Genomic DNA, 143,582 nt, shown 5'->3' with positions numbered 1-143,582 from the left:
GGCTCCCCTGAAGCCCAGCGCCTCTGAGCCCCAGAACGGTATCCAGGATCTACTGACTTTATTTTCCTTTTCTTCGTTTTTGTTTTATTTTTGAGAAGCATGACAGTTATATTCACAGTCCTAAGATTCAGGAGAACTCTAATTCTGCTTCTGACCTTTGCTACAGCTTAGGCACTGAACTACCCTGTTTCTGAGTGTTTCCATTTGTTGAATGGATTCGGGGTGGGGGCTGGGGCATGCATGGTAGGTCAGAGTGACCAGGTGAACTTTAAGATAACTTCCAGCTCTAAAACTGTAATTATCATGTGGCCACACGCCTCCCCTGCCCCCCAATAACCAGGATGACAGTTTTGACTACAAAAAAGCGTTCTACTGACCCCTGTTTGTTCCAGGAAAGGGCTGGCCACACACCCTCTGCCCCTTCCTCTTTTGAAATGTCCCAAAACTGCCTGGCCCCTTGCAGCTAACCGAGGATGGCCAAATGTACTTGACTGGTTAGTCTGTCCCTCGTTCCACAAATCCTGCCTTACGGGAACGTTTTCCAATGAGATACCGCGTCGGTATTTCCTTTTTATTCAATAAAATATACTCCCTGACACCTTTGAACTGCTGCTGAAGCAAAGGTGACAGCAAAAGAGTTCCCATGCTGCAAGTTTCTGAATAAACAGGCTTTATTAACTTTATCTTGAACTTAGATTTGTCTTTGACACATGTGGGATGTGTGTCTGTAAGAATTCTGCCCTCAGCATGCACCTGCTTCCTGGATAAATGTGGGTTCACTTTGGTTGACAGCCTTGGACTGAACCGTGTTCTTAGGAACCACCGAGAAAGCAGAGTTGAGGGATTCTTGTTCAGCTCTCTAATTAAATTCAGTGAATTAATAAGAGACAGCTGACAGCAAAAATGCATTAAAATTAAAATGCCAAGGGCAGCACTCCCCTGGCTTCTGCCCAGAGTGGGTCTTCTGAGTTCCCCGAGTTCCCTACATGCATCGGGCAGATTGATTACAAACCATCAGAAGCCAGGCTTTGCAGCAGCTGCCCTTTAGAGTACACGGGAAAACAGCTGTCAGCTTTTATTAGGAAGGTGGAAATATTTGCTAGTGAGTGTGTAGGTCTGATATATTGTTGGATCTGTCTGCCAAATGCCACTGTAGTTTTTCCTAGTTTAGAATTAATTTGTATATTTCTCAAAGCAATAGATTCCCAAGATTTAGGGAAATAAATTCAGTTAACCACAGAGTATATATATTATGGTATGCCATCCCTGTGATCAGTGCTGTTCTAGGTGTTAGAAGTGAGTACAGGATAGGAAAGAGAAAGGTGCCACCCGCAAGGACCTTCCGTTCTAGTGGAGTTCCAAAACATGCACAAATAAATAATGTCAGGTATCCAGAGTGTGACGGCAGTGAGGAGAGTGGCGAAGTAGCCAGCTGAAGGCTGGGAGGAAAACTGTTCTAGGATAATGGAACAGCACATAAACGAAAAAGCACCTCAGCTCAGGGAAACCACAGAACTGTGAGACTTAAGACCCGGGTTTCAAAGTGGTTTATTTCACAGCCATGGATAATTGAAACGGGGGTAAGGAGGGAAGCACACACCAAGGAGCTGGCTGTTGGGGTTGCTTCAGCCAGAGATGAAGGAGGCCTTGACCCGACTGGTAGGAGCGAGGGTAGTAAGGAAGCGGTCAGGTTCAGGACACACTTTATCAGTGTGATTTTCAGGCTGGACTGTGAGGGAAGGAGTCCTCCTTTCCTGCCTGGCCCTTACCCCAGCCAGTCCATAGAGACAACTAGTTCAAACTCCTCACTCTCTCTTCTACAGTTACCACCATGTTGCACCAATTGCTTATACTGTTGTTGTTGTTGAAGAATATAAGATTAAAGTAAATCTTTGGAAAGAGCCTGCTTAATCAAGAAACAGAATCTCAGAGACACAAGGGAAATTATTGACAGATGTGACCACCTAAAAATGAAATAAAGAACAAAACTTCTGCATCATAAAGAATACCATAAGCAAGAGAGTCATAATGGAGAGAAAATTTTTGCAAAATATAACAAAAACGTCATACCCTAAATATATAAATAATTCTAAAGAAAAAGGCAATTTAGTAGAAAATAACATTAAGCTACTCTAAGAATTTTACATTACATTGCTGTGTCTCGACCTGTCACTTTTAGATATATTCTCATGTGGCCTCTTGTCCTCCAGTAGACATGCCCAGGCCTCTTCACAGCATGGTGGTCTCAGCTCCACCCTGCACTAATGTGATCGGGGTTGGGGGGAGGGGGGGCAGGGGGACACCCCTCCCCCACACACACACTCCACATTGTGCTATGGACAGTGCAGGGTGGAGCCCTGTCATTCTCCATGCTCTGCACTAAGCAAAGGTGACAAAGGGGCAGCACCCACCCCCTCACAGCCAGAGTGTGTGGGGAGGGTTACAGAGAAGGGGGAGCTGCAGAAAGATTCTTTCAGTTTGTGTATGAAGTCCTGGGCACACACTAAAGTGTCTTATGCGTGAAACCCACCAGAATTAACATACTGAAATCGTTGAGAACTGAACTGTGAAGTGGAATACTGCATGGTTTCAGATTGGCCTCTGGGTAGCACACAAGCGAGGCAGACCAAAATAGCCCTGAATTTGTAACTAAATTGACCTTCACACACAGACCACAAAAGTGAGCCGTGATATGCATTCTGAACTGAAACAGGTTGAATGCATGCTAAAATGGAAGGTTTTAAAAGGGAACAGAGTTTTGTAACATAATACCCAAAAAGTCCAGGATAAAATCAAATATTACCAGTCTGAACTGGAATGAGAAAAGGCAATCAACAGATGCCAATATCAAGATGACACAGATGTTGGGGTCATCTGACAAGGATTTTAAAGCAGCCATCATAAGAAAAAAGGAAGAGGGGAGGGGGAGAAAGGAAAAGGAAAAGGAAAAGGATAAGGATCAACAAGCAACTATTAACATCCTTGAAACACAGAAATACAAGATATAAAGGAAAACCAAATGGAAATTTTAGAACTAAAAAATACAAAAATAAAAAACTTGTTGGATGGACACAGTGGCAGAATGGAGATGACAGAGGAAAGCAGCAGTGAACCTGAAGATGTACCAATACAAATTATATAACCTGAGCAAAGAAATAATAGATGAGAAAAACAAACAGAACTTTAGGAGCCTGTGGAACAATACCCAATCCGCCAATACTTATGCCATTGGAGTCCCAGAGGAGAGGAGAAAGAGTGCAGTGCAGAAAATATACAAACAAATAATAACTGGAAAATCCCCAAATTTGGCAAAAGAACATAATAACCTTCAGATTTAAGAAGCTGAGTGAACCCCAAACTGAGAAGACATAACAGTCCTAAAATAGTATGCACTAAAAGGCAAATTCATAGAGACAGACAGTAGAATGGTGGATTCCAGGGGCTGGAGATGGAGGAAACTGGGAGATACTGGTCAAATGGTACAAACTTCCAGTTGTAAGATGAATAAATTTTGAGATCTAAAGTACTGCATGGTGACTATAGTTGACAATACTGTATGATGTACTTGAAAGTTACTAAGAATGTTTTCACCACAAAAAAAAGAAATGGTAGTTATGTGAAGTGATGGAGGTATTAACTAATGCTACTGTGGTAATCATTTTGCAATACATAAGTGTATCAAATCATCACATTGTATACCTTAAACTTACACAATGTTATACATCAACTATATCTCAATAAAGCTGGAAAAAATGCAAAGTGGAAAAAAATCTAGAACAGAATATCTATGAATTGTGGGACATTTACAAAAGGTATAACATACACATAATGAGAAAACGAGAAGGAGAAGAGAGAAAGCAGCAGAAGACATATCTGAAGTAGTAATGACTTACAATTTTCCAAACTTAATGATAGACACCAGACTACAAAGCCAGGAAGCTCAAAAAATACCAAGCAGGATAAATACCAAAAAATCTACAACTAAGCATGTCATATTCAAACTACAGGAAACCAAAGACAAGAGAAAACCTTGAAAGAAGCCATAGGGTCGGGGGGACATCTTACTTGCAGAGGAACAAGGATGAAAATTACACTGGACTTTCTCATCAGAAACCATGCAAACAAGAATGGAGTGGAGTGAGATATCCAAGTGCTGAAAGAAAATAACCACCAACCTAGAATGTTGTATCCAGCAAAATTATCATTCAAAAATGGAAAAACAAATTCTTTCTCAAACAAAAAAGTGAAGGAATTTGTGCTAAGTAGACCTGCCTTGCAAGAAATGTTAAAAGAAGTTCTTCAGAGAGAAGGAAAATGATACAGGTTGGAAACTCAGATCTACCTAAGGAAGGAAGAGTATCAGAGAAGGAAGAAATGAAGGTAAAATAAAATCTTTGTTGCTTGTATACCTACCTAATCTTAGAGATAATCATTTGTCCAAAGTAATAATAGCAAGAATGAATTGGGTGATTATAGCATATGGAAAGTGAAATGAATGGCAGCAATGTTACAAGGGATGAGAGGGAGGAATTGGGAATACACTGTTATAAGGCACCTGTACTGTATACCCATGAAGTGGTATAGTGTTATTTGAAAGTGGACTTATAAAAAAATATCAAATCATTATGTTATACACCTTTCAGGTAATATAATGTTATATGTCAGTTGTACCTCAATAATTAAAAACATAAAAGAAAGTGGACTTAGATTAGTTGCAAACATATATTGCACACTCTACGGAAACCGTTAACAACTTTTTTAAAGACATAATTGAGAGGAGAAAATGGAATCATAAAATTGAAACCCAGAGAAAGTCAGGAAAAGAGGGGACATCTTTAAAAGAAAAAAGAAAACAAAGAAAAAGCCGAATGAATACAAAACAGTTACAAAACAGTAATAGCAATAATTACTTTAAATGTTAATGGTTTAAATACACTAACTAAAAGATCAATTCAAATCCATTGTCAGCGTGGATGAAAAAACAAGACCCAACTATGTTTTCTACAGGAAACCCACTTTATAAAGACACACATGGATTAAAAAGTAAAGGGATGGAGAAGGATATACCATGCCAACATCAATCAAAGGAAATCTGGAGTAGCTATATTAATTTCAGACAAAGCAGACCAGAGCAGGGAAAATTATCAGGGATAGAGAGGGGCATTACATAATGATGGAGTCATTCTATAAGAAGCAATAAAAATCCTTAATTTGTATGCACTTAACAACAGAGCAAGAAAGAATATGCAAGGCAAAAACTGATAAGACTGTAAAGAGAAACAGATGAGTCCACTGTTAGAGTTGGAGATATCAACACCTCTCAATCAGTAATTGACAGATCCAGCAGGCAGAAAATCAGTAAGGATATAGTTGAACTGAATAGCACCAATGATCGACTAGATCTTACTGATGTTTACAAAATACTTAACAGCAGCGGAATTCACATCCTTGTGAAGTTCACATGGAACATTCACCAAGACAGACTACATTCTGGGCCATAAACACACCTTAAAATTTTGAAAGAATAGAAATCATACGAAGTTTGCTTATAGACCACAATGGAATTAGTTAGAAATCAATAACAGAAAGACAACTAGAAAATCTCAAACTATTTAGAGATTAAACAATACACTTCTAAATCGCACATGGCTCAAAGAAGTCTTGAGAAATTTTAAAATATTTTGAGCTAAACGAAAGTGCAAATACAATTATCAAATTTGGGGGATGCAGTAAAAGCAGTGCTTAGGGGGAAATTTATAACATTAAATACATATTTTAGAAAAGACTATTGATTAATCTTTTTGCTTAATTATTGATTAAGCAATTATCTGAGCTTCCACCTCAATAAATGAAAGAAGAGTAATATAGGCAGAAGAAAAGAGATAATACAAAATTAGACTAGAAATCAATGAAATTGAAAACAGGAAATCAACAGAGATCAATGAAACCAAAACTGGTTCTTTGAAAAAAAATCAAGAAAAAAGAAAGAAAACACAAATTACAAATATCAGAAATGAAGGAGGGGTCACGTTTATTGATCATGTGAACATTGAAAGGATAGGAGAGGAATATTATGAATAGCTTTATGCCTACAAATTTGATAACAGGTGAAATGGACCAATTCCTTAAAAAACAAAAACTACCAAAACTTATAAAAAGAGAAATAGATAATCTGAATAGACCTATATCTATTAAAGAAATTGAATCAATAATTAATAACCTCACAAAACAAAAAGCACAAGGCACAGATGGTTTCACTGGCTAATTCTACCAGACATTTAAGGAATAAATGATATCAGTTCTCTATAATCTCTTCCAGAAAATACTTATAGAAGCAGAGGGAATACTTCCTAACTCATTCTGTGAGGCCAGTGTTACCCCAATACTAAAAGCAGATTAAGACATTTATAAGAAAGGAATATTACAGACCTATATCTCTCATAAACACAGATGCAAAGATCCTCAAAAAAATCATCAAATTGAATCCAACAATGTATAGGAAATTATACAGCATGACCAAGTGAGATTTATTCTAGGTATGGAAATCTGGTTCACCATTCAAAAATCGGTTATTGTAATCCCTCACATCGATAGGCTGAAGGAGAAAAATCATATGATCATATCAATAGATGCAGAAAAAGCATTTGACAAAATTTAACACCCATTAATGATAAAAACTCAGCGACCTAGGAATCATAGGGAACGTTCTCAAACATTGATAAAGGGTATTTACAATAATCCTACAGTTAGCATCATACGTAGTGGTGAGAAATTGGATGCTTTCCTCCTAAGATTAGGAAATGCAAAGATGTCCTCTCTCACCACTCCTATTCAGCATCATGCTGGACATCCTAGCTAATGCAATAAGTAAAAGAAAGGTATACAGATTGGCAAGAAAGGAATAAAACTGTGCACAGATGACATGATTATCTATTTATAAAATCATAAAGACTTGACCAAAAAAAACTAGAACTAATAAGTGATTATAGCAAGGTCACAAGATATAAAATTAATATGTAAAAATTGATTGCTTTCCTATATGCCAGCAATGAACAGTTGGAATTTGAAATTAGAAACACAATACCATTTACATTAGCACCAAAAGTGATTAAATAGGCATAAATCTAACAAAATATGTACAGAGTCTACATGAGGAAAGTTATAAAACTCTGATGAAAGAAATAAATAAATGGAGAGATATTCCCTGTACACGGATAAAAAGATTCAATATTTTTAAGGTGTAAGTTCTCCCCAGTTCAATCTATAGATTCAACACAATCTGAATAAAAACCCTAGTAAATTTTTTTGTTGACATTGACAAACTGATTCTAAGTATATATGAAAAGGCAGAAGATCCAGAACGGGCAGCACAATACTAAAGAAAAGTCACAGGATTGACACCACCTGACTCTGAAGCCTTATTATAAAGCCACAGTAATCAAGACAGTGTGGATTGGTGAAGGAATAGACAGATTGATCAATGGAACAGAATAAATAGCCCAGAAATAGACCCACACAAATACAGGCAACTGATCGTTGACAAAGGAGCAAAGGCAATTCAATAAGGGAAAGGATAGTCTTTTTAACAAATGGTGCTAGAATAATTTGACATCCATAGGCAAAAAAAATGAAGCTAGACATAGCCTTTAAATTTACTACAGAAGTAAATTCAAAATGGATCTTAGACCTAAATGTAAAATGCAACACTATAAAACTTATAGAAGATAAATTAGAGCAAATCCAAGTGAACTTGGGTTTGATGATGAATTTTAAATTCAGCACCAAAAGCACAATCCATAGAAGAAAAATTGATTACACTGGACTTTATTAAAAGTAAAAACTTCTTCTCTGTGTTAGAATGTTAAGAGATTGAAGAGGTACGTCACAGATTGGGAGAAGTTATTTGCAAAACACATATCTGATAAAGGACTGGTATCCAAAATATACAAAGAACATTTTAAACTCAACAGTAAGAAAACAAACAACCCAATTCAAAAATGGGCAGAACTTCTGAACAGACACCTCACCAAAGAAAATGTACAGGTGCAAAATAAGCATGTGAAAAAATGCTCAACATCATATGTCATTAGGGGATTGCAAATTAAAATAAGATATCACTCCATACCTTTTGGAATGGCTAAAATCCACAAAACTGACAATACTAAATGCTGACAAGGATACAGACCAAAAAGAACGCTTATTCATTGCTGATGCAAATGCAAAACAGTACAGCCACTTTGGAAGACGATTAGCAGTTTCTTACAAAACTAACATATTCTTACCATACGATCCAGCAATTGTGCTCCTAGGTGTTACCCAACTGAATTGAAAACATGTCTACACAAAAAACTGCACATGCATGTTTATAGCAGCTTTATTCATAATCTCCTAAAACTGGAAGCAACCAAAATGTCCTTCCGTTGGTGAAAGGATAAACAAACTTTAGTAACAAACCTTGGTATCCATTCCTTTTGAGGAACTACCTATATTACTATATTGGTTCTCCTGGAATTCGAGGGAATGTGAATGTGAAAGACCTTGTGGCATAGCAAGCACTCAGCCTTGTTCTCTGCTCTGGAAGGATCGTAACCACTCAGAGAAAGTAGCAACAACTGCCAGGTCCTGCAGGAAAAGGGAGAAGCCCAGCCACCACCTGCTGCATCTGCTCTTGCCCCTGTGGCCACCTTGCTTCCATGAGATCTGTACCCTTGGCTAAATCCTTTTGATATTAGGGTGTGCATTTGAGTGTGTATTCTCTTCCAGGCAGCCTGGTGTCCCCACGGCCATCAGATTAAAAGTGGAAAGGGAGCAGAGGTTCGGAGCAGGGAATGAGGCTGCCTCTTAACCAACTTCCCCTGCAGCACAGCCTACAAGAAAGGAGATGGCCGAGTGACAGGATTGAAAGAGGAGGTCATTTGGGGCCCCAGTCCGGGGCTGTGGGGCCTCTGCAACAGCTGGACACTGGGAGGACATTTCTGTACAGGCTGGGAAAGAGGTGGCCACAGTGGCAACCATGAGGCAACTCCAGTGGCAGGGGTCACTGGCAGTTGGGGGCATCCAGGGCACTGGAGATCAGCAGCTTCACGTGAGGGGGGCATTACAGCGCATTGAAGGCCTACGATAGCTAGGCAGCTGAAGCAGGACGGGTAACAGCGAGCGAGCCTGCGCCAGCGTGGGTTCGACTCCTAGAGGGGTGTCCAGGGCTGGAGCAGGCGTGCATTTGTCACTTGCTTCTGCCCCTAGGCCCGACCTCTCCATCACCCAGGCTGAGTAAAGCAGGGGAGGGATAACCCATCCTGTTGGAAGCACAGAGAGGGTGTGACTTCTTAAAGACACACAGCTTGTTATAAGGAGTTAGGCCTGGGACTCAAGAGGCGATGGCTCCCTGTTCTGGTCTCCCTCCCTCCTTCCCTCATTCACCCCTCTCTGGGGGTGCCCAATGGTTAAAGCTTGTGTTGATCATCAAAATGACACTTACCAGGGAATGAGCACAGTGGAGGGCCAAGGGTGGGCAAGGGGAGGCTGTGCAGTGCAGGCAATGAGCGGGGTGTTATCTGTGGAGTTTAGAAGCAATAATGAAACCACTGAAAGTCGCCTGCTTTTTATTATCACCCTGCACTGGCAATTCTAACCGAAGTCAGTGCTTAAATTTTTCCTCCTGGTAAAATTTTTTGTTAGTCTAGGTTCTAAATAGTCACTGTAGTTACTGTTAAGTTTTAATAATAGGCTATTAAAACATTTTAAAACTACTTTTCCTGTAATAAACATTGTGTTCTGCATGGAAGCTAATGCAGAGAACTTCATCATACACTTGGCTCCCAACACACCCAGATTCAACTACAGGCATCTGTTTCAAGTTTGGTAACATTTTGTAACGGTTAAACTCAACTCCAGACACAGCTGGTGCTCCCTCCGGTGTTCTGCGCACCCCCGCACCTGAACCGCAAGTGAATAAGCAGTTGACAGCGCTGTGACCGTGAGGGGCAGAAACGGAGCCCGAATGACCTCACGCCATTGCTCCATGTACAGATCACACTCCAAACTTCTCGGATTCACTTTTTTTGGAAGCATTTCTTAATGTGTTGTTTTTTGTAAAAAAAAAGAAAACAATAAAACATTAATATGACTTAAAAGTATTAATTCATTACTGTTTTCCTTTTTTTTGTACTATAATACTGTATTTGTTGATTTAGTTCATTATTTTTCACTGCCACAATTATATAAATGTGAAGTCTAATAAAAACATTTTCACACTGAATTTCTTTTCTGTACATTATTCTTATTATTTATTTTATTTTGTGATTATTAATGACAATAACTATGTTGCATACAGGAGGGGGTAGTGAGAAAACAGCTGATCATGAAGGCTAATTCCTAGTCAGGCTGTGCTCAGCCCTGACCTCACCTGAAATTTCCCATCAACCCCATGAGATGGGCTTTTGTAGCCCATTTTACAGGTGAGGAAACTGAGGTTCAGAGAGAGGGGGAAAGAACCCAGGATTACACAGGTAATAAGTGGCAGGAAGAGGATTCAAATCCAAGCTTGGCCTGACTCCAGAGGCCATATCTGAAATGCCAGCAAGTATTGAGACCCTGCCAGAGAAATGAACAGGGATGTGGACTGGGGTGGTCAGGCAGGGCTTCTTGGAGGATGTGGTGCCAGGAGGGTCTATGGGGAGCAGTGAAGCATGAGGACCATGTGAGGAGTCAGAGAACAGGGGTTCCAGCCTGAACCCAGGTCACTCCCTGGCCATATGGCCTTGGACAAGTCCCTGGGCCTTGGTGTTTCCTCTCTGGAGTTTACAAAGGCCCAGGATTCACGAATCAGGCTGAGACAGTGGTCTGGGCAGTGAGCTTGGCTGGTGAGCAAGTATGATCTTTCCCTGCCCCGGCTAAGAACTGGACCCACAAGCCCTCCCTGGCCCACCCCACCCCAAACTTCTGGGGTTAGGAGCCCCGCTACTGGCTGGAAGTCCAGATGGCATTAGTTACAGACATAAGGCTGGGTACTGGACAGGCCTGGCTTTGAGTCCCAGATCCACCACCTCCTTCTCAGATGAGTGACCTTGGACTTGACACTTCTTGTCCCTGTTCTTAGTGTCCGAAACCTTAAAGTAGATCATATTGATCTCAAAGAGCAGTTGTGAGAATGAAACAAAATAATAATCCCTGATATTTATTGGGCAATTCTGATATGCCAAAACTTCTCTAAGAGTTTTACATTGATTTTTATCATTAAACCTTCCCAATGACCCTGTGAAACTATTATTCTCATTTACAGATGTGGCAGTTGTGGAAGAGAGTGATGTTACTTGTCCAAGTTCCCACCTCGTTCTGCTTAGCTCAGTGCCTGTCCCACAGCAAACGTCTCATAGTTACGATAGTAACTACAGTAGTTCTGACACATGGGTCCCACACACACATTTCACTGGTTCTGGAATAAGGATGTGTCCCAAAACTGATGTCCAAGGAACATGCCAGCCAGCAGGCAGAGGGGGAGTTTGGTGTCCTCACTGTCTGCTTCCAGTTGCTCGGGTGGCTGAGATCCAACCTGATGGAATTTTACCAGATTGGATCCTTAATTATCACTTAAAGTGACTTCTAAAGTGATGCCACATGGAAATAAAAGGTTACTGAGTGTTCAAAAGGCTATCATCAGGCAGGCAAAATAAAAATTGCGGAATTCATCCAAAGAATGTGAAGAACTTTGATCAAGTCACCAAAGTGACTGTGATGTGCAATTTTAGAAATAAAAACATACTACTCTCCATTTTTAAAGGGCACACCTAATATGCTTCTTTTTTTCACCGAGAAGTTATTAAATACTGTAGATATATTTTTCTTAAAAAAAAATCTTACAATTGATGGTGTCATAGAATCAAGTAAACCCCAAAATGGTCATGATTCTTTAGGTTGTGAGCACCAGAAGATCCACTTCAAACTGGTTTAAGTGAAAAAGATATTTTATTGGCTCTTGGACAAGCAAAACCTAAGGGTAGGCAGTAGGCTTCACGCACAGCTGGACTGGAGGGCTCAGGCTGCGGCGCCAAGCCCTGACGCCCCAGTCCCCAGCTCTGCCTGCTCTGCAAAGGCTCCATTCCCAGCAGAGGCAACTCCAGCCGCCAGCCCTCCCAGGTTTGATGCTTCCATTCTTCTCAACATTTGGGACAAGTCCTAAGCCCGACTGCTGGTGATGGGAACAGGGCTGCATGACTACCCCTTGGACAGTTCACCGGAGCCTCGGGGAATGGAACTCGGGTGTCGGCCTGGCCTGGTCACTCTCATCCCCTTGTAGTCAGGGGTAGACTCAACTCCACCCACTGCACGAGGCTGAGGTGGGAGGAGGAAGGCTTCCCCTGAAGAAAATTGGGGGTTGATACCATAAGAAGGGAAAGTGGATGCTGGGTGACCCCCAAATTACAGCCATCTTTGGAAGATAATAATTGGTGATGAAAGGAAGGTTCAGAGAGGTGACTTGTACCAGATCATACACCTGGGCAGCTCAGGTGGCCCCAGAAAGGGAAAGTGCTGTTGTCAGACCACCTGTCAGAGTGGGAAGAGTCCTTGGAGGTCCCTGGTGTGGTAGGGATGGGAAGCTAGAGGCCCAGAGAGGGAGAATGATTGGTCCAAAGCCATACAGCAGCCCCCGACGGGGATAGAACCAGAGCACAGATCTCAGGTATCCTGGTTCCCCATCCAGTGCTCCCAGCTGACCTTGTGAGGGCAAGAAGGCTTCGGGAGGGGGGTCTCCAGCTGGTTCATCATGTTTGGAGGAGAAGCCCCATCAGCCTCTTTGGGAAAAGGGCTTTCTCCCGGCAGATGTAGTGGAGCGGCTTTAACAGTCCCCCGCCTCATCCCTGCTGCACCTGGGGATCCCAGTCTGTCTCAGTTGGGAGTAAGAGGTGCCCTAGGTTCTCACGTGCCTTCCCAGTCGTTGGCGGTGCCACTTTGACGCCTTAATCTCGTATAAAATGCAAGCCCCAGCCCGGCGCCTCCACCTGCCCCGGCTACCCAGGCCTTCTGCAGATTCTGGAGCCGCCACCGCTGGCCAGGCTGGGTCTTCCCGCGTCTCCCGCGGCGCTGGGAAGGGCCAGTCTTCACCCAACCGGATCCTACGAAACCTGCAGTGTTTCCTCACCTTGTGTTCAACGCTGGGAACCGGGCAAGCACGAACCCGCCAGCCTGCTGTCTCCGGAAACTCTCTGTGGGAGGAGCTTGGGTGCAGCAGTCTAATTGGGGTGGGAAGAAGGCCGGTCTTAAAGTTTCATTTGCATAATAAACACGTCATTTTTATCTAGACGGTGCGTCTTTTTAGGTGGTGGAGGTGCTTCTGATGGAGATTAGGAGGTTCTTAAGCACCCACGAGCCCACCCCTGGGTGCCACCAATTTAAGTTAGAGGAACCAAACCTAACTCAATGATAGGGCACCAGTGGTGGAAACGCAGGCGCCTCAAATGGTGGGAGGGACGTAGGGGGTGGGGGCTGGGTGCAAGGACAACATCTCCTCAGAATGTTAGGACTTTAAACAAGGCTGAGGAGGACTATATTTATGACATAGAAAGCTGCAAATGCTTTAAGTGAAAAAAGGAAATTTACGAGAAAATGTGGGGGTGGGGTAGGGTGTATAGAGTTTATGGTGGTTAAGAGCATAGGATCTGCAGCCACACTGACTAGGTTCAAATCTCGCTTTCACCTCTTACTTACCTCGGGCATTTTATTTAAACTCTCTGTGCCTCAATTTCTTCGTCTGTGAAATGGGGCTAAATAGGGATAAGGTGCGGATTCCTCTAAAGCGTTGAAAGCAGGTCCTGGCACACAGTGAGTGCTCAAAAGATGTTAGTCGTTAATCTCGTTAGTCTCCTGCGCAGGGACCTCGTTCCCACAGTCTTTGTGGCCGCCAGGCCCCAGCCCGCCCCACCCCTGCTCCGGAAACCAGCAGCCCCGCTGCAGCCGCTGCCCATTGTTCCCGCCTTCCTGCTCAGCCCTGCTCTGGGAACCCCGCGGGGCAGCTCCAGCCGGCTGGGGGCGCATCCGGGATGAGGGGCCCGCCCCCGCGCGCCGCCCCGAGTGGCGCTCCGCCAGGCCCCTCCCGCCTTGAGCGCCGTGGGTTGGAGCACTGGACTGTGAGTCCCGAGGCCTTGGTCCTACTCACCCCAGTTTCCTCTCTGGAAAAATCGAAAACAGCGGAGGTGCTCAACTCACAGGGTTGCCTGAGGGTTCAATGAGATCACATGTGCAGAAGGCCGAGCCCCACGCCTGGCTTCCCACCCTGGGCACGGCCGTACTCGCAGGTACTGTCTCTCTGGGGTGGGCTCGCCAGGGCGCAAGGGGGACCGGTTCAGTCCTAGTGTCTGGGCCTGAGTGGAGTTCTTAGATCACGCTGCCTCTCCTCATCCCACCCGCTCCACCTCTCGCCCAGCACAGGCCAAAAGTGGGTGAAAGAGCTGGGCAGCTTTCCCAGGCTGGCAGCCAGAAGAGATAGGACCTGGAGTCCCTGCATCCTGGCTCTGCTATGGAATTGCTGTGTGACCTTGGGCAAGACCTTCGCCTCTCTGTGCTCCAGTTTCTATCCTCCAATGGCTGTAGAACCCTGGCTGTACCACTGGCTGGCTGGGTTACTTTGGGAAAGCTGAGCCCTCCAGGACTCAGTTTGTCCTATCTGCCACGTGGCCTGCACACCTAGATGAACGGGATAACTCCAGATCTCGGGAATTTTCTTTCTTGTCTTTCTGCCACCCTGTCCCCCATTTCTCCGCTCAGAGGAGGAGCCGCGCCACCACACTGGGGCTGGCCATTTGAGGCTTCTGGAAGTGTACATACAAGCCTTATTGGCGTGTCTCTCTGTGCTGGGCAGGACCAGAATCTGGGTTTTTTTTGTTTGTTTGTTTGTTTTTTGCAATACGCGGGCCTCTCACTGTTGTGGCCTCTCCCGTTGCGGATCACAGGCTCCGGACACGCAGGCTTAGCGGCCATGGCTCACGGGCCCAGCCACTCTGCGGCACGTGGGATCTTCCTGGACCGGGGCACGAACCCGTGTCCCCTGCACTGGCAGGCGGACTCTCAACCACTGCGCCACCAGGGAAGCCCAGGATCCGGTTTTTGATATGCTTTCTCACCATCCTCTGCCCAGGAAGCAGAGCAGGCCTCCATGTCCACCGGTTGGCTTTGATGTGACATGGACAGCACAGAGCAGCATGTTGACTGACCGCTGTGCAGGAGTGAGCCTCCTGTCATCAGAGGGAGTTTGCTCAAAACCTGAGGAGTGGGAAGGAACTGGGGCTTACATCACATCTCACCTTCAAAGCCTCACCCTATTCTGAGAGTAGCCTCCTGCTGCCTTCATGCACCCAGAGGACTTCCCTGGCGGTTATGTACACGCCACCCTCTGTCATCACGCTGCCTTCCCTCTCCTGCTCCCCTCTTTTTGCTCCCCCATCTTGTGGACTGCCGCAGGAACCCCCAAATCTTCTCTTCCTATTATACAGAAAAATTGATCTGTTCCCAGTTTCGATAGAGGCAGTTGTGGGGGCTTGGATGCCCCCATAATCTCCATCAATTCCCCCCAAACCATCCCATATAAACAAGGTCGCCCCCAAAGAAATCTTAAGAATATTTTGTGCTTTTTAAGCACAATTTTAAAAATAAGCCCCTTCCAACCTGCCTCCCCCAAGCTGCATTTCACCAAGCTCCTGCTGTCAAATTTTCCCACGCGAGTTCATCAAAGGGCTCAGAGGGCAGAGGGCCTTCCACTGAAAAGTTATTTCCTTCCGTGGAAGGCTGCTGGGAGCAGAAAGGCGCATTTCCCCATGTTACTCGTGTATTTTAATTAATCTTCACTAAAATCTGCCGGATGGGAAATACTATTCCAGTTTTGCAGAAGAGGAACCTGGCTCCTGGCTGGATTGGAAGGCCTGTCTGGCATGACAACCCCAGGCTCTGGGGTGTCAGATGTCTTTCTTCTCTTCAGCCCCCTCACGCCAGGTGGGTCCCCGCTGGGTTCAGTGCAGCACCACCTCACCCCCAAGACAGAGCTGCTCCCTCTGCCCCTGCACAGGTGACCACAGCTGCCTGGCAGACACCCCAGACAGAGGCCTGAGGTGGTCCTTAGGGTCATGCTCCATATTATTTCCCAGGCTCTGCCCTCCAGGCATGTGAGTAGGCGCTTCCTGTCCCCTTGTGACCGAGTGGGGTCATATGTCCAGCCCTGGCCGATGAGCTGTGAGGAGAAGTGACTTGTGTCACATCAGGCTGGAGCATTCAGTTGCCAGGTGGAGACCCTCTTCCTCCGCTGTGGCTTCACACAGCCTTTGAGGTGGTGGCCGCTCCATGGCCTGGGCCCTGGGGGGAGCCCCGCTAGCCCTCCGTAGACGTGCAGGTGCCTGGGAAGTAACTTCATGTTGGGAGCCGCTAAGACTTGGGTTAGTTGTTATTATTGCAGTACGACCTCGCCTACCTTGACTAGTACGGATCTCTGGAAAGGAAAACCAAGATGGAGCTGAGAAATGGCGTGGAGGACGTTCTGTCTCTGGAGACCTGTTTCGTATTCTTTTATGGATGGCCCATCAGCTGCAGCCATGGAGGACACAGAGGAGAGGCTCAGGAAAACAAAGGTTCTTCTACGCACAGGTCCTAGAGACAGGAGGCATGTGTGCCACATATGGAAAAACCCAGGGTGCTCAGGAGGGGCAGGGGAGAATGCTTAGGCCACAGCCTTTATTGGGGTTTCCATGGGAAAGACAAGACAGGGCAGGGTGAGCAGTTTGGGCTAGATTGGTCTGAATAATTATAGTGGGCTCTGGGCTGTAGGGGTGTTTAGCTGCTGGGCCCCTGGCCCTGGGGTGTTTAAGGCAGAGGAGTATGGCCTCCTGGGGTGCACAGCCTGATGGAGGTCTGGTTCAGCATGTGTGATGCCAAAAGCCCAGGCTGGATACCTCTGGTGTCTCGGCCCAGCAGGGACCAGGTGACGCTGAGGTGGCCCTTTGTTGGACCTTAGCACATCTTGACATGAGTGATTGAGATTGCTTGTTGCCTATGCAGTACCCACGCTTCCGTTGTCCTTTGTAACAGAGCCCCAGTATTATCTGGCAACGTGCCCAGCCTCGCATGCCACTGCGTGGCCACGTGATTAGATTCTTGCCGCCTAAGTAAGTTGAAGTCCACTTGGACTTCTTGGTGGGCTTCCTACAGGAGCTGACTCAGCTGGAGGTCCTTCTGCCTCCTCCTTCCTGCTACTAGAAACATAGCTGTCGAGGCTGCAGCCCCAGCAGCTGTCTTGGGTGGTACAGGTGGTTGACGGTGAGTGTGAAAATTGTGAAGACTGGGAAGAAGTTTCAATATCTAATGAAGGTGTCATAAAATCTCCTATAAAAATTGACTGTCCAGGAAGATGGGCCACAATTCCCATGTGGCTTTTGTACCCAGCTAGCAAAGCCATACTGTATCAAGTAAGTCACAGAAGGGGCTGGAAGAGAAATCTCTGGGTGGGCTGAAGGCACTGGGGACATTTCTCCAGCCCTGGAGGAGGGCAGTTCTTTGGCAGAGCAACTCAAACAGCTGGAGAAGCAGGGCTTTGATCGTATATTCTAGGGCTCTCGTCACCTTCCTTCTCCTGCCCAAGTTGCACCAGGGCCCCCGCACTCCCACCCCACAGCCTCCCGCAGAAGCTGGCTCTCTGCCAGGCTAAGGTAGTGGGTGGGGTGTTCCCAGCTGGCTCTCCAAGCCGCCTTCAGAAGAGCACCCGGGCCTCCCCAGGAAATGGGGCAGAGAGTAAGTGAGAGAAGGCCGGTGTGGGGAGACCCCAGACCTACAATGACTGCTTCCTGACCTAGACAAATCCCTGCCCCCAACTTAGGTTCCCCATCTATAAAATGGGATAACAGTACTCACCCTGCCTCCCTCCCAGGGATGCTGAGGGGTCAGCCTGCTGAGCTAGGAGGCGTGCAGGAGGCGGGTGAAAGGCAGGTGTGCAGTCTGGAGGGGTAGGGGGCTGGTCCCAGTCACAGGAAGCAGAAAGCAATGACGTATGTCCTGGTGGTCCCCAGCCCTGGCTCAGGTGTCTGATGGACCCGGCTCGATAGCGTGACCTGTCACTCACGCATCTTATGATCCTGGGCCTGAGCTTTCTCATCTGTAAACTGGGCATTATTTCTGTAGCTAAAGATTGAAGCTGACAGATGTGACCCACTCGGCACAGTGCCTGGTGCATGGCAGCCCTCAGCAACTGGTGGCTCTTTGACCACCCGTTCCTGGTCTCAGCTGGACATCTGCATTCTTACTGGATGCCCTGTTTTCAAGCCACCTTCCCATGTCTGGTGAATTCCCCACCTAATGACACTTCCGACAGAGCAGCCTCAGTTTACCAGCATGCTTTGTATAAGGGCTGAGCACAGGACCCAGACTCCCCCAGTCACACCCCCAGCACAGAGCCTTGAGGGAATCCATGGCTGAAGAGGCAGGGCCACACAGACCCACTTTGGCAGTGCCTACATCCAGTGTCTGGAGTCACCAGGGACAGAGGTTCTGCAGGGACTGGCCAAGATCTGGGTGTCAGCGGGACAGGCTGCCGTGTCAGTGCCTCGTGGTGGGGGGCTGAGGGGTGATCTGGCCATGACACCTCCAGGCTGGGCTCTCTGAGTCTCTCAGAGGTTATGGGCTCCCCAGTAACCTTTGATAAGTTCCCTTCCTGCTTAAGTAACCCACAGCCGGTTTCTGTTGATGGGTGATCACAAACCCCAGCTGGGTCCCCTCCTCAGGCCCAAGTGCTGACACCTTCCCTACCCCAAGCTGCCCGTGTATGTTTAGATGCTCCTCCTGTACCTTTGGCCGAGAAGCTTGGCTGTAGCAACCAGCTTTCACCAGCAAGTTACAAAGTTAGACCCCGGCCCAGACTAAGGAGGGTACTCAGGCACAGCCGCATTTACGGGAGAGCAGCATTTGCAAGGGGAAAGAAGACAGATTCTGGGTTCAAATCCCAGGTCCACGGCTTACCACATGTGATCATGGGCCCACAGCATACCTCTCTGAGCCTCAGTTCCTTTATCTGTCACAACTCCCCAGTGGTCATTTTTTGTATGTTTTAGGGGTTTAAAGGAGGTGAGGGATGGAAAGCCCCTTGCCTCATGCTTAGCTCACTGTAGACATTGGATCTGAGAAGAAACTGGGTCAGGAAGGAGCAGGACATCCGCTCTCACGTTATAGTTCACATCTCAATCACCTGGAAAGGTAAGTCAAATGCAGAGCCGGATGCAGCAAGTCTGGCTGTACCCCTGGGATCTGTATTTTTAGCAAGTGTTCCCTGCCCAGAGGTCTTTGTTGCAGGTGGCTGGGGTCAGTGCACTTGGAGAAATACAGGATCCAAGTCCAAGAACAGAGGAGGGGAGGGCGCAGATAGCTGGGCCACCACAGCAGTGGGGCCTCTGAGGACCTTAGCTTCCCTCTTGCTGGAAGCTTCTACAGTGACCGTCTGAGGGAGGATCCAACCTGGATTTATGTTCCAGAAAGGATATAAGTAATTTCTGTTTGTTTGATCTTTGATCACATTTAGAACAGTAGTGGATACATTTTTCTCACTTGGATAATGCAAAAATCCAATAATGTGCATATTATAATAGTTCAAATTTAGCTGGCTCTTCCCATGAGCCCCGCAGTACTTTGTCTGTGCTAATAAATACAAAGTGAAATCATTCTCCCCATCTCACAGGTGAGGAAACTGAGGCCCAGAGAGGTAAAGTGACTGCCCAAGGTCACGTGGCCTAAGCGTAGGGATTTAAGCCCAGGCAGGCTGGGATTCCACAGCCATACAATATGCCGTGGCCCCTTTAGGATATCACTTTGGGGTACTGTAAGGGCATTATAGGTTGTAGTCTCTGGCAGGTGCCTGTGCTTCCAAGCAAGGGGCTGGGGTCCTGGGCAGGACTAAGTGGGGTGAAGTGTGACGGGGTCAGCCCCCCACCGGGCCTCTGACTCACCAGGGCCCTTGGCCACCACCTGGGAAATCCATGACTCAGCTGCGTGGGGATGGGAAAGGCTCCCGGAGCCCCAGTGGCCCCATTCAGTTCACAGCCAAGGCCTGTTCACACACTCAGGCTGTGTGACCTTGGGCAAGGTGCTCCACTCTCTGAATCTGGGGGCTGCTGGGAACAATGTGAGACCGGGTTCTACCCCATGCCCAGCAGAGTGCCCAGCATGCAGACAGAGCACTTCCTGTTATCATTCAGTGGTACTGATGCAGCTGTGGTGATGTAACCTGGGTTTTCTACGCCATCCCGATTCCATGCAGAGGGTAGACGTGCACAGCTGGTGCTTCTCTCTGCCCAGCAGAGAAGCACAGCAGGTGCTTCTCTCTGCCCCCTTCTTCCCCAAAAAGCACCCCGATTTTCACTTGAACCGATGACTTTTGTTTCTGTAACTTGTAGCTGGACTCATTCCAAGAGGAAGTTGGAAACTTACATTTATTGGGTGCCAGCCACGTCCTAGGCACTGCACATGATTCATTTAATCCTCAGGACAAGCCTGTAAAGCAGGTACCAACACTCCATTTGTCGATGTGGAAACCGAAGCTCACAGAGGTTTAGTAACTTGTGCAATGTCACAGATCTGGGACACAGATCTGATGCCCCAGCCCAGCCCATATTTTAAATGAGTTAGCCATTACATTTATAACTGAGATTGACTTTTCTAGGAGGGGCATTCATTCACTCAGTAGATACTTACTGAGAGCCTACTATGTGCCAGGCATGATGCTAGGCGCTATGGATAAGAACCCCACAGACAAGTCCCTTCCCTCAGGGAGTGCCCATTCCAGATGGCACAGAGGTTTCATCTCACAGGCCAAATCCAGGTGGCACTAGCTACCTGCAACATTACTGTGAGAGAATTCTGAGCCACCTCTGGGCTCAGCAGGAAGGGGTAAAGTGGCTGATTACTCAGATCTGTGAAGGGTGCTGTTAGAGAGTTTCCAAGTATATGGTCCACATTGGATACCCATGGTTTAGACTTTTGGAGATTGTTCATACAAATGTATAACAAAGCAGAAACATACCCTGGTCAGAGCACAGGTTCCAGTTTTCATTTTGAAAATAGCCACTGTAGATCTAATAACTAGGCCGTACCCTCAAGGAACTTAGGGTCTAATTTGTAGCCTAAGACAGATGAACAATACAAGATGATTACTATGAAAGAACAGAACGGGACAGCACAGTCTGATCCAGACCTCAGAGGCGGGACAGGCCACGTGGATGGGCGTGACAGGGAGACTTCCTGGAAGACGAGCTCAGTGGGTATGGCTAGGTGGAATGGGGGCAGGGGGAAGGCATTCTGGGAGAAGCAGCAGCACAGGCAAAGGTATGGAAGTGTGAGGTGGGAGTGGAGAGGATTGTGGCTTGGCTGGGGTAGAAGCACTGGGGGAACAAGGCTGAAATGGTAATGATGGGGCTGGACCGTGAGTGTCAATGTCAGGCCCGGGAATTCAGTTCTGATCCTCACACTCCCTGCTTCCCACTCCAGTAGGGAGCCACTGAGGACTTTGGGCAAGGGATGCCAACAAAAAGTACCAAAATGTTCATTGCAACTCTATTTACAATAGCCCAGAGATGGAAACAACCTAAGTGTCCATCATTGGATGAATGGATAAAGAAGATGTGGCACATATATACAATGGAATATTACTCAGCCATAAACAGAAACGAAATTGAGCTATTTGTAGTGAGGTGGATGGACCTAGAGTCTGTCCTACAGAGTGAAGTAAGTCAGAAAGAGAAAGACAAATACCGTATGCTAACACATATATATGGAATTTAAGAAAAAAAAATGTCATGAAGAACCTAGGGGTAAGACAGGAATAAAGACACAGACCTACTAGAGAATGGAGTTGAGGACATGGGGAGGGGGAAGGGTAAGCTGTGACAAAGCGAGAGAGAGGCATGGACATATATACACTACCAAATGTAAGGTAGATAGCCAGTGGGAAGCAGCCGCATAGCACAGGGAGATCGTGACCGCCTGGAGGGGTGGGATAGGGAGGGTGGGAGGGAGGGAGATGCAAGAGGGAAGAGATATGGGAACATATGTATATGTATAACTGATTCACTTTGTTATAAAGCAGAAGCTAACACACCATTGTAAAGCAATTATACTCCAATAAAGATGTAAAAAAAATAAAATTAAAAAGTACTTATTGTTGGCTGGAACAGGCGAGAAGTCAGAGGTGGAGGTGGCTGTAACACCAGGGCATGGAGTGAGTGCCCCTGCACGCAGGTGGAGGTGAGGGGATGTGGGTTCTAGTCCCAGATCTGTGCCAATGTGCTGTGCGACCGCAGGCAAGTTCCATGCCCTTCTGGAAAAGGCCCCTTTTAGGCCTTGGCTGGGTGAACCGAGGTGTGTATGGGGCAGGGGGTGTCACTTGGTTCACTCAGGGTCTCTATTTTCTACTTTTCTTTGGTCTTGAAGACCTGACCTAAGGTGGGTCCATCACTCATGGTTCACCACATGCTTCAGGACCATATGGCTCAGCCCTTGGGTGTGTCCACACCTCAGCTTCAAGTGCATTTGTCTCACAGAAGAGAAAACAGAAGCTTGGAGGCACTCTGCAGCTGTGTTACTTGAGAGAGGGACTTTGCCTCTCACCTGCTTCACAGGGATGGCAGGAGCCACTGAGATAATGACTGTGAAGCACCTGGGGCCGGATCTCGTACTCTGCAGGCCATGAGGGCTCCATTATTGGCCACTGCCTTTCTTGCCATGGTTCCTGTTTCTTGCTGTTGTCTCCAGCGTGGGCCTCTTGGCTGTAAGCCCCTGAGGCTGGCAGTGTCTCCTGCATGGGCTGAACACCAGCTGGGCCCCGGTCAGCATCTGACGCCCAAGGCTAGTGCCCCTCCACCCAGGATCGTCATGGGGACTGTGACGTGGGCCCGCCTGGCCTGCCGAGCAGCCCCGATGCTCACCCCACCCTGGGCGGCTGCCCTGCATCATTCCTCCCAGGACCACCCAGCACGGGGGGCTGCGGCCCTCCCCAGGCACCAGGTGTGACAGGCACCTCTATACATCCAAACCCACCAGGACCTCAGCTAAATTCCTCCCCCTTTTCTGTTTAATTTTATATGATTATTTGGAGGGATAGTCAAAAGTTAAATTTTTTCAAAATTTAAAAGGTACCAAAAAGTGCGCTATTCAAAAATCCCCTCCCACCTCAGCACACAGCCCCCTAGTTCTCCTTCCTGGAGACAACCCATCTAAATTCCTTTTTAAAACAATTAACCTTAATTTGATCCCCCCCATGACAAAAATCATAAACATTCAAAGCAAAAACTAACTTCAAAAGAAAACAAAACAAAACCCCACCACCTTGAAACAGACACAAAAGTACAAACCAAAACCCCACCCAAAATCCCACCATCAGGATTTCCAGCGTTTTAGGATATGCCCTCCCAGACTGTTTTCAGTGCATATTCACTTTTCAAAAAATGAAGACAAAACACAAGATGGTTATCACGATATTGATTTTTCAATGTCTTGCCGGAACACTTCCTCATGGCTTCTTCCTTAATGACGTTGCCAGCTTTGTGATCTTCCACAGATGCTGCCTTATTTAACTGGCCCTAGCAATGGGCATTTGGGGATGTCTAGATTTCTCTATTATAAGAAACACGGTGGGCCCTGAGACCTCACTGCCTACTTGTTTATTTTCTTGTAACAAATTCCTACAAGAGGAAATGCTGGGTCACAAGGTACGGCCTTTTTTTTTTTTTTTTTTTTTTTTTTGCGGTACGCGGGCCTCTCACGTTGCGGAGCACAGGCTCTGGACGCGCAGGCTCAGCGGCCATGGCTCACGGGCCCAGCCGCTCCACGGCATGTGGGATCTTCCCGGACCGGGGCACGAACCCGTGTCCCCTGCATCGGCAGGCGGACTCTCAACCACTGCGCCACCAGGGAAGCCCAGATACGGCCATTTTTTAAGACCCATCAAACTGCCCTCAGTGAGTTCAGCAGGACTGGTTGTCCAATCCAAATCCGATTTCCTCAAGGCCAAGAAGTCTTGGTTCATCACCCTCTCAACAGGAGCTGTGAGCCCCTAACCCCACCTCCACATCCAGACTACGGCCAAAGCCCTCCTCTGAGCCTGGTGACCTAGGGGCAGGCTGAGTCAGCCGCAGGTCCTTACCTGGGCCCATCCCAGTCCTGGGTGAGTCAGCTGACCAGGGAGCAGGAACCCAGCTGGGACAAGGGCCGCCACCTTCCAGGAAGGGGACCAGACTCCATCAGCAGTGGCTAGAGAAGGACGAGCAGCAGTACCTGGCCTGCAGGTAAGAGCGGGGCAAGGGGCCCCTAGAGGTGGGCACAGGGATAAGGGAGACCTGTTCTCACCTGTCTTCTTCCCTCCCTGTCCTAACCCTTCTGGGACTTCCAGGCCTTTTTCTCTCAAAGTGCTTTTCTCTGGCAGTGAAATGTGAACTGGGGCTTCCTCTTCTGAGCCCAGCCCTGGGCCAGGTTCAAGGGCTGGGTGATACTTATCCAGACATCACTAAGGCTCCAGGCTCCTCCTCACTGCCTGGGTCAGTTCTCACGGAGATGGGACCCACACTTTGCTCCTTGAAATGGGCCCCTGGAAAGCCAAAGAGCAACTCCCACAGGGAACTGAGTGGGGGCCTCAGTTTCTGTCACTTACTTCTCTGCCTGAAGCTGTTTCCATTAACAAGCTCCCTACCACGGCAAGGAGAACCTGCTGGGGGAACTGGGCCAGTGGCCTGATCTGAACACTGGTTTCCTCCTGCGGGAACTCCCATGCAATCAGGGGAACTGAATGAGGCAATGGATATAAAGGGCTGGAACATGCCCTCCACACAGCAAGCCTCAGAAAATGCTGCTTAAGATGGGGCTGCCGTGTGCTGGGCCAGCACTGCACTGGCTGCTGTACGTACGGTGGCCCCAACTACTAACAACTGCACCACCATCACATCTCGCCTGGGCTCCCTGTCCACCCGTGCCCCCTAATCTATCCTCCAAATGAAAGTCAGACCATGTCACTCTGCTGCTCAGAATTCTCCAGGGGCTCCCATCTCATCAGAGTAAATGCCAAGCCCTCGGCATGACCCACAGGCCCTACAGGACCTAGTCCCTCTCGCTACCTCTCCAGCCTCCTCTCCTACTACTTCCCTTATGAACAACTGACTTCAGTCTCACTGGTCAGATGTTCCCTAAACGGAGGGCAGTGCCTTGCCCTCAGCCTCAATGCTTCTCCCTCCCCACTTAGGCTTTTACTCAAAAGCCACCTGTCACCCCACCCACCCACCCGCTGGCAGTGAGGCTCTTCCGCACCTCCAGGCTCTACCCTCCACTCTGCTTTATCTTTCTTCCCATCACTTCCCACCACCTAACGTGGCATAAGCACTTATTTAATCCAGCTAGAAAGTGACACTCAAGGACAGATTTTTCTTTTGTTCCCTGCCTTATTACTGGTACTTAGAACAGTACTGGGACTTAGGTGCCCAGTAAATGTACTGAATGAACAACAGCTAACGATTACTGCATGCCCTTTATGTACTAGTGCTTTCTGTACGTATCTCTTTTATTTAAGAATCTTTTAATTAATCTCCACAATAACTCTGTGATGCAAGTATTGTTACCCATATTACAAAGGAATGAATGACACGCCGAAGGGACTTGTCCATGCTTGCTCTCCCAAGTCAGAGGCAGCAGTCTGAACCCATCCTGCCTGCCTCCAAGGTCCTTGGCTTCACTCTGCCTCTCCTGCGCCTGGGTTCAGGAGTGTCCGCACTCCTTGAAGAAGTCCACAGCTTTTCTCCAGCAGGTAGTACAGCCTGAGAGAAGGAGGGGAGTATATGCTGGTGGCTTAGCAACAGCCTCTTCCTTTCCAACTCACCACGTCCCTGGGCTAATTTGGCCTTCCAGGAGCTGTTCCTCTGACACTCTAACCCACGCTTCCCTCCCGCACGCTGTCTTCTGAAGGATGGATGAGTTGTCCACGGGAACAAGTGGGCGTCCCATAGTTTCAGCTCTTTGGAACAAAGTGTTCCAAAGGAGTGTTCTCATTCCGAAGTCCAAAGATGGGGGCTGGCGACCCCTTTTCAGCCCTGCTGGTCTCTGAGGACCTGATTGCTGCTTTGTTGTGGGAGTTGTTATTGCTCAGAATACAGCAGCTCAGGGATGGAAATCCTGGAAAATGCAGTGGGAGAGGAAAATTTCTCTGGGTGAGATAGGTTAGATGGGTTCCTTTCTTTTCAGAGGAGCCAGTTAATTTCGGGAAGTCATCAGCACCGAACTGAGCAAACTCTTCCATGGTCAGACCGCAGGAGCCAGCCTTTCAATCTACCTCATCAGGGCACTGTTTTCACTCCCCTTCTAGGCCAGGGTTTTTCTTCAAAGGGCTTTTTGGGGCTTTCTCTTCCCCTTGGGTCTGCTTTTCTACTTCTTTAAGGAACAGTAACTGGATGCCTGCTGTGTAGCAGGCAGTGGGCACAGCACTGGGGCTTCAGAAATGAGCGACATTCCTGACCAAAGAGGGCGACAGGCAAACAAATACAGCTCAGTGGAAATCCAACCCAGGAAATGCAGAAGACCTTGCTCACGGTGGGTGCTTAATAAACAGTAGTGGAATGAATGATGAAGAGGCAAATATGAGATTCTGTGGTCTAGAGAAGGGAGGCTTGCCTAACGCTGTGTTTGGTTTTGGGGATTTGGGGGGAAAAGAAGAGGGGTTCACCAGATGAACAAGGTGGTGGTGGCTGGGGGGAGGTGTGAATGGCATTCAAGACAGAGGGAACAGCACCTGTAAAAGCACAGAGGCATGAACTAGCAGGGTGAGTTTGGAATTAATGAAACGCAGGGTGAGTGTGCAAGAGTGAGGAGGTCACCAGGAGTCAGTGGAGAAGGTACCAGGAGTCACATCATAGAGACTGGAATATCAAGTTGAAGTCTCATATTTTCTCCTGAGGGCAAGAGCTGGGTATGGCTGGAGAGCAGGAGCTAAGGATAACTCCCAGATTTCTGGCTCAGACCGTGAGGTGCATTTGGTGGTGTCACTGTAGAGGGGTAGCAAAGCTGGGGAAAAATGAATTCAATTTGAATAAACTGCAGGAGGTAGTAAAGATCTGGAAGGCAGCTGGACTCTTGAGCCTGGGCCTCCCTATCCCTGGAGTAACATACTGCACTCTCACCCTGCTGAACCTCCATCCTTCACGGTCCACTAGGCGTCTCCTACCTTCCTCCAGGCCTTCCCCGTTGCCCTAGACTTTTATCCTGCACCCCGCAAACCCAACTGCCTCAATCTCTAAAAATGTGCAGTGGGTCCATTGTTGCTGTGGAAAGTGATCTGCCTGGCCGAGCCCAAGACCTCTACCCTGGGGGGCAGGCACTCAGTCATTCTTGGGTGGGATCCCAGAGTAAATCTTCGTGGAGTGGGGCGGGGCACGTGCAGCTCAGCACTAGGACTGGAAGTCAGGGCCGGGCAAGAAACCTGGGATGGTGGGAAGGACGGTGAAGTCACAACGGTAGGGCATACTCGGGGATCCGAGGAGCTTCCGAAATCCCAGGGAGCGAGGGAGCTTCCTCTTCGTTATGAGCAACAGGCAGCCCGGAGCGCAGGCGTGTCAACTTTGCCCTCCTCCCTCCCACAGCTGCCTTAGAACGGAATCTTATCAGCCAGCAGGGGGCGGCTCAACCGCACCCTCGCCCCTTCGGGAAGCCGTTAATGGACCAGGGGTCGGGGGCGTGGGGAGGCGAAGGGACACTCGCCCCTTTAAAGCGCGATTTGATCCGCGTAGACTCCAGGCGCGTAAAGAGCGGACGCAGACCCTGACCGAGACTTCCCATCTCTTACTCTGCTGCTTTACCTGTTTGTGTGTGTGTGTGCGTGTGGGCGCCAGCCACGAGCGCCTGGAAAAAGCAAGAAGCCGGGTGAGTTTAGCCGGCCAGCAACCCGCGGGGCAAGGAGACCGCCATTTGCCACCCCGCAATCGCAGGATACCCTGGGAAGCGCCCGTAGCCACGCGCAGCCCCGTGTGGGTGACACGCACGCGCCCTAGCGATTCCAGCGCGTTCTGGTGGCTTGGCGGGGTTTCTGCGCAGGCGCTGTAACCCATAGCAACCAGGGGAGGTCGCCTCAGGCGGAGTTTGGAGCTACCGGAGCGTCAGGGTGGGGAGTCGTTTGAAGAGCTTTGATCCAAGATCGTTGGCCAGATTGGGAAACTGAGGCCTGGGGTGAAGAACAGACCCAAGGAACCGTTGGGGCTTTCTCCAGTGCCCGAGTGCTCGGAGTTTTGTGCCTGGCTGCATTCAAAAAGCGGGAAATTGAGGCTGAGGGAGGGGGCGGGTTCGTCTTGAGTGGTGGTTCAGTGTCCCCCCACCCCGGGTTAAAAAAAAATAAACGTGATGCCCTCTCTGTACTATAAAGGAGAAATGAGAGCAATGAAAGTAATTTATAATAAACGAATCTGCCCTTCACTATGTAAGAGCTCAGACTGGATGACACCTGGTCACGTCTGTACCTAACTTAAAATGAGAAAGTTTGGATTTAATAGATAGTATTCAACTAAATTTTGCCAAAGTTTACATTCATCATCTTTTGTTTGTTTGGCTGTGTGGGGTATTAGTTCCCCGACCAGGGATGGAACCTTCTTTCCCTGGGTTGGAAGGTGGATTCTTTACCACTGGACCACCAGGGAAGTCTCTCTATGTGGCATCTTGAGTCGAAGGTTAAGTGTATTTGTATACAGGCGTGCCATCACTGTGACAGCTACAAACACAGGCACACATGGGTGCGTTCTGGTGACTCACCTGTGCTCAAAAGGATTGACAGTGATTTTCCACAATGGTGAACAAAACAATAACTTCCTCGGTTAAGCTGGTGTATACATTTCTGGATAATATATTGTATATTAAAACCAGGCAAAGTTGCATTGTATTTGTATATAAAACAGGTTATAAACAGGTTTTTTGCCTCCATGAAGGTTTGGCAGGGTATTGGAAAGCTGTGCAGGACAGCTTTGTTGGGGTGAGCTGTTCTGTGCATTACAGGAGGTCTGGGTCTCTACTCCCTGCTTCCTAAATGCTGGTAGTGTCCCCTCAGTCATGTGACACCCAAAAATGCCCCCACAAATTTCCAATCTGTTCCTTGGAAAACCACTGATTTATTCAGTCGAGTAGCAATTTTTGCCGGCATCCATGTGCTGGGTGCTGTTTTGGTGGGGAGGCATAGGGTGGTGAACAGGACACAGTCCCCACCCTTCCGAGTTGGGGCCCGGTATGAGGAAATACCCAGATAGTAATCATACAATATGATAAATAACTTGACAGTAGGGGCGGTACAAGTCAGTTTGGGAACACATGAAGACCCGGCCAACTAGCAGGGGGTCCCATGGTCTGAAAAAGCCAACCAGAGAAGAAACATTTGAGCTGAGCCTTGAAAGAGCACCGTGCAGAGAAGGGTGGTGTGCCAAGCAGAGGGATCAGCATGACTGAAACAGATCCAGTGTTGCTAGCACGCAGTGGACACTCCAGTGTTGTGAATGAGTAGATGGATGACTGAATGAGACATGCATATTTGCTGGCAGGGAGCCATTCCCCACTATATCATGAACCGCTAAACCTGCCTCTTGATTCCACCCAGAGCCCAAACCTTAGTTGAGACCCAGAGTAGGTGGCAATGGTGAAAGGGTCCCAGACACAGAGGAAGGGTTGTGTGGTCTTAGCCTGGGAGTGATTTCCAAGAAGTAGATCTCTGATTCTGCTCTCCCAGAGGGCAGCTGCTAAAAATATAACCGGCTCTGCTGCTTTAGTGTTTGAAAAAGCTGGGCAGGGGTGCCTCATTTTCACACCTGTCATTCATGTGTGATCCTGGTAGCAGGGCATGTTTTTGGCAGATGGTACCTCCTGAGGACTGTCCCGAGATAAAAGTTTCCCAGAGTGTGTGCACAGTGGAGAAGACCACAGACGAAGGGGTCTCTTCCCCCAGCTGATTTAAAGGAGGTCAGGGCCAGTCTCTCTCACCCCCTAGGACAATCCCTGTCCTCTTGAGATGATCATTCCTGCCCCAAAGGCTAAGGCAAAGATCTGCAGCTGCCTGCCTGCAGGAGCCAAGCAGGCAGCGTAAGTCAGCTGGATGGGCACTTCGGGAAGCAAGGAGGTGCGTGCAGCCCCATGTTATGGCAGGCTGCGACTTGGGCCTGGCTGACTGTTGCCGTGTATGATTCCTGCTCTTGCATTGCCAAATAGTGTGATTTTTCTTTTCTGTACAAGCTGGAAGTGAAGAATTTTATATTTCCAGATTTTAACATGTTGGCACTAATTCAAATGAAAACAAAAAAACAAGCCTGCGAGAGGCGAACAAAATCTGTTTGGGACCTCTCATCCTTGTTTCCATCCTAGGAAGGTGCATGTCCATAGGACATCAGAGCTTTACTTACAAGGAGAAAAGTGGAAGCCCAGGCAGAATGCATTGCTTCTGGAAATATTATTGCGTTGGTGTCCGTGCTAGGGGCTAGGAGTTCCATAGCAAATTAGAAGGTCCAGTTCCTGCCCTTCTGGAACTCCCAATAGGTAGACAAAGAGGCAACTACAGGAGTAGTGAATGAGCAACAGAGTAGGAACATGAATTGGGTGAGGAGGGGGGTTTGGGGGCGGGGGGAGCACAAATCAAGGCAAGCTTCCGAAGCGAAGAGCCCTCTGGTCTGGGACTTGAAATTAATTGGGAGTTAGCTAGGTAGGGAGTGGAGGGGGTAGAAACGTATTCCAAATAGAGGGAACAATAATACATGCAAAGGCCTGGGGACATGAGAAAATTCGATTAATTCGATCTGAAAGCAGCTCATTATGGCTGAAGCTGAGGGTGGGGGTTGGGAGAAGGACACATGTGGAAAGCAAGCAAGCAAGCAAGCAAGCAAGCAAGCAAGCAAGCAAGCAAGCAAGCAAGCAAGCAAGCAAGCAAGCAAGCAAGCAAGCAAGCAAGCAAGCAAGCAAGCAAGCAAGCAAGCAGGAGAGGGCTTCCCGGGTGGCGCAGTGGTTGAGAATCTGCCTGCTAATGCAGGGGACACGGGTTCGAGCCCTGGTCTGGGAGGATCCCACATGCCGCGGAGCAACTAGGCCTGTGAGCCACAACTACTGAGCCTGAGCGTCTGGAGCCTGTGCTCCGCAACAAGAGATGCCGCGATAGTGAGAGGCCCGCGCACCGCGAAGAAGAGTGGCCCCCGCTTCCCACAACTAGAGAAAGCCCTCGCACAGAAACGAAGACCCAACACAGCAAAAATAAATAAATTAAACTCCGACCCCCAACATCTTCTTTAAAAAAAAAAACAAAAAAGAAAGCAGGAGAATTAGGCAGGGGGGTGCAAGCAAATGTCTATAGGGTCTCAGTGCCAGTGAGTAAAGCGGTCTTGATGTAAGAGACAGAGGCTGGTGGGGTCTTGATGTAAGAGACAGAGGCTGGTGGGGTCTTGATGTAAGAGACAGAGGCTGGTGGGGTCTTGATGTAAGAGACAGAGGCTGGTGGGGTCTTGATGTAAGAGACAGAGGCTGGTGGGGTCTGGGACGCCCGGGAGCCAGCTGCGACTCAGCTGTAGCCACTCAGCAGCGGTCCAGGGTTGCCAGAATGTCGTGTTTTTCAGGAGCAATGTGAAGTTAGATTATTAAAAGCAGCGACTTGGACTTCCCTGGTGGAGCAGTGGTTGGGAATCTGCCTGCCAATGCAGGGGACATGGGTTCGAGCCCTGGTCCAGGAAGATCCCACAGGCCTCGGAGCAACTAAGCCCGTGCACCACAACTACTGAGCCTGCGCTCTAGAGCCCCTGAGCCACAACTACGGAGCCCGCGTGCCTAGAGCCCGTGCTCTGCAACAAGAGAAGCCACCGCAATGAGAAGCCTGCGCACCACAATGAAAAGTAGGCCCCACTCGCTGCAACTAGAGAAAGCCCGCGTGCAGCAAAGAAGACCCAACACAGCCAAAAATAAAATTAATTAATTTAAAAAAAAAGCAGCGTCTTGAGTTATGCATTTAGGGGGCTAGTTTGAATGTATAAAGCACTTGGCAACAGATTTTTTTTTAAAACGTCTTTATTGGAGTATAATTGCTTTACAATGTTTGCATCTGGCCTTTGAGCCACCAGTTCCAATCTTTGGAGGAATCGTAAAGGGAATGTGGGCTTGATTCTGAGAGTGTGGAGCCACTGGGGGTTTTCAGCAGCGCGTGACATTCCAGGCTCATGCAGAAAGGGCCTGGTGGCTGGAGAACAACAATAGAGGAGCTAGGACTCATTGGAGATGTTGTGGTACCTGCAGAAGGGCGGGGAGATGGTGGAGGTCTGCAGACAGCATGGGGATTAGGGATGGGATGTGGGAGAGATGGGATTTGATGGCAGATTAGGAGGGATGGGGGAGGTCGTTGGGGAGTGTTAAGGTTGATACAAGGGTCAAGGCAGCAGGTACAGAGGAAGGATGAGGAACAGGGATGGATGAAGATGACCTTAGCCCCTGTGGGTCACTCAGGGGAGATGCCCAGAGGATCTGGACCTGGTCCAGAGAATGTGGGCCCAGTGGGGTGAATAGGACACCCCTTGACCCCAAGGAACTGCAGTTCAGGTGGGAAGACAGACTGAGGACGATTGAAGAGTCCAGGGCCGGAGGCTGGCCCAGAGTCTCTTCTGAGGGCAGGGCCCTTGGGAGCAGCAGTGACCTCATTGTCTGAGAAGCCAGGGTGGGAGGGCGGGGCAGAGACATCCAGCTAGTGACGACTGGCCCAACAAAGGCCCGGAGACGTGACAGAGACAATGTGTTAGTGGGTAAACGGAAAAGAATCCAGAAAGACAAACTGCTCCTTCCTCACATTTCAACTAGGAAGGAAATAAAGCATTTCTGTGAGGTAATTTCTTTGAATTTCTTTTGGTACCTTGTTCTGAGGTCCCTGGTTCTCCTCTGGACAGGTAGAAGGCGTTCAGTAAATGTTTATCGTGCTTCCCCCCATTTCCTTCTCCCTCTGGAGCAATACTCTACTGAGTGTATAAATTCTGCTACAGTCTGTGTGCATGTTTTTAAGAGTTGCCTTTGGCCTTACCTCACTGTGGTCAAGATCAAGAGTCACCAGTGAGACCGGAAGTGGCTGGTATGCAGCAGGAGCTCAAATGCCCAGAGATGGAGAGGCGTGTGGGGGCTGGGGAGGACTTCCAAAGCGCCTGCTGCCTTTCTGTTGTAATATTAAGTCCCCACCCACTTGACACTGGACTGAACCCTGTGTAGCTGTGGGATGATGCTGTGCAAACCCCTGACGGTGGCCGGGTATACAGCAGGTACTCACTACCCACCAGCTGGACTGGATCTAGGTCTTGAGTGATCAGACCTCATAAGCCTGTCTGACCTTTGAAACAGGACAGGGAAGGACGTGGCCCCCAATCCTGCTTTGCCTGGTCAGCATGTGCTAGGTGACCCCAGGTCTCAGGTTCTAAAGCCCAGAGTCAGCTGAACATGGTGGGATGGGATTTTTGCGGGGTTGAGAGCACAGGCTTGGGAACCAAACAGACTTTGGGTCAAATTCTAGCTCCCCCATCTCTAAAATGGGGATAATAATACCTTTGTGACATCTTTCTCGTCCTGAGAGTGCTGAGTGGCACACGTCCGTGCCTCCTCTCAGCCCTCAGCCCTCCTTACCCTCTGTGCCCTGCAGCGTGTTCCAAAGAGCAGCCATGTCCACCCTGTACCCATCTCTGGAGGACCTGAAGGTGGACCAAGCCATGCAGGTAAAGTGCCAGGCTACCAGCCTGGGGTCCCCTGACGGGGCCTTCTGGATAGCGCCAGGGTAGCTAAGGGAGGCTTGTCTTGGGTCAAGTGCTGGGGACCCCTGGGAGTTCCTGACTGGCCCCAGGGCATGCAGGTCCCCACTGCAGGGCCTGCTGGGCAGAGCAGGTGTCCAGAGGCCAAGGCAATGGAATTACAGCAGGTGGAGAAGACCAAGCAGCTGCAGACCGGCCGTCAGGTGCCTGCTCTATCCCAGTGCTTCCTGCATCCGGGTTCGTGTAGAACCCGTGCTCTAGGACAAGCTTCCAGAGTAAACCCCCCTGGTCGTGGCGTTTGGCCTACTCGGCCCCCAGAAGCCCTTTTCTCCTTCCGTCCCACATGAGGTCCTAGTGGGTTTTGAGAACTGGGGGCTTTTCGACTGAAAATCTGCCTTGGCTGCCTCAGGTAGTAAACGAGTTGTGACATTGGGTGGGTCGCGGGCCCCTGGGAGAACCTCCTTCCAGAAGCGTGGACATCTGCAGACGCCATATTTACTCCAAAGGTCATGGACACCCCCCCCCAGGCCGCCAGCATACCTAATGCCCTGAGCCCCAGCCTCAGGGAGCCCCAGGCCTCAAGGGCTCTGGGGCTCATGGCCACAGCTGACTGGCACTCCCCATCCATCCCCAGGCCGAGGCCAGAGCCGTACCCAGGATGCCCGCCCTGCCGGGGCAGGGAACAGACTCCCAGCCTTCAGGTGAGTGAGTGGGCTGGGGTTCTCCTGCCTCAGAGTGACCTCTGCTGGACATTTCCGAGAGCCTGTGTCCTTCCTGCCGCTGAGCCGTGGGCACTATGCAGGTTGACCCTCCCTAGAACCCCCCCTTTGAGGGGGACACTGAGAAACCTGCAGCTTTGTGAGGCCACTGACTGCCCTGACTTGGGGCCACCAAGGAAGGCTGCATGTGGAGACCAGGACGTGTGTGGTGGCCCTGGAGCTGCTCGTGGCCGTCTTGATTCAGGCCCCGTGGTAGCAAACTTGAACTCAGGCCCAGCTCTTCTCCTCCTCACCATACAGTTCCCCAGCGCTGCCCTCGGGTCTGGCCGGTGCCAAATAAAATCAGTTAAATTGAACGCCAAAGTGATACACGAGGTACTCAGCGTCCCAGGCTGCTCCTGGAGAAAGCAGACCGTCTGAGGGGAGGACCCACAGTGCCAGTGAGCGTTCCTGGGAGTGCAGAGCCAACTCAGGGGTATAGTGCATTCTTGGGAGTAAACAGCATCCCCAGGCCCTGCTTCTTAATAAAAATGAGTGACCACCTGGGAGCCAGGCAGGTGTGGCTAATCTCAGGCCCGGAGTAACGCCTTTCTTCTTCCTTCCTTCCCTTCCCATCAGTTTTGTACCCAAACCTGGCGGAATTGGAAGGTTATATTGGTCTTTCGTTCTCCAGCCACGAAGTCCAGCAGAACCTGCCTCAGATTCCAGAAGGTGCCATTGTAGGTATTTGTCTCTTGCCTGATGGGCCCTCCTTCTTGGTCTTACCATTTAAACAGACTTGAATCTCCTCTTTCCCCAGCGTTGCTGCGCCTCTGTTGTTTTTTTTGCGGTACGCGCGCCTCTCACTGTTGTGGCCTCTCCCGTTGCGGAGCACAGGCTCCGGACGCGCAGGCTCAGCAGCCATGGCTCACGGGCCCAGCCGCTCCGCGGCATGTGGGATCTTCCTGGACCGGGGCATGAACCCGTGTCCCCTGCATCGGCAGACGGACTCTCAACCACTGCGCTGCCAGGGAAGCCCCTGCGCCTCTGCTTTTTGATGGCACTTCGTATTTTCAGCCTTCATTAAAAGTGCTGTGGGGGTTCGTGGTTTCCTGCGGGCCTTGGGGCTGAAGGGCCACTGCCTGCCCTTTGACCTCTGACCTGCTGGCCTGAGCCTGCTGGAGGAGAAGGGAGGACATTAAACCTGGCCTGAGCCTGGGTGCTTCTACTGAAGGGCTGCCTGTGACTTGACAGCAGCTGCATGGTTAGGCAGAGCCCGGTGGGAAGGGGCTTGTCATCCAGCCCCACTCCCCAAATTAAACAATAATGCTTGATTCCTGCTCCGCATGGCTTCAGGGAGCAAAGGAAATCATAACATTGAAATATTCACTCCTGAAAATGTATTCACCTATAGAATCAGTCCCAAACCCTCTCCCAATCAGCTCCAGCCTCCCCGCGGACCATCTGTCAGCTATCCTTGTCTGCCAGCCCCTCCCTGGTCCAGTGCAAATCGATTGCACAGTGCAAATGCAAATCTTACTAAGGCCGCAGATTTCATGAAATTGATGGAAATGAGGACGAGAACTGCCACACTGACAAATGAGGATTTCATAGGAAAAATCAGAAAGGATGAGGACATGTGGGAACCTGAGAAAAACTGGTGACACCCTGGGGTGTTTCTCCAAAATGACCCTCTTGACAGTCATGTAGGGAAGTACACACATGAAGCAAAGTAGGTCATGTTGCAGATAGCCCAATTTTTTTTTTTTTGTTTTGTTTTGTTTTTGCGGTACGCGGGCTTCTCACTGTTGTGGCCTCTCCCGTTGCGGAGCACAGGCTCCGGACGCGCAGGCTCAGCGGCCATGGCTCACGGGCCCAGGCGCTCCGCGGCATGTGGGATCTTCCCAGACCGGGGCACGAACCCGTGTCCCCTGCATCGGCAGGCGGACTCTCAACCACTGCACCACCAGGGAAGCCCAGATAGCCCAATTTTAATCCATCGATTTAATCCCTCTTTGGCCCAATAATTAGGACAACCTAAATTTTGATAAAAAATGACAGATAGGGCTTCCCTGGTGGTGCAGTGGTTGAGAGTCCGCCTGCCGATGCAGGGGACACGGGTTCATGCCCCGGTCCGGGAAGATCCCACATGCCGTGGAGCGGCTGGGCCAGTGAGCCATGGCCGCTGAGCCTGCGCGTCCGGAGCCTGTGCTCCGCAACGGGAGAGGCCACAACAGTGAGAGGCCCGCGTACTGCAAAAAAAAAAAAAAAAGACAGATAATGCATTTTTATAATTAAAATTTTTTAGTTATTTTATTTCATTTTAACTTTTTATTTTTAAGTAATCATAAATTCATAGGAAGTTGAGAAGATAGAGAAGTCCTTTGTGCTCTTCACTCAGTTTTCCCAGTGGTTCCGTTTTATGTAACTACACTATAACGTCAAAACCAGGCATTTTACATTGGTACAATGTGTGTCTGTTGTTCAATGTCATTTTATCACCTGTAACCACCGGCGCAATCAAGATAGAGAACTATGTTATCACCACAAAGGTATCTCTAGTGTTGCCCCTTCATAATCGTTCCCAGCCTCCCTCTCACCATCCGCAGCCCCTTGGCAACGACTAGCGTGTTTTTGTCCCTATAATTTTGCCATTTCAGAAGGTTATGTAAGTGGAATCACGCGGTGTGTGACTTTTTCAGATGGACTCTTTCCACTCAGCATCATGCCCTGGAGATCCTTCGAGGCTGTTGCCTGTATCAACAGTTCATTCCTTTTTATCGCTGGGTTGTGTTCCATGGTGTGTCTGTACCCCCAGTTTGTTTAACCTCTTGAGGGATATTTTAGTTGTTTCCAGTTTTTGTCTATTATAAACTAAGCTATTACGGATGTGTACAGCTTTTTGTACGGATATAAGTTTTTGTTTCTCTGGGATAAACGCCCAGGAGTGCAATTCCTAGGTAGTGTTATAACTGTATGGTTAATTCTTTAAAAAAGGAAGTGCCAAGCTATTTCCAGAATGGCTGTGCTATTTTATTTTCCTGCCAGCAATGCATGAGTGTTTCCAGTTTCTTCACATGCTTGCCAGCATTTGGTATTATCACTGTTTTAAATTTTAATCATTATGGTAGGTGTGTAGCATCGATTTATCATTGTCTTAATTTGCATTTCCCTAACGCTAGTGATGCTGAACATCTTTTCATGTGCTCAGTTACCAGCTGTATATTCTTTTCGGTAAAATGTTTCTTCATATCTTTTGCTCATTTTCTAAATGGATTGTGTTTTTAAGTCAACTTTTGAGACTTTATTCTAGAGTCCTTTGTCAGATATTTGATTTGTAAATATTTTCTCCCACTGTGTAGCTTCTCCTTTCATCGTATTAAAAGGGTTTCTTGCAGAGCAAAAAGTCTTTAATTTTGATGAGGTCCAATTTATTGATTGTTTTCTTTTGTGGATTATGCTTTAGTGTCCTAAGAAATTTCACTGAGCCCTAGGTCCTAAAGATTTTCCCTTTTACTTCTAAAACTGCTATAGTTTTATGTTTAAATTTATGGTTGAATTTGAGTTAATTGTTGTATAACCTGTGGAGTCCGTGCTCACATTTTGCCCACGGATGTTCAGTTGCTCCCTCACCATTTGTTGAAAAGACTCTTCTTTCTCCAGTGAATTGCTCTTGCACCTCTGTTAAGAAGCAGTTGCCCCTCCTTGTGTGAGGCTATTTCTGGATTCTCTCTTCTGCTCCATGATCCATGTGTCTGTCGCTCCCCAATACAACACTCTCTCAATTACTGTAGCGATATAATAAATCTGGAAATTTGGTAGAGTGATTAATCCTGTTTTATTCTTTTTATCAGAATAGTTTTAGTTCTGATAGCTATTCTAGTTCCTTTGTCTTTTCATATAAAGTTTAGACTAACCTTGCATGTATCTACAAAACATCTTGTAGAGATTGTGATAAGAATTGCATTAAATCTGTACATCAATCTGGGGACAGTTGACAGCTTTACTATGTTTTCCCAATCCATGAATACAGAATATCTCTCTATTTATTTAGATTTTCTTTGATATCTTTTATCAGTGTTTTTTTCATTTCCAGCATACAATTCCTGCATATGTTTTATTAGATTTACACCTAAGTATTTCTTTTTTTTTTGAGTGATTGTAAGTGGTATTGTATTTTTAAATTTAGCTTCCACATGTTCATTGTTAGTATTTAGAAGTACAATTGATTTTTTTGTATATGTTGGTCTTGTATCCTGTGATCTTGTTGAACTCACTTATGAGTTCTAGGAGTTTACTTGTAGATTCCCTGGAATTTTCTAGTGAAGTATCATCTCATCTGCAAATAGAGACCATTTTATGTCTTCTTTTCCAATCTATATGCCTTTTATTTCCTTTTCTTGCCTTATTGCTCTGGCTAGTTTTTCCATTACTGTATTTAATAGTAGTGGTGAGAGTGGACATCCTGACCTTGTTCCAGATCTTAGGGGGGAAAGCACTCACTCATTTTGGTACTTTTACCTTAATTTTTTTCAAGGCAGAGATCAACTTGAGCCCATTTCCCCCCATCGTTCACTATTTTCTGTGGAACTTTTAGTTTTAAGTGGATTTAAAAGGGCTCTTCTCCTGACCCCAGTTTGCCTTGGAAAACGAGGACCGCTTTCCTATTTACCTGTCCTCTCTTCTCTCCCTACTTTCCCGGCTGTTTTTCAGGGGTGTGGACTTTGACGCCCCCTAGTGGCGTCATTGAACCATGTTCCCTCTCGCCCGCACGCGGGAAAGTGTGTGAGCTGGGGTGGACTACGACCCAGGGTCCACCCCATTCTCCTTACCCCATCTCTGCTCCCACCCCGGGGACTCTTGTGGCACGAGGCCCCAGGCGCTGGCTGACCGCCTGCTCTTCTGATGTCTGCAGGCAGCGGTCTCGGGCCCCTCACCGGACCAGGTGGTGGCGCCGGTGTCCGGGAACAGCTTGGGCGTGCTGCCTGGGGAGGTCAAGCCCGGGGTGCGCGAGATCCACCTCTGCAAGGACGAGCGCGGCAAGACGGGGCTGCGGCTGCGGTCCATCGACAAGGTGGGACTGGGGGTCGAGGGGGAGAGGAAGGGCCCCGCGGAGGGCGGAGGGCGAGCCCGCGTGCTGGACAGCGCCTGCCCGCAGCCCGAGTTGCCCGCCCTCCGCGCGCCTCCGGGGTTCTGGCCGCCTCGTCCACCAGCGGGAGAGGAGGCAGAGCGGGGAGCCCCATCCACAGTAAGGAAGGGGCTGCGCGGGCTGGGAGCCGAGGCCCACCTGACCCCTAGGCCAGGCTCTTCCTCTCAAGCCCCTCCTACAAGGCCCGAGGGCTGGCTCTGGGCTGCGCCAGGGATCCTGTACCTGCCCCTCCGTGGGCTCCTTGCCTCCTTGCCCCCCAGTCAAAGGGATCTGGCTTCTGGGCGGCTGTCTGCAGACAGTGGAAGCCGGGGGCCCTGGATGCCAGTGTGAGAGGCCTTGTAGTCCAGTGGTTGGGGGTGCAGCCTCCAGTTGGGGTTGAATTCCTGACTCCGTTGCTTCCTAGCTGTGTGGCCCGGAGTGTTTCCTCGCCAGGAAAATGGGGTTGCCCTTGTCTGCTGCGCAGAGCTGCAGTCCCAGTGCCCTGCAGGCTCTGGGAGGATCCGGAGGCGAACAGCAGCTTGGAGGAGGGAGCTGGGCTCATGGTGGGCCGGGAGAGCTGACTGTGGGGACCGCCTCCCGCAGGGGCTCTTTGTGCAGCTGGTCCAGGCCAACACCCCCGCGTCCCTCGTGGGGCTGCGCTTTGGGGACCAGATCCTGCAGATTGATGGGCGCAACTGTGTCGGGTGGAGCACAGACAAAGCCCACCGGGTGGTGAAGAAGGCGTCGGCTGAGAAGATTGTCATGGTTGTCCGGGACAGGTGAGTAGCTGGGTCCCAGGAGCCTCTCTGTCCACCCCCAGCCACGCCCCAGGCCCAGCTCACTGTCCGTCCCTGCCAGGCCATTCCAGCGGACCGTCACCATGCACAAGGACAGCACAGGCCATATCGGCTTCGTCATCAAGAAGGGGAAGATCATCTCTTTGGTCAAAGGGAGTTCTGCAGCCCGCAACGGGCTCCTCATCAACCACTACGTGTGCGAGGTGAACGGGCAGAACGTCATTGGGCTGAAGGTAAGCTAGGCAGAGCAGCGGCTCTGTCCTGGGACATCAGGGGCTGGGACACGCCAGGTGGTGGGCAGGTTCGTGTCTGCGGGTGGGCTGCTGCCCCCACCCCAGCCTCAGTTCCTCATCCTAAGGCTGCTACAGGGATTCAATGTGACAAGGTACACAGAGCTTCGAGCACAGTGCATGCACAAAGTAATTGCTCAGTAAATATAAGCTATTGTTACTTACACGTGGAGGCCAGAGCTGTGACAGGGAGCCGGGGGGTGGGGGTGGGGTGGTTGATGACCTGTGTAAGGACGTAGGTGCCCAGGTGGCTCCTGGCTGCATGGACACCTCCCTACTCTGTGCGGCACTTCTGTTTGTATCCTGGATCTTGTTCAGTAATAGGAATATTTTAGAAAATTGCTCTTCAGAAGTCCATTTCTGACCTCTTTTTTTTGCCCTCCCAAGGGGGTTTGCATGGCGAGTTTTATCTTTAAATACAGAAGGAGCAAGTGGTCTAGGCCCAGTGCTGTGCCCTGGACTCGGGGGTGGGTGCCTTTGGGGAATGGACCCTGGAGGAGGATGAGTCACGCCGCTTCTGGTCCATGGATAAGTGAGAGTGGTCTATCCCGACTTGATACCACCAGGACCGAGAGTGCTTCTTAATCCCAGCTGTGATTTAGAGGGAGGGTCCCTGCCCTGCTGCAGCCAGGGCTTTGGGGCTCACAGGTAGGGCTCCCCGGGTAGAGGTGGCGTGGGCGGTGGCATCTCACTCCACAGGTGGCAGAGTCTTTTAAGCCAGTTCTCCTCCCCTTCACAAGGGCCATCACCATCACCATTCCTGTCGCCCATCTTCCTCCCTGTGCCTGACAGTCTCCCCACCTTCCCTGGAGGCTTGTCCTGCTGGCTCATGAGCACAGTGCTCAGCAAGTCCTTCCTAATGTCTGTCTGACATCCCTCCCGCTGCATCTCTCGCCTTCCTTGGGGATCAGGCATGACGATCCAAAGGGAATCCAGTGTAGCTAAAAAGCTGAGTACAGTAATACCAGCTCTGAGGGGCTGGCTCTGCTGGGTGTGAGTGAACCCACTCCTTTCAAAGCATGACAGTTCTTTGTTCTTATCTGTTCTGGAGAGCAATCCTTCTAAAATGTGCTGCACATTCTCTCGTCCTCACTGAGGGTTCAAGGCTTCACTATGAACTTATCAGTTATCCTACCAAACAAGGGCGTGAGGCTCTAAGGACTGGGCCTGTCCCTTTGCTGAATGGCGCCAGATAGCTATGCGTCTTGAGATCATTTATCTTCTCAAAGGTCTGTCTATTTCTACTCTGTGGCCATCACTAGTCCCACCTAGCACATCTTCTCCCATTTATCCTGGAACAGCTAAGAAAACACATACCTGGGTTAGACACCTGGGTAAAGTAAAGGTTATGGTGTCTGAGTAAGGGCCAGAGGCTCTTCTAATGGCCATAGCGTTCGTCTTTGGACTGTTTGGCACACTTTGTGTAGATGCCTTTTGTTTTTTGTTCTCCCCATGATCTGAATGGCTTCTGCGGGCCTCTCTTTTCAGTAGTCGACAAGATGTAAGAGGAAGAAGTACCATACGGGCTCAGCTCAGGCTGACAGGAGCCCAGGGAAGAGGGTGGGGGAGCCCCTGCTGTGGCCCCACTGCACGGTTATTCTCTTTGTGCTTTGGGTCCAGAGCCCGAGTGTGACGGGGTCCTGGGCAACGGCATACATGTGTGCTTGGTGAGATTCCCAGGGCTCTTTGGGGAAAGTCACGTTTGTGAGGCCCTGTTAGGTGTCAGGCCCACACAGGCCCTCGAGCTGAGGGTGGGAGGGGCACGCTCATTTTACTGACAGGGCCTCAGGTGGGAGGCCCACGTTCTGGTTCACCTGAGGGGCAGCCCTGTCCCTGATGTCAGAATGTCAGTGGCATCCTTCAGCGGGGGCCGTGCTGACCTCTCCACAGAGGTGCCTTCAGAGTTTCCCCTGGCCCCCGGGGTGACCGCTCACTCACCCCTTCTCCAGGACAAAGAAGTCACGGAGATTCTGGCCACAGCCGGGAACGTCATCAACCTGGCCATCATGCCCACTGTGATCTATGCACACATGGTCAGAAAGTAAGGCTGGTCCCCTCCTGCCCCTCCCCCCTCAGCTCCCCACCTCCCGTCCACCCCGGTTTCCTCAAGGCTCCTACAGAGCCCAGACCAGCCTGCCCTCTGCCCTCCTGCCCTTGCCTCCCTTCACGCTAGCCAGTGGCTTCTGGTGATTTGAAGGTCTTAGACTCGGTAGTGAGGGTCCACAAGGCACGCACAGGCTTTGCGGGGATGGGGGAAGGTGCTGCCAGTGTTGGCGACTGTCCTTGTTGCTGCATCTAGGTTGTCCCCAGCCCTGCTCCACCACACCATGGACCACTCCATCCCTGACATCTGAAGCCACGGGAGAGCAGCTCAGCCCTCTCACCCTCCAGCAGGAAAGGGACAGTCCTCAGGGGACAGACTGTGGAGGCCTCTGCCTGGGGGCCGGGCTGTCTCGAGGCGGGCGTGTTCTGGGTGGGGCAACATTGGATCACATGGGCCTGTCCTTTATAAACACTGGCCTCCTTGCAGCCTCAGCCTCTTAACTGGGCTAAGGCAGGGGCAGGGCCCACAGGCAGTGATTCTCTGAGCCGATTTAAATGCTGGGCACGTAGGCAGGCCGACTAAACACTTCCTAAAGTTGCAGCTGGGTCCCTTTCAAACTTTTGCCTCTACCAGTAAAACGTTTCCACGGTTTGAGAGAACAAATACATTTCTTTGGGAGAATTGTTTCTTTTTCCTTTAGTTGTTCTTTGTCACAAACTGTATTTAGTTATAACCCGTCACTGTCTTTGAATAAAGATTTGATTTTACATAAAATCCCTTCCTCAAAAGTAACTGAAATTCCAGAATCTTCTGTCTCATGACATGCCAGAGCTGGTTTTCTTTTAAGCAGTGGTGAGACCAAGGCCTTTGCTACATATTGCCTCTGAGAGCAGTGACTGGGCTTTGCCACCGTCACATGCCGCCGGTCCGGGGCATGGATGACTAGAGGGGGACAGTGTGGGGCCCTGGAAGGGGGCCCTGGCTTTTGCGCACCCCCTGCTCAGCGACTGCAGCTGGCTTCCGCATCTGCAGAACGGGCGTGAGGACCACTTCAAGGGTGCTGGAGAGGATGGAACACGTGCACTTACAGGGCCCCACGGGTCTGATGGGGGGCGTGGGGTGCGCCAAGTGGCCCCCTGGAGGGGAGTCAGAAGCACGCAGCTCTCTGGTTCCCTCAACCTCAGGAAAGATCTGTCTGCTCAGCTTTTCCCAGGATGCGTGTTATGACTCCCACGCAGGTGGGGACAGTGTGAGCCCCCTTTATCCCCCTCGCCCCCACCCCCAAAAGACACAATATAAAGAAAACAGGCCAAGGATCTTGTTGTGTTTTCATGCTTTAATTCAGAGCTGTCTGCTGTAGGTACAACTCTGTCTGACCAAAAGGACAAAGAAGACAAAAGTGAAGACCCCTCCCCACCTCCCCCTCCTGTATCCCCTGAATTCTCTGTCAAGGGCATGGCTGAATGCAGCAGTGCACTGTGACTTGTGTGCACTGATTCCTAGGTCAGGGGGGTAATGATTTCCCTGGGCAGAGGCCCCTCTGTAGGCCTTTACCCCAGAACCTTGTCATCTGCCCCCACCCCACCCCCCAAGGTGCTGCCAGATACCCCTGTGCTAGTGGCAACTGGGAAGGGTGTTCAGTGAAAAGCTAAGTTATCCCCTTGGGAGATATTTGGGATAAACTCCATTTGAGGCCAGCTCTCTGAGCAGAGTCCCGGCCGCAGACTTATTTCTGCTTTGAGCCTGGACGAGCGGAGCAGCAAAGCAGCTCTGGCCTGGACCCTATAGCTTAGGAGAAGCCACTTCTGGAGGTGGGACCCCAAGGGACCAGCAGTTCCAGAAGGTGGTTCCTGAGAACATGGTCCCTTAGGATCTAATCAGCTCTGGCCAGAGGCTGGGGACAGGGGAGACCCCAAAGATCTCTGCTGCAGAAGCGGAGGGCGGGAGGGAAAGGTCACAGCCCAGCAGGAGGTGGTATTAAGCAGGAAGGAAAAGGGGAGCCTTGGAGGATGAGCACTTAGCGGGAGGCCCCCGGGCCCTGGCCTCGCTTCCTGGTCCCACATCCTGTGTCCTGCAGTCAGGGCTTGGAGCCTGAGCCCGTGGGCTGCTGCGCCTCCGCCTCCGCCCCTGGGAGCTGCCCAGGCAGCGCTGCCCCTTTTGCATAGATGCAGGATACCGAGCACACACACGCACACACGCACAAGCCGGGGCCTGGCCGACACGGTCCCAGCGTCTGTCCCAGGCCTGGGCCAGAGAGCTGCCTCCTCCACCGACAAGAGGCAAAGCCCGTCAAGGTCCCACCAGACCCCCCAAAAGAGAGGCACCCCCAACACTGTGGGCTGGAGGCCCTCTGACCAGACAGGCAGGTCTTGAGCCACAGCAGGAGCAGAGGGCGGTGCCAGCTCCGCTCACCTTGTCCACAGTCCTCGGTCCACGCGCTTCACGAGCGGCTCCTCCAGCATCAGGGACAGAACGGACCACAGCCCCGGCCCTGACCACGTCCATCAAAACACAAGACACAGTAGGAAGGCCACAGACAGCAAGACGCAGACCGGAGCAGAGCGGCTCCGCAGCTCGACTAGATTCCAGTGGTGAAAAATATATAGATTTTATGTTGTCAAATATAATAGTCATACATTTATTTTCTCGGCAAAGCTGTTGACTATTTCTAAGGAGACACCACGCAGCTCCGTGAGGACGCGGCACGGGAGGCGGGGTCCGCAGCCAGTCCTGGCTTGGCTTTGGGTTTGTCCACTGCCGCTCCACGTCACGACCCCCAGGTCCCTTGGGCCAGCCCAGCCCGGCCCCCAGAGTTTGGGTTTGGTTCGACTGGGGTGGAGGGGTGCTCCACAAAGGATGGCAGGTCTGAGGCCCAGAGCGAGGAAGGGGAGCTTTGGAGGCACAAAGCGCGTGGCAGAGGGGCTCTCCCCACGATGGCTGGGCCGGCTGCCCACCCCCAGTGCATGCAGGCATCCCCCCTCAAGTAGGCGGCACAGAGAGGAAGGGCAGAGCCCATGCGTCAGGCAACAGCTGTCGGAGCAGCGGGGGTGGGCAAGCAACCTTGGCAGAACCAGAGTGGCCCCTAGGCCAGAGGGGTGAGTGAGATACAGGGTCCCACCAACAACCTCCCCCCGCTGCAATGTAGGGCCTAACTCTGAAGAGTGGGTGGGATGACGAGATAGGTATAAGCCCTGCAGAGGAAGAGGAATGGGTTTACTCTGTAAAATGATAATGCAAATAACATGTCAGCAGCTTTGCAGAGGGACCTAGATGTGGTCCCGGGGAAGGAGGGGGGCCTTCCCAGGCTGACTGGGCTTGGGCTGGGAGCCCCACTCCACCCCCTACCTGGGAAACATCCCAGGACACCCTGCTTAGGCCTGGACGGACATCATGGCTTCAAAACCTCATCTTGCCATTCATCCCGCTGGAATTCCCCTCAGAGGCAGAAAGGTGTAAGATTTAGGAATCCTCATCCTAGAAAGCAAGCAGCCACCTCACAGGAGACCCTGGGATGCGTGAGAAGCAAGCCCCAAAGTGAACACAGTGCAAAGCAGAAGTTGGTCCCAAGGTCCCCGGATAAACTAGGGCGCGCTCCAGGGCAGTCAGACCTGGAGCAGTCAGCTGGCGGTTGCCGAGTCCAGCCCTGCCTCCCAGGCTGCAGGGCCCTGTCTCAGAAGGCTGGAGGTGCCCCCTTAAGCTGCCAGCCCCCGCCTCCTCCTTTCCTGCTGGCAGCGTCTCCAGACAGAAGCTGGGCTCAGGCTAGCATTCACACCCCGGCACTCGCCTGTCTGGCTCTCACAAAATTATCTGACACACTCAGAAGCGCCAGGAGGAAAACAGATGTGGGGAAGCTCTGGGACGAACAGACAGACACAGAACCCACACCGCCCTCTGCCCATCACCATCTTTCCTCTAGCCCTTGGCCTTGACCGTGCTCCCAAAGCGGGGAGCAGCCGGAAGGGGATGGAGCTCAGCCCAGGCCAAGTGGTTCCAGACCCGCTCGGAGTCCCGGCCAGTTGCCTGTACTTTGGGTCGCAGCTGCCTCCGTCTGAGGAGGTAATACCGGCCCAGAAGCCTGGGCTGAGGGCAAGGGGTGGCTTGGGAGAGAAGGCTTGGGGTGGGCAGGGAACTGGACAGGACATGGGGGTGGGGGACGGGGAGGCTTGGCACACAAGTTAAGTCCGGCCTCCCCAGATCAGCACACCAGAGACTTCCTGAGCAGGGGCTGCCCTGTGTGAGAGGCCAGGGGGGCAGGGGGGCCAGGTTGGGGGCCTCACCACCTTCTTTCTCTGCAGTGTGTCCCATCCCTGTGCTTCCCTGACCTCGGTCTCTCTTCCCTTCTCTCCTGTTGCAGTTTTGGGACACCTTCCCCCACCCCCCGCTCCCAGCCCCGACACTGTTACCATTCTGAAAACACCACCTCCAAACCCAAAACTAAATAAATAAGATGATGCCCCACGGGAAGGTGCGAGAGGGAGGACGGCACCCCTACAATCGGTAGTCAGGCCTCCGGAGCCCGGGCCGGGATGGGGCCTCAGAGCTGCGAGCTGCCGCCTGCAGCAGTGCTGGCGCTTGGGCCCTGCTGGCTCAGCGAGCGGCAGCTGATCCTGCGGATGGAGTGCAAGGCCACGGTGCAGCAGCCCCGCAGCAGGGAGCTGATGTTGTAAATGGGCTGGCCCTGGCGCCGCTGGGAGCGGCAGAGCCAGGCCACCGTGGGCACGGCTGGCACCACCACTGCCAGCAGATCCACGATATAGTGGCGGCTCCAGTAGCTCCTGGGCTCCTTCTCGGCTGCGGCCGCCTCCTCCTCCTCTTCCACGGGGCACACCACGCCCACCGACGGGCTGGGGTTGGGGTTGGCACCAGGGTGGTGTGGGGTGGGCCCCCGCGTGATGGGCTCCGGGGCCTCGAGCTCGTCACCCACCGTCACCACCACTGCAGAGTTGGGGTCTCTGGGCCCCAGGGGGTGGGGATCCAACTCCGGGCACCTGTCCCCTGACTTGGGGACTGTCCCGGAGACCTGGGCCTTGGTCACTTTCTCCAGGATGGTGTCCAGGTCCGGCTGGTACTGCACGAAGTCCGTCTGGATGGCGCGCTCCTGCATGCAGCTGGCCTGCACGCCGGCCTCCGTGCCACACAGCAGCTTCTCGTAGGTGTTGCTGGCGGGGAAGCGGGGGCCCAGGCTGAAGGAGCCGTGCAGCGAGGAGCCCTCCTCGGGGCCGCAGTCCACCCCCGAAGATAGCAGGCTGCTGGCCTCCAGTGCATCCGTCCGGCTCAGAGTGTCGTCGGTCGCCGCGAAGCCACTGTCAGCCCCGTCCTCCACAGAGGCGCCTGGGTGGTCACCCGGCAGGCGGTCGCCGCAGACAGCGGGGTCGCTCAGCTTTGTGTAGGTGGAGCTACGGGTAAGGGAGCGGGCGGGGGACCCGCCGGCCGACTCGGCGGCGCCGTCCTCCTTGGCGAAGCCGTTCTGGGCCACCTCCATGCTGTGCAGCAGCGTCTCCAGCTTCTTGTTCTGGATGTTGATGTCCACGAAGTACTTCTGCAGCCCCTTGTCCTTGTCAATCAGGTTGTTCTTGACGGTGTCGATGACCTGCTTGAGCTGCTTGATCTCCTTGCGGGCCTCCTTCAGGGCCAGCTGGGCCTCCACGCGGTGGCACTCCTCCTCGATCCAGTCCTCCTGCATGCGCGACAGCTGCATCTTCAGGTCATCGATCTCCGTGTCCCTGTGAGCAGATGAGACACACATGTTCACCGCCTGGCCTGTCACCATCACCAAGGACAGACAAGGAGGGGGCTGTCCCCAAGGACACAGGGCCTGTGCTGCTGCCCCTCAGAGCTGAAAACAAAGGAACGACTCAGAGTTCCTTCCTCACCCTCTTTATTCCGTCGGGGAAGCAGTGGGGACGGGAGAGGGGCCAGGGCTCAGGACACGAGAGACCTCCTCTTCAGGGACGAGAATGAGCCACCATCTCCTTGCCACCCCCTAGAGCCAAAATGCAGACAACTGTCCACATTTATATCCACTACCCAGAGAAGACAGCAGACGATAAAGATTCTCAGTTTAAAGATGCTACCGCTATAAAAACTTAATACATCCATTTAAAAATCTTAACATAAAACAACAAAAGCTAAACCTAAAATCTCTACTCTGCAGAAATGGATGTGGCCTCCTACAAAAGCCGGTGGTGGAAATTTTCAATGGAGGCGATTTGGCCAGAGACCCCGGGGAGAGAGTGATGATCCACTTTGTTTTTATGAGAGAAATTACTGCCTTGGATGTAGCTGGTAATTTTACATCTTCCCTCAAGTGGAGGGATGAGAAGTGGTGGATGAATCAGAGGAGAATGATGAGAACAGAGTGGCTGTCTTTTATCCATGCTAGATGTTTCCTCTCTGTATCTACTGTAGAGAGGGAAGACCCAGAAGATTGCCGGAAAAGGCACAGAGCTATTCCCGAAAGAAGAGGCAAGAGCAGGCAAACGAGACGGTCAGAGGACTCTTGTCCAGAAACTCGCAGGCTTTTAAAATCCCTGAGGCATAGATGAATCCAAGGGGTGCAGGGGAAGGAGGTGAAGTAGAAAATGATGCCATCAAGTCCAGAGGTAAAGCCAGGGTGAGACTGAACAGGATGGACCAAAAGCAGTGAGAAAGGAGGAGGCTCCTTCATGGGACTGAACTCCCACCCTGGGTGCTCCTCCTTCGGCAAACGTCTTAGTGATCCGGCCCACACGCAGCCACTCAGCCCAAACCCTACATCCACACAAATAAAATCCAAAAGGCACGACATCACTTTGGATTTTATGAGTCCAGCAGAGTGACCAACCCAGCTCAAGCACCATGCACTTTTCAAAGTCAAATTAGAAATTCAGGAAATGGGCCCAGGAGTCTCACTCCACAAAACACTGAAGGGACTGGGCCTGCGGGGCTGCAGCGGCCACAAGGTCAGCAATGGCACCAACTGGAAGGGGAAGGAGGGGAGGGGCTGCCCAACAGGATACAGCTTGGCGATGGACGTGGGATGGCAGCAGGGACCTGGAGCTGCTCAAGAGCTACGATAACAGACATCCCCACAGGTGTGGGGATAACGTTCATTCCTCCTGCCTCAGGGTGGGGGGCTCACTCTAGGATAACCCTCCTCACTGACTCTGAGCCCTGGCAGGAAGAGTGAGTTTGAAAGGAGGGACTGGGCATGCTCAGCTCAGCTGGGCCCCACTCCTCCTGGGAGCCAGCAGGACCCCAGAGCTATGGCTTCCCAGCCCTGTCTAGGTCTCAGGGGGCTGCAGGATGTTACATTTGAACTGGGTCTTATAGGATGAGTTTTCCAAGGGAGCAAGATGAGAGAAAGGGTATCTTAGAAGTGGGGACACAATATATGAAAGCACAGAGTGTAGAAGCAGAGCTCCTTCTCTGAGGAGGAAGTAGGCTACAGCGGGAATGGGAGGATCAGACTGAATGTTCAGAGCCTGTGAGGAGGCTGACAGTACAGCAAGTACAGAATGGTCACAGGTACTACAAGAGTATCAGGTGGAGAGGCCGGGGAGCTGAGGTGCAGGCGTGTCCACTACAGGGCGCCCTGCCCAAACCACACAGGGCAGACTGTCTGCTCTGAGCCACCGGGCAGCCCTAGAAAGGAAGCAGGGAGATGGGCTGTCTGCTTCCTGAGGACATCAGTGTAAATGGCCGAGCAGACGCAGGGCATCAGTGAGAAGACAGTGGGAAATATAAATAGAAATCCTAGCTCTACAGACAAGGAGGTCCACAGAATGCCACCTCCACCCTCCCCAAGTTCAAAAGCACAACAGATACAAACTGGATCAGCTACCTGGCAGAGCTCTGGTCAAGAGAGACACGGTCACGCTCACTGTGTGCTCCAATTTACATGGAATATAATAGACAAATCCACAGAGGCAGAAAGATTAGTGGCTGCCAGGGATGGCGTGGCTGGGAAGAGATGGAGCGTGATTGTTACTGGGAACAGGGTTTCTTTCTGGAGTGATGGAACTGTTCTAGAATTAGATACTGTTGATGGTTGCACCGTTCTGTGAATATACTGAAAATCACTGAATTGTTTACCTTAGATAGGTGAACTGGATGGTATGTGAATTACATCTCAATAAAGCAGTTATATTACAAAGAAAGAAAGAAAGAAAAGATGAAGGAAGGCGTGGTAGTGGTGGCCTCCCCGCCTGCCCTCCAGCGCCCTGCACGGCACCCTGTCCAGCTCACGGTCGGCTGTGTATCCGAATTGACACAGTCTGGAGAAGACGGGTAGGTGATGAAGAGATCAGAGGGCAGCCCTGAAGCTTCGATTATGAAGATGAAGCCGCCAGCCCGGAAATGGGGAGGCCGGGAGGATCAGGTCTGGAGAATGAGCTCAGACGGGCCCACGGGGGCTCCTGGGAGACCCCTGGGCTGGGTGGGAGCTCCGAGGAAGGTTTCTCACGATCTTACATCATCTACACGTGGATGAGGAGGAAGGCTTCTGGGGCCTGAACTGGTGGGTCACGAGCCCCTGGTGACCTCCTGGGAGGAAGCAAAGGAGGGCTAAGGGGTTGTTTCTCCCCCACAGAGACAGGTCAGTCAGGAAGAGTGCCCTGTGCCGCTCCTCCCCAGGTAGAAAGGAGCCAGGGCACGAGAAGTGGCCAAATGGGGCTGCCAGGCTACAACTGGGAGAGCACTGCCGTGGGTGGGAGGCCCGATAGACCCTCGCAGGGGAAACTGCTCCAGGCCTGGCCCCAAGAAGCTACCTGATGCTTCAAGGAGCAGCTGAGGAGCCCCCAGCCACGCCTTCCTCCCAGAGATACTGCAGGGCCCTGGCCACCCGCTTACCGGTCCTGGAGCCGGTCCTGTGTGTCCTTCAGCCGGGCCTTCAGATGCCGGATGCACACCTCCTTCTGCTGCAGGGGGGTCAGGTACTGCTCCGGGGTGGGAGGCTTGATGCCATGGTTGTCACTGCACAGCGTGTACTTCATGGCGCGCCTGCCGGGGACGCTTGTCAGCAGGGAGGGAGGAAGGGGCCTGGCGAGGCGCTGTGCCTCCAGGAGCTAGGGGCCCCACCTACCCATTCTGGTCCCCTGGCCACTGAAGTGCTGCAGGCCAGGCCTCCCCCACGGGGCCCCTGTGGGCACGAGAACACGCAGCCCCTTTGGGAGGTGGGTTTCATTAAGGCTCTTTCGAGCACAGCATCAGGGTGGGGAGCTCAGGGCTCCTCTAGCTTGGGCTGGGGAGACACGTCACAGAGCGCGTGCACCAGCCTGGCGCCACCCAGGGTGGCGCCCCCTCCGCCAGCCCAGTCCCGGCGCCACAGCCCAGAGCTCAGGTGTCCACTCTCCCAGCCCAGAGACCAAGGCTGAGGGTGGGAGAGGTCTCCCCCTCCGTGTAATTATCCTGGGGCCTGCATGGTGGGCCAGGATTTACCTGCTGTGTATGTGTATATTATCCGGGGCCTGCATGGTGGGCCAGGATTTATCTATCTGCTGTGTATGTGTATATTATCCTGGGGCCTGCATGGTGGGCCAGGATTTATCTATCTGCTGTGTATGTGTATATTATCCTGGGGCCTGCATGGTGGGCCAGGATCTATCTGCTGTGTATGTGTATGAGTGATTTCGTGTGAAAATCTGGTAACTGTATGGCGGCCACCGTTTGAGCCGTCTCTGTGTTGTCATCATCACTACCGCCTCAGCATTCAGCGTGTAGAACACTGTGTGCAAGACTGGTACTAAGGTGGCAGCCTGTCCTTACACTGGCATAAGGTGGGTGATAGTTGATATAATATTAATAATGTGTTCGTTTTCTTAGTGTTCTACAACTTTGCTTTCAAAGAATCACATTACCCTACAGTATGCCTTTCTCTCCCAATTGGAGAAAATGCCTATCAGCCTATCATCACAGGTAAGAGGTTTTTAGAAAAATATAACAATGTTTCTAATACCATATTTTGAATATGACTGTAATACTGTATGCCATAAAAACTTTATAATGATTCATTCATTAGATAAGCTAGGCAACCATTGCTAGCTTCTCTGTTATCAACGCATGCACACTATACCTGTAAATAAATATGAATTTCTTTTTCACATGATCTTTTCATTTTTGATATCTAGTCATACATGTAACAGCTACAGTGTTTTGTATCATGTAAGACAATATTGATGTACTGACAGATGATTCATTTTAAAAACAATGTAAACTTACAGTATCAATAAATACAGTATATTGCTGTAAATGTATTTTCTCTTCCTTATAATTTTCTTAACATTTTCTTTTCTCTAGTTTACTTTATTGTAAGAATACAGTAAGTCCCCTATATATGAACCTGCAAGTTGCAAACTTTCAAAGATGAACGTGTGTTCCCATGTCCAATCACATAAGTTAGTTCACATAGCTGGTATACTTTTCCAGGTACTGTACTGTAAGATTAAAAATGTTTTCTTTATTTTTTGTGTTTGTTTGTTTTTTATGTATTATTTGTGTGAAAAGTGTTATAAACCTATTACAGTACAGTACTATATAGCCAATTGTGTTAGTTGGGTACCTAGGCTAATTTTGTGGGACTTATGAACAAATTGGACTTAATGAATGCGCTCTTGGAACAGAACTCGTTTGTATGTAGGGGGCTTACTGTATAGTTTATAATACATATAACACACCAAATACATGTCAATCAACTAATTACGTAATCAGGAAGGCTTCTGGCCAACAGTAGGATATTAGCAGTTACGTTTTGCGGGAGTAAAAAGTTACACGCGGATTTTCAACTGCACGAGGGATCAGTACCCCAACCCCCTTGTTGGTCCAGGGTCAACTGCTCTAGGACACCAGCCCATGAACACATTCACACAAACGCAGGCAGACCCTTTCCATCTGCATGTGCACGCTCTGGGGGCACACGTGAGCACACACGGGAACACTGGCTGTCTCTGGGCATTGCCCTGTTCACAGCTGTACCCTGCAGCCACAAACACCCTAGCACAGGGTGGCGCAGATGCGCGCATGTGTGTGTGTGTGTGTGTGTGTGGTGAGCACGCCCCGGTCCCATCAGGGCCGAGGAGGAGGAATTCCTACCCAGTAGATGTGGGAGGGCCGAGGCTTTCACCCAGGGAAGGGGAGCACCCCATGCCACCAGCAGACCACAGCCAGGCCACCTCAACTCACAGCTTCCTGTCGGCTGTTCTGTTTGGGAAGAAACCTCCTTGGATTTTGGCTTAAACACCTGGGCGTGTTCTCACACAATTTGGCAGAGGCCTTGCCGCCATCCAGCTCTGTTCCTTTAGGGGACGGGGGGTCCCAGGTCTAGCAAGAGGCAATCACATTTTATGGATGTAGAAAAGACAGGCCCTGGTGGGGCCCATTTGTTGAAGGAGCCAAGTTGGAGGCAGTTTTAAAAGTTTTGGGGAGGGCTTCCCTGGTGGCGCAGTGGTTGAGAGTCTGCCTGCCGATGCAGGGGACACGGGTTCATGCCCCGGTCCGGGAAGATCCCACATGCCGCGGAGCGGCTGGGCCTGTGAGCCATGGCCGCTGAGCCTGCGCGTCCGGAGCCTGTGCTCCACAATGGGGGAGGCCACAACAGTGAGAGGCCCGCGTACAGCAAAAAAAAAAAAAAAAAAAAAAAAAAACGCTTTGGGGAAGCTGTCTAACATTTACTGAGGAAAAAGTATTTGTAAATTGTAAACTGTTGAAGAGAAAGTGTGGACAGAAGTGGAGGGAAAGAGAAACTATTCTCTTCTACTCACTCAGCTCCTGGCCTCTAAGTTTAACTCAAGTCAGGTCACACACTGGCTTGTTTTCTGTGTGGCAAGGGGAAGAGGCGCGGTGTCGGGTGGGACCTTGGGGTCCCCTCTGATGGGCTCTAAGAAATCTCCTTCCAAAAGAGAGGAAGCCAGCAGGGGCCCTGAGCCCCATGTGTTAGGCCAGCAGACATCCTGGTGCCCTGCAAAGGCTATGGCGAGAGGGACCCAGAGCTGTGGTGAGGAAAAGAGGCCTTTTCCCTGTGCCGGGGTAGAGGAACGAGGATTACTTAAACTAGTAAGAGCTGAGGATTATAAAGGAAGTAACTATTTTAACTTTTTTCCATATGCTTTCACTAGTTTTCCTTCTCAATATAACATTTAACACTGATATATTTTTAGTCACTAGCTCTTTGTGGGAAAAAATATTTTTTAATATAGTATATATTTACATATATACTATACATACCTGAGAAGAGAAGTATACTACAATTCATGTCCCTCAGCTAGTCACACCTTGGAACACCTGGCTACTTATAGTGAGGCTAGAGCCGAGGCACTGCTCACCAGCAACTCTGGTGGTGGCAAGGAGACCCTTGCATGGAAGCGGCTCTCAGCCTCAGGGCTGGGACTGCCCCCATGGGTTTCAGTTATGACGTGTGGCAAAAATCTGCTACCAATAAAAAAGTATTAAAGTTGCCAATTATACACTTAAATTAATGCATAAATTTAAATGCATTAATAAATGCATTAAAAATTAATGCATTTGGTAATGCATTAATGGTAAATTAATGCATCATCAATCTCACTCACACACCACCACCCCCACCCCCGTTCTGGGGGCAGCTACAGACAGGATGCTGGGGCATGGGTCCAGCATATGTGTGTCACCCATCATGCGTGTCATGGTGGAAAACTCAGAACTGCCGCCTCAGTGTGATCTGGTCACACAAATGACACTCACTCAAGACAAGCCTTCCCAGGAGGAGCTCTGGCCATGGGAGCTGCAGGCCAGAGTCTCCTGGCCTTCTCTTGCCTACGATTCTCAAGTTGAACCAAAGTCCTAATGAGAGCGGTTACGCGTTACGGGCCAGCAGCAGAGTGTGGTGGGTGCAGCTATCAACTCCCTGAAGCCTCCGGGTTGTAAGCTCCACTTTACAGATGAGGGAGTGGAGACTCAGACCGATTCACATCCTAAGCCCGTGCTCCCCCCTCACGCTCCTGGGAAGCAGGACGGGCGCCGCCATCACAGCCTGCACGTCCTGGTCTCTGAGGACCCACTGCTCTCCTTACCCGTCTCCCCAGCCCGATCCTGCCTTTCCTCTTTGCTGAGAGCCCAGAGCACACGCTGCACTTGTAACACACTTCCCTTTCTAGAACAACTCCTCTCTGCCACCCTCACAGTGTACCACCCAGAAGAGCAGGCTGGCGGACGCCATGAGGTGCCTCCCAACATCCATTCTTGCCTTTTCTCCAACAGAACTCCCAGTTTGCTTGGGTGGCCCTACACTGGGAACCACTAACTCTCCCTGTAGCCGGTCATACCTGGCACCAGGCAGCACAGTATAGACAGAATTTCCTGGGCAATGTGTCCTGTCTCAAAAACACGAGTCTCTGGGGGTTCAGGGGCTTTGGCCTTTCTACCTTCTTCCTTCCTGGATGCTGCCCTGATGCCTGGAGGTGTAGGAGCCAGCTGTACACCAAGGATGGTGGAGATGGGGTCCCTGACACTTCGGGGGGCTGCCCGCCTCTGGCCCCTTGTTTTGAAAGCATCACCCCCAGTTTGTCTCAGCTACTGACTTTGGTTACGTGCAGCTGGGTATGATCATACCCATCTTACAGATGGGAACTGAGGCTCAGAGAGAAGTGACCTGCTCAAGGTCACACAGCGGGGAAGTGTGCTAGAGTTGGGGATGGTTAGAACGTCCACCTCCCGCGACCCCCAGGGCACTCAGGGTTCCAGCCAGCTTGGCCAGGCCGGGTGCGAGGGAGTGGCTGGTTACCTGGGCGTGGGGCTGCTGTCACTTCCCTTGCAGGAGCCCGAGTTACTGCTGCTGCTGAGGGAAGAGGTGCCGTGGGCATCCCGCACGCTCACAGGGGGAGAGGTGCGCCTGGAGGCAGGAAGAAGAGGCAGGTGCTCGTTCTGGCTGGTGGGCAGCTGCGGACACTGGACGAACACCGCCAGGCCGCTGCGGCCCAAAGGGCCCCCACTTCAGGGTCACCGCCGGGGAGAGAAGCGTGGCGGGGGATGCACAGACAGGGGTGACAGAACAGACAGTGCAAATCAAGGTGGAAAACCAGAAGGAGGCCGGTCCTCGGGACTCCCCAGAAGGCTGAGCAGGGCTGCGGGCCAAGGGTGGGGTCCCAGCTACCCCTACCAAGGGTCCTCAACTTCCAGGGTCCCCCAAGCCCAGAGGGAAAGGTCCCTGCACGGACTGAAACAGAGGTGGAGAGGAATGGGGCAGGCAGGAGGAGGGACAGGAGGAGGGGCGCATGGGGAGGCCAGGGGAGCCTGGGTGGAAGGCTGCATGCCGTCCCTGCAGTAACTGTGAAGATCGAACAACAGTACTGGTGACGGCAGGGATCCAATGGTTTAAGTCTTCAGAGAACTTTTACACCCACTGTGTCATTTGAGCCCATAAATAGTTCCTGAGGCCAGTGTCAGCAAGCCCATTTTAAAGATGGGAAAACTGGGGCAACAACTTGCTCAAAAACAAGCCGGTGTTGGACTGGAGACAGAGACCCTCCCTGCCCCCACCTTCAGAGGCCAAGGCTCCGGGCATTGGGGAAACTCACCTGCGGGATCCAGCAGAGGCCCGTCTACTGCCTGGCAGGGACATGGCCATGAGGCTGTGGGTCCGGGTGAGGGGCGGGATGGGCGGTGTCCCCGGGGCTGAGGAGAGAGGGTGGGTTGGGGGGGCCGCGGGGGTGGCTGGGCCCGGCCACGTCATCCTCTCGCTGGGGCCGCTGCCCGGCATGGCTTGTCCTCTCACCCTTCAGCAGGACACCCAGGACCGAGCTGGGGGCTGGCAGGCCAGGCTCAGGCCACAGCTGCCTCCACCAACAAATTTAGCAGGCTCTCACCCCACCACCCGACTTAAAATCACGATCATCAGAGCCTCAGGGCGGGCAGAAATCATCAGTCCAGCCCCGTGTCCTCCACATGAGTGAATGTGCCCCAGAGAGAACAAAGGCCTCGCCCAAGGTCACTGACACTGGGGCAGGGCCTCCTAATTGGCTCGGCCCAGCACTGAGTCCTCTACGCTATAAGCCAGGCCCCCAGACCCCTGACTCTCGGACCCCCACCCCCACGCTGGTCAATCCTCCCTCGGCGGGGGCTGCAGACTGGAGGCCTCCTGGAGCAGGACCAGGAACCCCAGATTAGGCTGTGCTAGTCTCGATGTCACCTTCTCACAGTGCCTGCTGGTGCGTGGCTCGGGGCTTCCCGTCTACAGGGGAGACAAGACAGACCAACACACCACACACGTGTAGAAAGACATATGGATACACGCGAATATGAAAAGGTACCACGCCCCCTCCATTCCAAGGCATGCCACACGTGGCTCAGTGAACATGCTCAGGGGGCCTGCCCACAACGCAGGACATGCAGCCCTCGCCTGCCCCGCCCCCCCCCCCCCCCCCCCCGCCCACATGCTGCACACAGGCATGCCCGCACCCATCCGTGCAAATGCTCATGCTCATTGTGGGGTGCACCAGGAACTCAGGGCACAGGCTCAACGCAAATGAGGAAGGAGACAGATGGGAGATGAGGACTCCTCCCTGCTCCCAGGGGGTGTCTCTGTAGGCTGGACCCAGTAGGAAGTGACCATGCCTGCAGAGATCCATCCTTGGCCCTCTTGACAAATCAGTAGAGAGACTCAGACCTGGCCTCCTGCCCAGGAATCCCAAGGCCCCTTTCCTGGGTAGAGGTTTGGGCTCCAAGGGCAGTCAGCCCTACAGAAGTTTAAGGAGGGGAGAGGCCCCATCCTGGGCTGGTGTTGGCTGCTGTGGAAGGAGGCCTGCACAGGGCATTAGCCCAGAGCTCCTGGAGTCCGAGGTGGAGAGGCCTGGGCTCTTCGCAGCCAATGTGCTAGTGCTGTGCCAGCTCCAGAGACCCTAGTCCCCTCCTTCCACGCTCAGAGCAAGAACTAAGGACAGTAGCCTGGGTTACAGGAGATTCAGCCAAGGACACAGTGTGCTGGACCTTCCCCCACGCGGGGAGAGAAGCAGTGACCAAGCCCTGCTCCACACCAGACCCCGTGCCAACCACATTACGTACATTATGCCATCGACTCCTCCCAACAACCCTATGAGGAAGTGCTGTGATTAGTCCCTTTACAGATGAGGAACCCGAGAGGGAACGGACTGCCCAAGTCCCAGCCCCAGTGTGGCAGGGCCAACACTGAACCAGGCCAACACCAGATGCTGAGGGACTGGGTCTCAAACCCCAGAGCCCCTGCCCAGGGCACCACCCCTTCCCACGTCAGGGCCTCTGGGGATCCCGGTCATCCCGGCCAGCGGCGGGGCTGCGTCCTGAGTGGACAACGGCGCTACTCAGGTGGCCTGTTTCCTGGCTGTGACACAGACGTGGCGTGTTCCCTGGAGGGCTCGGACATTGCCAGCATTGTCTGCCTAGAGGTGTCAGGTGCCAGGCACAGGAGCCGCCGACACCCCACCTGTCACCTGAGCTGCTCGCCCCAGCTTGGGGATGCATCCCACCCACCATGCCCCAACTGCCCAGGCGGGGCCTCCTGGAACTGCAGGGCCGGCTTCCGGAGGAGGAACAGTGAGACGGGCTGAGGGGACAACAGTGCTACTCCACACTTGCCAGGAAGGCCACCAATGGCTCACCACCTCCTGGGCACAGGAGGGCCTCAACTAGGAGCAGCTTGGGAGGGGCTGATAGTCCTTGCTCGTGGGTGGACGAGGGCTTCAAGGATCATCTGTCACTGATTGAACACTTCTGCGGCCAGGTGACCGTGCTGAGTGCTTTTATGTGCCTTGGTCCATTACTTCAAATAAAAATCCTTCAAGGCAGGATTTTTTATCACATTTGGGTCCAAGGTCACACAGCTGCACGTCCAACAGACCCTGGCTTCTAGCCCCAGCCAGGCTGGCTTCACTGGCCATCCTCCCATCACCACTTCTGGCTTTTGGAAGGATGCTGTGATTTCAGGAGGACTTCTCAGCAGAGGCAGGACTCAGAGCTGAGGCAGGGCCTCGCTCTTCCAAGCCAGCTCTGGTGAGCATTGCTAAGGAGCTCAGAAAGTCCGGGTGGAGCTCTGGGCCCAGGTCCTGGGAGGCGGGAACGATGCCTGCTTTGCCTTGGAGCTGCGTGTGGCCTTGGTACAATGAGGGCTTTGTTGTCGCTGTCCCTGCTCCTACCTTGCTTGGCAACCCCACGCCTCCCTCCTCTCTCGCTCCCTCTTCCTTCCTCTCTGGCCAGGGGGGTGAGGGTGGGAAGGGGATGGCATTTGTACCTGGTTGGAGCAGACAGTCTCCTGGGAGGCCAAAGCCAGCCATTCATCTGGGACAGAGGTGGAAGTGGCATTTCCCCTGCTGGGACGGGACCTTGCAGGCTGGGGTCCCTCTGGGAGGGCAGAAGACACCCAGGCCCAAAGGGAGTTGTCTCCCCAGGATCTAGCCCAGAAGTGTCAGTGAGCACCCTGGACTCTCTCAGGTCCTCCCTCCCCTCTGGGCCCCAGAGAGGAGGCAGATTGCCATGGCGTTTGTCTCCATGCCACCTGTTCGGCCTGGAGTCCCGCAGGCCTGTCCCCAGGTAGCCGCTTGGAATGGAAGGTGGAAAGGAAACCCCTAGCCGTGGGGAGCTGGGCTGACAGTTGCTTATCACCTCCACCCCAGGTTAAGCCCAGCCCCATTTCCCCATCCTGCCCACACCATGGCAACCCTGCCGCATCTACCCCTTTGATTAGTGCCTCACACACCGAACAGTGGGGGTTCAGGAGATATAGCAGGATCCAGGGAACAGGAGATGGAAGGAGTCAGAAATAGTCAAAGATATCTGGGCTCAAATCCCAGCTCTGTCACCCTCCAGCTGCAGGCAGTGGGCGAGTCACACCACTTCTCTGAGCCTTAGCTTCCTCATCTGTAAGTGGGGCTGTAACAGAATGCACCTCATGTGGTTACTGTGAGAATAACACAGGATCATGCATGCACAGGGCTTAGCCCAGTGCCCACCACACAATAAACACTCGAAAGTGGGAACTCCCAGGATTCTGGCACTAGATAATTGCAGTGCAATGTGAGCTTCAAAACAGAAAGACTCAAGGCATAATAGTGGCTTCAGGAGGGTCAGGGAAAGCGTCTCCAAAAGGAAATTTACACTAAGTCTTAAAGGGCGAATAAGAGGTCACCAGGCAGAGAAAGTGAACGGGAGGGATGGAGAAGCGTGGGCAAAAGCCGTGAGTAATGCAATAGCATGGCTGCTCAGGAAACTAGGGGGCCTGGTGGAAGCAGAGGCACAGTGGGCCTGAGGCTGTAGAGGAAGGTGGGGCCAGGCCACACCGAGCCACAAAAGCCAGGATCTTGTCCTGTGAGCAACAGGGAGCCATGGAAGGGCCTTAAAAAGGGGACAGACACAATCAGACTTGCGTTTTAGAAAGCCCCTGCCTAGGGGGCCTTTGTGGACTATAGCTGGAAAGGGACAAGAATAGAGGCAGGGAGACCAGTTAGGAGGTTATCAAGAAATTAGAAGGGCCTGGGTCAGGGCGGCAGCAGGAGCAATGGAGAAAGGGGCCTGGAGCCTTCTCAAAATTCATCAGAGGCCCCCGATTAAGTAAAAATTAGGGCAAAACTCTTGATCCTGGCATTCAAGGCCCTCTTGTCTATACCCTTTCCAACCTGCTCTCAGCTGCTTGCTGACCCCAGGGGAAAGCCCTGTTCGTTGCTCCCACATCTTTGCAAAGGCTGTTTGCCCAGCCAACAGCACCTGCCCTGCCCTGCCCTGCCCTCATGCACACGTCACACTTTCCATAAGGCTCTGCCCTACAGGACTTTCCTCTTGGGACTTCACCCGTCACTTACTCTCTTGACCACTTAGCGTGTCATGCCTTAGGTTGAAACTCAGGGAACACCCCCCTCTGGGGAATTTCATAAAAATAAACACAATCAACACACAACCGTTAGAAACGCAATGAGTTAAACAGGCACATTTGATAGACCAAGGGGTTGGATTAGATGGTCTCAAAGACACCTCTGGATCCACCATTCTCTGATTCTAGGGCTGTAAATGAAATAGAGTTCTAATTGATGCTTTCTTCCCTTTCAGTTACTAAGACTCCTGGATTTCAGTTTCTACATCTGTAAAACTAGGAAGCTGCGTTCTTCAAAGAGACACTATGGCATTTTGCTCAATCAGCAAGTCATGGGGGAAAAACCAGGCACTAGGTTAATCTAATATTCTAGCTAAGTGAAAGTCCCTGTATGCACTATAAATTATCTTTTTTTCCCCAAAGAATTAGCCATCAATAAGAGAAGAAAGCTATCCTAAAATCCAAAGGAACAGAACAATCTGTGTCTGATGACTCAAGCCTCTCACAATTGTGGAAAGCAGAGCAATGCAACCAATAGAACAGAACTTGGGAGGAATCTTGTCTCTGCCAAGGCAACGCTAGAATGCAGAACATTCCACCCTCAAACGGCAGAACGCCTGGTGCTCCTAGAATGCTAATGCAGAGGGAAGCGGGAGATGGAAGATGGGCCTGGGAGTGTTCCAGCCGACCTCTCTGGACCTCAGAGGATTAGTGCTATGAGGGCTACTCATGGCTGAGGAGTTTGGTAAACCTTCCATTGGCTTCACGACCTCATCAGCCACTATGCTTCTCTGCACTATCAGCAAAACCAGGACCTTTCTTCCTAGACTTGGGAAGGGGGGCAGTGGTGGCATTTCTCCAGTTTGCTTCCTGTTTCCTACACAAGCTGTTCTCAGAGCTGGAACCATAGATGGGGCCACTGGACTCCTTCTCACTGTGGCAACCCCAGTACAGCGCAGGGCAGACCCACAGCTTGGCCAAATGTTGCGAGGGCTCCCAAGGCAACCAGGATGGGCGTGAGGGCTGAGGCGTCTGCTATGCAGGTAGTCTCTGGTGGTTCGACTCAGATTCCAGAGCCTGGAGGGCACCAAGAGCCAGTGGTCTTCAAACCACCTGGAGAACTTGCCTCTGGGACTATGAGGGGGTGGGCTCAGGCCTCCTTCCCCATTTCACCTCGAGAGACTCCTCTTGTACCTGTTCTACATATGGAAGGTCTGAAGTAAGACTACATTTTTAAAAGGGTTTTGCAGGTTAAAAATCTATGTAATATATATTTTCCACAACGAGATACTATTTCACATCCACTAGGACGGCTATAATCAAAAAGACAGACAATAACAAGTACAGGCGAGGATGCAGAGAAATTGAAACCCTTGTGTATTGCTGGTGGGAATGTAAAATGGTACAGCCACTGTGGAAAACAGTCTGGCAGTTCCTCAAAAAGTAAAACATTGAATTACCAAAGGATCTAGCAATTCCACTAGTGGGTATACACCCCCAAAGAATAGAAAATAGGTGTTCAAACAAAAACTTGTACGGGGATGTCCATAGCAGCACTATTCACAACAGCCCAAAGGAGGAAATGACCCAAATGTCCATCAACGGATGAATGGACAAACAAAATGTGGCCTATACATACGATGGAATATCATTTAGACGTAAAAAGGAATAAAGTACCAATACACGCTACAACATGGATGAACCTTGACAATATTATGCTAAATGAAAGAAGCCAGACACAAAAGGCCACATGTCGTGATTCCATTTATATGAAGTGGCCAGAATAGACAAATCCATAGACAGAAAGCAGATTAGCGGTTGCCAAGGGCTGGGCCAAGGAGGAATAGGGGATGACTGTTAATGGGATTGATGAAAGTGTTTTAGAGTTAGATAGTGGTGACAGATACACAACTCTGTGAATATACTAAAACCCTTTGTATTGTACATTTTAAAAGGGTGGATTTTATAGTATGTGGCTATATATCAATAAAAAACAAAAATAATCTATATAATATATATTTAAAATGAACCATTGTAAAAGGACAGGCATGGTCCAGGAAGGGGAAGGGAATGGCCCAGGATGGCTCAGCAAGTAGTGACAGGACAGGAACTAGAAGCAGCCCTCCTGCCTCTACCTGACTTCAGGCAGCTGGGCCCAGGGCAGGTACTGCCCTGGTCCTCCTGACTCTGGGTCAGCCTGGAGGAGACAGGCGACTAAGACTGACCCTTTGAAGGTCTGGCATAGCCCCAACCTCATCTGATCCTCACAAATTCCCTGTGGAGGGAGGCCAGGTGGAGACTGATGCGTAGGACACATGGGAAACCTGAAGCTGCGGAGCTTTCGAGATCACTCAAGGTCACACCTGGACGTCTAGGTCATGAGTGCCTGCATTTCTACTGCATCATGACTGCCTCATAGTACAAGAGAACTGGGACACATACGGCTATGCTGCATGAAAAAGCAAAAATCTACTTTCCCAGGAGATTCTAAAATACCAGGATGGAGATGCAGGGGTTACATCCCCGCATCCTGGGCTCCTCATGCTTCCATAAAAGCAGAACATCGCATGTGGAGAAAAGGGAACCCTTGTATACTGTTGACGGGAATGTAAAATGGTGCAGCCTCTGAGGAAAACAGTGTGGAGGTTCCTTAATATACCGAAAGTAGAACTACCATATGATCTAGCAATTTCACTCCTAGGTATATATCCAGAAAAAACACTAACTTGAAAAAGTACATGCACCCCAACATTCAACAGAAGCACTATTTACAATAGCCAAGACATGGAAACAACCCAAGTCCCATAAACAGACGATTGGATTAAGAAGGAATGGTATATATACATATACACACACACACACACACACACACACAATGAATATTATTCAGCCATAAAAAAGAATGAAATATTGCCATTTGCAACAATGTGGATGGACCTAGAGAATATTATGCTTAGTGAAATAAGTCAGACAGAGAAGGACAAATATATGATCTCACTGATATGTGTAATCTAAAAACTAATATAAATGAATCTATATACAAAACAGAAATAGACTCACAGATATAGAAAACAAACATGTGGTTACCAAAGGGGAGAGGGAAGGGGGAGGGACAAATTAGAGGTATGGGATTAACAGCTACGAACTACTATATATAAAATTGATAAGCAACAAGGATATACTATAAAGCACAGGGAATTATACCCATTATCTTGTAATAACCTAAAGGAATATAATCTGAAAAAAATACTGAATCACTAAGCTGTACACCTGAAACTAACCCAATATCATAAATCAACTATATATACTTCAATAAAAAGACAATAAATAAAATAAAATATTCCTGAAAAAAAGCAAGTGGACCTCACAGAAACAGGAGGTTAGCAGAGCAAGGAAGATTGTTCAAAAAGAAATTCTTCATGTGTCTTCTCCCTAAACAGTGTAAGTCTCTCCATGTCCCTCAAAGAATCAGCCATGTGGGCAAAGGAGAAGCCCTCACCATGAGGACCACTGTGTTCAACTCTTCCAACAGCTGCTGCATCCTGCTCACTAGCCCAGGTGCTGTGCGAGCTCAGCACTGAGAGACCCTCAGCTCCTCAAGCCACAGCACATGGTCCCTGTCGGTGACCTTGCACCCTTGACCTGAGTCTCAGCTGCCTCATGCATTCAGTGGGACCCACCCTCCTGACCCTGCCTTATCCAACCAAGGCAATGAATGGAGCAACGGGGGAATTCCAGACAAACAGAGGACAGAACATTTCTTGCCATTACTACTGCTACCACTGCCTCTTATAGGGGATATTTTCTCCTTTTTCAGAAGTATTATTCCTTGCTTTAGTGCAAGTCAGAGCAAGCCCAGGTGGTGACTCTGAGATTACCGGCACCCTCTGCCGAGCCGACTGCCCTGGGGTGGCTCTCCAGGCCAATGCCTGGCAAGCCTCCTACATGGGGAGGGGCAGCAGGGGCGACACTGGTTTCCATCCCTGCACAGCTGTGCCAGGGCTGCCCCTCTGCAGACAACCATGGGGAGGTGTGGGGGACAGAGGGGCCCTGGTGCTAGCCCCAGCTTGGGAGCTGCTTGGCAAGTGGCTCCTGGCAGGTGGAGGTCCTTCAACGACCTTGGCCACAGCATGTGCTTCCCTGGGCTTCCCGGCTGATACAGCTGTCAAGCCGCAGCCTGGCTCCTCTCCTGCCACCGCCTCCTCCTGAGGTTCCAGCTTTAAAGCATGACCCTATGGACTCTCTTTTCTTCAGATCTCTGCTGCGGTTCTTAGGATCCTTGAGTCAGTGTCCACCCCTCCCCTGCATTTACCCCAAGTACCTACAGGAGCTAGAACACACTCACAGAGCTCTAGAATGGAAAGAATGTTGGGTAGACTTTGTCACAGCCCACCGTTTTACAGACAGAAACTGAAAGCCAGAGGGAGCACGCCATATGTCTAAAGTTGCTCAGCAAGTGCAGCACAAAGCCTGGGCTGGGAGCTCACCTCCTGACTCTAGTGACAAAGCTTCTGCACTGCAGCCCCACCCCACACCCCTGTTCGAATCCAGGCAGGAGTCTCTGATAAAATAAGAACAGAAGGCGGCTTTTTGAGTAAAGAAGTCATGGAAGGAAAGCCAAGGGTAAAACAGAAGTCTCACCAATTTTAAGGCAGCTCACAAATGACACAATAAAATATACATTGAAACCGAGGCCTGGGGAAGAAGGGAATACCACAGGCTGACCACACATGCAAACGTGGCAGCAATAACGAGGCTCAGATTCCACTCTGAGCTTCCTGGCCATCAAAGCAAAAAGAGAAATTATGCCCAGTCTTCTTGTTCTTATAGTTAGGGGAGAGCAGGAAGCAGACTAGTTCTTTAGGAGACATAAAGCTCTCCCTAAAATGAACGCGAAAAGAAACATTATTGCATGTGATTTGCTGTAGGGATAGAGGACTGCCTATTGTGAATCTGCAAGGAGGATCCCAAGATAAAGGAAAGATGGTGGCTTCAGAGCTCAGCCAAGTTACCCTGTATGTGCTGTGCTCTGCTGACATGAGATTGAAGGACCCATGGAACACAAGGACCAAAGGGCTAAAGGGATGTTCAGATGTCATCTGATCTGCCTGGGACCACAGCTCCTTTCCATGGAGATAGCCCCCACCCAATCTGAGATCAGAGAGCTCTATCTTCCTGGGAATACAAAGCAGGGAACCACATAAACTCATGCTGTCTCTTGCATTCTCTCTCGCCCTCGCTCTCTCTCCTGGCATTTCATGACAATCTAGTCCAACTGCCACATTTTCTAAGCAGAAACTGATGACTTGCCAAAGGCCACAATGTGAGCTGTGGGAACAGGGGACATGAGACTGAAGGTGGGCCAGCTGATTCCAATCCCACCAGCCACTGTGGGCATGCTGCTCCTGTTGGAAGCCAGGTCTCTCCTATCTTCTTGCGGCTCCTGGGGGCTTTGTATGGAGATACAGGCCCAGCTCACCCAACTGTTCCTGTTTAGCCCAGGAGCCATGCTGATCCCAAATCAGCATCCTTCACCTCTCCTCCCAGACCCCCTTTCTTTCTCCAGCTGCCAGCTTCCCTGCCGTCCTCAGCAGCTGATTCCTGTCCAACTGACTTCCAGTGGCACTTCCCCCATCAAGCTGAATTATTTTGCCTTCACTAAGATCTGGGGCCTTTGACAGCGCCCAACACGGCTCACACTTGCTGAAAGAGGGTGGGTAATTATAAACCTCTCTCCCCAAAAGACCTCCTACTCTGGAGAAGCTGCTCCACCCCTTAATTTAGCTAAAAGGAGCATTTTAAAATGTTTTCAAAGGGAGACTCTGTAAAAATCTATGTCTATATTAAAATCCCTTTGTCTCAGAATGAGTTTTTCCCCTTTGCTGGGAGGCTAATTTAACAAAAAGAAACCATGGCTTTGGGCTCAAATATGCCAGGATTTGAATTCCAAACTGCACTACCCACTATATTTATGACAGTGGGAATACCACTTTACTTCTCTAAGCCTCAGTCTCCTCATCTGTAAAATGGAGCTAATTACAGATACTGTGCACAAGTACAGTCACGATTAGCAGTTATACCTGCTAAATGCCTAGCAAGGATCTGGCATAGGGAAAGCACTCCATAAACAGTATTTATTTATTCACCTAAATAGGCTTGTTCTTAATGTTGTTCATATATGTTACATCTTTATTCCACTCCAAAATCTTCATCTGAAATATTATAATAGTTTGTATTTCAGGGGTCTCTTTCTTTCTCCCCATGCTTTATTTTCTCCACAGTCCTTAGCAACAGCTAATATATTTATGTACTTTGTTTATTGTCTCTAGAATATAAGCTCTAGGAAGGTAAGGATATTTGCCCATTTATTTCTTAATTTAGTTCCCAGCGCTTAGACCAGTGCCTGGCACCCCACAGGCCCTCAACAAACATTTGCTGGATGAATAAGTGGTTCTGCACTCACTTGGGTTGATATCACTACCCAAGTAAGTGCGGGCTTCTTAGCAAGTAAAAAAAGGGGCAAGAAAAGCTTTGCAGTACTTAGTTTATATTATTATAGTCCTTCTCACACATGGCGTCCTATTTAGGTGGGCTGGTCTCTCCTGCTAGATTTGTAAGCCAGGGATTTATCCATCTCCGAATCCTTAGTATCTAGCAGGGTCTTGAGTACAAAACCCTTAAAAACTGCATCTTAAGGGAAAGCGTGAAAGCACCGTTTGAAAGCTGTCATTTAATCAGCCTCTTGCCAGGCACTGTCCTGGGTGTTCCGCATCTATCCTCTCAGTTCACCCTCACGTTAGGGGGTGTGCCCTCCATTTTACCACCAAGGAAGCTTAGGCTCCAGAGACCAGCGAACTTGCAGGAGGGCACGTAGCAAGTAGGTGGTAATACTGAGAGTGGAACTCAAACGATTCCAGCTGCCCCTCTAAATGACATCTCCGCACTCAGAAAATCCAATTCGTTGTGTCAACAACCCCAACTCCTGACAGCAGCCCTCAGAGAAAAGTGAAAGATACAACATTACAGTGGATCCTCATGGTTTGCAGATTCTGTAGTTGCGAATCATCTACTTGCTAACATTTATTCATAAGCCCCAAATCAATACCCAGTTCCTTCACAGTCATGGGTGGAATGCACAGAGCGGTGAAAAATTTCAGTTGCCTGATGCCCATGTTCCCAGCTGAGTGGAACAAGGCAACCTCCCGTTTCATTTCTTTTCTTCTTTCTTTTTCTTTTAAATAAAATTGATTTTAAAAAATAGTATTTTAAACTGCACAGTTTCCAGGAGTACACAGTTATCAAAAATGCACACACTTCACTTAGCTTGGTTCCTTTCTTATACTATAAACAAGTGTCCTTTTTGTGGTCTCTTTAGAGCTATGTTTTTAACATATTTTTGCTTTGCTTGTGTGGGGGGGTAATTTTGCTATTTAAAATGGCCCACAAGCATAGTGCTGAAGCGCTGTCCAGTGTTCCTAAGCTAAGGAAGGCTGTGACGTGCCTTATGGAGAAAATAAATGTCAGATAAGGTTCGTCCAGGTGTGAGTTATAGTGCTGTTGGCACGAATTCAATGTGAATGTATCAACAATGTATATTAAAGGTGTCTTTAAACAGAAACACAAATAAATAAAACAAGGCTATGTATTGATCAGTTGATGAAAATGTTGTGACCAGAGGCTCCCAGGAGCCTAATTCTGTATTCTCCCTCAGGAGCAATGGTTTTGTACTAGTTCAGCGTTCACAGCTGGTTTATAGAACATCACTATTGCAAATAACAAGGACTGACTGTATTAAGCACAGGTGCCCAGCACCCAGATCTGCGCACAACAGGTCTGGTTGTGTTCACGCACAAGTACACGTACAACCACGCTCGGCTGTGTGCTCAGCTCTGTGTACTCAACACTGCCGTCCGCACCAGCACCCGCCGAGCCCTCGGGGGGCCGTGAGGACTAAATGCAGGAGCTCGGTGGGTACAGCCAAACACTCCTGGATTCAAATCCCAGCTCAGTGGGGAGCTGTGTGCCTGCAGGCCTGTCATAATCAGGGCCAGTTTCCTTACGTGTACGTGAGGTTAATCGTTGTCACGATGGTAAAGTGGGGCTGTGCAGGTCAAGCTGCCAAGCGCAGGGATGGGGTGGGGCTTGGGGCAGGCAGCAGGACAGAGCCTTTTTAGCCCTTGTATCTGTACAGGGCATGTATGGGGTCCAGGAGAGCCAAACTGAGGGCCTCCCCCTCCTTAGCCGACTGGCCTCCCTGCTCTCGCAGGCCTGGGCCTCACTCCGCCCAACGTTGCCTGGAGGAGCACCTGGAGGCCAGGAGGCCAGGGACCAGAAGGTCAAAGCCAGAGGTACTCAGAGACAGGCAACTCCAGGGGTCCCAAACTGGCAGCCCATAGGCTGTATCATGCCTAAAGACCACTCTCCTTTGGCCTGCATGTACGTGTATTTTAATTTCAGTCAACATTTATAACTTGAGAGACTGCATACTTAAAGAAACCCAGATTTCTAGCTTGTCTTAACCCCAAAGATCCTGCAGCTCCGTGCCTGCATTCCTGCATGGCAGTGATGGGCTGAGGCTGAGGAGTGGCCCCTTTTTGCCAGTTCTTACCTGCACTTGTGCTCTTTACCTGGGCTGTTTCGTTTGTTAGCTGCCTGGCATTGGGGTTTGGAATCTCCAGTCTAGTCCAATCCCATTTTATAGATAGAGGATCTGAGGTCAGGGGGAAGGCGTGGCGCTTGCCCAAGGCCCCAGGTATACTGGTGGAGCTGAGATTTGAACCCTTGCAGCTCTGAGCTCAGGGTGCTGGACACGCAGGGAGGCTGGGAACACAGAACGGGGGACTTGGGCTGAGGGGCAAATCCTGTTCAGGAAAAGGCTGCTGGTGCCAAAAGGTAAAGCAGAGACCAGCAGCTCTGGCTGCAGTCAGCAGAAAGCTCTCCTTCCCACCTGCGGGCAAATACCAGCCTCCCCCACCCTGTAAGATAAACTCCTCCCCGGCTCTGTTGACACAGGGCTCTCAGGTATCCCTCTGCCCTGACATTTCCCCTGAGCAGGCAAAGATCTTCGTAATCGCAGTGGCCCCCGGGAAGGTGTGCAGAGCAGGGGCTTTTCCTAGAGCAGAATCTAGCTGGAAAACCTAGGTCTCAGCAGAGGACTGACCATGGGCTATAGCTTCCTCATCTGCAACACAGGGTTTCAACTGCGAAGATTTAATCAGATAATGCTGTGAAGAGCCCTGGCACATGCTGCCCAATGAGCAGTCATTTCTTTCCCTTATTTTATAAACTAAGGCCCAGAGACAAGTGAATAATTCACCCCAAGAAGGTCACGGAATTAGCTCCAACTGGGTAATTTTTAAATGTTAAATATAGTTCTATTTATGAATGTTGTTATTATAGCTATAAAGTAGCACACATCTTTTTTTTTTTAAAAAAAAGCCTCCATTTTTGCTACTCAGAGATAAACCACTGATTAATTTGGAGGCTGCTCCTCCTAGCTTTTTTCTAAGCATAGAAGAAAAACTATTTTGGAGGCGGGTTTTGTTATTTTTACATAGTTATAAACATGGTAGAGAGGCACCTTTATATCTTTTTAAAAAATTTAACATGGTTTATGAATTGCCCATGATATGGCATATTCTTTATAGGAAGTATCTTATGGGCTGTATAATAGTCCATTTCATGGGTCCATCACTGTTACCTTAACATCCCCCTCTGTTGAACATATAGACTTTTTTACTATCAGAAAGAATGCTACAACAGACATCTTCATGCATTATTATTTTTCTGTAGTTAGAATTATTTCCTTAGGAAGGATCCCCAGTAGTAGGTTTATAGGGTCAAAAAGTTTGAATATGCTGCCGAACTGCTTTTCTAAAGGGCTGAGTTGCTAGTTGATTCTCCCCCCATAACATATGCACAGCAGCTGTGTTTCCCCTTGACAAAACCACAGGCACTTAGCCTTGCCTCCTGAAAGGCAAGGAGTTCGAGCTCAAAACAGGAATCACCAAAGATGGTCTTTCTGTGTCTCTCTGGCCTTGTGACAAGTGTCTTCACCTCACATGGCAAAGAGGGAAACTGAGGCCTCCTGGAGAAACGTAGCTCGAAAGTGGCCTAGCTCCAAGATTGAAAGCAGGTCCCCTCAAGCTTCTCCTCTCTCCTAATCAGAGTACTTCTTACCTGTGTGGCAGCTCTGGCAGGGACATTTCAGTCAATGTTTACCAAGCGTCTATGTGTGCTGGGTTCTCCCCAGTAGTCCCAGTAATCAAAGAGTGTGTCAGGGAGGGGCTGGGCAGAGGACAGAGGGAGCCTCTCTGCAGAACTCAGGAGCAGGCTTCTGCAGATGGATGCAGATGTCTGTGGAGGAGCATTCCAGCTTCAGTGCAGGGAAGGGGGGTCAACATTACAGAAACATGCAGGAGAAGGGGAGATACAAGGGGCTGGGTTCACGAGACCAGACAGTGTAGGGACAAAGGGGAGCAGAGGGGAGACCAGGCACTGGGGGAGCACCTTTTGAGCCTACAGAAAAAGTTCTGAGCAGAGGAAGGACGAGGTCAGGTTTAGATTGTAGACGATAACCCTGTACCAGCTCTGCTGAGAATGGGCTGGAGGAGATGAGAAAGGGTACCAGGAAAGCCAAGACGGGAGAAGAGGAAAGGAAGTGAGAGAAGTAAAGATGTCTTCGAGAGAAATTTAGGGAGTAGACAGGGACCAAAAGAGATGGGCCGCGGGAAACCAGGGAGAGGGAAGAACCGTGATGATGCCCAGGCCTCTGGGTACGTGGGGGTGATGCCCACCCAATGTTCATCTCCCCTTCTCCCTTAATAACAGAACCCTATTTTTGTTCAGGGTTGGCAATATACCCAGCTTAAAACACACCAGTATCCAGAGTGGCGCTGGCAGTTCTGGCCTGTGTACTATGAGCATCAGTACCGGGCCTGAGAGTCTGGCTAGTTGTCATCTAGCACGCGAGGCCGGAAGAGAAGTGGGCATCACGCCTTCAGTGGCTCAGTCTCCCAGGTGCCAGGAGCAGGGCCAGATTCAGAATCAAGGGCTAGCAAACACGAGCTGAAGGAAGTCAGGCAGCCAACCAGGTGATCTGGGACCTGAGAACCCCATGCACAGTCAACCTAGTACCAGGAAAATGGCCTCGAGGCCACCGTCCATCTCCCCTGGGACACAGCCCAGCACAGGAGAAAGAGCACAGAACTGGGAACCTGTACGCTCAGCTCTGCCATTGACTCACAGGCCTGAGCCCACCCTTCTTTTGAGTTGATACCTCAGTGTCCCCATCTATAAATGGAGACAATGCCCCCACCTCATGGAGCTGTGTGACCACCTGGCCTCTGCCATCACATCTTCCCAAATATCCTCACTGATTCACCTCATGGGTTCACCATGCTGTCGCCTATGCAGTGCCCTCTGCCTAGAAAGCCCTTCCAAGCTTCTTCTACCTGCTTCTCTTCCAAGCTCAATTCAAGCATGGATGCCCACGTGTGGCTCCACGGGGGGCAGAGTTCACAGCTCTCGCCACGGTGGCCCCATGGCATGTGCTCTTTTGTTATACCAGGAGGACACAGGCTGTTTACACACATCCGCTGTGGATCACTATCTTCAATTTTTTGAGGGTTTCTAAGTCTATATACACAGACACACAGACACAGAGGCGTTTGGCTTAAGCAGCGATGTGCACTGCTGGCGAGCTGTGCAAGGGCACTGGCAGAAGAGGTAGTGATGCCCTCAGCCAGGCTCCACACACCCAGAGCAGAGCAGAGAAGGTTGCCCTGCGCTGTTCCAGCCAGTGCATCTCGAGCCTGGCCCAGCGTGGAGCTCAACAAACACTCCTTAATGAATATATGGCTTCTCCTCCTCTGTCTCCCAAATGCCTTTTGTGACGATAGATGGTGCTGACACGCTCCTTGTCCTTGGAGTTGAGATGGTCAGCTACAGAGTTCTGCACCTGCCTCTCACCCACAGAAAGGCAGTGCCGTGCCCATTGTACATACAAGGTGAGGGAGAAAGGTGACCTGCTTCACCAAGTGTCACCGGAATCAAAGGCATCAAGGCACCCAGCATGGGCCCTCTTCCTCTAGAGATCAGAGGTCTGTGTGGGCTCTGACGCTACACCCCATGGTCTCAGGAACTCAGGCCCCCTGTTTGCAAAACAAAGCTGTGGAGATGTGTGAATTTTAAGTACCTCTAGGTGCTGTCCTGTGATTCCACGTGATAGTAGAGAAGGACTGAATTCAGAGGCTGCAATCTCTCAGGAAGCTAGTCTCTTTCTGAGTCTCTCTCTCTCTCACACACACACACACAAACACACACAGACATACATACACACGCACGCTGAGTCTGAAACTCCCACAGGGCTCTCTGGGGCAAGACACAGATTGGGAGAAAATAGCTGCAAAATATATATTTGACAAGGAACTTGTATCGAGTATGTATAAATAACCCTTACAACTCAATAATATTAAGACCAACAGCCAAATAGTTAAATATTTAAAAGTTGGCAAAATACTTGAACAAATAATTCACCAAAGATATATGGATGGCAAATAAGCACACAAAAAGATGCTCAACATCGTTAGTCATTAGGAAAATGCAAATTAAAGCCATAAGGAGATACCACTATACACCTATTGGAATGATTAAAATTAAATAGACTAGGGCTTCCCTGGTGGCGCAGTGGTTGAGAGTCCGCCTGCCGATGCAGGGCACATGGGTTCGTGCCCCGATCCGGGAAGATCCCACATGCCGCAGAGCGGCTGGGCCCGTGAGCCATGGCCGCTGAGCCTGCGCGTCTGGAGCCTGTGCTCCGCAACGGGAGAGGCCACAACACTGAGAGGCCCGTGTACCGCAAAAAAAAAAAAAAAAAAAAAAATTTAAATAGACTGATCATACCAAGTACTGTTGCGGATGCAGAGAAACCAGAACTCTCATACGCTGCTGCTGGGAATGTAAAATGGTACAACCACTCTGGAAACACTTGGGCAGTTTTTTTAAAAGTTAAATATATATTTACCAAATGATCTAGCCGCTCCACTTCACTCCTAGGTATTTACCCTAGAGAACAGGAAGGTATATCCATACAAAGACTTATACACAATTGTTCACAGCAGCTTTATTTATAATAACAAAAAACTAGAAAAAACCAAATGTCCATCAACAGATGAAGGGCAAAACAAATCATGGTTTACCCTTCCATACAATGGTGTACTATGTGTACTCAGAAATAAAAAGGAATAAACTGATGTACACAACAACTTGAATCTCTAAATAATCATGCCGGGTGAAAGAAGCCAGACCCCCACCGCCTCCCAAAAAGTATATTCTGTATGATTCCATTTATACAAAATTCTAGAAAATGCAAAGTAATTGATAGTGACAGAAAGCAGGTCAGTGGTTGCCTGGACAAGGGAGGGGAGAGGGAGGCGTGAGAGGAAGGAATTACAGAGGTGCAAGAGGAAACTTCGGGGGTTGATGGATGTGTTCACTATCTTAATTGTGGTGATGGTTTCATGGGTTACATACTATGTCAAAACTTACCAAACTGTACACTTTAAGTATGTGCAGCTTGATGTATGTTGTCTGTACATCAATAAAGCTGGAAGGAGGGGAAGGGGCAGGGGAAAGAGAAGAAGGCAGGGCAGCAGGAAGCAGGAGGAGTCTTTCTGGGAAGCCTGGGACCTGGACACAGACACACGGACGTACATGCACTGAGTATGAAACTGCCACTTGGCCTCCAGGGGAGTCCTAAGAGTCTCTCAACTCAGGATTCCATCTGTGAGAAACACCAAGGCTACTGGCCATTTGCTCGTTATTTGTCCAGAATACTTCCTGTGTGCCTGGCTTGCGCTGGGCACTGGGGATTCAGAGATAAATCAAACACAGGCCTTGCCCTGGGCAGTTCATGCTATTGGCCATGGGGAAGCCTTCCCAAAATTCAGCCTAAACATTTAGCTTCATGCCCCAAATATACCAGGCAGGTTCCCTTCACAGGAGCTATGAGAACTCTTCTTCTTAGACCCGATTTTGTTTCTAGCCTTGCCACCTCTTGGGAGAAAGCTCGTAGCTCCAGCCGGATTCTGTCCTGTATCTGTGCTAAGCAGACATCCAAGCTGAACCCCAACTGATTTCTAATAACTGACTAATGAGATCTGAGTCAAAGTCTTCACAGAATTGCAGAAATTCAGGGCAGGAAAGAATCTGAAGGTTTCAAAGCCCAACATCCATCTGATTGAAGCTTCACTTCGCTGAATAACATTCCTGTTCTGCAGTCACCCAGACCCAGTTTGAATACCTCTAGTGAGAGAGGAGCTCACTACCAACTGAAGATGTATCGGATCTTTGGAGAACTAGAGAAGTTATAAAGTTCTTTCCTTCTAACTGTGCATGGAAGGGTACTGGCATTTATTAAGCACCTACTGTGTGCTAAACCCTGTGCTGGGGGCTTTACACATATGGGATTTCTAATCTAGTTTAATTCTCTACCCAGCTTTGCTCCTATGAGGCTGGGATTATGATTATGATGCCCATTTTTACTACTGAGGAAACAAAAGGTCAGAGAAATCAAGTGACTTGCCCATGGTCACAAAGTCAGTCCATGTTCGAGACCAAGCATGTCCAACTGCAAAGTCCATGCTCTCTGTTCTCGACCACTCAGAGAGCAGGGTGAGGGGTCTGACGCTGTCTAGGCTTGGATCCTGGTCTCCTTCATTTGAAGGCTAACCTCTGGGATTCCTTACGATGGCGATCTCCTGCCAGTCCTAACAAACTCTGAAGCCCATCCTCTCCCAGGCACGGGCCCCAACCCCTTCCTTCCAGAAGGAAGCCACAAAACAGAGGGTTGGCTCAAGGTGTCCTACAGCTCCAGGGTGGGCCCTGGGTACTGCCCAGCATGGGCTGCTCTCTGCAGGGCAGGGAATGGGAGGGCATGGAGGGTCAGGTGCTCTCCGTCCTCTGCGAACACAGACCTTGGTCTGGTGACTAGGAGCCTGGGCTCTGGGAAGGAGCTGATGAAGAGGGACCCTTGAAAGATGGCATGTGAGCTGGGCCTTGAGACAAATGGGAACATGGGGAGATAGCAGTAGTGGTGGGAAGAAAATTTCAAGCAGAGGGAACTGGGGTGAGTAAAAGTAATTTAGGTAGAAAGGAAAGGCCCGTGGAAGGTATACTGCTGACCTGGGATAGAATGGGACCAAGGGTCCCTTAGGGACATTTCTGAAGTAACAGAATGCCTTTCTCTAGCTCTTAGGCCGGCTCATTCCAATTAGGCCCAGGGCTGGTAATCTTGCTCGTAAGAGCCCAGCTAAGGGCTGAGGAGGGACGAACGGATACTCACAGGCCTGAGAACAGAAATAGGGAGAGAAAGAGGATGAAAAAGCAAAGGGAGAAAAAGGGGTGGAGAGAAGGTGGGCTCTGGAATCAGATATTTGGTAGCTAGGCCGCATATAACAGACAAGTTGCTTAAATTCTCTGTGACTCAATTTCCTCTTCTATAATAATACCTTCCTCACAGAGCGGTAGGAGGATGCACTAAGTCACACATCCCTGCACCTGGTATGTGGTGTCCCTCTTATCATTCACCTGGACAAGGGTTGGGACCCAGTGGGCAGAGAAGTGATTGAGGCCGTGCAGAAGAGGGGCATTTGTGCGGACATCTGCTGTATGCCAGGCCCTTTCAGCAGATCATCGCTCTCCTTTCAGGCAGGAATGATCGATCCCTCTTTGGTAGATGAGAACATGGCCCTGGGGGTAAGACAATTTGTCTGAGGTCCCAGGCTAACAAGGAGCAGAACTGGAGATGAGCCAGGCCTGACTCTGAAGCCAGGGCTCACCCTGAGCAGCAAGCAGATGCTAGGAGGCCCAGGTCGGCTTCAGCTCTGTGCCCGAATGCAAGGAAGCTGGCCCTTGTCAGACGCTGCGGGCTTCGCCTCACGGCAGAGGCCACGTTTGGCACACCTTTCTCCCAGGGAGCTCAATGTCCAAAGTCTGCCACCTCTGAAAGGGAGGGTGGGAGGAGGTGAGTGGTACAATGAAGAGAGGAGGCAGGGATGGCTGGGAGGTAAGAGGGGGATGTGGTGCCAAACCAGCCTCCTAATGAGGAAAGACCCAGGACTCACTGTGTCATTTCCACCATTTAAAAAGCTCCAGAGAACAGGGGAAGACCCTTTGCTGAGAAGCACTAACCCCACAGCCCAGCTAGACTGGCGGGCTCACCTTACCCAGTCCTACTCCTCTCCCTTTTCGCAGCCCTTTAGATCCTGCTTTAGTTCCTCCTCCAGGAAGCTTTCTCAGATAGCTCCAGCCTACAGTTACCCTTTCTCCTGGGGTCGCCAGTGGTACCCACTGCTTGCATCACCTGTGACCAGTCCTATACTAGAACTCCAGATCCTCTAGATTGTAAGACTGCCAAGCACAGCCATTCCAAACCCCATTACATTGCAAGAACTCCTTCTAGAACATTCAGACCTATGTGAGCTGCCCAGAGATGAGGAGCTAGCTCTCAAAACATATTGTTTCATTGCTAGATGTTTTGTTTTTTTGTGTTTTTTTTTTGCGGTACGCGGGCCTCTCACTGCTGTGGCCTCTCCCGTTGCGGAGCACAGGCTCCTGACGCGCAGGCTCAGCGGCCATGGCTCACAGGCCCAGCCGCTCCGCGGCATGTGGGATCTTCCCGGACCGGGGCACGAACCCGTGTCTCCTGCATCGGCAGGTGGACTCTCAACCACTGTGCCACCAGGGAATCCCTGCTAGATGGTTTTTCAATTTAGAATTTTCTTCCTAGAACTGAGCCAAAATTTTCCTCCCTGGCTGACACTTGTAAGTGCTGGTCTGGGGTCTGCCCTTCAGGGCATATGGAAGCCTGGGCTCTTTCCTGTGACTGAACTTTGAGTATCTGGAGACAACTATCTTTACCCTCAACGGCTACTATTCTGTCCCAGCAGTGTGGGAAGTCATGTCCAGTATGCCTAGATTGGGGTCCCAACCCTACCACTTCCTGGTTATATAACTCTGGCCAGTTCCTTCTTTCCACTAGTCCCAGCTTCCTCAATTATAAAAACTCCTAACCTCACCAGGTGGCACTGCCTCCCCTGCCGAATGTGGTAGTTTTATTGTTCTGTTCATTAACCACTTCTTTAGAGGCAATATGGCTTAGAAGAAAGAACATAGCTTCGATGCCAAACTGACCAGCATTTAAGTGTAGGCTCTGCTACACAGCAGCTGCGTAACTCTGAACAAACTACTTCCTCTCTCTGAGCCTCAGTGTCCTCATCTATAAAATGAGGATAACATATGCTAAGTGGGCCTGAATTGTTTTGCTTCTTGTTTTCTCTGACCCATCTGTGTCTTGGCCTTTCTTCTGGATCTGCCCAATTTTCCAAGTTAACTATAATGCAGCTACCCTTTTATTGAGCACCAGTGTGTGGCGGGCACAGTGCTGAGTGCTTCAGATGAGGATTCCATTCAATCCCAGTACCCACTCTTTAAAGCAGGTACTATATGGCTAGTATCTTTTACTCAGAAGGCACACAACTGAACAGCGGCTGTTATTAATATTTCTATGAGCCAGGCTCCATGTACCATCCATATATATTTATCAGCCTAAAAAGCTCCCTAAGGGGAGGGACCACATCTTGGGGCCTGCTTACAGAGCAGACACTCTGTACACACTGGCTGAATGAATGGATGGAAATACTTCTTTGCATTCTCCCACAGCGGCCTGGATAAAGCCTGACCACAGTAGGTGCTTGATGAATATTTGATTAACTAGAGCCACAAAAATGTAAACTGTCCTCAGTGGCTTTAGACTGAATCCCAGAATGCCCTGAAAGCATGTCAGCGGGACCCCTCCTGCTAATTAGGAACTCCTCTGAGGTCCTTCTCTGAGAAGGCTCCAGGCTTCCTCCACACTCAGATCCCAGCTTTTCCTCGGTGGTGGCTGTGTGGCAGAGCTCTCTACAGAGAGACCACTTGCTGTCCAGACCTCATCACAACCCAGGCAGAGGTGGCAGAACCAGCAGGGCTTCCAGAGAACAGGAAGCACCTCTCCCGCTGAGGAGCTGCCAGAGTCTCTCCTCGGGTGTGGCTTCTATGCCAGCTTCACGTGCCATCAGCCAAGTTCCCTCTTCTGAGGCTGCCCACCAGGCTTCCAGAGACCCTGTGGTAGGGAGGCCGACTAGTGTGACAGCTTCAAGGGGGCTCAGAGGTGCCTGGAGGCCTCAGTCTCTAGAGGCTCCATTCTGACAGTGCTGCCAGAACGGAAGGGGCACTAATTAGGCCTTTGAAGCTGGGGGCCCAGAAGCAGAAGATCACAAGTGGCCAAAGTAATATGTTCCCTTGCCTTGCAGATAGGGCATCCCTGGCCCAGGCCTGCACTTCCAGCCTCGTTTCCCTTCTCCGCCCTCATCCTCAGGTGACAACTAGGAGCACTACGCACCTGGCATCTAACACTGTACATCAGGGGACACAGACTGATGGCCTGACACAGACACACATTAATGGGTGCGTTTTAAAGTGTTTCCTAGTTGGCCACATTAAAAAAATCAAGAGATGTCACAAACATCCAGATTTCTTACAAATGAGAAGATCTGACAACACGAGGCCCAAGTTCTTGCATGGCAGCGGTGGCGAGAGCAGGCTAGCAGCCACCTTTTTCAAGCAACACTCTCTAATTTGCTATCACCCCCAAAGAGCCCAACATAGACAACAGGGTTTGAGGTCCCTTGCTTTTCATGTTTTATCATGGCATGCAGACCTCCTAATGACCTTATGAGGTAGATAGCATCATGTCCCCATTTCACAGATGAGGAAGCAGAGGCTCTGAGAGAAAAAGTAACTTGGCCAGGATTCGAACCCAAGCAGTCTGACTTCAGAGCCAAACACAAGGACACTGGTCTGCAGCAAAAGCATGGACAATGCAGTGAGGTTTTTTTGTTTTTTCTTTTTTTTGTGGTACGCGGGCCTCTCACTGCTGCGGCCTCTCCCGTTGCGGAGCACAGGCTCCGGACGCGCAGGCTCAGCGGCCATGGCTCACGGGCCCAGCCACTCCGCGGCATGAGGGATCTTCCCGGACCGGGGCACGAACCCGTGTCCCCTGCAACGGCAGGTGAACTGTCAACCACTGTGCCACCAGGAAAGCCCCTGCAGTGAATTTTTAATACAGCAAAATGCATTCAGTTTGAAGGAATACTTTTTTCTGATTTTATATAGCTTCTTACTTTGGGGCTAAAGGTATTAAAATGTTCTTTCTCTCACTATATGATAGTAATAGTAAACAGAACAAGTGTCATGTGTCTTTGCCTGGCAGATTAAAAAGTTGGCCAACCTAGGATACATTCCCAAATGTACTGGTCTTTGAAGTCTAAGTCTGAGGACCATTGCTCTGCTATACAGCCTTCTTGTCACAGAATGATAGCATGTTTCTGCTACTCCTCCTGGTTCAAAAAAACCCCACCTCTATCTACATCTCATCTTATCTTTGAAGAGGTGGCTTTTGAACTGAGCTTTTCCCAAGCCCTCTCCCTCTAGCAAACTCACAGAGCATTTGTTCATTCCTCTTGTTATATTTATCTCATTCTTCCTCAAGTTACAGTTATCTGTATCCTATCCACTCTTGTACCCCCTAAAGTGGTTCTGGAACAGAGGGAAGAGATACTGAATTATTAGCCAGTCAGCACATGAAGAGCCCTTAGAGATCACCACCTCTGACTATCATTTTGCAGGTGTGGAAAAGCAAAGAGTCTCGCCCCAGGCCACCCAGGGAGTCCTGGCAGAGCTAAAGTGAGTCTCCCGGCCCCTCGGTGCTGGCTCTTTCCACTGCACCAGGCTGCTTCCCAGATGCTCCCTTTTGGTTGGCTCAGCACCTCAATTCAGAGGTGCTAGCATGTGACAAACACTTCATAAATATCTCTCCACTAAGCAGTAAAAAGCAGCCTGGGAACACAGGCCTCATCCTCTATAAGGGCCCTCAGCTCAAGCTTCACATCACCTGCATCAAACCTCCCACTCAGTGCAAGCTGCCCATCAAATGAAGAAACAGCCCCTTAGGTCCCTGGTGACCCAGATGTAGAAAGATGCACATATGGCTCAGAAATGCAATTCCATTAGGCCAGAGTTCTGATCCCAGCCTTGCTGAGTAATCTTGGGTAAATGCCTTCATCTCTCCAGGGGTCAGGTGCTCCAGACAGGTGAAAGAATGACATGAGGAAGAAGTTCCCAAGCCTATTGCATTGTTATAGGCACTAGACAGGCTTTCCAAGAGGAGCCTCAGAGTCCTGCCTCTAGAGGCCTCTGATGACAGGGAAGGTTCAGGCCCACCTGCGACAAATGGATGGTTCCTTTGGAACTGTGCCACAGAAGGGAGTCTGGATGGCCCCTCAGACCCTGTGGCCACATTTTGGGTTGCTGGGGTCAAGAGCCAAGAACTGTTTGAAAATGTCCTAAGTTGCGTAGAACATTTATTATTATTATTATTACACACAAATTCAACACAGAAAACGGCACCACCCTCACCTTCCTGACCCACTGAGTAGGAAAGGCCATCCCCCCTCCCTGTCCCATTACACCCACATCAGTATTATCACAGCTCCTAGATGGTTCATCATACCTACACATTTAGATATTTGTCTCCCTCTGTTAGCCATGAGCTTCTTGAAACTAGGGACCGCCTCTTACTCCTTCCTTTATCCTGTGCACTTGGTCTAGGGCCTGATAAATAAATACTAAACAAAGGCCAATATATGTTTAGCTAGACAAGGAATCCCCTCCACTCCTGTTCTGGGATAAGGCAGCATTTAGGCCCCTTAGAGCCATAGACACATCCAGCCCATTTGTGACATGCAGAAGGAAACTGGCCGATCCAAAATCACTCCGTCAGTGAGAGGGCTCGGACTAAAAGCAGCCTTTCCAACTCTCAGGACAGTGCATTTCCAGCTAAACTGTCTCGAGTTCTACCACACATTAGCTGTGTAACTCTGGGCGAGATCCTTTGCCTCACTGCCCTGGCTTCCTCACTTGTAAAATGGGTAAAATTGTAGTGCCTACATTATAGGATTGTCTGAGGAGTAAGTGAACCTGTGTAAAACAGAGCACAGGACATAGGAGGAGCTCAAAAAGTGTGCCTGTCATGACTGTCATTCACTCCTGGCTGTTCTCCTTGGTAAAGGGGCACCCACCACCCATCAGCAAAGCAGAGCTCACAGCGCAAGGAAGACTTTCCAGCACTGACTTACACAGTCTTCAACCCAGCAAGTCCCCTGCAACAATCCCTTTGGGGAAATGCCTGATCTTTTGTCACGAATCCTTCACAGCTTTCCCTCCTCCAAAGCCTTATGCACGTGTGCAAGTGTACACACAATTCACAGTGATGACAAGGAGAGGTTGTGAAACCTTTGCAAGAGCTCACCCTTTCAAGTCAGATAGACTGGGTGTCAGAATAACAAGTCTGCCACTTAGAGCTGTGCAGTCTTAGGCAAGTCGCTCTCTCTAAGCCTCGGTCTCCTCATCTTTCAAAGTGGTATAATCTGGGCTTCCCTGGTGGCGCAGTGGTTGAGAGTCCGCCTGCCGATGCAGGGGACACGGGTTCGTGCCCCGGTCCGGGAGAATCCCTCATGCCGCGGAGCGGCTGGGCCCGTGAGCCATGGCCGCTGAGCCTGTGTGTCCGGAGCCTGTGCTCCGCAATGGAAGAGGCCACAGCAGTTAGAGGCCCGCGTACCGCAAAAACAAAAACAAAACAAAACAAAGTGGTATAATCTGTTATGAGGATTACCTAAAATATGTAATGGTCTGCTATTCCATAAATGATACTGAAAGTAATAATAGTTGTCTCATTTTTATTTAACAAAATCCACTTGACAAAATGTCAGAACCAGAAGGGGCCTTAGGGATCATGTGGTCCAGTCTTCTCGTTTTATAGCTGGAGACCCAGAGGTCTTGAGTGGAGGCGTGATTGGCCCAAGGTCACACATTGAGGTGGTGGTGGAACAAGACCTGGGACCTGGGTCTCCTGATTTTTTGCTACATGTCCATTTTGGCCCGTTTGATTCTCCTTATCTGCCCCCTCCCCGAAACACAGGAAGTGGCTGGAATCACTCTTTTCCCATCCTCTTCCCTTCATGCTTATCTTTCACCAGCCAGAACCATCTGTTTGTCAACATAATCACACCCCCCAGGCACATCTCGTCCCTTCAAGCCTGACTTGAGGAGAAGGTAAAACAACTGTTGGCCCCTGGCAATAGCAATAATAACAGTAAGAGCAATAAATAACAGTCAACAACTGGCACAGTACCCTATACTTTAAAATGCTTTTCCCTACACTGTCAACACATTCTCACAGTTTCTCCCTAACCTGGTTGGCTTAGGAACATAATTTCCTCCAACTTATTTGATTCAACACTTCCTGAGGACCCACTTTATGCCTAGCCATGGGCTAGAGATCGGAGACACAGAGAGGAAAAAGTCCATGCCTCTGCCGGAAGGAGCTCACAATCTAATGGGGATTGAGGGCAGGTGGGGACATAACAACTTCTTTTGGCCCAAACGGTGCAGCAGTAAAATGCCCTGCCCCACCCTATGGGGAGGCTTCTTTATCATGCTGTCAAGTGGCAGAATGTATCTTTGAAATAAACTGGAGCAAGAAAAGATGAATGAAAGGCTGAACAGGACAGCAGGAGGGAAGGTAGAGAATAGAAAATACAGACACCGAAAACTTGACCTCCTTGTCTCATGGAGATTCTAATGAGAGATTCCTGGAAGGGCAAGGGAGCAGCAGTGGGATCCATGTGAAATCAGAAAGCCACAGTCCCTGCCTCCCTGACAGCACACAAGATTCTGATGCTTCTGTTCCCTTAGGGATTCTGCCCTCGGATGCCAAGATTTTCCAAACCCAGTGCTGGGCTATATATGCCTCCTTGGGACCATCGTTGCTGGAATGACGTCAGTGCCCTTGCAGTGGAAATGTTTGTACCTCCTGATTGCTTCCTAGGCCCCTCAGCCTGGTAGCCCAACACACTCCAGCATTCATTATCCCCTGGCAGGGAACCATCCGCAGGGATGTAAAAGAGACCGGTGGGGTGGGGGAGGTGGGAGAGAACCGGACAAAGAGCAGCCACCCCTCCTCTCTCCTCCAGTCTATCTCCCAACTCCTGTGTCCCTGAGAACCTACTATGTGCCAGGCACAGGCACTATTTTAAGTGCTTTCATATATGTCTCATTCAATCCTTATATCAACCCTCTGAGATACATACCCTTCTTCCCAGATTTACAGATGAGGAAACTGAAGCTTGGGGAAGGGAGGTAACTTGACAAAGGTCATCCCAGTGATGGCGCAGAGATGACAATATAGGACTGTCTGATACCTCCGGTTCCACGAGGCCCACACAGTCAATGTTTCACTTGAGAAGTCTCGAGTTGAAAAAGATCAACTGAGGAAACCCCAATTATTTCATAGACCCAAGTTTAAATTCTGGGTTGCTTTAATAGGGATGTCCCCCTGACATGTAAGAGCTGCTTGAATGGCATATTAAAACTGTACAGACCATCTAATCCAACTCCTGAATTTAACAGATTAACAGACAGACACCCACGCCTACAGAATTTTAAGATGGCTACTTGTGGCCTACGAGCAAGCTAAAGGACTAGAACCCCAATCTCTGGCACTTTCCCTACCCGACCATGCCTGCAGAGATCACCTTTTTCTGGGAAGCAACTCCAGCCCATCCCACCTCCAGATGGGCAGAGAAGGCAGAGGAAACAGGCAGTGTGTCGCCAGGCCTCTCCTCAATCTGCTGGGTTGAGTAAGGGTATATGGGCGCTTCCCAGGCTAGGAGGTGTTCCCAACAGCCCAGCTCCCTGCCAAGGAGCAGAAGAAACCATCACAGCCTGTGGAGAATCCATGGAGACTGAGGCTTAGATCTCCTACTCTAGGGGTCATGCACATTTTTTTCTTCTCGGGGGAGAATATGGGAAGGAAGCAGTCATTGGCACTTGACCTTGGGCTGGGTGTGGGGTTCCCTGCTTCCCCCTCCCCCAGGTACTCTTGCTCCTCCTCCAAGAAAGAAAGAGGCTTAAATGTTTGTCAAACAAATAGGAATGGGGTGATCCCCAAAATCCTCCAAATAGCCCACTTTGGGCATCTTCTCTGCTGCCACCAGCATCCTCGAATTAGTGAATTTCTAGGTGGTGGTGGTGGGGCGCTTCGAGGGATGTAGGGGAATGAAGGGATGGTAAGAATGAGTCACAGTTAACCCCTCCTCGGCTGGTGCCCTCTGAGGAATTCTACCGCAGAGAGCAGCCCCCGCCCGCCGGCCGCCGCGGTGCAGCGCAGGCCCCCATCCCTGCTCCGCCGAGGCCTCCTCACCTGAGTCCACTCGCCCTCCGCAGTCCCGCCGGCTCTCACCACTCCGGCCCGGCTTGGCGCAGCGCCTCTGCAGTCGCTGCTGCAGCTGCCTGGCCCAGATCAGCAACCTGCGGCGGTGGGGAAAACAGACAGACAGGGGCGGGTGAGCGCGGGCGGGGACAGCGCGCAGCCGAGTCTCCGACCGCAGACAGCTGGGCCGCCGCGGCCGGAAAGCCTAGAGGGCCGGCTGCCCGCCGGGCGCTCCGGCCGCTCCCCTGCGGGGCCCGCGCCTCCCCTACCCCCACCCCGCACTTGGCACTCTGGGCTGCGGCGGCACAGCTGGGCGGTGGGCCCGGAGGTTCCTGTCATCACCTGCAGAGGCTTCCATAGCTTCGGCTGCCCTGCCCAGGCCGCCGAACTGCTCTCTGGAGTCCCTACTGGAGGCGGCTAGCTGCGTGCTCGCTGGGGCTGGGGCTGCCGGGAGGGAGGGAGGGAGGGAGGGAGGGGAGGGGAGGGTGAGGTGGATGGAGGGGACCAGCCAGTCGGCGGCTCGCCGGCAGCTGCGTAAGCGGCCCGCTTCACTTTCCTTCTTAAAGAGATAGTTAGTGTCTTGCTCCAGAGAGCGCGGAAGACGCCAGCATGCGTGGAGTTAGGGGCCTCTCCTACCTCCACACCGGCCTGTACTTATAACTGGGCGGCGGGGCCTGGAGGAGAGCACGTTGGCCCACTGACAGGTCGTGTGACCCTGGGCAAGCCCCCTCACCTCTATGGGCCTCAGCTTTCCCATCTGTAACATCGGATGATGATAACAGTGTTACTCCCTGTCACACGGTTGGCTTAAATAGTAATTTGATCCGAATTTCTCCGAGAACATTGTTCACTCCTCAAATCAAGTACCTCTGAGTATTTAATGCAAACAGCACTCAGACTACTTAGAAAAATGATAGCAAGAATCTTAAACAAGATGGTGAATCATTGGAAACATATGCAGTCACAACCTCAAGTAAGTGTTTATTATACACCTTTCCCCTCTGTGTCTGTCTTCCACCATCACAGGGGAAGAAGAGGAAAAACAAGTGGGAAAAGTAAAGAAAACTGGACTCTCTGCCTAGCGTTTCCACTTCTAGCCCTGCAACTTTAGATAAGTTAACTCACTCTCTGGGCCTGGTTTCTTATCTGCTCCATGTGTGGGAAGTGGAGCTCAATGGGAAGGGGCTCCCTCCTTCTGAACCAGCCCTAACTATCTGATTTGTCATTCCTCTGCTCAAACCATCTGTCACTTCTTCCAGATCTCTGCTCAAATGTCACTGTCCCAGGGAGGCCTTCCTTGACCATCCAAAATAAAATAGTGATTCCCTCCTCCCTCACTTCCTCTGCCCCAGTTTTGCTGTATTTCGCCACCAGATTGTATTTTTACTGTTTGTAGTCTTTCATTATTACCCCCACTAGAATGTACACTCCATGAAGGAAGGGACTTTGTTCTGTCTCCTGCCATATCCCCAGTGCTTACAATGGTGCCTAACACATACCAGGTGCTCAATAAATATTGACTAAGTGAATGAGAGAGCAAGTATGCATTGTGCCAGGCCCTAGTCTTCTATAAGAACACAAGGCCAGATGCTATCCTCGTCTCTTAAGATTTTTAAGTCCAAAAGTCTCAGTCTACTTTTGGCAAGGCTGTACCTGGTACCCTCCACCCTAAACTGAATTTTCCAAGAGAAGTATTTGTAAAGTGACTTCACCAACTTCATATCATGACTCTGCAATACTGGCCTGCTGAGAAATAGTTAATATTTACAATGTACATGAAAAAAATAATTATTTTAAATTAACTGTTACTTTTCAAAGTTAAATCTTTTGTGTAGCTCTGATTTGTGGTAAATCCATTACTCTATAACAATACATATAATTTTGCAACAAATGCCTATAAGTTTTTTTTGCATTGGTAATATTTTTCCCTCATTCAATTAAACTGAATTCTCCTATCAGATGGCCATCATTATATTATGCTTTGTGGAAAAACATGACAGCAATCGTGGCAGAAATAGGAAATTGTAGTTGAAAAAGCCATGTGAAATAAGGCCTTCTGTCTAAAAACAAACAAACAAAACACTAATGCTAAATTAGCAAGTTAATTGATGAAATGTTTTATCTGCCCTAAGGCCCACCTAAATTATATAAGTGACTTATTTACACTTAAAGCAAAACCAAAGGAAGCCATGTAATTGTTGTTTGTTTATCAGGAGATAATTCCTGAGATCCTTATTTTAAAAATATGTTTTGTTTGTCCTCAGGTTTTTTCCCTTGGTACTTAGAAGACTACATTTCCCAGAAATATCCACAAGGAACTTCACCCCACAAAAAGAGAGAGGACTTCTAACCACATTGCTCCCATCTGGGATGGTGTTAAGAATCTCTCCTCAGTAACATAAAGCGTGTGATTGAGAAGAAGAGAACCAATGTTTAGTTACAACATAAATTATAATAAGTGAGGATTTTAAGCATAAAACAAATTATTCTAAAGAAATTAGTAGTTTTTGTTTTGTACACATTGGGAAATACTTAAATTTGTTTAGTTTCAAAAGCAATTTTAGTTCCAATTCTGGGTAAGCACATTCCTCCCACTGAATGCCACAATAAACCTGAACAAAATGTATGTAGCAGCTACTTGAGGACTCCGAAAATACTAGCTGGAAATTGGGGAAGAAGGATAGACTCTGACATACCACTGACTAGTGAATTTACCAGTTTTTCTTCTTCTGGTATCCCCCAGCCTGGTCTGAAGGAAGCCCAAAACCTGGACTTGGGGAATCAACACAGAGAGAGTGCCCATGAATCTCCCTAGTTCTGACTTTAGGGTTAGGAAAGGAGACCCCATGCTCAGGGTGAGAGGGGGAAATAATTTTTCTTTTATTTTTTAATCTTTTCTCCATTATCTCATGCCCAAGCTCCCAGGGAATCCTGCAGTGGTGGCTGTGACATCAGGGACCCACAGATCCCTAAAACTCTGAGGGAGGAAAAACTTCTTCAATCAAGTATCTGTAGTCCTAAGAGAGTGTGAACCTCTGCTGGTTTTTTGTTTTTATTTTTATTTATTTATTTTCTTTTGTCTCTTTCCGTCCTCCCACCATTTGGCTTCAGATGCAGGTGCAATTGTGGGGAGAAGGCAGCAAAACAGAGCAGAGTAAACAAAGCTACAAGCTCCAGCTTTCTGGTGAACCCCAAAGAGGATAAACCAAATAATGATAATAATAGAAAAATAATGATCCCAGTTACTATTGAAGACTAAAAATAAAGAAAAAATCTTGCAAGCAATCAGAGAAAAATGATGTGTTAATTACATAGGAATAAAGATTTGAATAACTGTGAATTTCTCAACTGAAACCATGAAGGGCAGGAGAAAAATGGAACAAGAATTTTAAATTGCTGACAGAAAAGAGCAGTCAACCAGGATTCTATACCCAGCAAAAATATCCATCAGGAATAAAAGTAAAATAAAGACATTTCTCAGATAAAGATAAGTTAAGAAAATTCGTTGTCAGCAGACCTGCTCTGAAAGAACTGTTAAAGGAAATTCTTTAGACAGAAGGGAAATTATATTAGAAGGAAACTTAGAACATCAGGGAGGAAAGAAGGACAATAAAAATGGTAAATATTTGGGTAAATTTAATAGACTGTCCTCCTCTTGAATTCTTTACAATATGTTTGACAGTTGAAAGCAAAAATCATAACACTGTCTGATGGGGTTTCAATGTAGGTAGATGTAATACATGACAATTTTGATTACATATAAAGCAGGAAGTATAAAGGAAATTATATGGTACAAGGTTTCTACACTCCACTTGAAGTGGTAAAATACTGATTCTAAGTAGACTGTGAAAAGTTAAGTATTTATTTTGTAATCCTTAAAGAAACCATTTAAAAATATCTATAACAAAAGATATAGTAAAAAACAACAGATAAATTAAAATGGAATTCTAAAAAAAAAGTTCAAATACTCCAAAAGAGGGCAAGAAAGGAGGAAACAGAGGAATGAAAAATAGAGGAAACAAACAGTAAACAAATAATAAAATGGTAGATCTAAATCCAAACATGTCAATATTTACATTAAATGTATAAACATCAATTAAACAGAGATTTTCAGGATGGATAAAAAATGACTTAATTAGACGCTTTCTACAAGAAACTCACTTTAAATATAATGATATAGGTAAGCTAAAAGTAAAAGATGGGGAAAGATATACCATAATACGAATTAAAGGAGAGCTGGAATGGCTTAATATGAGAAAAAGTAGACTTCAAAGCAAAGAAAATTACCAGAGATAAAGAGAATCATTATATAAAAATAAAAGGGTCATTTCACAAGGAAGACATAATAATTGTAAATAATTGTAGAAGAGCTTCAAAATACATGAAGCAAAACTTGTCATAACCGAGAGAATAAATAGATTCACAATTATAGTTGCAGACATGAACATTCCTTTCTCTGTAATCAGTAGAACTAGTAGACAGCAAATAAGCCAGGATATAGAAGAACTGAATAGCACTAACAACAAACTAGGTTCAATTGACATTTCACCTAACAACTGCAGAATATATTCAAGTGTCATCCATCAAGACAGACCCTACACTAGGTCATAAAACAAACCTTAATAAATTTAAAAGAATCAAAATCATTTAAAGTATGTTCTCTGACCATAATGAATTAGACTAGAAATAATTGCAGAAAGGTAACAGGAAACTCTCCCTTGAAAATTAAACAACATACTTCTAAATAATCCACAGGTCAAAGTGGAAGTCTCAAGGGAAATTAGAAAATATTTTGAAGTGAACAAAAATGAAAATACAACATGTCAAAATTTGTGCAATGCAGCTAAAGCAGTGCTTGGAGGGAAATATATAGCATTAACTGTTTAAAGAAGGTCTCAAATCAATTAAGCTTCCACCTTAATAAAACTAAAAAATAAGAGCAAAATAAACTCAAAGCAAGCTGCAGGAAGGAAACAATAAATATCACACCAGAAATCAATGAAACTGAAAAAGAAAAGCAAAGGAGAAAATCAATGAAACCAAAAGCTGGTTCTTTGAAAAGACCAATAAAATTAATAAGCCTCTAATATGATTTAAAAGAAAAAAAGAGAGAAAATACAAATTAACAATACATGAAATGAAAGAGGGGTTATTACTATGGACCCTGCAGACATTAAAAGGATAATTAGGGAACACTCTAAACAACTCTACACACATAATCACCAATTTAGATGAGATGGAACAATTCCTTGAAAACCACAAACTACTAAAACTCACCCAAAATGAAATAGATAACTGCATAGCCTTACAACTATTTTAAAAATTGAATTCATAGTTTAAAACATTCCAAAATATAAATCTCCAGATCCAGATGGTTTCATGGGTGAATTCTACCAAACACTTAAAGAAGAAATAGTACCAGCTCTACACAGTCTTTTCACAGAAAAATAAAATAGGAGGAAACACTTTCCAAGTTATTTTTATGAGGTCAGTACTTCCCTGATACCAAGATCAGAAAAAGGCAGTACAAGAAAAGACAAATACAGACCAATATCCCTCATGAACACAGATGCAAAAATCCTAAACAAAATACTAGCAAATATATGTGAAAAGATGATCAACATCATTAGTTATTAGGAAAATGCAAATCAACACCATGAGATATTATTTTATACTCACTAGGATAACTATAATCAAAAAAGGGGCAATAGCAAGTGTTGGCAAAGATATAGAGAAATTGGAACTCTCATATATTGTTGGTGGAAATGTAAAATGGCACAGGTACTTTGGAAAACAGCTTGACAATTCCTTAAAAAGTTAAACATAGAATTATCATATGACCCAGCAATTCCACCCCTACATATACATCCAGGAAAGATGAAAACATGTATACACAAAAAATTATAAACTGTTGTTCACAGCAACATTATTCATTAGAGTCAAAAAATGGAAACGACTCATATGTCTAGCAACAGATGAATGGATAAACAAAATGCATATCCATATAATGGAATATTAATTTGACCATTAAAAGGAATGAGGTACAGATATATTCTACAACATAAATGAACACTATGCTAAGTGAAAAAAAGCCAGAAACAAAAAGCCATATATTATACGAGTGACAGAAAGTGGATTACTTGTTGCCAGGAGCTGTGGGGAAGGAGGGAGTGAAGAGTCATTGCTTATGAGTATGGGGTTGCTATATGAATGATTAAAATGTTCTAAAATGAGATCATGGTATTGGTTGCATAATACTGTGAATATATGAAAAACCATGAATTTAACACTTTATAAAAGGGTTTTTTAACACTTTAAAACTTTTATCATATGTGAATTATATCTCAGTAAAGCTGTTAAACTATATTAGCAAATTGAATCCAATGATACATAAAAGAAATAATATACCATGACCAAGTAGAGTTTATCCTGGATATGTAAAGCTGGTTAAAAATTCAAAACTTGGTTGGTGGGCTTCCCTGGTGGTGCAGTGGTTAAGAATCTGCCTGCCAATGCAGGGGACATGGGTTTGAGCCCTGGACCAGGAAGATCCCACATGCCGCAGAGCAAAAAAGCCCACGCACCATAACTACTGAGCCTGCGCTCTAGGGCCCAAGGGCCACAACTACTGAGCCTGCATACCACAACTACTGAAGCCCCCGCACCTAGAGCCTGTGCTCTGCAACACGAGAAGCCAGGACAAGGAGAAGTCTGTGCACTGCAACGAAGAGTAGCTCCCACTAGTCACAACTAGAGAAAGCCCACGCACAGCAACGAAGACCCAACACAGCCAAAAAAAAAAAAAACTTGGTTGGTGTAATATTTAATAGTCTAGAGAAAAACCTCAGTATCTAATCAATTCAGAAAAAGCATTTAACAAGTTTCAACATATACTCATTAAAAAAATATATAAAACTGGACTCCCTCTTGCGAGAGCACCAGAATCACAACTAACTGCTGAACAATCATTGACAGGAAGACACTGGAACTCACTAACAAAGATGCCCCATATCCAAAGACAAAGAAGGAGCCACAATGAGATGGTAGGAGGGGCGCAATCACAATAAAATCAATTCCCATAACTGCTGGGTGGGTGACTCGCGAACTGGAGAACACGTATACCACAGAAGTCCACCCACTGGAGTGAAGGTTCTGAGCCCCACGTCAGGCTTCCCAACCTGGGGGTCCAGCAACGGGAGGAGGAATTCCTAGAGGATCAGACTTTGAAGCCTAGCGGGATTTGCTTGCAGGACTTCAACAGGACTGGAGGAAACAGAGACTCCACTCTTGGAGGACACACACAAAGTAGTGTGCGTATTGGGACCCAGGGGAAGGAGCAGTAATCCCAAAGGAGGCCGAACCAGACCTACCTACTAGTGTTGGAGGGTCTCCTGCAGAGGCAGGGGGTGGCTGTGGCTCACCGTTAGGACAAGGACACTGGCAGCAGAACTTCTGGGAAGTACTCCTTGGCGTGAGCCCTCCCAGAGTCCGCCATTAGCCCCACCAAAGAGCCCAGGTAGGCTTCAGTGTTGGGTCGCCTCAGGCCAAACAACCAACAGGGAGGTAACCCAGCTCCACCCACCAGCAGACAAGCAGATTAAAGTTTTGAGCACCGCCCATCAGAGCAACACCCAGGTTGACCCACAACCAGTCCATCCTATAAGGAAACTTGCACAAGCCTCTTAGAATGCCTCATCCACCAGAGGGCAGACAGGAGAAGCAAGAAGGGCTACAATCCTGCAGCGTGTGGAACAAAAAACACATTCACAGAAAAGTACACAAGATGAAAAGGCAGAGGGCTATGTACCAGATGAAGGAACAAGATAAAACCCCAGAAAAACAACTAAATGAAGTGGAGATGGGCAACCTTCCAGAAAAATAATTCAGAATAATGATAGTGAAGATGATCCAGGACCTTGGAAAAAGAATGGAGGCAAAGATCGAGAAGACGCAAGAAATGTTTAACAAAGGCCTAGAAGAATTAAAGAACAAACACCTAGTAGAATTAAAGAACAGACAGAGATGAACAATAAAATAACTGAAATGAAAAACAGACTAGAAGGAAGCAACAGCAGAATAACTGAGGCAGAAGAATGGATAAGTGACCTGGAAGAGAGAAAGGTGGAATTCACTGTTGTGGAACACAATAAAGAAAAAAGAATGAAAAGAAATGAGGACAGCCTAAGGGACCTCTGGGACAACATTAGACGCAACAACATTTGCTTTATAGGGGTCCAGAAGGAGAAGAGAGAGAGAGAAAGTACCTGAGGAAATATTTGAAGAGATTGTAGTCGAAAACTTCCCTAATGTGGGAAAGGAACTAGCCACCCAAGTCCAGGAAGCTCAGAGAATCCCAGGCAGGATAAACTCAAGGAGAAACATGCCGAGACATATAGTAATCAAATTAGCAAAAATTAAAGACAAAGAAAACTTATTGAAAGCAGCAAGGGAAAAATGACAAATAACGTACAAGGGAACTCCATAAGGTTAACAGCTGATTTCTCAGCAGAAACTCTACAAGGCAGAAGGGATTGCCATGATATATTTAAAGTGATGAAAGGGAAGAACCTACAACCAAAATTACTCTACACGGCAAGGATCTCATTCAGATTCAAGGGAGAAATCAAAAGCTTTACAGACAAGCAAAAGCTAAGAGAATTCAGCACCACCAAACCAGCTCTACAAAAAAATGCTAAAGGAACTTCACTAAGTAGGAAACACAAGAGAAGAAAAGAACCTACAAAAACAAACCCCTAAAAATTAAGAAAATTGTAATAGGAACATACATATCAATAATTACCTTAAACGAGAATAGATTAAATGCTCCAAACAAAAGACACAGGCTCCCTGAATGGATACAAAAACAAGACCCATATATATACTATCTACAAGAGACCCACTTCAGACCTAGGGACACAAACACACTGAAAGTGAGGAGATGGAAAAAGATATTCCGTGCAAATGGAAATCAAAAGAAAGCTGGAGTAGCAATACTCATACCAGATAAAATAGACTTTAAAATAAAGAATGTTCCAAGAGACAAGGAAGGACACTACATATTGATCAAGGAATCAATGCAAGAAGAAGATATAACAATTATAAATATATATGCACCCAACATAAGAACACCTCAATACATAAGGCAACTGCTAACAGCTATAAAAGAGTATCAACAGTAACAAAATAATAGTGGGGGACTTTAACACCTCACTTACATCAATGGACAGATCATCCAAACAGAAAATAAATAAGGAAACACAAGCTTTAAATGACACAATAGACCAGACAGATTTAATTGGTATTTATAGGACATTCCATCCCAAACCAGCAGATTACACTTTCTTCTCAAGTGCACACGGAACATTCTCCAGATTAGATCACGTCTTGGGTCACAAGTCAAGCCTCAGTAAATTTTAAAAAATTGAAATCATATCAAGCATCATTTCTGACCATAGCACTATGAGATTAGAAATCAATTACAGGGAAAAAATGTAAAAACCGCACAAACACATGGAGGCTAAACACTACGTTACTAAATAACCAAGAGATCACTGAAGAAGTCAAAGAGGAAATCAAAAAATACCTAGAGACAAATTACAAGAAAAACACAATGATCCAAAACCTATGGGATGCAGTAAAAGCAGTTTTAAGAGGGAAGTTTACAGAAATACAAGCTTACCTGAAGAAACAAGAAACATCTCAAATAAACAAACTAACCTTACATCTAAAGGAACAAGAGAATGAAGAACAAACAAAACCCAAAGTTAGTAGGAGGAATAAATCATAAAGATCAGAGCAGAAATAAATGAAATAGAAACAAAGAAAACAGTAGCAAAGATCAATAAAACTAAAAGCTGGCTCTTTGAGAAGATAAACAAAATTGATCAACCATTAGCCAGACTCATCAAGAAAAAGAGGGAGAGGACTCATATCAATAAAATTAGAAATGAAAAAGGAGAAGTTACAACAGACACCACAGAAATACAAAACATCCTAAAAGACTACTGCAAGCAACTCTAGGCCAATGAAATGGACAACTTGGAAGAAATGGACAAATTCTTACAAAGGTATAACCTTCCAAGACTGAACCAGGAAGAAATAGAAAATGTGAACAGACCAATCACAAGTAATGAAATTGAAACTGTGATTAAAAATCTTCCAACAAACAAAAGTCCAGCACCAAATGGCTTCACAGGTGAAATCTATCAAACATTTAGAGAAGAGCTAACACCCATCATTCTCAAACTCTTCCAAAAAATTGTGGAGGAAGGAACACTCCCAAACTCATTCTATGAGGCCACCATCACCTGATGGCAAAACCAGACAAAGATACTACAAAAAAAGAAAATTATAGACCAATATCACTGACGAATATAGATGCAAAAATCCTTAACGAAATACTAGCACACAGAATCCAACAACATATTAAAAGGATCAAATACCATGACCAAGTGGGATTTATCCCAGGGATTCAAGGATTCTTCAATACACGCAAATCAATCAATGTGATACACCATATTAACAAATTGAAGAATAAAAACCATATGATCATTTCAATAGATGCAGAAAAAGCTTTTGATAAAATTCAACACCCATTTATGATAAAAAAAAATCTCCAGAAACTGGGCATAGAGGGAACCTACCTCAACATAATAAAGGCCATATATGACAAACCCACAGCAAACATCATTCTCAATGGTGAAAAACTGAAAGCATTTCCTCTAATATGAGGAACAAGACAAGGATGTCCTCTCTCGCCTTTATTATTCAACATAGTTTTGGAAGTCCTAGCCACGGCAATCAGAGAAGAAAAAGAAATAAAAGGGATACAAATTGGAAAAGAAAAAGTAAAACTGTCACTGTTTGCAGATGACATGACATTACATAAAGAATCCTAAAGATGCCACCAGAAAACTACTAAAGCTAATGAATGAATTTGGTAAAGATGCAGTATACAAAATTAATGCACAGAAATCTCTTGCATTCCTATACACTAATGATGAAAAATCTAAAAGAGAAATTACAGAAACACTCCCATTTACCATTGCAACAAAAAGAATAAAATACCTAGGAATAAACCTACTTAGGGAGACAAAAAGACCTGTATGCAGAAAACTATGAGACACTGCTGAAAGAAATTAAAGATGATGCCAACAGATGGAGGAATATACCATGTTGTTGGATTGGAAGAATCAATATTGTGAAAATGACTATACTACCCAAAGCAGTCTACAGATTCAATGCAATCCCTACAAAATTACCAATGACATATTTTACAGAACTAGAACAAAAAATCTTAAAATTTGTATGGAGACACAAAAGACCCCGAGTAGGCAAAGCAGTCTTGAGGGAAAAAAATGGAGCTGGAAGAATAGACTCCCTGACTTCAGACTATACTACAAAGCTACAGTAATCAAGACAATATGGTACTGGCACCAAAACAGAAATATAGATCAATGGAACAGAATAGAAAGCCCAGAGATAAACCCACACACCTATGGTCAACTACTCTATGACAAAGGAGGCAAGGATATACAATGGAGAAAAGACAGTCTCTTCAATAAGTACTGCTGGGAAAACTGGACAGCTAAATGTAAAAGAATGAAATTAGAACACTCCCTAACACCATACACAAAAATAAACTCAAAATGGATTCGAGACCTAAATATAAGACCAGACACTATAAAACTCTTAGAGGAAAACATAGGAAGAACACTCTTTGACATAAATCACAGCAAGATCTTTTTTGATCTACCTCCTAGAGTAATGGAAATAAAAACAAAAATAAACAAATAGGACCTAATGAAACTTAAAAGCTTTTTCAAAGCAAAGGAAACTACAAAGAAGATGAAAAGACAACACTCAGAATGAGAAAATATTTGCAAACGAATCAAGGGACAAAGGAGTAATCTCCAAAATATATAAACAGCTCATGCAGCTGAATATTAAAAAAATAATAACCCAATCCAAAAATGGGCAGAAGACCTAAATGGACATTTCTCCAAAGAAGACATACAGATGGTCAAGAAGCACATGAAAAGCTGCTCAACATCACTAATTATTAGAGAACTGAAAATCAAAACTACAATGAGGTATCACCTCCCACCAGTTAGAATGGGCATCATCAGAAAATCTACAAACAACGAATGCTGGAGAGGGTGTGGAGAAACGGGAACCCTCATGCACTGTTGGTGGGAATGTAAATTGACACAGCCACTATGGAGAACAGTATGGAGGTTCCTTAAAAAACTAAAAATAGAATTACCATATGACCCAGCAATCCCAATACTTGGCATATATCCAGAGAAAACCATAATTCGAAAAGACACATGTACCCCAATGTTTATTGCAGCACTATTTACAAAACCAGGTCATGGAAGCAACCTAAATGCCCATCGACAGACAAATGGATAAAAAGATTTGGTACATGTATACAATGGAATATTACTCAGCCATAAAAAGGAACGAAATTGGGTCATTTGTAGAGACGTGGATGGATCTAGAGACTGTCATACAGAGTGAAGTAAGGCAGAAAGAAAAAAACAAATATCATATATTTACGCATATATGTGGAACCTAGAAAAATGGTACAGATGAATCGGTTTTCAGGGCAGAAATAAAGACACAGATATAGAAAGAAAACGTATGGACACCAACGGGGGAAAGTGGTGGGGCGGAAGATGGCAGTGGTGTGATGGATTGGGAGGTTGGGATTGACATATATACAGTAATATGTGTAAAATGGGTAACTAATAAGAACTTGTAATAAGTAATAAAATTCAAAAATTAAAAAAAAAACTACAATGAGGTATCACCTCACACCAGTCAGAATGGCCACCATCAAAAAATCTACAAATAAATGCTGGAGAGGGTGTGGAGAAAAGGGAACCCGCTTGCACTGTTGGTGGGAATGTAAACTGATACAGCCACTATGGAGAACAGTATGGAGGTTCCTTAAAAAACTAAAAATAAAACTACCATACTACCCAGCAATCCCACTACTGGTCATATACCCTGAGAAAACCATTATTCAAAAAGAGTCATGTACCACAATGTTCACTGAAGCTCTATTTACAATAGCCAGGACATGGAAGCAACCTAAGTGTCCATCAACAGATGAATGGATAAAGAAGATGTGGCACATATATACAATGAAATATTACTCAGCCATGCAAAGAAACAAAATTGAGTTGTTTTTAGTGAGGTGGATGGACCTAGAGTCTGTCATACAGAGTGAGGTAAGTCAGAAAGAGAAAAACAAATACCGTATGCTAACACATATATATGGAATCTAAGGCAAAAAAAATTGGTTATGAAGATCCTAGGGGCAGGACAGGAATAAAGATGCAGACGTAGAGAACGGACTTGAGGACACGGGAAGGGGGAAGGGTAAACTGGGACGAAGTGAGAGAGTGGCATGGACTTATATATACTACCGAATGTAAAATAGATAGCTAGTGGGAAGCAGCAGTATAGCACAGGGAGATCAGCTCGGTGCTTTGTGACCACCTAGAGGAGTGGGATAGGGAGGGTGGGAGGGAGACGCAAAAGGGAGGGGATATGGGGATATATGTGTATGTATAGCTGATTCACTTTTTTATAAAGCAGAAACTAACACACCACTGTAAAGCAATTATATTCCAATAAAGATGTTAAGAAAACAAACCAACAAAAAAATCTACAAACAATAAATGCTGGAGAGGGTGTGAAGAAAAGGGAACCCTCATGCATTTTTGGTGGAAATGTAAATTGATACAGCCACAATGGAGAACAGTATGGAGGTTCCTTAAAAAACTAAAAATAGAAATATCATATGACCTAGCAATCCCTCTACTGGGCATATACCCAGAGAAAACCATAATTCAAAGACACATGCACCCCAATGTTCATTACAGCACTATTTACAATAGGCAGGACATGGAAAACAACCTAAATGTCCATCAACAGAGGAATGGATAAAGAAGATGGAATATTACTCAGCCATAAAAAGGAATGAAATTGGGTCATTTGTAGAGATATGGATGGATCTAGAGACTGTCATACAGAGTGAAGTAAGTCAGAAAGAGAAAAACAAGTATCATATATTAACACATATATGTGGAATCTGAAAAAATTGGTATAGACGACCTTATTTACAAAGCAGAAATACAGACATGGATGTAGAGAACAAACGTATGGATACCAAGGGGGAAGGAGGGAGTGGGATGAATTGGGAGATTGGGATTGACATATATACACTACTGATACTATGTATAAAATAGATGGCTAATGAGAACCTACTGTATAGCACAGAGAACTCTACTCAGTGTTCTGTGGTGACCTAAATGAGAAGGAAATCCAAAAAAGAGGGGATTTATGTATACATATAGCTAATTCACTTTGCTGTACAGTATAAACTAACACAATATTGTAAAGCAACTATACTCTAATTATAAAAACAAAAAACATGCACTTATCATATGACCCAGGCCTAGACATTTATCTTAGAGAAGAAACTTTTATTCACACAAAAACTATACACAGGGCTTCCCTGGTGGCACAGTGGTTGAGAGTCCGCCTGCTGATGCAGGGGACACGGGTTCGTGCCCCAGTCCGGGAAGATCCCACATGCCGCGGAGCGGCTAGGCCCGTGAGCCATGGCCACTGAGCCTGCGCGTCCGGAGCCTGTGCTCTGCAACGGGAGAGGCCACAACAGTGAGAGGCCCACATACCGCAAAAAAAAAACCCAAAAAAACTATACACAGGTATAAGTAGCATCTTTATTTATAATTGTCAAAAGCTGGAAACAACTTAAATGTCCTTCAGAGGGTAAATGGATAAATAAACTGTGGTATATCCAGACAACAGAACACTACTTAGCAATACATAGGATTGCACCACTGACACTTGCTACAATTTGTACTAAGCTCAAAGACACACCCAGTGAAAGAAGCCAGTCTCAAAAAGGTTACATACTATGTAATTCCATTTGTATGACATTCTTAAAAAGATAAAACTATAGTCATGTAGAAGAGTACTTGCCAGGAGTTAGAATGGGGGAAGGGTGTGCCTACTAAGGGATAGTACAACATAGTTTTTTTGTATCCTAGTTCTGGTGGTGGTTACAGGAATCTATACATGTAAAATTCATAGAACTGTGCACCAAAATTAAAAAGTCAGTTTTTTCTGTGTGCTGATTAAGAATTAAAGGAAATTTATAAAAAGGCAATTTTGACATTTAAAACTTATAGTTAATACTTTCAAAGGGGTCATTTAGAATTTAGTCTGTAGCATAATTCCAGATACAATAGTATTTTAGACAGTCCCACAGGCTGCATTTTATAGCACACTATGGAGCTCACAGAACATTACATGAAAATTTCTTAACTTAAACTTCAACTAAGAAAAAAGAAAAAGAATGGTTGTAATATCAAAAATGCTCAGTACTCCCTGACTTCAGACAATACTACAAAGCTGCAGTAATCAAGACAGCATGGTACTGGCACAAAAACAGAAAGATAGATCAATGGAATGGGATAGAAAGCCCAGAGATAAACCCACGCACATATGGTCACCTTAACTTTGATAAAGGAGAAAGGACAGTACAGTGGAGAAAGGACAGCCTCTTCAATAAGTGGTGCTGGGAAAACTGGACAGGTACATGTAAAAGTATGAGATTAGATCACTCCCTAACACCGTACACAAAAATAAGCTCAAAATGGATTAAAGACCTAAATGTAAGGCCAGAAACTATCAAACTCTTAGAGGAAAACATAGGCAGAACACTCTATGACATAATTCACAGCAAGATCCTTTTTGACCCACCTCCTAGAGAAATGGAAATAAAAACAAAAATAAACAAATGGGACCTAATGAAACTGCAAAGCTTTTGCACAGCAAAGGAAACCATAAACAAGACCAAAAGACAACCCTCAGAATGGGAGATAATATTTGCAAATGAAGCAACTGACAAAGGATTAATCTCCAAAATTTACAACCAGCTCATGCAGCTCAATAACAAAAAAACAAACAATCCAATCCAAAAATGGGCAGAAGACCTAAATAGACATTTCTCCAAAGAAGATATACAGACTGCCAACAAACACATGAAAGAATGCTCAACATCATTAATCATTAGAGAAATGCAAATCAAAACTACAATGAGATATCATCTCACACCAGTCAGAATGGCCATCATCAAAAAATCTAGAAACAGTAAATGCTGGAGAGGGTGTGGAGAAAAGGGAACACTCTTGCACTGCTGGTGGGAATGTGACTAGGTACAGCCACTATGGAGAACAGTATGGAGGTTCCTTAAAAAACTACAAATAGAACTACCATATGACCCAGCAATCCCACTACTGGGCATATACCCTGAGAAAACCATAATTCAAAAAGAGTCATGTACCAAAATGTTCATTGCAGCTCTATTTACAATAGCCCGGAGATGGAAACAACCTAAGTGTCCATCATCAGATGAATGCATAAAGAAGATGTGGTACATATATACAATGGAATATTACTCAGCCATAAAAAGAAACGAAATTGAGCTATTTGTAATGAGGTGGATGGACCTAGAGTCTGTTATACAGAGTGAAGTAAGTCAGAAAGAGAAAGACAAATACCGTATGCTAACACATATATATGGAATTTAAGAAAAAAAATGTCATGAAGAACCTAGGGGTAAGACAGGAATAAAGACACAGACCTACTAGAGAATGGAGTTGAGGATATGGGGAGGGGGAAGGGTAAGCTGTGACAAAGTGAGAGAGTGGCATGGACATATATACACTACCAAACATAAAATAGATAGCTACTGGAAAGCAGCCGCATAGTACAGGGAGATCAGCTCCGTGCTTTGTGACCACCTAGAGGGGTGGGATAGGGAGGGTGGGAGGGAGGGAGTCGCAAGAGGGAAGAGATATGGGAACATATGTATATGTATAACTGATTCACTTTGTTATAAAGCAGAAACTAACACACCATTGTAAAGCAATTATACTCCAATAAAGATGTAAAAAATAAATGCTCAGTAAACACCACATAAAGAACATTTATTTTAGTGACCTTTACTTGAATTGTAGCTGCAGACAACATGCTGAATAAGTATGCGTTAATTTTTTTAATGTTAAGAAGCAGTTTTGCTGATACATAAATAATGGTCATAATAATCATTAAATAGTATATAAATAGGTTGAATGATCTATTATTAGACTAAAGCCACTCAGATAATTAAAAGCTAAGGTGAATTTTATAACTCTTCAATTAAGATATTAGATTAAAAGCCGAGGCATATCAAATCAAGAATGATATGCATTAGGATCAAATAAATTATTGTCTGTGGGGAAATAAGAAAGTGTTAATTATTAATTAATCCCATAAAATTTAAGTAAATAATCCAATCTTTAAAAAATCCTTGAATGTTTCTTGAAGGCATAAAGTATTTTAACAATGTATTCTAAATGCAACGTTCAAGTCAGGGAAATGGTAAATGATATGCATTCAAGTCAGCTAAGTTAAAATATTACTTAGCTATAATTAAGTATTGCTGTAAGCATATAGGTTTCCAATTCTAGCTATGATTATTCTGAGCTTACAAAGAGGAAATAGGAGATCAACCTATCTATGAAATGGATCAGACCTTCAGCTGCTTCCAGACAGCTTTGGCATTAAACTGAACAATCTATAAAGAAATTCCAATGGTGACATAAATCTGCATGTTCTGGATTTCCTTCACATTTTATGGAACATTGGTCCCTCTGTAGCTATAATATCTGCATAGGGAGCACTCTGCCTCAGCTCAATAGCCCGCTGTTTTTTTAGGACAAGAAAGCTATAAAATTTGGCTGCAGCTTGTTTTCGGTCATTATTTCTGCAGAGCTTCATCAGACTAAAGTACTGCATTCCCATCTTGTTGGATTCCTGGGAAAACAATTATAAAAGAAGAAAGGAAAGGGAAACAAGATGATTAGAAATAAAGCAGGCTGTGGATGCATAATGAACAACAAAATATTGATATTTTTGATAAGTGACTGTGAAATTCTTAAATGGAGAAATGCAAATGACTCATTAGGAAACATAAAAAACATCATAGGTCATTGAGCACAGCTTGGTTCATTGAGAAAATACATGCAAAAGAACTCTAAAGTATTACACAAATTTCTAATGTGTTGTACAAATGTTAGGTCTTTTAAAAAATTGATGTTAACATAAATGGCTCCTGGAGAAAGTGCAAATTAATTTAGACTTGCAGGCAGAAAAAAGTCCACAGAACCTTGGGAATCTTCAAAATCAATGAAAATTATCAGCCTATCAGGCTTGTTTTCTTTAAAGGTACTGCAGGATGGGGGTGACTAAACAACTCTAGTGGTAAATGTAATGGCAGGGGAATATGGCTAAATACATCTCCCAGTTTCTTTGCACAGATTAAAAAGATGTTGGATTCACTATAGGACACCTGTGAATCTACTAGAAAAAACTGAGGTACAATAAAGAATTTAATTAGACTACGTACTTGGAATCAGATTTCTAGAACAGGAGTATTGTTTTTTAGTTAGAAATACTGTGGTGAATACTGGTCAGTATCCCTGTGAGTATTGTACTAATTTGATAGCTGTGAAGCATTTTTTTTTTTAAATAACATATACAAGGGTTGTCTGTTCTGTTTTGTTTTGGGTTTTTTTGCCAGTCCATAACACTTAACAAATCAATAAGTTAAATAATTTATCATACTTTATCTCAACCAAAGGAGCAGCCCAGTGTGTCAGCAACCTTTCAGAGATGGCATGCCAAGCCTTCATTTATCCCCCCCTCTTGAGGAGACAAAATGCAGATCGGGTGGCTTTTTCCCCAGGGAGAGAGCAGGGACAGCCTTCTCAATTCCAAGAATCCTTTTGAAAAACACCCTGAGAGGATTATTCTGTTTCCTCCAGAAACTCCTCTAAAATGAAGGTAAAGGAATAAAGGAAGGAGAGAAATACAAAGTGGAAGACTATCAGAGAAAGCCGAACCCTACATGCCAGCAGAGAGGAAAGCCAGCAAAAAGCAAGCCAACTTGAGATACAGAAATTTGACCCTGTTTGAGGAAAGTGTTTTAGGAACTTATTTGGAGAACAAGGATTTTTGAGGAATGCACTAACCATTCTGCCTCTAGACTGAGTTTCTTGCTGGCTGTTCTAATCTATAGATCCCAGACTTGAACTGCAACATCCAATTGGATTTTCAGCCTCCAGCCAGCCCTGCTCACTTCTGACTGGCCAGACCCTACAATCTGAATTGGCTCGAGCCAATTCCTTAATCTATCTTGTTGCTGCTGCTTCTCATGACTAATAGGGATTTTGTACAATTCAGTGGTTTTTGTACACTGAACAAAAAAACTACTTAGTTTGTCTAAAGTCTGAAGTCAAGGGGAGATTCTGTCAGCAAGCAAGGACCTCTCAGTTCAGTCCTGAATGGGCTTTTCCTCTAATTGCAACCCAAAGCTTTACATCTGTCTTCCTGTCCCTATAGAGTTTACTTGTGCCACTAAATGTGTAAATGTATATAGATAGAATGTTACTACCCCCAGATTCTCTAATTATTTAATATATTCTACAACCTCTAATATATCACATCCTTAAGGCCATCTGTCCGTTTATCTTTACATGTCAAAAATCTGGACATAAGACCAGCATATACTTCTGCTCAGTATTTAATGGTGAAATTTAAGTTAAGTACAATAAAACATGAAAACTGTAAAATAATTTAAAAAAAAAAAGGCATTTCCAGCAGTGACAGCCTCCCCATGAGTATGTGCCTCTTGCAAAGGATCTCCTTCATCCCTCTCCAAAAGAGAAGAGGAAACATGAGAAGAAGCACCTGGTCCAGAGCCCCAATTCCTACTCCATGGTTATGAAATACCCAGGATGCCAAAAAATCACTACCACCTCTAGCAATGCACAAACAGTAGTTTTGTGTGTTGGTTGCTCCTTGTTCTCGCCAGCCTACAGGAATAAAAGCAAGGCTTACAGAAGGATGCTCCTTCAGACAGAAGCAGCTCTAAAAGCATCCTGAATCAAGATGAGAGGGTTACCATCCCTATAAACACACTTGAATAAACAAAAGACAAAACCCCAAAGTGAAACAAAACCTAGGAAAAGCTCAGGAATTGTAGGCAGCAGGATGTCATAAGCTGGAAATGAGGGGTGAAGCTAAAAACATGAGAGTTCCTTAAAAGGCTACTTGGGAACAGTTAGATCCTCAGGTCTACTCCACCACCTCACAGAACCTTAAGACCACTACTCCCATACCTAGCAGGAAGCAGGAAGTTGTCTTTCTGGAGATATCAACCAGTGAGGTTCTAGACTTGGAATAATAGGCACTGTGGATGGTGGAGGAGAAGTGTTACAGACTGGGGGAATATGGGAAATTCTAACGTCTAAACAGTGAGACTGCAGCCTCTCCCTTACTCCCTTTTGTTCCTGAACCACGGGCATCATGCTTATATCTCCTAGGCAGTAGATCTGAAGATTAAGCTGGGAAAGTGAACATTCCAAGGAAAAAAATCCTATAGATAATGACGTGTGTGTGTGTGTGTGTGTGTGTGTATTGGGGGGGCACCACCCAATTATCTCACTATAAAGACCACAAGTCTACAAGCCCCATCCATGCTTATCTAACCTCCAATCAGCTTTTTGGTGTCTCACTCTTTAAAAAAAAAAGAGATCTAAGAGACATTTGGATAAAATTTCTAACATTCAAGAGCAGAAAAGAATGCATTCAAGAGAATCACTAAGGGGCTTCCCTGGTGGCGCAGTGGTTGAGAGTCCACCTGCCGATGCAGGGGACACGGGTTCGTGCCCCGTTCTGGGAGGATCCCACATGCCACGGAGCGGCTGGGCCCGTGAGCCATGGCCGCTGAGCCTGCGCGTCCGGAGACTGTGCTCCGCAATGGGAGAAGCCGCAACAGTGAGAGGTCCGCGTACCGCAAAAAAAAAAAAAAAAGTAAAGGTGCAATTCAGGAGATCCAACATCTGACGCATAGGTAGTGCAGAAAAGGAGACTAGATTAACAAGGAGGAAATCCAAAACAATTTCCAATGCAAGAACATGAACTCTCAGAATAAAGAATCTATTACATGTTTAGCACAATAAATGAAAAAGACCCATACCAGAGCACATCATCATGAAATTTCAGGCCACTGGGAATAAAGAAAAGATCTAAAAGCTTCCAGAGAGAAAATAAAGGTCACCTACAAAAGACCACCAACCAAGCAGCATCTGACTTTTCAATAACAACACAGATGCCTAGAAATGTTGCAAAGCCTTCAAGATCTGAGAGTTATTATTTTCAAACTATGTTCAGATACACCCAATAAAGTTAAAGGTAAAATAAAGACATTTTCAGACTTGTATGTAGGGTCTCTATCTCTTATGAACTCTTTTTTAAAAAAATTAATTAATTTATTTATTTTTTATTTATAGCTGTGTTGGGTCTTCGCTGCTGTGCACAGCCTTTCTCTAGTTGCGGTGAGCGGGGTCTACTCTTCGTTGTGGGGTGCAGGCTTCTCACTGTGGTGGCTTCTCTTGTTGCAGAGCACAGGCTCTAGGCGCGTGGGCTTCAGTAGTTGTGGCACGCAGGCTCAGTAGTTGCGGCGCATGGACTTCTTGGCTCCGCGGCGTGTGGGATCTTCCTGGACCAGGGCTCGAACCCGTGTCCCCTGAATTGGCAGGCGGATTCTTAATCACTGCGCCACCAGGGAAGCCCTCTTTTTTTAAAAATTTAATTTAATTTGTTTATTTTTTATACAGCAGGTTCTTGTTATCTATTTTATACATATTAGTGTATACATGTCAATCCCAATCTCCCAATTCATACCACCACCCCCCCGCCACTTTCCCCCCTTGGTGTCCATGTTTGTTCTCTACATCTGTGTCTCTATTCCTGCCCTGCAAACCAGTTCATCTGTACCATTTTTCTAGGTTCCACATATATGCGTTAATATACGATATTTGTTTTTCTCTTTCTCAGTTACTTCACTCTGTATGACAGTCTCTAGGCCCATCCACGTCTGTATAAATGACCCAATTTCGTTCCTTTTTATAGCTGAGTAATATTCCATGGTATGTATGTACCACGTCTTCTTTATCCATTAGTCTGTCGATGGGCATTTAGATTGCTTCTATGATCTGGCTATTGTAAACAGTGCTGCAGTGAACACTGGGGTGCATGTGTCTTTTTGAATTATGGATTTCTCTGGGTATATGCCCAGTACTGGGATTATTGGGTCATATGGTAATACTATTTTTAGTTTCCATACTGTTCTCCATAGTGGCCGTATCAATTTACATTCCCACCAACAGTGCATGAGGGTTCCCTTTTCTCCACACCCTCTCCAGCATTTGTTGTTTGTAGATTTTCTGATGATGCCCATTCTTTTTTTTTTTTTTTTTTTTTTTTTTTTTTTTTTGTGATACGCGGGCCTCTCACTGTTGTGGCCTCTCCCGTTGCGGAGCACAGGCTCCGGACGCACAGGCTCAGCGGCCATGACTCATGGGCCCAGCCACTCCACGGCATGTGGAATCTTCCCGGACCACGGCACGAACCCGTGTCCCCTGCATTGGCAGGCGGACTCTCAACCACTGCGCCACCAGGGAAGCCCTGATGATGCCCATTCTAACCGGTGTGAGGTGATACCTCATTGTAGTTTTTATTTGCATTTCTCTAATAATTAGTGATGTTGAGCAGCTTTGCATGTGCTTCTTGGCCATCTGTATGCCTTCTTTGGAGAAATGTCTACTTAGGTTTTCTACCCATTTTTGGATTGGGTTGTTTGTTTTTTTAATATTGAGCTGCAGGAGCTGTTTATATATTTTGGAAATTAATCCTTTGTCCATTGGTTCATTTGCAAATATTTTCTCCCATTTGGAGGGTTGCCTTTTCCTCTTGTTTATAGTTTCCTTTTCTGTGCAAAAGCTTTGAAGTTTCATTAGGTCCCATTTGTTTATTTTTGTTTTTATTTTCATTACTCTAGGAGGTGGGTCAAAAAATATCTTGCTGTGATTTATGTCAAAGAGTGTTCTTCCTATGTTTTCCTCTAAGAGTTTTATAGCGTCCAGTCTTACATTTAGGTCTTTAATCCATTTGGAGTATATTCTTGTGTGTGGTGTTAGGGAGTGTTCTGATCTCATTCTTTTACATGTAGCTGTCCAGTTTTCCCAGCAGCACTTATTGAAGAGACTGTCTTTTCTCCACTGTATATCCTTGCCTCCTTTGTCATAGATTAGTTGACCTCCTATGCACTCTTTGTCTCAGGAAATTATGAGAGGATGTTAACCACGAAAAAAATTCAAGATAAAGATCAAATCATCAAAAATAGAAGGAATAACATAGGAAAGAGACAAAGGAATTCCCATGTTATGGTAAAGAAATGTCCCAAGACAAAAACTGTGGAGCAGACCTAGAGAGCAACTAGTCTAGATTAGAACAAGAGGAGGATGAGCTCTGGGAAGGATATTTTCAAGAAAAAAGAAAGGAACTGATGAATTAATTGATGTATTTGACCATACTAAAAGGGGTTTTATTTTATTGTCAGAGAGTTTTGAAAAAGAATTAAGGATGGGTATATAGATACTAAGCAAATGTGAAAAATGAGGTAAAGATTAACACCAAAATAAAAAACCCATAAAGTTGGCAAGAAATGTAATTATGCTTATGAAGCCTCAATTTAAACTAATTTTTACATAGTGGTGGCAACTGATGGTTGTCCCTTAATATCCATTTTCTTCTTCCTCCATAGTAATAGAAGTATTAGCTGGTCCCATGGTTGCCAGATAAGGACTACGTTTCCCAGCTAGATGTGGCAAGGTGATTAAGTGCTGGTCAGTTAAATGTGAAAAGTGATACATACAATTTCTGGGATATACCCTTAAAGGAAACTTTGCTGCTGATTGGAATGCAGACATGGTGGATAGTTAGCCATTTTGGATCCCAAGACTAAAGAAAATGAGATAAAGGGAACCTGGGCCTCTGACAACTTTGTGAACATAGCTGCCATACCAGATAGTACTCTACCTGACAGAGAAATAAACTTCTATCTTTTTAAACCACTGACATTTTGGCTCTGTGTCACAATCAAACCTGCATCGTGACTATTCTAATTATAACATTGTAAGCACTGAATACTGTGCTGAAAATACACTGGGGTGGGGGAGATATAATAACTAAGCTAAATTTTCATTTTCTTCTGAAAGAAGTCAACAGATAAAATATAAAGCTGAAATATTAGGAAAGAGCAGTAAGAACATGTAATTAGAAACATAGATATAAATACTAAAAGAAACAGTTTATATAGTTTCCTCTGGTAAGCAGAACTTAGACATAAGGAGGGGCGGGACAAAAGACTTCTGTGTTTCCCTTTCAGCCTTAAGCATAGTACTACTGAACTTTCAAAATTATATACATGTATTATTTTGATAAAAATATAAGTTAAATTTTAAAATTATCTGTTTCATTCTTAAACTGTTATAAATTTAGTTTCACATTGAGAATTAGTTAACAGGCTGCTAAACACAAGAATTGGACATAGAATAGATGTCTAGGGACATGAAAATGGGTAAGAATTGATTAGAACATGTAGGCACTAAAAGCAAACTCACATTTAGGCTCAGGTATACAGCTTAAAAATCATTTCACTCTAGTGTAATTTGGCCTCAACAAAAACACAATGAAAATTGTTTTATTTTTATTAATATTTAGAAGGTTGAGCTCAACATTTTACTTATTTTTAAAAATAAAAATAGGGTTGACAAACCCTACTAAGTCTTACCCGCAAGCTATTTAACATCTGAAGTATTCTTCGATTCCATCTCTCCGCCTCAATATTTTGTTCATTCCCCAATGACTCCTGTTTGAATAATTGATATAATATTTCATTTAACCAAATTTTACTGAGTGTTTACTATTTGCCAACCATAGTGTTAGCTGCCGCAAGAAACACAACTGTAACACTGGGTCCTGCCAAATAAGGAGCTTATAGTCTGATAATTGAGAGAATATGACTAACATACAAATATAGCTCAGTCTTTACAGGATTATATCTATACTCCCAGGCTATCTTCTGACAAGGGGTTCCAGAGTTGGAGATTCTGCCATCTCTATTGGTGATGCATCCCAGGCATTGTGCACTTACTTTTAAAAGTAAAGATGACCACTTTTGGCTAGGACTGTCCCAGCTCTGGTCAATCTGAACTCAGATGACAGGAGTAAACAAAAAGCTATAGAAGAACTACCTTGTAAAGGCCTTTATATGAATTTATCTGGTGATACAAAAGCTGTAACAATAACTGATGTTTAGTATGTACAATTGGGTTAGGAATCTTACGAATTTCAAGGGTGCCTTGTCCGAAAAAGATCAACCCACTGCCTTCCATGTTATTTGAATAGATTCAATCTTTTCAGCTTTTAGCCACTTTCAGAAACACCTTAATATTTAAAACTTGTAGAGTTGAAATCCCTTCACAGGAACTCATTCTAAGCCCTTACCAACTAACACCTTATAAGCTGAGAACAGAACTGGGCATAGGAAAGGTGCTGATGAGTCTGATAAAAAAGCAAGACTACAAAGGGTTGGGGGAGGCAAGTGGCACAGATCTGACCTACTTTATAATTTTCCCAATGCTATCTCTGACCATGAAACCTAACAGCTTCTGTGTCACCCTTATCACAGCTCCACTGTTTGTCAAGTTTTCGTGTACACCTCTGGAGCCCAGACACTTCTTAAAATTGCATTCAATTTCATGAACTCCGAGATGATTTCAGAGAGCTTCAGAATATCCTGTATGATATTTTAAATCTTTTGAGGCTAAGGGGACTGCCAAGTCCCCATTCTTGCCAGCTGTACTGGCTTCCTGGTTCTGCCTATACAGCATCCTTTCTTACATTCCAAAGATAGTGATCTGAAAACACGGTCAATTTTATTCTGAAGAGTTTTCTGAATTCCTCCAGGTAAAATTTATGTTTATTTCTTTCTGGTTTATTCTGGGATAAACTAGTTCACCCAATTACTAATGTTTATTTTATTGTTAAATACACAAATGTATTTTTCAAATGTAAAAAGCAATGGCCCAACTCTTTTTTAAAGATCCATGAGACTGCAGCTTCACCTATATTGTACAACTAAACAAATCAGGAAAAGGCTCAGAAAAAAATAGTCTGTGCATTTTGCTGAAGCCTGTCCACTTGATCTATCTGGACACCCTACAGCTGAGTCCATTGTGTGGAAAGCCCTGTGGATTATTAAAACAGCTGAACTTGTGCTGTGTTGTGGTTTTCTTGACCATGTATGAAAATAACCTGTGTCTAGAAGCAAAGAGAAAGGCGAAAGTGACTCAACTCTCTTCTGGCTCAGTTGTTTCGATGTTTCAGGTAAAAATTTCATGTATTTATTCTGTCCTAGCTTATCCAGAGAAGTCAGTCATATGAAAAAAACAATTTAATAGTCTTGGAACTCATTGTAAAGATAATTTATTTAAAAACAAACTAACATTAGGCATTAGTAAGTGTTTTGATATTATTTAAGAAATTTTGTTAAAATTCATTACAATCTTAAAAATGCCTTCAGCACTATGGGACAAGGACTAGAGAAATAAGACAGTAATCTATATGGAGTCAGGTGAGTCACATGTTAGCTCTGGCTTTGCTACTGACTTGTGGTCCTCTGTGCAGACCATTCCCTTTTTCTGATCTCTAGAAGTCTTGAGTCAGACCTTGGTCTATATCAGCCAAGGTCTTGGTATAGACCGTGAGTCATTGTTTTGGGAAATAATGCCCATACATTTTTCTTTAAATAAAATGAAATTTCAAATGCCCTAGGACATAGCCATAATACAGCTCTGCTTCTTTACAGTTGTTATAAGAATAACTTAAAACAATGATTCTCAACATTTTAAACCCATGACTACCTGTGATAAGCATAAAAATCCCATACATTTCTTTAAAATTACTTAAAGTTTCAAAATAAATTAAAGAATAAAAGATCAAAGGAATTCTGAATATGTTTTATCAAGCTACTCATACACATCTTTGTTAAGAACACAAATTTAAATTGTAATTTTAGAGAGTAACGTGACAGCTAAAAACAATTTTTAGGTAAATAAGGTGTTAACTATTTAGGAAGAAAGTTTTAAATAACATTCTTAAGACTATACATCTATTTACCAATTCAATTGGACAGTTTTCAATTCTTTGTGCTAAGATGGCATTCATTAAAGATGATTCGTCAGCAGCTGAAGACACCATTTCAGCAATATCCTGCTAAAGCAAATTAGGGAAATATAGGTAAGTTATCACAGTAGTAGTAGTCATCACAGGAACAATCTCATTTTATTAAATGCTTTAATCACATGGATGCTCATTTCTAAAAGTAATTTAAAATACTACCTGCATTCTCAAAATATTATTTCTGAAATATCCCAAATAGGCAATCCCTGACTTAAATATTCCTGTTTTCTTTATGCCTCCCGCAATGAAGAACTTGCATGTTCTGCCCTCCTTGCTACGTATCTTTTCCCTTCCTATTTCCCTCAACACTACAGATGTCATATCAAAAGTCTCTGCTGCTGCACAGCTGAGACCACTTTCTTTGAAGCAGTTTGTCTTTGCCCCAGTGCCCTACCTCTATTCTCATGCCAGAACCAGGTGGCAGAGGAAGAAGAACTGTAAGCAGAGGGAATGAGAATGGCGGAAGGGATATTAATATCCCTACCTAGGGCCATGACAGGATTCTTGCCACTGCTGCTGGAGCTGCCACTAGCAAGAGGGAAGAAAAACTGTGTCCTCTGGAAGGGGAGCGAAGACATAAAGGAAGACGGAAAAAGAGAAATTCTCCATTCATCAACACTCTCTTTTCTCATTGCTATGGAAGCTGTTGGCCCCTTTCTCATCTTCAGCCTGTCTCCAAGCTTCATTCCCCAGCTGTTATCTGTGGTTGTGATTAAGTTAGAAGCTTCCCACAACATAGCTTACTTGATTTTTCATTTTAGCTTTTAAAAATTTTCATGAGTATGAGGTTGCATTTTATTATTTAATATACATGTTTGTGGAGCCCTATCATGTTTTTTCCCTTTTAATTTCTATGAATATTCTACATTTTAGATACTCTCAATTGTGCAGTTATTTTACAAAAAATTGTTTGAATTTTTGAAAGATTTGAAAATGATTATCAGAATCAATATTTTTCTGTCCATTTAAATTGACTGTGCTTCCATTACTGACTATATTTCATATCTGTTCACCATTTTTGGAAGCAGAATAAGAATGAAATTGAAGGTTAAAGCATAAGTATAGGGTAAAGGAGTAAAAGGTTCAAAAGAAGTAGTGCAACAATCTTTCCTTCACTGCAAGCACCAAAATTTTGTCACTATGTTAAAAAATAATAAACTAAACAAATTTACCTAATCATAATTTCAGTAGGTGCATTCTAAGAAATGTCTGAATCCAAATAAGGAAGAGAGTAGTACTGGCAACCCAGTATCTCAATATCCAGTATATGATCAAATTAAAACACATTCTGTTTTAATGTATTATGAAATTGTCTTTCCTTCCAAGGGCATTCAGTTTCAATGTGGATTGACTCTCAATTCCCTGAGTGGTTATCAAAATACAGTGATGATGGAACAAACCAGAAAAGCACTGTTTTCTTTTTATCTGGTGTGGTATAATATTTACACTTGTACAGTCAGTAAAGTGACATTGGGAAAATATTTTACAGCACACTTTTTCCAACTACATTTTTTTCTTTTTTTTTTTTGCGGTAAGCGGACCTCTCAGTGTTGTGGCCTCTCCCGTTGCGGAGCACAGGCTCCGGACGCGCAGGCTCAGCGGCCATGGCTCACGGGCCCAGCCGCTCCGCGGCATATGGGATCTTCCCAGACCAGGGCACGAACCTTTGTCTCCTGCATTTGCAGGTGGACTCTCAACCACTGCGCCACCAGGGAAGCCCCTACATTTTTTTAATAACTGTTTTTCAAATAAAAATTATGGCTTCAAGTAAAAATTAAAAAAAATTTTTTTGGTCATGGATCTTTAGTCTTTCAGGCTAAGATAATTGGTGGGTCTAACACATGTTATTTTTAGAGTTAGGAAGGGTGAACTTATGATCAGAAGCAAAGCATAGGTGTATTTTCTAGAGTTCTAAAGGATTCCATGACATATTGAATGTGAGACCTGGTTATATAACCAGATTCAGGTATAATAATTTACTCAGTGTACCATGAAAAATACTCTTCCAGTATGAAACTATTTATCTTGTGATTTACTATCCTAAACTTCTAGAAAATACTGTTCTGCAGATGTAAATTATGTTTTACCCTGTAGTACTGCTACATACTAAAGAAGTTATAGAATAACGTAAGATGAAATATAAACTATAAATATAAGACGATATACCAGAGTCTCAATGTTCCTTCACTGTATGTGACAGGAAGATAATAATATTTTTATTACTCTCTTTGGTTAACTTACATCAGAGTTAATATTTTTATTGGTATCCTCACAAGAGCTACACTTAGATCCATCAGTAGCTTCCTTCCAAGTTTTGGATTGACTTAACTCTTGCAGGGAATTTGGCTCTTCCATCATGGAGGTCTCTGAATTATTAAGGAAGTAAAAAAGATTTCACTAACATATCTTTCAAACTTAAAATTGGGATATGGTTGTTACAAAAGAAAACTTCTGACAGACAACTTAAAATCCAAGAATTTAAGCATGCACAGACTTTCTTATAGCACCCCAAGTCTCACATATTTATCTTCCATTTTCCTTCATCTGCCTCTTTATCACCTCGACTCCCCATGTTCCACCACCTATCTCCTCCACTCTCGTTCCCACACATTTAACTCACAAGACAACATGGATATACCAAGCCCATCTTAGTATATTGTTCAGCAGATTTTAATGCCTTCAGTAAGCAGAGGTTCACTCACCACATAAGTTAGCTTTACTATTCCTTTATAATAGTCACAATAATAATTCATTATTAATATTATTAAAATTTCATGTATCCTCTAGGGGGATAGATATATCTATATCTCAGGTTAACTGTATTGTTTAAATGCTATTCTTATCACTAAGTGATTTTTCATGTTAGTTGTCTTAAAGTGAAACATTATCCTACGAGATATAAAATTTTCTTTGTTGAAGGCTTGTGAGTACTGCCTTTGCGGGTGGGGGAGGTAGGAAAGAGTGAGATTAAGAATAGTCCACATAGTATATATACTTCATCTTTTTAAGGTAGTTTGTTGGACAAAAATTAATCCATATAGAAGAATGCAAGGCTGATCTAACAATTTCTTTTAAGTTCAAGTACTCTTCTAAGAGCATTTATACTTGGGAATATGGACTTGGATCCCATCTTAATTTTGAAATGTAAAATCAAAGTTTTGTTTCTACAACATTCCCCTCAACACCAATAGAATTAGGATGTCTCACCTACTATGTTTTCGCTTCCCATTTCTTCCCTTACTGACTCCTTCTGCATCAATTTTCTTCCAAGTTTAAAGCCAGAGGACACAAAGCATTTTGTAAACAACTGCAAAAATATACATTTTTGTTTCTCGCTTTTGTACAAGTAAAGCAATTCAACAAAATACAAGCATATATGCTAAAACGTTAAAACTATTATTCATGCACACACATCCAGCAAATTAATTCAAAAGGGGGTATTTTTTCACAAGTTTAAATTCCGTTGTATATATGAATATATATATGTATTTATTTATCACCAAACATTGCACCCATGTAAAAGAATAGAAACTTTAACCATTTTCAGTTCAGCATGAGTCAGATCCTGGGCAGCAGTTGACAGAAGTGTGTCTGCTCCTCCCCTCTGCTTCCACATCATCAACCTTTGGGTAGGAGGTGCAAGTTCCAAAACCATGAGTGTGTCCGTAAAGGAAGTAAGCTGTCTATGCATAATTTTGCTACTGAGCTCCTTGACTGGATCTATGAGCAGTTTCCTCTTTTTGCCTTTTCTTTTTTCAGCAATGTCTAAATATAATAAATACATACAAATGTGATAGGTTGTACAACTTTGTATAATGATATTCTAGGCATTGCATATCTAAGAAATATCTACCACAATACAACCTACAGAGTTGACTTGGGAAGAAAATCCCCTTCTCTCTACTGAAAATTATGTTTTATATGGTTTTTGCACAGCTAGTGTGTCTCAGCAGCCAAGGGTTAACACATTTTGTAAAGTGCTTAGGAGGCAGGCACCTGTTGATCTACTAAGTGGACAACTGAGGAATGTGGAGCAGAGAGTATATTGAGAGGGAAGTCATTCAGTTCTAAAGTTCCTTAAAATATCTACCTAACAGGATAACTTTTTAAAACATTAATTTGTATTTGTCCAGTGTATTTTTCCCTCCCCCATTGAAATTCATATACAAATTCCTAGTAGGTAGTTAGGGCCATGGGATTTTGCTCCTTTAACTAATTTGGCCGGGTAGAAAGTAGAAGTCAAGCTTTTCCTTAGTAAAGATGCAAAAGGGGAGTGGGGGGCAGTCAGATTTTCTGGAATGGGTGGAGATCTGAGATCAGATGGAGCCAAAGGAACTTGCTTGCTGATGTGCCTCAGTAAAATCTTGGGAAGAGGACAAGATTCCAAAGGGGCTGGCTGTGTGAGGACTCCAGAGGTTATGTAGGCTGGGACACTGGGTATCACACGGTGGTGCGGCTGATGACCAGAGGTTCCCTTCCACCTGCTGTACCCCTCCCCCAAACTTTGATACTATACATGGCTCAGGGCAGATAGGGGAGGTTTGCAGATTGCATTTCTTGCCAACCAAGTGGGATAGAGGCTCAGAGTTGAATTTCGCAAAGAAAACATTGAATGCTTTATTCTTTGCATGCCTGAGTTTATAAACTGAAATATCAATTATACTACTTAAAATTAGGATATTCTTAAAAGATCTAGTTATATATTAGATTCATATTCAGTGCCTCTATTCCGACCCTTTTACTCTGTCTTATTTTATATTGCATGCTTATTTATCTCCTGATCAGACTGTAAGCTTCTTAAAAGCAGGAACTATGTCTTCATTTCTGTGCCCAGAATAATGGCTTGATAACTATTGGAACTGAACTCTGTTTTACATTTTCCAATTTCCCAAGCTGGATAGATGGTTTGACCAAGACTGAATATAATGAAAGGACCATCCCAAATTTTCTTCACACCTTTCCCTTATTGTATTATGAATGTTATTACTAGATTGACTACCTCCTATAATATTTTAATAATTATTAAAATATCTCAGGGTAAATAAGATAGTAGTGCATCAAAACTAAACATAAAAACATGAATGACTCTGACCTGAAGTATCAATTGGCTCAAGGGTAAATCCTTCCTCTTCATTTGATAATGTGGTTTCATCCATTTTTTCATTTTCAGGTGGACATACACACTCAGGATTATCTGGTTCTACTAATCAACGTTGCCATAAAAGGATTTATTAAAAAAATAATGGTTATGTTGCAAACTAGAGGACTGTATGAGAATTAAAGTGAAAGATAAACTAACTGTAGATTTATATTGCTAACTGGAGCCACATCTGAATTCTTAGAATCATGTATTTAATAGAGCTGAAGAGACTCAGAGATTATACAGTCTGGGGCCTGCAGTGTTCAGGTGAGTCAAGTAGTATCACCCTCTTTTGCACCTGTCACATCTAAGGCTGGGCTACAGTCACATCAGAAGTGAAAACAGAGATAGGAACCACAATAAATGATTGACATAAATTTGGCAATATGTCTGCTAAAAAAATTGTGTTCTGTTAATGATTAGTTGACCCATAAAGAACCACACATAACTAAATTTTTATTGCCTCTTTTTACATTTAAAATTTCTACTACTGTGTTAGAAAGCAAATGTAACATCAAAAAGAGTGAAAAATCAAAATGGGGCTAATCATTCTTTTAATTCTTAAGAAAAATCAGACTACAAGACTTCAAATCATCTGAGGTACTTTCACATCAGTTTCAAGTAGAAAATATCCCCAAATTTATAATTTCTATCAAATTATATATAGATTGTCAAGCTATATTAATATTAATGTGATATTAATAATTAACAACCATGTTAGTGTCAAACATTAATGATGCTTTTACTATGTAACATATATTATTTTAATGATTCAAAAGCAGGGTATTTTAGCAGAGTATTTAAATGTGCTCTCATAACAAATAAACCCAATCCCGATTAAATACCCATCATTGTACTTTTCCCAGAACTTAGTTTTCTATTCTATATTATCTAAAGTCAGACTAAGAGTTTGAGGGACAACACTCTTTATTATCTTTCACTATACTATACTGCTACTTAAACCCATAAGTTTTGAGGCTTAATCTGAATATTAGTATCTGTTCACATTCTACACAAAAGAAACAACATACCCACTATAGTATCGGGAGGCTCAGGAAGCATGGAAATTTCTCTATTTAAATGCATGTCTTCTAACAGGATATTCTGATCATCTTGCAATAGATTGTCTTGAAAACACAATAAACACTTTGGTTATACAGAGTTGAATCTGTCATTTGTTCACTAAACACTTGACAGTATTGCATGCAAGGAGTTGTGATGGGATACAAAAATGAGTGAACCCTACTTAATTAGATTTGACTGGTTATATAGACTAACACATTTTATGCAGTATGACGTAGAATTTTATATATTTAATTTCCTTTCCTTTATTAAAAGTCTATTTATAAACGTTTATTTCAGGAAATATTTACTAAACTACCAAGATAGTAGCCTTGTTACAAAGCCATGTTTAGATTTCAAATTAAGAAGTAAAAGTTTTCAAACTCCTTTGATAGAGATCTAAGGTAGAGCCACTATTTTTCGTAGTTTTCAAATTTCAAAAAGGTTGCCATAACCAGCCTTTTACTGTAAACTAGAGAATTAAAAAAAAAAGATTTGATATATAATAGTCAGTATCTTTAAAATTAAGTGCATTTCGATTTCCAAGTTTTCTCTATCCTATTTCTATGATGACTTTAAAATAATATCATAATATAAATATAAAATAATAATATAAAATGCTGCACAGATCCTTTAGAATAGCTGTCCCACAATTTCTGCTAAAGAAAACACTGTTTTCTAGTATACAATCTAGTATATTTTGTGAGGAATATATTTACCTCACTTCTTCCCCTCTAAAGACTAGAAATTTATAAAAATAAAAACAAGAACTTATATGATAAATGTGTTTAAACAGATAGCTATTTACTTGGAACTAGCCTAAATTTTTAAATATACCATAGACTTTGAAAACTTGTGTAAAAAACTGTGTTGACCTATATGACACAGAAGCATATCTGAAATTTTAGTTTGATGGAATAAAACTTCCAGTATGTTATGTAATTTGACTGAAACAAATATCCAATTTCTATATGACCAGATAGTATACCAAATATTTCTCCTGCAGCTCCTTCATCTCCAAATCCATCTCCACTGTCACAGAACAGAAACATTTCTCCAATGAGGCTTCCAGAACTATGTTCAACTAAAGGACCACTGGAATTTAGCAATATGTTGTCATCAAAGAAGCTATGTCTTCTGAGAATTTCAGGTTCCTCCTCTAAATAAATACATATAATTAATACTGAGTTAGTCATAGAAACACAGAATTTTAGGGTTAGAAGCTAGAATTTAGATATCATTTTGAATAGCTCCTTTCATTTTACAATGAGAAAAGTGAGAGCTAAACATTTATTTGAATTATTCAAAGACATACAGATGGCCAGTAGGCATATGAAAAGATGCTTAACATCACTCATTACTAGATAAATGCAAATCAAAACTACAATGAGGTACCACCTCACATCGGTCAGAATGGCCATCATTAACAAGTCTACGAATAATGAATGCTGGAGAGAGTGTGGAGAAAAGGGAATCCTCTTGCACTGTTGGTGGGAATGTAAGCTGGTGCAGCCACTATGGAAAACAGTATGGAGGTTCCTCAGAAAACTAAAAATAGAATTACCATATGATCCAGCAATCCCACTCTTGGGCATATACCTGGACAAAACTATAATTCAAAAAGATACATGCACCCCTATGTTCATAGCAGCACTATTCACAATAGCCAAAACATGGAAACAACCTAAATGGCCATCAACAGATGAATAAAGAAGATGTAGTATATATATACACAATGGAATACTACTCAGACATAAAAAAGAACAAAATAATGCCATTTGCAGCAACATGGATGGACCTAGAGACTATCATACTATGTGAAGTAAGTCAGAGAGAAAAAAACAAATACCATATGATATCACTTATATGTGGAACCTAATTATGGCACAAATGAACCTATCTACAAAGCAGAAACAGACTCAAAGACATAGAAATCAGACTTGTGGTTGCCAAGGGAGAGCAGATGAGGCAGACAGACGGACTGGAAATTTGGGGTTGATAGATAAACAACAAGGTTCTACTGTATAGCACAGGAAACTATATCCAATCTCCTGGGATAAACCATAATGGAAAAGAATATTAAAAAAAGAATGTATATATGTGTAAAACTGAGTCACTTTACCGTACAGTAGAGATCAGCACAACATGGTAAATTATACTTAAATTGAAAAAAGAAAAAAGAAAAAAAATTTGAATTATTCAAGTCATTCTGCTAATCAGTGGAGACTGGATTTCTAGCCTAACACTTTTTCCAATACAATAACAAAAATTTCCAAAATATCAGGATAGAGTTTTTAGTGGTGGTACAGTTTAATACTTCCCAGAAGGTTATTATTGGCAGTCGAATGATTTCTTCTACCTTAGGTGGGTCATATCCCACTTGACTGAGTATTATTTCATGGACAGTTGCTTGAGTTGTTTGTCCATAAGGAGGGATTGGAAAATAAGGAGTATGTCTGCCTTCTAAGTAATGGAAAGGTAGGTAAAATATTAAACAATGGGCTTATAACATTTGTTCAATAGATATTTATTGAATGACTAGGTATTAGGCAATATGCTAGGGGTTGGATACAGCAGTAAAAAAGATAAAACCTGGTCAGCTAACATAAACTGAGTGGTTACTATGTGCATTGTATTATGTAGTAGAGGATACTATTATAATCCTCATTGTACAGACAAGGAAACATCCACAGAAAGGTTTCATAACTTGCACACAGTCACACCCTAATAAATGATAGAGCCAGGATCTGAAGGCAGCAAAGATCGTCTTAGTAACGGTGTTAGAATTCTAGCAAAATGGAGACTAATGAGAGAAAACTCCTAAGACACTGACAGCAGCAGATAAAATGAACTCCCTGCTTCAAACTGCCTGCTTCCAGATTGGCTGTCAGTACATGCATATTCTTTCCCTTCCTTGGGTTTGAATCTTTGGGTCCAGAAGTCTGAAACCCCAGGGGTCAGAGTCTAGAAGTCTGAAATCCCAGAGGTCAGAGGTTGGTCCTCTCTTTCCTTCCTCTAGCAACCCACGTCACTGCTAGTCAGTAAAGAAACTCATGAAGTATCACTCACTGGAAATTTTTCTACAGGCCTACATCTTCTAGAAAGAAAGAGCTAAAAAAGGCAACCTTCATTGTATTGGACTAAAGATTTCCTCAATAGAAAAGATTAACTTTTTCAAAAGAACTAAAGATATTGTTCACATCTTCCAGATGCACCTTGATAGCTCCCAAAAGAAAAATCATTCTTGGTCAATAAGATAATAACATTTATGAACAGACAGTATATTCTGAGCACTGAACATCATGAGAACCTGAGAGTACACCAAAAAATTAAAGAAATAATCTTTGCTTTCACTCTTATACTATAATCCAGAATAGGATGGATTAACATTAAATATTTCTTAGAGGACATTAGGTTTGAAATAGTTTTTGAAGGAGAGAAAATCCCTTATTGGTAGAGAGTACTAAAGGAGAGAATAAGGGAAATAACTGTGATGTTGCTAGTAATATCCCGATTTAACATATAGGGCAGTAAGGCTCAGAGAAGCTAGGTGATCTGCCCAATATCACACAGCAAATCAACAGAGGAAGCCCAGATTCAAACCCAGGACTGTCAGTCTACTCAGGACATGTTCTCCCCACCTTCTTGAATTGTAGTAGACAGAACTGAGAATAACTAAATTGTATTGGTTGACTGGTAAGACATTTGCTTGACTAGAGCCAAAAGTCTATATTAAGGTAAAACAAAGTTAATAAAGATGGTGATAAATTGGTAGAGGGCCTTGAGGAGAGGCAGGAGTATCTATCAGTAAGTTATAGGGACCCAAGGCACTTAAGAAGAGAAATGTGATGTGGAAAAAAAATGGAATTTAAGGACAATTCCTCTTGCAGAGCTGTATAAAATGTGGGGCCTGGAAGAAACTGTGTAGGAGGGTATACAGCACTTCAGCACTTTAGTACTGGTGAACTAAATATATATATATATATTTAGTACTGGTGGCTAGGGAAACAGAAAGAATACCTGAGACATTTCCATTTTTTTTTTAAATTAGCACTGGTATGAAGCTTATAGAAAGCATAGTTAAAAGTGATCCTAAAGTTGCAGGGCTGAAGAAGAGCAGTAGCATTTACAGGGGAATGTGTAAAGAATATCTTGGGCAGTAGGAAATATGATTAACTTTTTACCAATGTGTTATATTTCAAGGTTTGGGGTAACAGCCAGTAAGAGATGCGTGCTACTCAAAGTAGGGTCTGTGGACAGTGTTGGTCCACAACAGAGTAAATACACAAATTAGAGGTAAATGTTCACAAAGTTTTAATGTAACGTCGCAGAGTAATTTTATACATGTTGGATCTAATAACAAAAACTTGAGGCTACATGTTGATTTTTAAGTAAGTTTTTAAATTTTTCTAGTAATTAATTTTTATTATATTTTACAAAAGTGTCATTCCATGACAGATAGGAAATTGACAAAAATTATAAAACTGGTCCTTCACCACAAATCATTTGAGAAACACAGCTATAGATCATAAGAGTTATGGAAGGAGAGTCAGGATGAGAAGTGGAGGTTACGAGGTAGCTCAAGCATTACTGATGCTTGATCACCCTCCTCCACCTAAGACAAATTTAGGCCAGCCTTCTCCTATGCTCACTGCTTTGGGCACTATAAGAAAGTCAAAGATGAATGTGACACAGATCTTACCCTCATGGAGTTTTCAGAACAAAACAGACCAATACAATAAATATCGTGATACAAATCAGAGAGTGGTAAACGCCATAAAAAAGAACAAATACTATATAGTTAAATTACACCATATAGCTTTAATTCTAAAATACATTCAACAGTTTCTGTTTCCCAATCAATGTGTATTTAGTGTGTATTTCCTCCTCACTCCCAAGCTATTTTAAAATCTGTTATTGATATATATTTAGAGGAAATATATTTTGAAGGCTCTGTATGCAGCACATGTGTAAAACCTTGTGTATATGTTAACTACAGCAACTGTTTACTTATATGTCTCTCTCCCAGCCTGAAGCTCCTTGAGAGCAGGAAATGCTTCTTTAAACTTTGTATTGCCCATGTCTGTGATAGCACCTGACATATAGTAGATATTTAATAAACGGTTGTACACTGAGAAGGGAAGCATAGGCTAAGCCTGAGTCTTGGCATTGACACCTACAGTAGAAAAAGGCAAGAATAAGCTTATTGGGGGGTTACATTTATACATCAAAAAACTCGTTCATTCTAAAGATATTTCTACTGGCATAGAAATAGCTTTGGCATTGTTTTAATACAAAAATGCAAATATAATTGATTATGACTTGTAATTTGAATTTCTCAAATATTCTCACCAAAGCTCCCAGTGTGGAATAGTAGATCATTGCCATAATCTTCTCTAAGTGTGATTTCTTCTGGTTTGCTTTGGTTCTGAGTAAAGTATTCTGAAACATCAATAGCACTATGGAGAAACATAAGATTGAGGAAAGCATGTGAACAGAACACAATGATTTTGCAGTATACTGAAAAACAAACAAACACCCTTAAACAAAAACATGTTTTATTATAAAAACAAAGGAGAATTTTATTTTCTCAATAGTACTCCTTACAAACACTAGTTCATTATACATATGATATAATGAACTATGATCTCCAGGTTGTCAAATCCAATGGGCAATTCTCAGTCCTTATCTTACTTACCATACCCAACAGCATTTGAAATTGATGTTCACTCCCTTCCTCATGGAACACATTCTCTTCTTGGCCTCTGCAATACTACTGTCTCTTGATTTTCTTCCTACCTCACTGGCTGTTCCTTTTCCATCTCCTTTATTAGTTCTTCCTCATCTCCCAGATTATTAACTATTAGGAATGACCCAACATTCAGTCCTCAGACCTCTCTCTCTCTCAAATCTACACTCATTCCCTCAGGGATTTCTTATGACTCATGGTTGAAGTTCCATCTACATACTCACAACTCTCAAATTTATATATCCCATCAAACATCTTTCCTGAATTTCAGACCCAGATATTCAACTACCTACCTACTCCCCTTGGATGTGTAACCGTCATCTCAAAACCTATATCCAAAACCTAATTTACTTCCTTTACCTTGCCCTCTTTAAACTTGCCATGCTCTAGTTATCCTAATCTCATTAAACTGGTAACTCCATTCTCATGCCAAAAATCATATAGTCAACCTTCACTTCTCTCTTTCTCTGTCAGCTCTGCCTCCAAAATATATCCATAACTTGACTGCTACCACCTTGATAAAATGAAGACTGAGAACTGATCACAGAGACTATCATCTCTTGTCTGGACTTCTTACTGCAATAATCTTCTCACAGGCTCTCTGCTTCCTTCCTTTCGCCCTTATAGTATGTAGCCAGAGGAAGCATGTTGAAGTCAAGTCAGATCCAGTCACTTTCCTATTCAAAACCCTCCTGTGCTTCCTATCTGACTAAAAGAAAAGTCCTCATTACAGCCTATGACACCCTCCATCATCTGCACCCCAGCTACTTCTCTGACCTCATCTCCTACCACTGGGCCCTTCATTTACTCTACTCCAGCCTCACTTGCCTCCTTGCTGTTCTTTGAATAGGTCCAACATGCTCTGCCTTAGAGCCTTTCCATTTGCTTTACATGGAACATTCTTCCCCACATTACTGAATGATTTGTTCCTTCATTTCCTTTAGATTTCTGTTTGGACCTTATTAGAAAAGCCTTTTCTAATCTCTCTGTTATTTTATTTTCTATTTCTCTTCATAATGCTGATCATCTCCTAGCATACTATATATTTACTTGTTTGTTTATTACCTGTCTCCCCCAACTAAAATATAAGATTCATGCGGCCAGGAGCTATCTCCTCAGTGCCTAGAACAGTGCTTGGCATATGGCAGGCACCCAACAAATATTGAATGAATGAATATACTGTCAATATTGCAAACTACATTCAGCGAATATAATGATACATTTTTGGTTTTCTACTTCGAACTTTCACACTAAATTTAAGTCTTTGTCAACTGCATGTGTATTTCAGTTGTTAACTATGTTCCATCTGCATTCATGAAATCTGAAAATGTAAAACAACAAAATATCAGGAAAATCAAATTGAAGGAAAATAAAATAATTTACTTCATATTTTGGGGATCAAAATCATGAAATTCTTCTGGCAATGTGATCGCATTGTAAGCTGCTTCGAGATCCTCTTTTGGAAGGTCAACCAGTCCTGAAAAGGATAAAATACCACATTCAATAAGCCATGATGCTATATAAAATCAACTTCCAACTAAATCTCTACTTTCTCTCACTGGACTAACTGTTTAGTCTCCTAACTGGTTTCCCTGTATCCACTCCTGCTCCTCTTCAGTCTATTCTCTACAAAACAGCCAGAGTGATATTTTAAATATGCAATTATATCAGATCACCCCCATATGTAAAATGACTCAGGGACTTCCCTAGTGCACTTAAATAAAATCCAAATTTCTAATCAGGGCCCTGTATCCCTACAAAACCTATAGGCATCATCTAACAACACCTTCCCGTACTCACCCTACTCCAACCGTACTGGTCTTTTTGCTCTCTGAATGAGTCAAGCACTTTACCACCTCAAGACCTTTGCTCTTGCAGTTCCCTCTCTCCGGAATGCTATTCCCTCATGGACTTCTTACATGGCTGGATACTTCTCATTCTTCAAGTCTGAGCTTAAATTCTTTCCTCTCAGAAAGGCTTTTCCCAATTAGCCTAACTAAAATACACTTCTCTCTTATTTTCTGTAGTAGTACTCTTTTTATATTCCTTCATAGCACAATCTATAATTATTATAATAATTTTTTTAGAAAATCTTTTTCATTATCTGATTTTCTCACCAGGCTCAAAGGGACCTTATTTGTCTTGTTTGTCCTTGTATCCCAGAGCCTAACATAGTGTTTCACACAAAGTATGAGATCAATAAATATTTATGGAATATATAAGTGAAATAATGAACAAATTTATTTCACTGAACCATATTTGATATAATTATAAATCTACTAAGAGATTCTACAGATATTTTAAATAAAGAAAAAAAAACTTGTCAATCCTGATTCACCCATATTAACTGAGGGAACAGTATGTGCAAGGCACTGAGACAAGCACTATAAGAGATTCAGAAAATAAGTATGACAAAGATGTTGCCTTCAAGGAGTTTGCAGTCTAGTGTGAGAGGCAAGGTCTGTACCTAGATAAACATAATACAAGGTGGAAAATGACTAAAGTCTTAAAACTAAAATAAAAATTTGAAAGCGTTCTATTTATGACATATGTAAATCTCTAGCACTTTGGAATGCCTAAAAATTTTCTATAATATTTCATAAATAGCATGCTATTGTACTTAGAGTCTTGAGAATTGTGAAAACAATGACAATTACTGATATCTAGGTTTTGTCAATCACACTATTTCTAATTTATCTCATAAAGGCAAAAACAGATATGGCAAACCAAGTGACCCATTAAAACTGAATATCAGAGTTTCTTACACAAGTGTGGTAGCATTAAGTATATTTCTTGTGTAAATATGCAGGAACATTCCAAGTTTTTGAAAGCATAACCTCTTCCTGCAAACACAGGAAAAGAGCAAGGAAAATAATATAATTTTTTCTTAACCATGGAAACTTAGATTCAGTCAGAAGGAAGTTTACATTCACCATATTCACACTGGAACTACAGAGTGCTGCCAATTAAAAGAGCCCACCCAAAATAAAAATGCAAAAGGGAACAAAGATGAGTGAGACAAATCAATATTGCATGTATACCTGGGCGAAATGTCATCTTCATTTTAAGCAATGCTTCACTGCAATCTGCCAAAAGATACTTTGCCTTCCTATTATAGATTCGAACAACTCCCAAAAGAAGGTGTCCTGAAGTTCGAAGTGCAATTTTCACCTTTCAAAAAATTTTTAAAGTATTATAATATTAAAAATTAGATTCATAAACTCTGTTCTTTGAAAATTATAAAATAATAAGAATGTCTTCTCTTTAAAAAGCAGACATTTTGTATTCTTATTTAAGGTGAATCACTTAACTTTTACCTCACCTTGTAAAATGATTAACTTTTTTATTCAGTGAAGATAATCTAATGTGGCATTTAAGTGAAGTATGCTATTATTGGTTTTATGGGAAGTATATAACCTTTGCAGTCGGGCAGACTTGGGGTCAAGCCTTGGCTCAGTTGCTGAGGTTGAGTCATTTAACCTTCCTGAACTTCAATTTATTAATAATGGCTACAATTTATTATATACTTATTTTGTGCCAGGCATTGTCCTAAGAGCTTTTCATACACGAATTTATTTAATTTGGACAACAACCTCTATTTACAGAAGCAAAAACTGAGACTCGGACATGATAAGCAGCATGCCCAAAGTAACAAAACTATTAAGTGATAGAGGAGGAATTAAATTTAAATTTGACCAACTCAGAAGTTCATGCTCTTAATTACCACACTTCACTGAGGCTAAAAGAAGCCTATCTCATAGGGTTATTGTGAAGATTAGGTAAACTAATGAACATACATAAAGTCTAGCCCAATGCCTGACACATGGTAAATTTTCAATTATAATTCATCCTTCTCTCAAGAAGAAAACTACTTAACCTATAAAAATATTAAAATGATATTTTAATGCAAATTCTAATAGCTTGTTATAGTATTTTATAATGAACATAGTACCTTGCTTATGAAGTGACTTCATATATATTTTGATTTATACTCAATCCTCCTTTCTTTCTACTCTCCCTATTCATTCACCCATTATTTTTCTAAGAAATACTCATTTGGTACCTACTGTGTATACAATATTTTGTTAGGGAATAAGAAACAATCACAAAATATGTATAAAACATGGCCTCTATCCTTCAGGATCCAGTCAATTTATGATAAACATATAAGAGTTAATTACCAACAGAAATCAATATATATTTATGTCCAGAAAATAAATGCTATAGGAAATAAAAAAGAGAAGACCATTTAAGAAGTAAAGCTTCCTTGGAAATATATTTCATGATATAATGTATTTTAATTCCTTTCCTCTCCATAAGTCATAGCAAATACATACTATAATTTTAATGAATAACATACCTTAGGTGAAAGAATTTTTTCAATGGTTATTTCTAGATTACATTCAAATACATGGGCCTTTGTGAGTTTCTTCTCCCAGTGAGCTGCAAGCCAGATTTTGGCCAATGGCCCTCGCTTACTCATAAGCACATGTGTGTAGAACATGGTGCCTGTATTCCTTAGTAGTATTTAATGAACTACAGAGAACATTAAAAGACATTTAAATTTTAATACAAAAATCTTTCAGTGCTATTTTACAGCAAGCAAAACCATTTTTCATTAATTATATAAAATAGATTATCTTCTAATTCAATGCATTATTCAATTCAAATTATTTTCTTATCAAAAGAAACTTTTATTTAAAATACAAAACTATATTGGGCTTCCCTGGTGGCGCAGTGGTTAAGAATCCGCCTGCCAATGCAGGGGACACGGGTTCAAGCCCTGGTCCGGGAAGATCCCACGTGCCGTGGAGCAACTAAGTCCGTGCGCCACAACTACTGAGGCTGAGCTCTAGAGCCTGTGAGCCACAACTGCTGAGCCCGTGTGCCAGAACTACTGAAGTCCATGAGCTTAGAGCCCGTGCTCTGCAACACGAGAAGCCACCGCAATGAGAAGCCCACGCACTGCAACGAAACGAAGAGTATCCCCCGCTCGCCGCAACTAGAGAAAGCCCGCGCGCAGCAATGAAGACCCAACACAGCCAAAAAATAAATAATTTTTTTTAAAAAAAGAAAAGAAACTATAGGAAAAGAATCAGAGGAAGGAAAGAAAAAAAAGAATCCAATTTAATGTTTTGAAATAAGAATAGTAAAAGAAAACCTTCACTTAAAGACAAAATAATTATGCACATTTCCACAAATTGTACTATTCTCAATAACATCATAAGGCTCCAGTACTAGGCAAAGGAATGTCATAACGCTTTGTCTGACTTCTAGAGAAGAATCAAGTCATTGTTTACATATAGGTAATCTTAAACTGCCACTAGAGAACCATTTTCTAACTTCTTTCCTACTTAAAGTTCTGATAAAAGAGAAAACTGAACCAAAGCGAATACAAAAACAAAATCAGCCACGGAATTAAAAACTTAGATGACCTTTGATCAATGCCCATTTTCACCCCAAGAATCAAATCATTGGGCCCAAAATAAAGGTTATGCAATCTACCGAACCACATTCCTGAATGGGACAGCTAGAGATTTTAATGTGTGTGGCCTCTGCCTGCCTTGGCTCCACTTTCTTCCTTTCTCCTGTGTCTGGTACTTTAGAATAAATTCCAATTTGTCTTTTTCAGTTGCTCCCAGGTGTATGATTACTAGTAAACTTTAAGAAAAAAACAACCCTGTGATTTACTATTCCTGAGACGTTGATTTTCCTGAGACGTTGATTTTCCTACCTCACCCCACAAAAAATCCCCCACAGAAGCCCCATTGTCCTATGAATTATTTCTAGGTTGAATTGACTTCATGCAAAGTAAAGCTAAGGATAGTACATGGAACTAGGAGACAGGGAGGAGGCTTAATTCGTGGAAGAGGGTCCCAGTGAGGAGAGTGAGGGCGGTGGGCGAAGGGGAGCAGAGGGCGGGAGGAAGGGTTAGAAAGCGGACCCTGGGGGCGGGTGGCGTCGGGGGTGGAGAGAGCCACAGAGGGCGCTCCTTCCAGGAAGAGAGAAGGGGGGAGGGGCGAGGAATGGAAGGTGCTGGGGTCGGGGAGCGGGGCAGGGGTGTGAGGAGAAGACGGCGAGAGCCAAGGGCTCGGACGCCTAGGGCTCCCTCCACACACGACTCCTCAGAGTTGAAGGCCGGGTACTCAGAGAGGGACACCGAGGCTGAGGAGTGACCGCAAGCGCCCATCGCCTCCCCTCAGGCGGGGTCCCTCAGGGCTCGTGCCGGTGAAGAGCCCGGCGGCACACGTGTGGGGATGAGGGTGGCCGCGGCCGCCGTGATCCAGCCCGCCTCCAGCCCCCGGGTCCCGCCCATCGCCCTACTTCCAGCGCCGGGTCTGAAGCGAGGCGTGCCCGAACAGGGGCTGGAGGAGGAGTCGCTAGATCCTCCCGTTATATCTCTGGCGCTCCACGCCCTGAGCTGCTGTGCGTCTGGGAGTGCGCGGCCGGGCTACAGGGCGGGGAGAGGCGGGGCAGTGGACCGGGGCGGGGCGAGGGGAGGGGCATATGGGGGATGGCACGGGGCTATAGGCGGGGCAGTGGGCGGGGAACAGGGCAGGCCTAGGGCGGGGCGGCAGTGTGGGCGGGGCTAAGGGCCAGCGGCATGAGTGGGTGGGGCAAAGGGCGGGGCAGGGGCCAGGGACCCGGACCGGGGCGGGGATGGGGGACACTGAGAGCAGTTTCCCGCGTGGTGCTTGCTCTTGGAGCTTATCTGTTCAGCGACCCGGTCACTAGTCACTGCAAAACAATTGTGAGGGGTGGTAATGTCTGACCCCTCTGCTTGGCCTCTGAACATCACCAGGATGACGTCTCATCTTTTGCACTTAGAGCGAGGAGGTCCCTGGAGAGTTATTAAATCTCTTTAACCTTAGTTTTTCTCATCTGTAAAATGGAAATGATGATAATAAAAGTACCTGTGCCATAGGGTATTGTAAGAGATGAGTGAGATGAAGCATGTAAAGAGCCTAGCAATAATAAATGCTCAATAAATATTAGCTATCATTATTGTTGTTAAAAAGATCATTCACGTTGACCAGCACTTTAGGGACAGCAAACATTTTCCTGCCTGGAATATCACAGCTTTCAATAGCTAAAGCCAACTGCTACAACATAAGAAAAATCATACAAAAGCATATGGATCAAAGGCTGTTTTCCTCCCTTGAACTTCATAGTAAATACTGATAAATCTTGGAATAACAATGACATCCAATATATAGGTTATTGATAAGGTCCCAGGCTCCTTGCTGATGGGTTGTCTTATTTACTCTTCAAACAACCTCACAAGGTAGTTAGTAATTTCCCTCCTTTTGAGATGAGGAAATGGCCTGGAGGGAGAAGCCACCTGTCCAGGGTCACATAGTTGGGGATGTTAGAGACAGAATTCAGCTCGGGTTTAGCTCCCCTTTTCCCACCTCAGGGAATGGTATCACAATGACCACTCAGGCAGACATCTGGGAGATGCCCTTGATGCCAACCTCACCTCTACCTTCATATCACTCCATAAGCAAGCCCATCACTCCTCCTTCAAATAGGACTTTATCCACTTCTCACTGCCTCTACCCTCTCTACCCTGGTCTAAGCTACTTCCCTCCTGGAAAAGCTCCAACAGCTTTCTCAGCAATCTCCCTCATGTCACTTGCCTTCCTTGAGCCCATTGTCCACACTGAAGCCAGAAGGGTCTCCCCCCTTTAAAGCCCTCTAAGTCCTCCTGTTGCTCTTAGAATAAAAACAAACTCCCTCCTAACAACTACAGGCTCCTGCATAGTCTCCCCCTTACTTATTATTCTAGCTTCATGTCCTATGGGTGGATTTATCCTGACCACAATGAATCTTCAGTTTCAGGGCCCTTGCTTGCATGGGCCCCTCCAAGGCCCTGGGAGAAACATAGCAGTGTGTTCACCTGGGTGTGTGTTTTTGTAAACATTGCAGAAGTAAGATATTTAATGGTAATCCTTTAAGATCGATGTCTTTCAACTCTCCCTTTATCATACTGTATTGTGGCAATGGAGTACCTGAAGGATGCAGCTAAGGCAGAGTTGAGTTAGGTGTACATTAATTTAGGTTCAGAGGTGTTATGGATTGAATGTTTGTGTCCCTCCAAATTCGTATGTTGAAATCCTAATCCCCAATGTGATGGTATTGGGAGATGGGGCCTTTGGGAGGTAATTAGGTCATGAAGGCTCCACCCTGATGGGTTAATAATATGGGATTAGTGCCCTTATAAAGGAGACCTTTCAACCTTTCTGCCTTGTGAAGACACAGCGAGAAGACAGCTGTCTGTGAACTAGAAAGCAGGTTCTCACCGGACACCAAATCTGCTGGCAACTTGATCTTGGACATCCCAGCCTCCAGAACTGTGAGAAACAAATGTTTGTTGTTTAGCCACCCAGTCTATGGTAGTTTGTTATAGCAGCCTGAACAGATTAGGACAAGAAGGATCAATTTATACAGTTCACAGCCCCTTTCATCTTTAGTTGTGTCATTGCTGTCCGTCTCAGTGTAGGAATGGCTTCCAGGAATATCCCTATTGTCCACTGTGCTGACTCACCCTGCACTGTGACAGGAAGGTGCAGGGCCACATGTTATATCATTGCCCAGCATCAGTGCAAAATGGGTGGAAAACAAGATTTGGAACATACAGTGCTAGAGCTAATCTACAGAAAATTCTTCTGATCATCAGATGTATTAAACTATATGCAGAGGATTTGGCTCCCCACAAAGCCTGGTTAAAAGAAGAAGTATATTTGGCAGTGCAGCCTATACAATTATAAATGCACTGCACGTTTTTTCTTCCTTTCTAATAGGAATTGCACAAACTAGAAGATATCAAAGTCCTATGTTTGTAGGGATATGGCGAACTGTAAACAGCGAGTATGTCCATGAGGGAATTTGAGTGTTGTATGATCTCATTGTGTTGGGTCATGCCCTACTTAGCATTTCTGCCCTAGCAATGTCTTACAAAAGAAATGGCCTGTAGATGGTAACAAAAGTAGTATAGTAGGCCCTCCGTATCCACAGGCTCTGCATCCGTGGTTTCAATCAAACTCAGCAAAAATATTTGAAAAAAAATTCCAGAAATTTCCAAAAAGCGAAACTTAAATTTGCCACACAGTGGCAACTATTTACATAGCATTTACACTGTATTAGGTATTATAAGTAATCTAGAGATGATTTAAAGTATGGGGAGGGTGTGAGTAGGTTATATGCAAATACTATGTCATTTTACATAAGGGACTTGAGCATCCGTGGATTTTGGTATCTGTGGGAGAATAATTGCCCCGCAGATACCAAAGGGCAACGGTAATTCATTAAGAGGAATAGATACATTTCAAATCAAAGTAATGAATACACTTGTAGATTGTTGTGATAATCTAATTAATTTAAAGGAGTGAATTATATAAATACATTTGGGGAAAGATTCAAATATCTCACTTATTTGACATGAAATACTGATATGGAGGAAGATAATGTAGAATTCATATTATGCCACCACATGGGGATGCTGACAATAAAACTAGTTAATGTGCTGTCAACCCAAAAAGTATTTAAGCTTAGTCACTATATAAAAAGACTTATAGCTCATGTATGAAAGAAATTTAGAGGTTTTCTCAAATTTGACAATAATCCTAAGAATTTACATGGCATTAAGCTTTACACCTTAAAGAAAATTGTTTAAACTATCCACCAAAAAAGTTAATCAATCTTGTAAACATTAAATTATCATCTTCATATTTTTATAAAAAGACAACAAAATCATTGTCTTATGAGTATATGGTCAAAGAATATACAGCAAAAAATGTAGAGAAAAAATTATAGAACCATGTCATGGCGGCTAATTAATAAAATATTATGCTATGTTTCCAGATTTTATGATTTTATGATTGTCAGCTTTTAACATTTTATAATTTGTTATTTCTTCTGTCATTCTAGAAACAATTTCCCTTTCTAACCTAGTTCTGTATTTATAACTTTATTCTTTTTCTTTAAGAAAAGAATACTCGGGCTTCCCTGGTGGCGCAGTGGTTGAGAATCTGCCTGCTAATGCAGGAGACACGGGTTCGAGCCCTGGTCTGGGAGGATCCCACATGCCGTGGAGCAACCGGGCCCGTGAGCCACAACTACTGAACCTGCGCGTCTGGAGCCTGTGCTCCACAACAAGAGAGGCCGCGATAGTGAGAGGCCCGTGCACCGCGATGAAGAGTGGCCCCCGCTTGCCACAACTAGAGAAAGCCCTCACACAGAAACGAAGACCCAACACAGCAAAAATAAATAAATTAATTAATAAACTCCTACCCCAACATCTTTTTTTTTTTTTTTTTTTGCGTCACGCGGGCCTCCCACTGTCACAGCCCCTCCAGCTGCAGAGCAACAGGCTCCGGATGCGCAGACCCAGCGGCCATGGCCCACGGGCGCAGCCGCTCCACGGCATGTGGGATCCTCCCGGACCGGGGCACAAACCCGTGTCCCCTGCATTGGCAGGCGGACTCTCAACCACTGTGCCACCAGGGAAGCCCTCAACATCTTCTTTAAAAAAAAAAAAAAAAGAATACTCTACATTTTATAAGCTTCAGGCCCCATAAAGCCTGGCGCTGTCTCTGCCCAACCCTGTGCTCTTGCCCCCTGTGATCTAGCCATATTGGATCCCCTCTATGCCCATTGCTTAGGAAATTGCCTGGCACACAGTGGTACCAGAAAACTATTTGTAGATAAATGAATGAATGAATGAATGACTCAGAAGCCAGAATGTTAGAATGTTAACTCCAGGGAAACATGAATTTTGTCTGTTTTATTTGTTCTTACATTCCCACATCCAGAACAGTGCCTTGCATACAGCAGGTGCACAATAAGTATTTTTCTAAATAAATCCAGACCTGTTTTATTGCAGATAATGCTTCTTTTCATTGCCTCCAGTTATTCCATTTACAAAATACTTTCCCAAGATCTCTCCATAACTCTCAGAGATGTCATTTTCATTTTAGATTTAAAGTTCAGAAGAGGAGAAGTGACTTGCCCCAGGTCATTCAGTCAGTGGCAGAGCTTAACTTCAAACCTAGATCTCCAGGGCCAGAAAGCCTCAATGTCCACAGCACTCCCAATAACCTGTCCCACAGTAGGAAAGCAGACAAGTGAAGAAGCCAGTCCCAGAACGCAGAGCAGGCCGGTTCCCAGAAGAGTTACTCTGCATGGACACCAGGTGGCGCGATCCATCGAGTAGTTACCCTAGTCTTTGATAGCAACTTGGTAAGGTCAAAAAGGTTTATCAGAAACCAAAGTTTGAACCACTAGTTTCATTTGCTTTCAACTGCCCTGCTTTTCCTTCATTGACCACTTGCTCTTTGGGTCTCAGTTTCCTTTCTGTCAAATGGGAATATTAACACGTACTTCCTAACCAGGCGATACGTTATGGTGCCCATGCACGGCCCATATTCAACAAACATGCATCCTACTTCTTCCGACAGGGCCCACAGTAATCTCCAGCTGTACAAAATTCTTCTTAGCCCTGTACATTGCCAGAGAATGATTTCCAGCAGGAATGAGAAGGAAATTCCTTTTTGTTGATCACCTACTGTGGTAGGTGGAAAAATGACCCCTACATCCTAATCCCTGGAGCTTGTGAATGTTACTTTATGTGGCAAAGGGAGTGGGGGGGTCCTCCTTTGCAGATGTGATTAAATTAAGGATCTTGAGATGGGGAGATTATCCTGGATTATCAGGTGCACCCTAAATACAATCGCATGTATCCTCAGTAAGAGGAAGACAAAGGGAGATTTTACGCAGACAGAGCAGAAGGCATGGGTGTGGCTTCAAATCAGAGTACCAGCAGCCACCAGAAGCTAGACAAGGTCAAGAACAGATTATCCCCCAGAGCTTCCACAGGGAGTGCAGCCTGGCCCACACCTCGATTTTGGTCCAGTGAAACAGGAGCGGAACTGCGACCATGGGGCAGAGGCAGGGCAGAAATCCCACCTATGAACTGGGTTCAAGATATGCTGGAGGCAGGGAAGGGGGCACACTACTGGAGACACCCAGACTCTAGGCCTACTCACCAACCATGGTGATTCCAGATGGTGTTGTCTAGAGATGTCTTTGAGTTCCTTTCACACATACAGAGACTGTCTTGCCCCAGACTCTGCCAGAAAGAGTGGAGGGGTTGGTAGGGGGGCATGTGAACCCAGCATCTCTGCATCCTCTTTCCCACGGCACCCCTCCCTCCACTGCTGCTGATTGGAAGAGCACCATCATGCTGTGGGTCAGAGGTCTGCTTAGGCAGAAGATAGATCTGAGATTTACTCAGTGTGTTATTTTGGGCCACTTAGCTCCACTAAAGCTCAATTTCTTCATCCGATATCTGTAATATCACCCTTGCAGAGCTGTTGAGTGGGTTCACAGCAACAGTATCTTTACAATGTTTCTTATGGTGCTGGTAGTTAGGGTAGATAATTGATAATAAAAATGAATAGTTTACATGGCACACACACAGCCCTTATTAGATGGCAGGCTCTGCTGAAAACATTTTGCATGTATTTTTTTAAATGGGACCAGAAAAGAGTTTTATTTGAGCCAAACTGAGGACTATAGCCAAGGAGACAGTCTCTCAGATAGCTCTGAGGCATTGTTCCAAAGAAGCATGGTTTTTAGCACAGTTTTGTATCTTGTCAGAGCAAACAACATCAAACATTACAGGATACATTCCTTCAAAATTTCAAAGAAGACAGATGAGCACGTACACAGCAAATCAGCCTGGTCTTGGCACCTGTGAAGAGAATCTTATCATCAAAGGAGTATTAGCATTGATGTTCCAGGAAGGGAGGTATTTATCTCTCTCTTCAAAACAGACGTTGTTTACTTCTGGACAATGCACACTTTTCTTTAATGGTTAGAGCAGATGTACAGTGTATGCTTTTTTTTTTGGTGTAAGCATATATATATTAAAAATATATATATATATATTTTTTTTTTACTCACATCACTCTGTTATTGGTCAAATCAGTCATACAATCAACTGGGTCATTCCATCATTGGATGACTTGAATAATATATATACATATATATATTTTTTATACAGCAGGTTCTTATTAGTCATCAATTTTATACACATCAGTATATACATGTCAATCCCAATCTCCCAATTCATCACACCACCACCAACAACCCCCCACGGCTTTCCCCCCTTGGTGTCCATGTTTGTTCTCTACATCTGTGTCTCAATTTCTGCTCCACAAACCAGTTCATCTGTACCATTTTTCTAGGTTCCACATATATGTGTTAATATACGATATTTGTTTTTCTCTTTCTCACTTCACTCTGTATGACAGTCTCTAGATCCATCCACGTCTCAACAAATGACCCAATTTCGTTCCTTTTTATGGCTGAATAATATTCCATTGTATATATGTACCACATCTTCTTTATCCATTGGTCTGTCAATGGGCATTTAGGTTGCTTCCATGACCTGGCTATTGTAAACAGTGCTGCAATGAACATTGGAGTGCATGTGCCTTTTTGAATTATGGTTTTCTCTGGATATATGCCCAGAGGGCATTGCTGGGTCATATGGTAGTTCTTTTTTTAGCTTTTTAAGGAACCTCCATACTGTTCTCCATAGGGGCTGTATCAATTTACATTCCCACCAACAGTGCAAGAGGGTTCCCTTTCCTCCACACCCTCTCCAGCATTTATTGTTTGTAGATTTTCTGATGATGCCCATTTTAACTGGTGTGAGCTGATACCTCATTGTAGTTTTGATTTGCATTTCTCTAATAATTAGTGATGTTGAGCAGCTTTTCATGTGCTTCTTGGCCATCTATATGATTTCTTTGGAGAAATGTCTATTTAGGTCTTCTGCCCGTTTTTGGATTGGGTTGTTTGTTTTTTTAATATTGAGATGCATGAGCTGTTTATATATTTTGGAGATTAATCCTTTGTCCATTGATTCGTTTGCAAATATTTTCTCCCATTCTGAGGGTTGGCTTTTCGTGTTGTTTATGGTTTCCTTTGCTGTGTAAAAGCTTTGAAGTTTCATTAGGTCCCATTTGTTTATTTTTGTTTTTATTTCCATTACTCTAGGAGGTGGATCAAAAAAGATCTTGCTGTGATTTATGTCAAAGAGTGTTCTTCCTATGTTTTCCTCTAAGAGTTTTATAGCGTCCAGTCTTACATTTAGGTCTTTAATCCATTTGGAGTATATTCTTGTGTATGGTGTTAGGGAGTGTTCTAATTTCATTCTTTTACATGTACCTGTCCAGTTTTCCCAGCACCACTTATTGAAGAGACTGTCTTTTCTCCATTGTATATCCTTGCCTCCTTTGTCATAGATTAGTTGACCATAGATGCATGGGTTTATCTCTGGGCTTGCTATCTTGTTCCATTGATCTATGTTTCTGTTTTGGTGCCAGTACCATATTGTCTCGATTACTGTAGCTTTTTAGTATAGTCTGAAGTCAGGGAGTCTGATTCCTCCAGCTCCATTTTTTTCCCTCAAGACTGCTTTGGCTACTCGGGGTCTTTTGTGTTTCCATACAAATTTTAAGATTTTTTGTTATAGTTCTGTAAAAAATGCCATTGGTAATTTGGTAGGGATTGCATTGAATCTGTAGATTGCTTTGGGTAGTATGGTCATTTTCACAGTACTGATTCTTCCAATCCAACAACATGGTATATCTCTCCATCTGTTGGTATCATCTTTAATTCCTTTCATCAGTGTCTTATAGTTTTCTGCATACAGGTCTTTTGTCTCCCTAGGTAGGTTTATTCCTAGGAATTTTATTTTTTTTGTTGCAATGGTAAATGGGAGTGTTTCCCTAATTTATCTTTCAGATTTTTCATCATTAGTGTATAGGAATGCAAGAGATTTCTGTGCATTAATTTTGTATACTGCAACTTTACCAAATTCATTGATTAGCTCTAGTAGTTTTCTGGTGGTATCTTTAGGATTCTCTACGTATAGTATCATGGTATCTGCAAATAGTGACTGTTTTAGTTCTTCTTTTCCAATTTGTATTCTTTTTATTTCTTTTTCTTCTATGATTGCTGTGGCTAGGACTTCCAAAACTATATTGAATAATAGTGGCGAGAGTGGACATACTTGTCTTGTTCCTGATTTTAGAGGAAATGCTTTCAGTTTTTCACCATTGAGGATGATGTTTGCTGTGGGTTTGTTGTATATGACCTTCATTATGTTGAGGTAGGTTCCCTCTATGCCCACTTTCTGGAGAGGTTTTATCATAAATGGGTGTTGAATTTTGTCAAAAGATTTTTCTGCATCTATTGAGATGATCATATGGTTTTTCTCCTTCAATTTGTTAATATGGTGTATCACATTGATTGATTTGCATGTATTGAAGAATCCTTGCATCCCTGGGATAAATCCCACTTGATCATGGTGTATGATCCTTTTAATGTGTTGTTGGATTCTGTGTGCTAGTATTTTGTTGAGGATTTTTGCATCTATATTCATCAGTGATATTGGTCTGTAATTTTCTTTTTTTGTAGTATCTTAGTCTGGTTTTGGTATCAGGGTGATGGTGGCCTCATAGAATGAGTTTGGGAGTGTTCCTTCCTCCACAGTTTTTTGGAAGAGTTTCAGAAGGATGGCTGTTAGCTCTTCTCTAAATGTTTGATAGAATTCACCTGTGAAGCCATCTGGTCCCAGACTTCTGTTTGTTGGAAGATTTTTAATCACAGTTTCAATTTCATTACTTGTGATTCGTCTGTTCATATTATCTATTTCTTCCTGGCTCAGTCTTGGGAGGTTATACCTTTCTAAGAATTTGTCCATTTCTTCCAGGTTGTCCATTTTATTGGCATACAGTTGCTTGTAGTAATCTCTTAGGATGCTTTGTATTTCTGCAGTGTCTGTTGTACCTTCTCCTTTTTCATTTCTAATTTTATTGATTTAAGTACTCTCCCTCTTTTTCTTGATGAGTCTGGCTAATGGTTTATCAATATTGTTTATCTTCTCAAAGAACCAGCTTTTAGTTTTATTGATCTTTGCTATTGTTTCCTTATTTTCTCTTTCATTTATTTCTGCTCTGATCTTTATGATTTCTTTCCTTCTGCTAACTTTGGGTTTTGTTTATTCTTCTTTCTCTAGTTCCTTTAGGTGTAAGGTTAGATTGTTTATTTGAGATTTTTCTTGTTTCTTGAGGTAGGCTTGTATAGCTATAAACTTCCCTCTTAGAACTGCTTTTGCTGCATCCCATAGGTTTTGGATTGTCGTATTTTCATTGTCATTTGTCTCTAGATATTTTTTGATTTCCTCTTTGATTTCTTCAGTGATCTCTTTGTTATTTAGTAATGTAGTGTTTAGCCTCCATGTGTTTGTGTTTTTTACATTTTTTCCCCTGTAATTCATTTCTAATCTCATAGTGTTGTGGTCAGAAAAGATGCTTGATATGATTTCAATTCTTTAAATTTACTGAAGCTTGATTTGTGACACAAGATGTAATCTACCCTGAAGAATGTTCCGGGCACACTTGAGAAGTGTAATCTGCTGCTTTTGGATGGAATGTCCTATAAATATCAATTAAATCTATCTGGTCTATTGTGTCATTTAAAGCTTTTGTTTCCTTATTTATTTTCATTTTGGATGATCTGTCCATTGGTGTAAGTGAGGTGTTAAAGTCCCGCACTATTATTGCATTACTGTCAATTTCCTCTTTTCTAGTTGTTAGCAGTTGCCTTATGTTTTGAGGTGCTCTTATGTTGGGTGCATATATATTTATAATTGTTATATCTTCTTCTTGGATTGATCCCCTGTTCATTATGTAGTGTCCTTCCTTGTCTCTTGTAACATTCTGTATTTTAAAGTCTATTTTATCTGATATGAGTATTGCTACTCCAGCTTTCTTTTAATTTCCATTTGCATGGAATATATTTTTCCATCCCCTCACTTTCAGTGTGAATGTGTCCCTAGGTCTGAAGTGGGTCTCTTGTAGACAGCATATATATGGGTCTTGTTTTTGTATCCATTCAGCAAGCCTGTGTCTTTTGTTTGGAGCATTTAATCCATTCGCTTTTAGGGTAGTTATTGATATGTGTGTTCCTATGACCATTTTCTTAATTGTTTTGGGTTTGTTTTTGTAGGTCCTTTCTTCTCTTGTGTTTCCCACTTAGAGAAGTTCCTTTAGTATTTGTTGTAGAGCTGGTTTGGTGGTGCTGAATTCTCTTAGCTTTTGCTTGTCTGTAAAGCTTTTGATTTCTCCCTTGAATCTGAATGAGATCCTTGCCAGGTAGAGTAATTTTGGTTGTAGGTTCTTCCCTTTCATCACTTTAAGTATATCATGCCACTCCCTTCGGGCTTGTACAGTTTCTGCTGAGAAATCAGCTGTTAACCTTATGGGAGTTCCCTTGTATGTTATTTGTCATTTTTCCCTTGCTGCTTTTAATAATTTTTCTTTGTCTTCAATTTTGCTAGTTTGATTACTATGTGTCTCAATGTGTTTCTCCTTGGGTTTATCCTGTATGGGACTCTCTGCACTTCCTAGACTTGGGTGGCTATTTCCTTTCCCATGTTAGGGAAGTTTTCGACTATAATCTCTTCAAACATTTTCTCTGGTCCTTTCTCTCTCTCTTCTCCTTCTGGGACCCCTATAATGCGAATGTTGTTGCATTTAATGTTGTCCCAGAGGTCTCTTAGGCTGTCTTCATTTCTTTACATTCCTTTTTCTTTATTTTGTTCTGCAGCAGTGAATTCCACCATTCTGTCTTCCAGGTCACTTATCCGTTCTTCTGCCTCTGTTATTCTGCTATTGATTCCTTCCAGTGTAGTTTTCATTTAGTTATTGTATTGTTCATCTCTGTTTGTTTGTTCTTTAATTCTTCTAGGTCTTTGTTAAACATTTCTTGCATCTTCCCGATCTTTGCCTCCATTCTTTTTCCGAGGTCCTGGATCATCTTCACTATCATTATTCTGAATTCTTTTTCTGGAAGGTTGCCTATCTCCACTTCATTTAGTTGTTTTTCTGGGGGTTTACCTTGGTCCTTCGTCTGGTATCTTGTTCCTTCATCTGTCCCTCCCTCTGCCTTTTCATCTTGTCTATCTTTCTGTGAATGTGGTTTTTTTTCCACAGGCTGCAGGGTTGTAGTTCTTCTTGCTTCTGCTGTCTGCCCTCTGGTGGATGAGGCTATCTAAGAGGCTTATGCAAGTTTCCTGATGGGAGGGACTGGTGGTGTGTAGAGCTGACTGTTGCTCTGGTGGGCAGAGCTCAGTAAAACTTTAATCCGCTTGACTGCTGATGGGTGGGGCTGGGTTCCCCACCCAGGTTGTTTGTTTGGTTGTTTGGCCTGAGGCAACCCGACACTGGAGCCTACCTGGACTCTTTGGTGGAGCTAATGGCGACTCCTGGAGGGCTCACGCCAAGGAGTACTTCCCAGAAGTTCTGCTGCCAGTGTCCTTGTCCCCACGGTGGGCCACAGCCAGCCCCCTCCTCTGCAGGAGACCCTCCAACACTAGCAGGTAGGTGTGGTTCATTCTCCCCTGGGTCCCAATGTGCACACCACTTTGTGTGTGCCCTCCAA

At 45.4% G+C, this 143,582-nt stretch overlaps 3 protein-coding genes, 1 long non-coding RNA gene and 1 pseudogene across 12 annotated transcripts; 2 read left to right on the top strand and 3 right to left on the bottom strand.

Moving 5' to 3' along the window:
• Positions 1–9,676: 9,676 nt before the first annotated feature.
• LOC132505457 (uncharacterized) lies at positions 9,677–13,860 on the bottom strand. Its single transcript, XR_009535423.1, has 3 exons — positions 13,705–13,860; positions 12,715–13,229; positions 9,677–10,073 (listed from the first exon to the last, which is right to left on the bottom strand). It is a non-coding gene; the product is annotated as an uncharacterized LOC132505457 (long non-coding RNA).
• A 10,342-nt stretch (positions 13,861–24,202) lies between these two features.
• Positions 24,203–43,498, top strand: SDCBP2 (syndecan binding protein 2). Of its 2 annotated transcripts, none has more exons than XM_060123171.1 (9): positions 24,203–24,299; positions 33,662–33,734; positions 34,402–34,468; positions 35,105–35,205; positions 39,381–39,539; positions 40,197–40,372; positions 40,452–40,623; positions 42,630–42,721; positions 42,980–43,498. In XM_060123171.1, exons 2-9 carry the CDS (start codon positions 33,681–33,683, stop codon positions 43,032–43,034), a joined length of 876 nt encoding a protein of 291 aa, XP_059979154.1. In that variant the 5' UTR covers positions 24,203–24,299; positions 33,662–33,680; the 3' UTR covers positions 43,035–43,498. The 2 variants fall into 2 exon arrangements, with proteins under 2 accessions (XP_059979154.1, XP_059979153.1); XM_060123170.1 differs by having other exon boundaries at positions 24,227–24,299; positions 33,629–33,734.
• Positions 43,499–44,052: 554 nt separating this feature from the next.
• Positions 44,053–86,273, bottom strand: SNPH (syntaphilin). 7 transcript variants are annotated; one of them, XM_060123163.1, is made up of 8 exons: positions 86,218–86,240; positions 85,867–85,973; positions 58,733–58,760; positions 57,760–57,902; positions 57,250–57,346; positions 56,457–56,564; positions 51,554–51,703; positions 44,053–48,447 (listed from the first exon to the last, which is right to left on the bottom strand). In XM_060123163.1, the coding sequence occupies exons 5-8, from the start codon at positions 57,297–57,299 to the stop codon at positions 47,259–47,261; spliced, it is 1,497 nt and encodes a 498-aa protein (XP_059979146.1). In that variant the 5' UTR covers positions 57,300–57,346; positions 57,760–57,902; positions 58,733–58,760; positions 85,867–85,973; positions 86,218–86,240; the 3' UTR covers positions 44,053–47,258. The 7 variants fall into 7 exon arrangements, with proteins under 7 accessions (XP_059979146.1, XP_059979147.1, XP_059979152.1 ...); XM_060123164.1 differs by having other exon boundaries at positions 57,861–57,902; XM_060123169.1 differs by lacking the exons at positions 57,760–57,902; positions 58,733–58,760 and adding an exon at positions 65,993–66,064 and having other exon boundaries at positions 56,457–56,663; positions 86,218–86,273.
• A 17,314-nt stretch (positions 86,274–103,587) lies between these two features.
• Positions 103,588–129,567, bottom strand: RAD21L1 (RAD21 cohesin complex component like 1). 2 transcript variants are annotated; one of them, XM_060123773.1, is made up of 13 exons: positions 129,424–129,567; positions 128,105–128,234; positions 126,447–126,540; positions 124,667–124,773; positions 120,303–120,473; positions 119,284–119,379; positions 118,205–118,315; positions 116,651–116,877; positions 116,320–116,419; positions 115,354–115,478; positions 113,050–113,145; positions 110,660–110,737; positions 103,588–103,776 (listed from the first exon to the last, which is right to left on the bottom strand). In XM_060123773.1, the coding sequence occupies exons 1-13, from the start codon at positions 129,565–129,567 to the stop codon at positions 103,588–103,590; spliced, it is 1,668 nt and encodes a 555-aa protein (XP_059979756.1). The 2 variants fall into 2 exon arrangements, with proteins under 2 accessions (XP_059979756.1, XP_059979757.1); XM_060123774.1 differs by having other exon boundaries at positions 113,050–113,142.
• LOC132505490 (small ribosomal subunit protein eS27-like) lies at positions 104,800–105,895 on the top strand (annotated as a pseudogene).
• Positions 129,568–143,582: the final 14,015 nt, after the last annotated feature.

This window comes from Lagenorhynchus albirostris, chromosome 15 (genome assembly GCF_949774975.1).
Source record: "Lagenorhynchus albirostris chromosome 15, mLagAlb1.1, whole genome shotgun sequence".
Classification (NCBI taxonomy): Eukaryota; Metazoa; Chordata; class Mammalia; order Artiodactyla; family Delphinidae; genus Lagenorhynchus; species Lagenorhynchus albirostris.
The sequence above is the reverse complement of the archived record's forward strand: the minus strand, read 5'-3'. Positions and strand labels throughout refer to the sequence as shown.

Coding starts and splice junctions, on each gene's coding strand:
- SDCBP2 (XM_060123171.1), top strand. CDS start 33,681: ATGTCCACCCTGTACCCATCTCTGGAGGACCTGAAGGTGGACCAAGCC. Junction 40,624..42,629: donor AGAACGTCATTGGGCTGAAG/GTAAGCTAGGCA, acceptor CCCCTTCTCCAG/GACAAAGAAGTCACGGAGAT. Junction 42,722..42,979: donor TATGCACACATGGTCAGAAA/GTAAGGCTGGTC, acceptor TGCTGCATCTAG/GTTGTCCCCAGCCCTGCTCC.
- SNPH (XM_060123162.1), bottom strand. CDS start 57,431: ATGCCGGGCAGCGGCCCCAGCGAGAGGATGACGTGGCCGGGCCCAGCC. Junction 51,704..56,456: donor GACAGCAGCCCCACGCCCAG/GTAACCAGCCAC, acceptor CGTCCCCGGCAG/GCGCGCCATGAAGTACACGC. Junction 48,448..51,553: donor CAGGACCGGCTCCAGGACCG/GTAAGCGGGTGG, acceptor ATCTGCTCACAG/GGACACGGAGATCGATGACC.
- RAD21L1 (XM_060123773.1), bottom strand. CDS start 129,567: ATGTTCTACACACATGTGCTTATGAGTAAGCGAGGGCCATTGGCCAAA. Junction 128,235..129,423: donor AAAAAATTCTTTCACCTAAG/GTATGTTATTCA, acceptor ATTTTTTGAAAG/GTGAAAATTGCACTTCGAAC. Junction 103,777..110,659: donor AGATGTTAAATAGCTTGCGG/GTAAGACTTAGT, acceptor TTGTTTTCCCAG/GAATCCAACAAGATGGGAAT.